At 37.7% G+C, this 144,179-nt stretch overlaps 1 long non-coding RNA gene across 1 annotated transcript; it reads right to left on the bottom strand.

Moving 5' to 3' along the window:
- Positions 1-59,638: 59,638 nt before the first annotated feature.
- LOC113934018 lies at positions 59,639-125,689 on the bottom strand. Its single transcript, XR_003523571.1, has 4 exons — positions 125,581-125,689; positions 70,971-71,088; positions 60,451-60,587; positions 59,639-59,860 (listed from the first exon to the last, which is right to left on the bottom strand). It is a non-coding gene; the product is annotated as an uncharacterized LOC113934018 (long non-coding RNA).
- Positions 125,690-144,179: the final 18,490 nt, after the last annotated feature.

Genomic DNA, 144,179 nt, shown 5'->3' with positions numbered 1-144,179 from the left:
TTGCAAATCTTTTTGTAGTCTTCCAGGATACTTAAAATCCAAGCAACGCCGTTTTGCCCAAGTGGCTCCCTGAAGGCACACTGTCAGCCAGATTTAGCGTTCCCAGTGTTGTTCAGGCTGGACAGTCTGGCTTTGCAGCCCTCCATCCCCCGGAACTGTTTGTGGCCAGAGGAGTTTTCCTGCCAAATTATAAAAGAGGCTGTATCTTCTCTCCCTGGACTCCTGGCCTTTTCCCATCAGTTATGGTCTCCTGACCACACAGCTTATGTCTTGAACTTTAAATCTTGATTTAAAAATCTAATTAGGCTTTACTTTTCTCAACATGTTGGTTTGGGTCCCCTGTACCAGACAGAGTCTCCACGGCAAGTTCTAATCCCCACGTGCTCTGTGAGCCAGTGATTGTGAATGAAAAGGCAGGAGCAAACATACTGGAATTCTTGAAAATTTCAGAATGAATACTAGGGTCTGTCCTACTGGGAAGTATGATCAGTTGAGAAAGTTTCTTAAGAAACGTTTTTATTTCAACTTAAATTTTAGTGGAATCCTGGTACACAAAAACGGTAAAGGTGGGACAGAGGTTTCATATCAATGGGTGCTTAGAGTTCTGTTGAAAACCCCTGCAGTAAGAAAATAATAGAGCTGTGAGTGGAGTTTGACTGCCCTCTGTCCTATCTGGCCTAGGTCAGGGGTCACAAACTCAAATGTCTACAGAGAACAAGAAGTTGATATAAAGAAATGAAACCCTGTACAAAATGTATACCCCACCTCTAGGGGCAGCCTCTGATGACATTCATCAATTGCAGCCATAGCGAACAAGTTTGGAGCATAGGGGTAGTTGTTGTTAGAGTTGCCTTATGTGCCGATTTTTCAGCAACAAGCAGAAAATGCAGATTTTTTCATGTGAAATATCCTGATTTTTAAATGTTGGCAAATAATTAAACATATGGAAAACTCATCAGAACGTAAGGAAAACTCCTCCGTAAGCCAAATCCTAGACCTCGGGACACCAATTTGCAATTCTTGTAGATTACTACAATTTAGGCTTCTAAAGCACTGTACCTCTTTACCATGATCTTATCTCCGCATATTATTTCTCGTATATTCATCACGACCCTGAGAATACGCCTACTCCTGACCACTATCATAGCCCTGCTCTAACCATAGTATCTCACCTGCCTACACCCAGTGCCCCGTATCTGGTCCTGAGTCCTACTCTACTCCTGCTTTTCCTGATCCATTCTCCACAGACAAAACAGAGTGACCTTTGCCAAAATACAAATACCATCTCATCACTCCTTCCCTGAAATCTCTCCAGTGAATAACCATCACAATTACCTTAATGTGACAAACATCATTCCATGGACCAGCCCAAGTCACCTCTTTGAATTTACCCTCTGGCACACTGCCCTTACCTCTTGGCATATTCTGGTCTCCCTGCTGGTCCTTGAAAATGTCTTGCTCCTCATGTGTTTGGAGTTTTCCTTATTTGTGAATTTCACATCCTCAAGTGTGGCTTACTTACTTCCTTATTGTATTCAAGTCTCTACTTAATGGGATCCTCTCTGATCTCCCTACCTAAAATAAGTGATCCTCCCATTTTCCATTCACTTACCAGCTTTTTCTTCTTTTTCCTCTTGCTTTGACTTACCACCACTGATACTATTTTATAGGCATCTGTTTATTTTCTATCTCCCTCAACAGATTATAAGCACTAAGAGGACAGAAACTTTATCTATGTATCGCTCATTTTTAAAAAAAGTTTTTATTTAAATTCCAGTTAGTTAACATACAGTGTAATATTAGTTTCGAGAGTACAATATAGTGATTCAACACGTCCATGCAATACCGGGTGCTCATCACAAATGTACTCCTTAATCCCCATCACCTATGTCACCCGTCTCCCCGTCCCCCTGCCCCCGGTAACCACCATTTTGTTCTCTATAGTTAGGAATCTCTTTCTTGGTTTGTCGCTCTCTCTCTCTTTTTACCCCTTTGCTCCTTTGTTTTGTTTCTGTCCATAATATCTAGAAGACTGCGTGTTGTACAGCAAGTGCTCAATAGCTATTTGTAGCAAAAAATAAATGAATGAATGTGTCACCACTATTACCATAGCCCACTGACACTAACCTTAACTCAAATCTTTACTGTTTATGGTCTGCATTTCTCAGTAGTCTTTCATGACACTCAACCTACACATGCTCCCTGACCACACTTCCTAAAGCACCAACCAGCCATGTTCATTCCACACTGGAATAGTCTATGCTAATCCCCCCATACACTTTAAGAAGTTCTTCCTGTGTATATCTGTGTACAGTTTGGGTGAACATCCGTTGGAGCACTTGTCACGCTCTTCTAAATGACCCATTTCCTTGTCTGTCTCCTTTACTAGACAACAGACCTCTAAAGGTCTTATCTAATAAACATAATGGTTTACATTCCTGTAGCCCTTCAAAATTTATGGAGGTGCTCATATGTGCATTTTTCAGTTTTATAAACATGTTATTAAAATGCCTTTTCATAAGAGAAAATTGAGACTCTGAGAAACTAAATGACTTCTCTAAATCACACAACTTGAATAAAGCATAACTTTAAGCCAGTTCTTCAAATTTCAAGGTTATTTTGCTCACCCACACAAGGAAATTTCTATGTTTAGGATTCAAGGACCTTAACAATTTGAATTTAAGCCACTTCATCAAATCTACTACCACTATCTCCCTTTAAGTACTCCAAAATTTAGTCACTAAATTTTAAAAACTCATTATTAATACAGATCTCTTCCTTTCTCTTTCTGAGTCTTTCTTCCCCCTTATTTTCTCTATAACTATAATACTCCTTCCTTTTTCTCCTTATCTTAATCCTAGCTTTTATTCAAAGCTCAGCTAAAAGACCATCACCCTCAAGATAATTTTCTGATACAGTAACTGATATCTACTTTGAACTAATATATATTATCTAACAATTTCTTATGGAAATATTAAATTTCAAAATTCTATAAGTTCTTTAGATAAGTGCAAACTTAAGTTCTATATATATAAAAGATATTGCTTATAACTGGATATCAGATTTATTTAGGCAGTGTTGAGTTAAATTCATCTAAATTCATTTTTAGTTTCTCTGCAGGCCATATGTCTGAGTATCAGTTAAGATTAAGCTCAGCTGTATTTGGCGAAAACTGAAAGAAGTGGCTTCCACCCAGAGGTAGATGTTCAGGGATAGAAAGGTGATGTCACAGGTGTCATGAACCAGATTCCTTTGGCTACTGCTGCCACACAGTCCATAGGACAAGGATCCCATTCTCAAGATGGCCTGATTGCTCAAGATGCTTCCGAATTTCTAACCATGCATGTATTCATGTTACAGAAAGGAAGAAGAGAAAGATGGGAGGCACACCACACCATCCACGACAGGATGGTTATCCCTAACATAAAAGAATGGAACAAGGTTGAAACTCAATGTGCGGAAAAAGATAGATCAGACAAATACTATTGTGGTTATGTTTGCATCAGACAAAAGAGATCCGAGAGCAAAAAACTACTCGAAATAAAGAGGATAACCACATAAAAATACGACTTTAAATCCTCCTGGAATATATGAAAATTTTTTAAGTTTTATGTCCCTAATGATATATAATATATAGTGTCTCTTTCTCTCTCTCCATACACACACACACACACACACACACACACACACACACACACATAAAAGAATTACTTGAGAATATACCAACCCAAAATCATAACAGGAGATTTTAACATCATTTTCTCAGTAACTGATCTGCAAGAAATTATTAATGAAATTATTGAAAACTTGAGACCACAATGGGATTATGTTAGAAAGAAATACAAGAGATAGGAAAACTCCATTTGTTTAGATGCTACCAAAATATAGTTAAATAACCCATGGATCAAAGAAGAAATCATAATGTAAATAATAAAATATTTAGAAGTGCATGAGAATTAAAATACCACATATTTATATGTATGGGATGCAACTAAAGCATGGTTTATAGATAAATGCATAGCCTTACATGCTTTTATAAGAAAAGTGGAAAGGCAAAAATCAGGTTTTATATGTCTCATTTTAAAAGTCTGTATGAGGGGAGCCTGGGTGGCTCAGTCGGTTAAGTGTCTGCCTTTGGCTCAGGTCATGATCCCAGGGTCCTGGGACTGAGCCCCGCATCGGGCTCCCTGCTCAGCGGGAAGCCTGCTTCTCCCTCTCCCACTCTCCCTGCTTGTGTTCCTGTTCTCGCTGTCTCTCTCTCTCTCTCTCTGTCAATAAATGAGTAAAATCTTAAAAAAAAAAATCCAAAGAAATTGAAATGATGGAGAAAACAACAAATAAAAGCAGAAATCAATGAAATAGAAAATAAAATACAGTAGACAAAACAATAAAGCCAAATATTGGTTGTCTCAAGTTTAATATAACAGACAAACCCATGATGAGATAAATTAAGAAAAAGAGAAGAAAAAAGTAACAGAACAAAAAGAGGACAGAACTATAAATAGCAAAGAGATTAAAAATAATCAGAATACTAGAAACAAACTACAGATTTGAAAACTTCAATGAAATGAGTAAGTTCCTATAAAAATATAACTTACCCTAACTAGATTGAGAAGTAGAAACCAGATTACTTACTCTTATATTCATTAACCAAAATCCAGCACTGGTGGTTTTCTTACTAAGAACCTCAGGTGTAGGAGTTTTACTGGCAAGTTCAATTGAATTTTTTATTTTATTTTATTTTCTAAAAGTTTCGTTATTTTTTAGTAACCTCTACACCCAAACTGGGGCTGGAACTCATGACCCCGAGATCAAGAGTGTCACACTCTACCGACTGAGCCAGCCAGGCGCCCCTACCCAAATATTTAAAGAACTGAATAATTCTGTTCTTACACAATGTCTTTCAGAGAATAAAAAGAAAAAAATGGAACAATCCTCAATTCATTTTATGAGACTCGTATAACACTAATACCATACCTTGATGATGACAAGAGTGTGAGAAAGGAAAATCCTCATACTACTGAATTAAGTCTCTTACATCATATAAATTCGGAGCATAAGATTATGCTCCAGCAACATATAAATACATTAATCCATCATGACCAACTTGGATTTATCCCAGCATTGGGAGGTTTGTTTAACATTAGCAAATCAGTTAATGCAACTTATCATATTAATGAATTTAAAAGAGATGGGAAAAACATGTGATAAAATTTGACATTTCCTCTTGATAAAACCCCCAACAAGCTAGAAGTAGAAGCTGTAGAAGATGCCCGTGTTTCCGACTATTTGATTTCAGTGCAGCATGTAGTTTCTATCCCACCTCAAGCGTTTGGCTGCGCATTTCTCTGCTGTCCTGCTTCAGGGCCTTCCCCTTAGTCTTTTGCACAGACGGCCCGGAAAAGCTTAAGCACCTGATGGTTGGAGTCAATATGCAACTAAATGGCTTTGAAAGTTTTAAGAAAAATGTGTGAGTGATGAAAATAATTAAAGAATATAAAATTAGTTGACCATTATATAACATTCTCAGAGGAACACCTCACTTCGGAAGAACATAAAATTTTAAACCTATCCTCTTTTAGTCAAAAGACACATTGAACATCTCCTCCGTGATGAGATGAGAATAAGTTGACCAAGACACAATCTGTAACCTCCAGGAGCTCAAAGGTGTGCAAAAGAGCAGCACTGGTAAACCAATGAAAACATATAACGTGAAATACTAAAATAGAGATTGAGGTAAGGTGCTATGGGAACACAGAGAAAAAAGTGTCTAATGTTACTTGAAGGAGTCAGGGACACTATATTACAGGAGAATCTTGAACAGTGATTTGAAAGCTATGTAGAAGTCACAGCAGGCAAGGGAGTGTAACGGGCATTCCAGGAAGAAGGAACAAAGATCCAGGGGTTAAAAGAGCATATGCTCTCGGAAGAACTCGGTCGATAGTCTGTGGAGCAGGGAGCAGAATGGGAGAACACAAAGACAGGAAGTTAGCAAGGCCATCAATAATGAGTACCCTATAGGCTCTGAAAGCTTTTGATGTGTTTAAAATAAGACAGTGACATAATGAGCTGTTAAAAATGATTAAGGCCATTTAGTTGATACAAACAAACTTGAACACTTCATGAAGCAGTCAGTCTCTGTTCCCAAGGGTTAAGAGAACTGCAAAATGGGGCGGAAGGCAGGAAGCTTTTATAGGGTTAAAATTAAGGCAGAAGGAAGAGAAAAATGGAAAATGAGTAAGGAGCAAGGAAGGAGGTATAGGGACAGCATCAGGTTAGCTTAGGGACTGGCTGACTGGTTCTACTGCATTAGGGACAGGGACAGGAAAGCTTATGTATATTTTGGTCACCGAGGTGGCACGCCGGGGCAGGAGCAGCTCCACCTGGGCCTAGATGTTTATTTCAACACAGCTTTGTGCCAGATATGTTAACAAAAATAACTTCTGAATTGGCAGAGGGGAATCTACTACCATTTTCATACCAATAGAGTCTCATGTTTTGAAATCAAAAAAGACAAATTTTTTCTTTTTTTTCTTTTTAATTTTTTTATTGTTATGCTAATCACCATACATTACATCATTAGTTCTTGATGTAGTGTTCCATGATGCACTGTTTGTGCATAACACCCAGTGCTCCACGCAGAACGTGCCCTCTTTAATACCCATCACCAGGCTAACCCATCCCCCACCCCCCTCCCCTCTAGAACCCTCAGTTTGTTTCTCAGAGTCCATCGTCTCTCATGGTTTGTCTCCCCCTCTGACTTACTCCCCTTCATTCTTCCCCTCCTGCTATCTTCTTTTTCTTTTTTAACATATGTTGCATTATTTGTTTCAGAGGTACAGATCTGTGATTCAACAGTCTTGTACAATTCACAGCACTCACCATAGCACATACCCTCCCCAATGTCTATCACCCCGCCACCCCATCCCTCCCACCCCCCACCACTCCAGCAACCCTCAGTTTGTTTCCTGAGGTTAAAAATTCCTCATATCAGTGAGGTCATAGGATACATGTCTTTCTCTGATTGACTTATTTCACTCAGCATAACACCCTCCAGTTCCAACCACGTCGTTGCAAATGGCAAGATCTCGTTCCTTTTGATGGCTGCATAATATTCCATTGTGTATATATACCACATCTTCTTTATCCATTCATCTGTCGATGGACATCTTGGCTCTTTCCACAGTTTGGCTATTGTGGACATTGCTGCTATAAACATTGGGGTGCACGTACCCCTTCGGATCCTTATATTTGTATCTTTGTGGTAAATACCCAGTAGTGCAATTTCTGGATTGTATGGTAGCTCTATTTTCAACTGTTTGAGGAACCTCCATACTGTTTTCCAGAGTGGTTGCACCAGCTTGCATTCCCACCAACAGTGTAGGAGGGTTCCCCTTTCAAAAAGGACAAATTTCAACACATTCTCCTCCTTGGAGAGAACGTGGATCTGACATTTGTCCTTGAACTATGTGGATTATAGCAGAAAGGGAAACTGCCAATCCGCATTAACCACACTTTTCTTCTTTGAATATCTAAGAAAGCACAAATAAATAAATAAAAATTTAAAACCTAGATTTGTTTGTTTTAACCTGAGGTACCTATATCAGTATTGCTCGGTAGGCCTAACCTGAATTAAACATTGATTAATGTATTCTAAATTCCTCATCAAGTAATGTACATGCTTTCCAATAATTTAATTATTAATATTTTTAAACTCAAGATTAGCTATTAGAAAATGGAAACAAACAAACAAAAAAACAAGAAAACCTAAAAACATTAAAGAACTAATGAGTAACATAGAACATTTTCCTTCTCCAGTATGAGAAAGTACTTCCGTCCTTGCCCTCACACTGGGGCACTGAAAATGATGTTTTAAAGTGACAAATTTCATTAGACCTTTAATAATGAGGTCACCTACCACAAAGCACATTGTCTTTTCCTATTTCTGGGATGGGAAGTTTGGTGTGAACCAATGACGCTACATGCAGATGATGTAGTTTAAGCAAACAGGAGCATTTTGAGAAATGCAAACAAGCATGAAAGACAACTCTCTACAGGCTGTGGGATCATTTTACTGGTTTTTGAAAGATGACATGAACTATAATCTTACAGCCTACATTTTGATGGTGATGCACTGACGAGTCTCCCCACCCACCCCACCTGATGGCATCCTGTGTCACCAATTTCTTTTCTGAATATTTGAGCCCAGGTATTTATTTCTCTTCCATCAATATTACCTTTACTGTCAGAGAGAATTCTGAATTAGCGATTTGGAAATGTGTTTTCCCAGCCAAAAATATTTTGCTTGAAAAATGTATCTTAAAAATTATGAAGTATCTCCTCCCTCTGTCTTCTCCACTTTTTAATATCTGGTGCACAAAAACAAAAATGAATCTCAGGGCACAGCCACAGATATTGTCAAAGAAAGGAAGAAATGAAAAGCTTACCAATTTTTAAATCCTTTTAGATTAGACCAAAGGCTAGCCAACTTTTTCTGTAAATGACCCAATAGTAAAATACTAGGCTATGTGGGACAGACATACAGTCTTCACCTCAACTACTCAACTTTCCTATTGTAGCACAAAAACAGCTATGGACACAGGTAAATGAATGAGCATAGTTACATTTCAATCAGACTTTCATTTTCAACACTGAAATTTGAATTGCATATAATTTTCATGTGTCACAAAATATTATTCTTGTTTTCCATTTTTGAGATTTTTTCAACAATTAAAAAATGTAAAGACTAATCTTAGTTTGTGGGCTGTACAAAAGCAGGCAGCAGGCCAGATTTGGCCCATTGGCCACAGTTTGTCAACCCCTAGACTGGACACATATGGTGGTATTAACCTTGGTACATAGATAAAGTGTACCAAAGACCTAACATTTTCTATTTCCTCCACGATACAGCTTATTTTATATCATCAGCCTCCCTTCTGAAAGATGAAAGAAATCATTTGTTTTGGCTTTGAGGTTAAAATTTTAGGAAACTGCTGTAATGATAAGGCCTTGGTCTGGATATGGGTTATGAGATATCTCTCCTTGTCGGCATCTATCTATGCTGACATCTCCTGAGAAGTTGATTCTGTTTGGTCCATGGTTATTGATCAAAATAGAGAACTGCTGAATATTCTTTGCTTCCAGTAATAAGACTTCTTCCTTCTTTTCTGTTTTATGCTCATGCTATTCTTGCTCCTACTTCGTGCTCAAGCGTGGAGCACTCCATGAATTGCAGAGCTTCCTACTTAGACGTGCCGTGTAACCACATTGTTCTAGCAGCTCCCCGGAGTTCCATATGAGCAATGGGGTGCACATTTTCTCTTCTGGAGTTTTCACTGACCAATAATCTCTTCTCAGTCAGCCTGGGGAGCAGAGCACAGGACCATCCTTTCCCAGAGGCTCGCCCACATCTCTGCAGCCATTACCATGAGCACAGAGCAAGGCAGTTGTGGCCCAAATGGGGTTAGGTTAGGCAGAAGGAAGGATAAAGGGTAAAAAGAAACAATAAGGGCATTGTGATGAATACTTTAAAAATGTCTATCTTTCTACCAACACAATTTTATACATTGTAGTTCAGTTATTAAATATGTATTTTAGGGCACCTGGGTGGTTCAGTCTGTTAAGCCTCAGATTCTTGATTTCAGCTCGAGTCATGACCTCGGGATTGTGAGATCAAGCCCCATGTTGGGCTCCACACTGGTGTGGAGCCTGCTTAAGATTCTCTCTCTCCCCCACCTCTCATTCTCTCTCTCCCTCTCTAAATATCAATAAACAAACAAACAAATAAATAAATAATAAAAAATATAAATAAATAAATATGTATTGTAACCCTCCTATGTGCCAAAATTATTCTAGGTGCTGAAAATGTGTGCTGGGCATCTTAAAAATGATTCCTTCCCTCAGGGGCACCTGGGTGGCTCAGTCAGTTAAGCAGCTGACTCTTGATTTTAGCTCAAACTTGCCCAAACACACATATCACAGAATAAAGACTTCATTCAGAATAGTTGCCATTTCCTTAATTCAGATGAATTGACCATTTTGGGGAAGGTGGACGTATGTGATGTTTGTTGTGAATTAAATTTAATTTAAATATCAAAAAAAAAAAAGAAGAAGGTTGTGATCTTAGGGTTGTGAGATCGAGCCCAGCATGGGGTCTGTACTGGGCATGGAGCCTGCTTAAGATTCTCTTTCTCCCTCTCCCTCTGCCCCTCACCCACCTCTCTCCCTCTCTTGAAAAAAAAAAAAAGATTCCTTCCTTCGTGAAGCTTACAGTGCAATGGAATAGTAGTATGGATAGTAAGTACTCAGTCTTAAAATTAGTAATTATAAATGGTGATCAGTCACGTGGGCCAGCTTCTACGCCAAATGAACCAGACAAAATGGTACTAATTAATTTGAGAACATATGTTAATTTTGGGGGTAAACTGTGCTGCAACATCCTCTCTCTCCCTTTCACACACACACACACACACACACACACACACACACACACACAGGCACACAGGCACACAGGCAAACATACACACCAGGACTTAAGAGAAACAGAGATAAGATCGACTAGTCATAAATAGGTGCAAAACGTCACCAACCTTTTGGTTCTGGAATTTAGCATAAAGATATTACAAACTAAAGAAAACAGCACAAGTTTCCTTAAAGTAGTGAAGCTTTCCTGTATAAGCACATTTATAATTTTATTCTCTTTTATGTTCAAGTGTAGATATAAGACTTCTGGAAACTTTCCAGACAACTCGGGTTGAGAGTACTGCAGATATTCCATAGGGATTATTTGGTTTAGAATGCAATGACATTTTACAGCTTTCAAAATCTGTATGAAGTACTGAATTGAATCAGAAATTTTGCAAATCAGCTGCCTTATCGGGACTGTTTTGAAGTCTTCTTGGTTTCCTGCTGGGCCAGGACTACATTGCAACACAGAAAAAGCTTAATTATACTGGATTTATTTCTAGTAGGAAATGTATTTCAGTTCGCAGTTTCAATGTGTAGAACAAAAATATTTATTAGCTAAGTTTAAAAATATTGTGGGAGTAAAACAATGATTTCGAGACCCTCTGAGAAGAAAAATAAGTAGAGGGTATGAAGTTTACCTTGGAGAAACTCTAGAAACATCTTCATTTTTTCTAAAACTAGTTTTTCATTTGTTACTCTCTAAGTGCATTTTAATGGTAATTATTGATTTTCTGGCTAAAAAGGCAGATTAAAAGTAAATGGAAAATATTGGGTGGAGTTTCTCTAAAATTGTTTTAAATAATGCTAAGAGTATCTGTGACTGTGGTATTAGTATTCATAGTCGTTCAATGGGAGAGAGTAAAATCAATTTGATCTCCTTCCTGAAATCTCATTTAAATTAATTATTTTCACCCTGCAGCGCATGCATTTTTAATTGAACTGCACCAAACTTCACTTGAAAGCTAAAATCTCTGACCTATTTCTAAACAATCTACCTTGACTTAATACAACATCTGGTATCTTCCTCCCAAGATTCTCTCCTCTGTCTTCACATTTCACCAACACCAGAGTTCAGCTCAGGCTGAGAAATCCCAGGCCACACCTGTGTCATCACTCTGAGAGGAATGGAAGGTCCCAGAACCTAGGTCAGCCATGAAATAAAATGTGCATCATGGTGGAAAATTAAGGCTGCACTTTGGGAATAATAATTCATTGTCAAGAGCACTTTTTCTCTGATCCAGGTATCAACACTCCTGGCACCTCATGTTTCTTACACCTTCTTCCTTTAACACCATCTGTCTAATTGATGATTTCGGTCATCATCACTTTGACTCGGGTCATTCCTTGTGTACTGTGGGTACTTGCCAAGGACCAAAGAAGAGGGAGAAGACTGTGTCTAGGATGGGATCTTTAAAAATATATCTAATGGCGTTATATGTGCAATGAACTGTAAATAATTTTCACAACAAATCTAGCCAAAAGGCTATGACCATGTCCACAATCTTTTCCTTCTCTACATATGTTCGTGAGATTTCCCTTCGTGTTTCTTTTCCAGTTAAAAATGCAACATTAGGGGCGCCTGGGTGGCTCAGTCGGTTAAGCATCTACCTTCGGCTCAGGTTGTGATCTCAGGGTCCTGGGATAGAGCCCTGCATCGGGCTCTCTGCTCAGTGAGGAGTCTGCTTCTCCCTCTCACTCTCCCTCTGTGCTCTCCATTTCTCTCTCTATCAAATAAATAAAATCTTTAAAAAAAAATGCAATATTATACTCTTTGATATTTTAGGCTGGAGGCTTGCGTTATCAGAGAAAGGATAAAACCAACAAAAAGAACTGATTGTAGAGAACACTCATCCATAAAATTGCATTGCAAAAGTCCTTAGTCATTCAAACTTTATTTCTGAAGTAGAAAAGTAAATATTATACCTGTGAAAGTCTTTGCTGTAGATAGGGAAACATAGATGGGAGAAAACACAAAAATAACTGAAATTTAAATTTTGGTAGTGGGAATATGATTTTATTTGGCTATTTAAATCAGTGTCCTCACTCCTGGCTAACTCTCCCCACCTCCACCTCCACAATTACGAAACAGAATTCCACATTTCAAGAAAGTATGTGAAAAAAATAGATTAATTTTCATTAAAGTTTCTTAAATTGGCATAAATTTTAGATACATTAAACTTTTGATAAAATATAATTACATTTTGTATCTTATATGCACCTTACATACTGCATCAAATATTTTTGCATAAAAAGTGAACACACTCATTACTACATTGCTAAGTAATTTCTCGATATGGCTGGGAACAGGCAATGTGAGTTTTGGTGAAGTCTGTAATGTCCACTAGCTGTATCAAATCTTGGGAAATAATGCATACGGGCCTCAGCTTTGTCATCTGAAAATCAAAAAATGTAAATGGTTATTTCCAGAGATCCTTCTAGTTCTATATTTTGAAATACATTTTTGATCTTTTAACTGTTCATGCAAATTTGCATATGTTTTTACATTGGATCATTACTTCACTGGATGCTGGATTCTTATTCAAAAAAACAAAGCTCATTATAGCAATTTCCTCAGGGAGCCTCTGATCTGCTCTATGGTTACCTGCCCCACAAAATCATTTTCACTTGCATTAGGGTAAAATAGTTGGACAATCTATGAGAGGAGGTTCTAAGATTATTTAATCTAAGGCTTAAGATCCAGGCAGGCTAGGGTTGGTGTGTGGTAGGGAAGCCCAAGAACAGGGAGATGGCTTAGTTAATTAATGAAGAACAACGAAGGATTTAGGCAAGTTTAATGGTCTTAAATCAGTAGAAGAATAAATTCTAATGTCAAGGCAGGTCAGCGCACAAAATGCAGGATTAAGGAACACAGAGGTCCCAGTGAGGACCAAAATTCCTACTAGGCTAGTTACGATTCCAAAATAATAATAGCAGTTGGCAAACTTTTTCTGTAGAGTCAGATACAAAGTATTTTAGAACATATAGTCTTTGTTACAACTACTCAACTCTGCAGGTGTAATATATAGACAGTCATAGACTATATATATCCGAATGGGCACAGCTCTGTTTCAACAAAACCTCATTTACGGACACTAAAATTTGAATTTCATATAAATTTCACAAGTTAAGAAATACTCTTCTTTTGAGCCATTCAACCACCTAAAAAGGCAAAATCTATTCTTAATTGGTGGGTTATTCCTCAGACCAATCAGAATAGCTAGTATCAAAAAGATAAGAAAGAGCAAGTGTTGGTGAGAATGTGGGGAATAGAGAACGCTTGTGCACTGTTGGTGGGACTGTCAAACGGTGCAGCCACTCTGGAAAACAGTATGGAGTTTCCTCAAAAAAAAAAAAAAAACAAAAACTAAACTAAAAATAAAACTACCATATGATCCAGCAGTTCCACTTCTGGGTATTTACCCGTAGAAAACAAAAACACCAACTCAAAAAGATATATGAACCCGTTTATTGCAGCATTATTTACAATAGCCAACATATGGAAGCAACCTAAGTGTCCACTGATAGCTGAACGGATAAAGAAGATGTGGCCCTATAAATACACAGCGGAATATTACTTGGCCTAAGAAGAATGAAGTCCGGCCATTTGCAACAACATGGATGGATCTAGATGATTATTATGCTAAGTGAAATAACTCAGAGAAAGACAAATACCATATGATTTTACTTATATGGAGAATCTAAGAAACAAAATCAGTGAACAAACAACAACAACAAAAATCCAGACTCATTAATATACGAAACAAACTAATGGTTGCCAGAGGGGATAGACAAAACAGGGAAAGGGAATTAAGAGATACAAACTTCCAAGTATAAAATAAATAACTCACGGGATGAAAAGTACAGCATAGGGAATATCATATGGTCAATAATATTGTAATAGCCTTGTATGATGACAGACAGTAATTACACTTAGCACGGTGAGCATTTTGTAATGCATATAAGTATCGAGTCACTATGCTGTATACCTGAAGCTAATATAATATGAGACACCAACTATACTTCAGTGAAAAAAAAAAATACACAGCAGGCTTGATTTGGCATGCAGGCTATTGTTTGCCAGCCCCTGATAATAATGTAATGGTCAAATCAGAGACTTCTGAAATATGAATGCGTCTTTAATATGTTAATTTTAGTAAACTACTATCCGCAAAAATTTTTATATTCTGAATGTTTTCTTAGTGCTTTCAGTCATATGCCATAATTCAAACCAGCCCAGCCAAGTTTTACTAAAGCTTATTTTAAGAAATAAGGAAAGCAGGTTTTTCTGGGCAGGGGAGCGGGGGGCGGAGCAGAAGGGCAGAGGGAGTAGGAGAGAGAAAATCTCAAGCAGGCTCCATGCCCAGAGTGGAGCCCCACAGTGGATCTTAGAACCCTGAGATCATGACCTGAGCCAAAATCAAGAGTCAGATGTTTAGCCGACTCAGCCTCCCAGGCGCCCCAAGGAAGGCAGCTTTAATTAGCACCCGTATTGTTTGTGGGAATTATTTCATCTATATTATTTGAACACATTCCATTTTCTTGAAGTAGAACTTTCTCCTGCAATAGTATTTGCATTCTTCATTAGCTTGATAATCACATATACTACTTACGGCTTCTTTACAATGTTTCAGTCATAATCATCAACATTATTTCATATATTATTACAATTATTCTGACATAATATTTACATCTTACATATAAATAAATGAAGTGATCAAGTAAATAATGAACATATGTAAGGTTTTATACCTATACTGTCAAATTGAAAGCCTGGTGTTTTGTTTTGTTTTTAATCACCCTATTACATTGACTCAGATAATCATTTTTTCTCGTGTAAAGCACAGGAACACTTCGTTCATGTTCATATTGACCCAGATTCTGAATCGGTAGTGAGAGCTAATCTTGTATTCTTTTGTAATTTTTGTTTGTTTTGGGGAAATGTTTTTGCAGTATTTATGTGCTTTGGCATGATTTAAAAATGATGAAAAAAGGAAAATTAGCATTCAAAAAAGAGATGAATACAGTTATTTTAAGGCCATAATGATGCACAGAAATCATTTTACAAATATTTCCAGGGTCAACACATTATCGTACCCCTATTTAATCCAATCATAATATTTTGAAGGCTCTTAATATGCTTACAAAAACCTAGTAAGTTCATCCATCTATTTATTTAATCAATCAGTAAATACTTATAAAGCATCTGCATATGCCAAGCAATATGCTCTCCTTGGAAATATAACATGGAGAAAGACAGATCCCCTCTGTCCTCAGCCTTGTGGAGAAAACAGATATTTATTAAATAATTGCTCAAATATCTTTGATGCTTGCTGTGAAGAAAAGATAAAGGGCACCATGGGTTTGTTAGTGTCCATTCTAGGATGGGGAGTCAGACTTTTGAGGAGAGATCTAACAAGGCAAAGGTAATGGCCCAAGGAGCAGGGGCCAGAACTCTGTGGGCCTGATGTTGGAGAGAACATAGTACGTTCAAGCACATGAATACCGGTGTGCTTGTAAAGAGAGAACAAGATGGACACTGGCCTGAACTCAGGCTGTGGTGGTAGGCAGAGGAAGAGCACGTAGATGTATGGGGCATGTTGAAGGTTTTGGACCTTATTCTGGGAGTCACAGAAGAGTTTTAAGCAAGGGAATGAAATGATCTGATTTTTATGTTAATCATATGGAGACTGGGATGGAATGGGAATGAAAGTAAATTGAGGATTCCAGTAAAAAGGCCAGTGACCCCTGTAAGTGTTGATATTTTAAACAGATGGCTGCTGAAGAGACAAAAAGGAGTAAACAGATTCAAGAAATATGTTGAAAGCAAATAAATTTGGATAGTTGATTACATTCTTTGGACCTCAGTTTGAGTAACACCTCAAAAGGCCTTTCTTGATCATTCTGTCCTGTAATTATCTTCTATTACAAGATATCCTTCTTTTATAATAAGTTTTGTAAGAGTTTAGTTATTTTTTTTTTAAGATTGTATTTATTTGACAGAGAGAGACACAGCGAGAGAGGGAACACAAGCAGGGGGAGTGGGAGCCCGACATGGGGCTCGATCCCAGGACGCTGAGATCATGACCTGAGCCGAAGGCAGACGCTTAACGACTGAGCCACCCAGGTGCCCCCCCAGTTTATTTCTTTATTGACATTTTCATTCACTTCTTTATGAAGCCCTGTGAAGGATGCTCTATAAAGAATGGAACAGTGTCATGTTTGCTCACCACTATATTTCTACCAAAGCACTGTGCTTGGTACAGAGCAGGCACTCAATATATATTTGTGAGACAATGCATAAATAAGCTGAGGTTTGTGAACAACTACATTGAAACTTAGGGTCTTTAATGATGTTAGGAGGAATAAGGGATGGAATCACTACTTGTTTGATGGTTTGAGGACATGCATTTATTACCCTTTGCCATGAAATGCAGGTACAATTGCCATAAATGTATTTTTTAGATTTTGTAAATTGAATGAAACTTTTAAATCTCAAAATAGAGATTCACATGCAGTTTTAAGAAATAATACAGAAATCCCATATACACTTTATCCAGTTTCTCCCATTGGTTACATTCAGCAAAACTATAGTAGTGTAATACTCATGACCAGGACATTGGCATCCATACAGTCAAGGTACACAACATTTCCATCACCACGTGGATCCCTCATGTAACCCATCTATAATCCCAACTACTTCTCCCCTCTCACCCTAATTCTTTTTTTTTTTTTTAATATTTACTTATTTTTTTATTTGGGAAAGAGAGAGAGAGAATGCACGGGGGGAGGAGGGGGAAAGGGAGAGGGAGAGAAACCCAAGCTGACTCCACGCTGAGCACAGAGGCCAACACGGGACTCAGTCTCACAACCCTGTGATCAGGACCTGAGCAAAACCAAGGGTCAGTGCTTAACTGACTCTACCACCCGGGTGTCCCCCTTCTTCCCCTAATGCTTAACCCCTGGCAACCACTTTCACTCTTTTTTTTTTTTTTAAGATTTTACTTATTTATTTGACAGAGAGAGACACAGCGAGAGAAGGAGCACAAGCAGGGGGAGTGGGAGAGGGAGAAGCAGGCTTCCCACCGAGCAGGGAGCCCAATGTGGGGCTCGATCCCAGGACCCTGGGATCATGACCTGAGCCGAAGGCAGATGCTTAACGACTGAGCCACCCAGGTGCCCCTAACTCTTAAGAATGGATATAAGTGGAATCATATAGCATGTAATCTTTGGAGATTGCCTTTTTTGCACTTAGCATGATATCCTTAAGATCCAGCCCAGTTGTATATATTGAGAGTTAATTTCATTTTATTACTAATTAACATACCATGGTATAAATGAGTGTAATTTATTTAACCATTTATCCATTGAGAGACATCTGGGTTGTTTTCAGCTTTTGACTATTATGAATAAAACGTCTATAAACATTCAGGTACATGTTTTCATGTGACTGTGTCTTCATTTCTCTGGGATAAGTATGCCTAAGAGTGCAATTGGTGGCTCATCTGTTAGTTACATATTTGTGTTTTTTTTAAGAAAATGCCCAATTGTTTTCACAGGGGCTATACTACCTATGGTCTCACTAGCAATACATGAGTAACCTAGTTTCTCTCCATCCTCATCAGAATTTGGTTTTGTTACTTTAAAAAAATTTTTTTTGAACCATCCTGTAATGTGTAATGATATCTCATGGTGGTTTTAATTTGCATGTCTTTAATAACTAATGAAGTTGAGCATTTTTTCATGTGCTTATTTGCTCCCCATATATTTTCTTCAGTGAAATGTCTATTCCTGTCTTTTGCCCATTTCCTAAATGGATTATGGGGTATTTTTATGATTGAATTTTAAATTCTTTAAGTATTTCAGATACAAGCCTTTGTGAGACACATAGTATATAAATATTTTCTCTCAGTCAGTATTTGTCTTTTTTTTTTCCCTTTGCCAGAGCAAAATTTTTAATTTTGATGAAGTTCAACCTATCACTTTTTACTTTTATGGATCATGCTCTTGATCTCAAGTCTAAAGACTGTTTGCCTAGCTCTATCTCCTAAAGATGTGCTTCTATTTTATGCTAAAAGTTTGTATATTTTCCATATAAGTTCATGATCCATTTTGAGTTACTTTATTTTACTTCATCTATTTCCTTATGAATGTCCAGTTACTCCAGCATCATTTGCAGAAAGGCTATCCTTCCTTCGCTGAAGTTTGCTTTTGTGCCTTTGTCAAAAAAATAAATTGAATATACATGTGTTGGGTCTCTGGCAAGGGGGGGGGGATTGCCTCAATCCTACCAGCTGGGAGTCACATTCCATGTTCACCCCATGACCTCCATTGACCCTTGAGTGTGTGTAGGGGAGTCTCCTTTTTACTGATGAGTGGGGTTGGGAGTTCTGGTTTCCTATTAGGCCTCTACTGATATGACCCTGGCTGGAAGGGGTAAAGGGTGTTTTATTTCTGCTTCCCACATGGCTTCCATAGACAGATACCATAGAGGATGGCCATGTTAAGCTAGGCAGTGCTGAATGTCCTGAGTTTCCTTAGGTTTCCTCTAAAACCATACCAGCAGGAGTGGGGGAGGAGCACCTCCTTACTGTTGGGTTGGGGAGGGAATCCAGGCTCCCCTCATAGTTTCCACGGACACTGTAGGGGTTGGGGGACTCTATTACCACCTGACAGGGATGAAAGTCTTGGCCCCCTACATGATCTTCTGTGATCCTACGCAGCAAGGCAAGAGCTGGGGCTGGTGGTGCCTCATTACAGCATGGTGACTGCAGAAGTCTAGGCTCCTTATAAGGCTTTGTTGACATGGGTAGAGTAGGTCACATTTTATCTGGTATTTGGCTCTAGCAGAGCAGTTACTGTCTAAAAGTCTTGTCTTTTTTTTTTAAGATTTTATTTATTTATTTGACAGGGAGAGACACATTAGAGAGGGAACACAAGCAGGTGGAGTGGGAGAGGGAGAAGCAGGCTTCCCGCTGAGCAGGGAGCCAGATGCAGGGCTCAATCCCAGGACCCTGGGACCATGACCTGAGCCGAAGGCAGACGCTTAATGACTGAGCCACCCAGGCACCCCTAAAAGTCTTCTGTCTTGCTAGGCTGCTCCTTTCATGGTGCTTTGAATAAAAAGAGCAAGCTTTCATTGGGGCCTTTGTCTGTACTTGTTGGCTTTTCCAGATTGTCAGATTTTTCAACTACAAATCTGGGTTATAATAGGATAAAGGGCAACCTAGGGAAATCACCAGCATGTCAATACTTGGGTCTGTGTCCCAGAACTGCTCTGCTTTCTTCTCTTTACCTTTCAGCACCATCTTACGCTTTTCTATATGATTTTCACCAAATTCTATTTAAGAGCCCACATAATCCTTCTGTTACCAAAAAAAAAAAAAAAAAAAAAATTCTAGGAACTAGAAAGAGATAAAAAGTTCACAACATGGGCAAGAGAGCATCAAAATAAATAAGAAAAGTATTAAAAATAATTATAGGGCACTTTTATTTGTAAATACAGATACTAAATGCTAAATAAATAACTATCAAATAGAATCAAACAATTTACAAGGAAAATGAACATTATAAAAATAATGTTTTACCTGGAACAGATGGTATAACTATTAATATATCTTACTACATTAAAGATCAAATGGAAAACTATGAATCATCTTATCAAAATAATCAGAATAAGAATTGATAAAACAGGGGGCGCTGGGTGGCTCAGTTGGTTAAGCGTCTGCCTTCGGCTCAGGTCATGACCCCGGGGTCCCTGGATGGAGCCCCGAGTCGGGCTCTCTGCTTAGTGGGGAGCCTGCTTCTCCCTCTCCTTCTGCCACTCTCCCAGTTTCTGCTCTCTCTCTGTCCAATAAATAAATAAAATCTTAAAAAAAAGAATTTGATAAAATGTAATACCTATTCATGACAATTTTTATCTTAGTTGGAGTAGAAAAGGACTTCCTTAATTTGATATTGGTATAAAGGTTAGTTACCAAATTTCTAAGTATATATTTTACTCAATGGTAAAATAAAATGTCATAATCATTTCATTTAAAATTAGGATCATGACAAAGATAACTAATATTCCTATTTCTATTTAACATTTCATGTAAATCTTAGCTAAACTTAAGAAAAGGAAAAAGTGTACACATACAAATTTTTAAAAAATAAACCTAATTTTTATTTTTTACATGTGGTCAAATACTCAAATACATTCCAAAAGAAACTACAGGAAACTACTAAAGCTAGAAAGAACATTCAGAAAACTTCCTGGATATAAATGGAATAAGCAAAAATCATTATTGTTTATATAAACTATTAATACAAATTGGATTAATAAATAAAGGAAACATTTATAAAATCACGAAAAATCCAAGTACCTAGGAATAAAATTAATAAAAATATGGAAGACCTTTACAGAATAGTGCTAAACAAAAATATATAAGACAACAATTAATAAATAAATGAGATAAATGGTAAGTTGTTGGTTATACCATTTTTATGGCTTCAATGCTTTAAATACTTTAATTCACCTCATTTTACTCAACTCAGTACAAATGCAAACAAGAATTCATCACGACTGATTTTTTTTTTTAGTGACATTTCATAAACTGGTCCCCAAATTTATATATACAAAGGAACAAGAAATTTGTAAGAAGTAAGTAATTTTCAAGATGAAAAATTTCAAGATGAGCGATATGGGTTGAGGTCTTCCCTCTTAGATATTAAGAACTGTTATAATTTATGCAGTATATTAGTAAGCAGACCAATGGATTAAAATACAAAGTCTAGAACCCTACCCAGTGTTACGGAAGGAATTAGAAATTGCTGGGGGAGTAAATGCATTATTCAATAAATGGTGCTAGGAAAATTAGCTGCTCATATGCAGGAAAAATATCTATATTCCTAATTCCCACCATTCACAGATGGTTAAACTACTAACTATGGAAATTAAAACACTTAAAATACTAGCATAAAATATAAGAGAATAAATTTATGACCTTAGGGTAGAGAAAAAATATTTTAAATAAGGCACAAAACATATAAAGGAAGAAATATTAATATGATTATGTTAAAATGTTATCAGCTTTTGTTAGGAGTCCCACTGCTGGTAAGATATCATGAGGAGCTCTGTGGACTTGCTTCCCAAAGAAACTGATGAAAAAAGAGACCTACCCACTGAAAGTCTTTAAAATAGTTCATAAAAGAAGGGCCATATGCACCCCAATGTTCATAGCAGCAGTGTTCGCAATAGCCAAACTGTGGAAAGAGCCGAGATGCCCTTCAACAGATGAATGGATAAAGAAGATGTGGTCCATCTATACAATGGAATATTACTCAGCCATCGGAAAGGATGAATACCCAACTTTTACATCCACATGGATGGGACTGGAGGAGATGATGCTAAGTGAAATAAGTCAAGCAGAGAAAGTCAATTATCATCTGGTTTCACTTATTTGTGGAACGTAAGGAACAGCATGGAGGACACTAGGAGAAGGAAGGGAAAAATGAAGGGGGGGAAATCGGAGGGAGAGATGAACCATGAGAGACGATGGGCTCTGAGAAACAAACTGAGGGTTCTAGAGGGGAGGGGGTGGGGGGATGGGTTAGCCCGGTGATGGGTATTAAGATGGGCACGTACTGCATGGAGCACTGGGTGTTAGGTGAAAACAATGAAGCATGGATCACTACATCAAAAACTAATGATGTATAGTGACTAACATTACATAATAAAAAAAAAAGAATGATGCAGGAAAAAAAATCGTCCATAAGCATATAGAAAATAAACTTATTTTCAGGACAATCTAAACTCAATAAGAATTGCAAGATTCTGGTATTTCAATGAAGATCTCTGGCCTCCCTTCCCCCTTCCAGTTCATCAAGGCAGAAACTTCATTCCAGATTGGTATCTATCTAACTATAGATATAGTTAGAGATGGCTTAGCTATGCATGTGAATATTAATATGAGTATCGATATGGATAGATATGGAGAAAAGTAGAAAAACATGCATGGGAAGGATACACTTAACTTCAGAGTAGTAATTACTTTGGGGAAGGAATACAAAACGTGTACCAAGAATGCTATTTAAAAAGGCCTGGGGGATGCCTGGTGGCTCAGTCGGTTAAGCACCCAACTCCTGGTTTTGGCTCAGGTTGTGATCTCAGGGTCTTCGATGGAGCCCTGCATCAGGTTTGATATTCTCTCTGCCTCTCCCTCTGCCCCTCCCACTCGTGCTCCCTCTCTCTCTCTAAAATAAATTTAAAAAAAACCTTAAAAAAAGCCTGTTTCTGTGCTATTATATCTTTTATTTAAAAAAAATATGTATATATGGCAAAATATCAACAGTTTAAAAAGCTGAGTCTCTATGTGGGATATAATGACTAGTGTTTTTTTTTTAATTACTCCATATTTTTTTGTATGTTAAAAACTGTTTCATAATGGAAAAGGGAAAATATGTTTAAAGAAAACAAAAGTCAAAATGTAAGTAATCAAAGAAAAGAGGGAAGATTTGTCATGGCACATAATCACATGAAATCTTAGGCTTCATTATTATATATAAATGAAAGGAAACAATGCCTCTACAGAAATTTTAGTCATAAGATAATCTATGGTATCATCTTTGGTTATGAATTATGTATTTTAAAAGATATTCCTAAACTCCAAAGATTATATAAACTCAAATGACCAGAGTGAGTGATATGGAAACCATGTCTAATAATGGCTGAGGAAAACATGAACATTGAGTTTGGGCAAAAAGTCTGTTTGGGGAGGGTATGAAGAATATTTGAAGAATTGTCATGTAGAAGATGATATTTTAAGTTCTTTAAGTCTCTAAAATTTCTAATTAGAAAAAAATGGAAGGAAATTTGAGAAAAAACAATTTATGTCCAATATTAGAAAGGATTGAGAGTAAAAGATTAAGAATTGTACACTTAATGGAACGGTCTGCAAAGAATACCTTTACAAAGAATATTTACTTTCCATCACCGTATTAACTGCAGAAGCTGGTGGCCTGTTTGCAGAGTTCTTACACTAGTTGGAGTCCGAAACAACCCCAGTGCCATCTAAGGTTTTCCCTAGCTGAAGTCTCCATGATTTATTTCCTGGGGCTGAATCATTCCCATTAAATAGAAATGAAAAATAAATATTATTTTTCAAAATCACAGCATCTTTTTGAAAGCAGGGAATCTGGGCAGTCTACTTGCCTTCATGACATCTTTTCTTAATACCATTTCTGAATGTTCCAACACAGACAGGGGACATCTTTCACTACCAGAGGTTCTCAGGCTCCAAACAACCCTGGATACCCATTGATAACAGCAAAATTAGGAGCCAGATGGAAAGTTCAGATACTAGGCTGTCTGGTTCAATACGGGATGTATGGCAACCTGACTATATATAGATTAGATAGATTGCAAGTAGGCCACTTCTCCATTCCAACTGCCTGAAACAAAGAGCCCTCTTTGCTCAGAAGCTCAGGTACAGGTGGATGCTCAGTCAGTCACTGATGTTCTGTCTATTTGCAGCGGGTGACTTCTGCCTTCACATTTTCCAGTGGGTGGTTAGGAAAAGATTTGCAAAATGCTCTTTGCTTCACCGCCATTTTAAAAACAATTACAGTGGGGGCGCCTGGGATAGAGTTTTCCAGGACACCATTTCACAGATCGTTGCTCCAGTCCCACTTACTGGTACAAGAACAGTGTTCTTGTTTTCCATCTCTCCTCACTGTGGGAATCCAGCTTTTGTGCCAAATATGGATGGTTCTTGCTCTGAGCATCAAGGATACCCAGAATGTTCCCATTTACTGTGGTTGCTGGCCTCCACTAGATGGGAAACCACACTTGAATTAAGATCATTAAGCTGAATATCTTCTTCTTTTTTCACCCGCTCCCTTTTTTTTAATACCAGGGAGAAAGAGACACAGAAGGCCAAGAATTGTAGGATGCTTTTCAGAGCCAGTAGCTCTTCACCATACTTCTGCATTTCTGTGGAGCAGCAATGTAACTTCTACAGATATTTTGTGACTGTACGCTGTCCAATAAGGTAGCCACTAGCTACCATGTGCTTGCTTATAATGCAAATGAGGAACTGAATCTCTAACTGAAGTGAGATATGCTGTAAGTATAAAGTATACAATGGATTTGGAGGACTTACTAAGGAAAAAATATAATATTTCTCATTAATACATTTGCCGTAATTCCATGCAGACATTTTGGATGTATTTGGATAAATATATTATTAAAATCATCTCAAAAGTCAGGTCTTTTTACTTTTTAAAATATGGCTACTAGATTAAAGTTACTAATATGTGACTCATATTTCTATTAAATAGTGCTGGTCTATAAAATTAACTCCCTCTCTCTCTTTGTCTCTCTGTTTCCCCTCTCCCACCCTTGGTAAAGCACTTTAAAGCGGTTGATTATCCTAAATATATCAATACCATAATGATAACTAGGTAGAAGTGGAAAAATCAAAAGCCGGAAAGGAAACAAAAATACCAAGCAACTAAGATAATTCAATTATTGTGATGGTACATTAAGTTTAAGAATTAAAGTTCGGGCGCCTGGGTGGCTCAGTCGTTAAGCGTCTGCCTTCAGCTCAGGTCATGATCCCAGGGTCCTGGGATCGAGTCCCACATCGGGCTCCCTGCTCAGCGGGAAGCCTGCTTCTCCCTCTCCCACTCCCCCTGTGTTCCTGCTCTCACTGTCTCTCTCTGTCAAATAAATAAAAATCTTTAAAAAAAAAAAAAAGAATTAAAGTTCTAAAAAGCCATGGCATCTTGAGAAGTACAAAGAATTATAAAATCCATTGATTGAATTAATCATTCTTTTTTTTTTTTTTAGTACCATTACTATATGTTAGGCCGAGAAGAGTTCTGAATATGTTCTAGAAGACAGCTTGCATTCACCCCTTATGAAATCTATTTATGGTCATTTCCTTCTTCAGCTGAGGCCTCCAACTTCCTATGTACCCTTCCATAGAGACTGTACACTTTCCTTTGTGAGGAAATAAGAGACACTTTTTCTCACACTATTTCATCAATTTGATAATAATGCCCTGAATGGGGAAGCTGTGGCCAATGAGTAGTTTGGGAATTATGGAAAGAAAAATGTTCTTTGACAGGAAGCACCTTGCAGAAGCAGGTAGCATTGATGCTTCAAAATCAGTAAGTTCTGAGCATGCCTCTGACTAGCTCCCTTTCCTAGAAATCACTGGTACATATTTTCAACAAATTGAGCAATTGATTCACCCAAAGACAGCATAAGAATAATGGTTGGAGAACATAGGCTATGGATATATAGTGCTTGGATCCATCTCTCAGTTCCTCTACCATTTGTGAGAACTTGGAAAAAATCCATAGCCTCCTTGTGCCTCAGTTTCTCATCTCCAAAGGGGGATTCATAAGAGAACCTGTCATAGGGTTGTCATGAGGACTGATGAGGACATAGAAGAGACTGACGAATGCCTAGCACGTAGAAGGCAGTCCGTAAACTGTAGCTGCAACTGGTATTCTCTTGCCAGTGTCAGATTTCAGGAGCAGTGCAAGTGGGAACTCTTGAGATGAACTGATAGTAGCCATGGCAGAAAGTAACCAAACTCCTGAAATCCACCAGGCTGTGGGTTAGGTGCTATGGAAGCAGCATTGAAGAGGATAGTCATAGTCCCTGTCCTCCTGGTGCATATGGGCCATTGTGGGCTTCAGAGAATTAAGCATAGACACTAAAATTCAGTGTTACATATATGACCGTAATGGCATGCAGGGTGCTCTGGAAGCACCTCAGAGGGCCCTCTGATCTAGATCCTAGTGTCAAAGAAAAGTTTGCAGAGGAGAGACATCTGAGCTGATGATTGAAGGATGGCTCTGAATTAGTCAGGTAAAGTCCTGGGAGTGAAAGGGTGGGCGTTAGTGATATAGGTGTGTTCTAGAAACAAGGGGATAATCTCTGTGAAGGACTGCAAGTGAAAACATGGGTTGTTTTAAGAAACTAACAGGAAGGTGAATATGGGTGGGCAGTTGTGGTTATCTAATGGAAAATAAAGAAACATAAAAATACTTGAGAAGCAGATCCGCAGTGTTTAAGATACTTAATATTTGTGTTGGCATAGGACACTCTCATATTTCAGTAGTGAGAGACTTTATTAAAAGGAATTTGGCAGTATCTACCAAAATCTAAAACGTGTATTTGACTTATGAAGTCCATTTTTAGAAATCTGTGGTTTAAAGGAATCAACATTGGGAGAAGATCTTAGTTGTGCAGAAACATGCAAAAGCCCTGTGGCAGAAGCCAGTGGAGGCTGTTAGGGAAGCTGGAGCAATACAGGGATGGTGCAGGTCTGTGATAGGAAAATGGTGTGAGAAGAGGTTGGAGAGATATGCCAAGTACCTGATCAGGTGGGGTTGTTGGCCATGCTGAGGAGATTGCAGTTTATTCCCAATGGAATAGTAATCCTAATGCATGATTTCAAGCAGAGCAGAGACCATTCAGATTTTCATTTTTTTAATGATCACTCTGGATACGTGTAGAGAATAAATTGGGAGTGGGATTGGAGGAAACAACTGTAGATAAATAATTCTTGAAGCAATTTTATGAAAAGCTAATTTATAAAGAGCAGAGCTTGTTCTGTTGCAAGCATCAGAATTCCACTCAAACTAGCCCACAGGAAAAGTGTTTTTTGTGTTTTTTTTTTAAAAAGGTAAGGAAAATTCTCACAGAGTGTCTAAAGAGGCATTGGAACTATCAGGAGTCAAGGCAGCTTCTCTTTACATTGCACTCTTGGTCTATGGAACCACATAGATTCCTGTCTCTGATTCTCTTTTGTATCTGCTTCATTATCCTCTCTCTCTCTCTCTCTCTCAGAGTCTTTCCATTCTTAAAATAGTAATAACAATATTTACCTTGCAAGGAAGTTGAAAGAATTCAAGATAATATAAGTAACATATTTATACAGAATGACTGATACGCAGCTGGTTTACAATAATAATTATTACCTCCATTTTAGCAGTAGAAATGCTGCATGGAGCTTAGACAATTAAGTTATTTGTCTGAGAGAACAGCTAAGCACAGACAGAATTTGGGGGACCCAAACTGATGCCATGTTTTTTGAATGAGACAAATCAGTCTGACAGTAGTGTGTAGGATAGATTACAGTGGGGAAGTTGTGGTGTTAGGAAAACCTGTAATTAGAATATTTCAATAGAGCAGGTTGGCGATCCTCTGAGTCTGACCTAGGATAGTGGGAGTAGACAAGGACAGAAGAGGAAAAATCCTACAGATTACATCTGTCCATTTTCTAAGATTTGTCAGTGGGTTGAGAACAGGAGTTACGGGAATGGAAAAATGGGAATGCTCAAAGAGACAGGAGGTAGATGTCCTGAGTATGTAGGAGAATGAAGAAGCCAATTATAACAGAAACAAAGTCTGGGAGAGAAGTTTATTTGAGCTGCTAGAGGTAGACAAGTGATAAACAATTTTTGGACATGTTGACTGGGGTGTTGGAGGGACAATTGGATGGCAATAAGTCACTGCAGAAATTTGGAGTTTGTGGTAGCTCTAAATTTAGTAGCATCATTATGCTATTTTGGGGCAAGTGGGCAGCTGGGTGTTTGCATAGCAAGCATGATGTTTTTATTTGAATTTGATGATTTGGGGAAGTCGTGTGGCTGATAGAAATCACAGAAGGTGGTTCCACCCAATCAACCACTTTTGATGCCTTAATCTCTTTAAGTCAAAAAGCAAGGTGCAGGTTAGGAAGTCATCTATAAAATGTGATAGTTGAAATCATAAGCCTACTTTTAGATTAATAAAGATGAAAATAGCAAGTGATAAGTTTCCGTAATATAAAACCTTAGGAAGCTCAAAGCGTCCACCTATGAATATTTTCTTCAGTAAATATTTTTTCCCTGCCTAGCTGCTTGCCAATCAAAACATTTGCCTGGAGGACTCAGTTTAGCCAAGTTTTTCTCTTCCTTCCTTCCTTCCTTCCTTCCTTCTCTCTCTTTCTTCCTTCCTTCCTTCCTTCTCTCTTTCTTTCTTTCTTTTCTTTCTTTCTTTCTTTCTTTCTTTCTTTCTTTCTTTCTTTCTTTCTTTCTTTCTTTCTTTTTCTTTCTTTCTTTCTTTCTTTCTTTCTTTCTTTCTTTCTTTCTTTCTTTCTTTCTTTCTTTCTTTCTTTCTTTCTTTCTTCTTCTTTCTTTTTTTCTCTCTCTTTCTTTCTTTCTCTTTCTTTCTTTCTTTCTTTCTTTCTTTCTTTCTTTCTTTCTTTCTTTCTTTCTTTCATTTCTTTCTTTCTTCCTTTCTTTCTTTTCTTTCTTTCCTTCTCTTTCCAAGTTTTGAAAGAATAGTTTTCGCCTTCTTTACCCTAGTTAGTTTCCAATTACAGCAAGAATTGATACTGTAATCCACTCTGATCCAGTTCCTGCTAAACCCACCATGGAAAGATCATGTAGAATAGGAAACAGGTACAGTTGTTGGATTTCCTTGAACCTCACTAAGGAAAATAAAAGTTTATTTCTCCACAAGGAGAATATGCTGAATTGGATTCTATTTTGTGTCCATAATATTTTTTCCTTTATTCAACCTCCTTTGTCTATACTGCATGTACCTAAATAAGATAATAAATTTTCAATGCCAAATTCCACAGTGTGGTTTGCTAAAGCATGTCTTCTTCCCTTCCTCTTCCTCGTCATCCTCATTCCCTTCCTCCTCGACACTGTCTCTTAGCTCACCCTAGCTCCAACGTATTTCTCTTTGCTGACCCCAAAGTGTTCAGGATCAATATATTTATATACAGTTAGCTAATCTGGAGAATGAAACTCTTTTCCAACTTTTGCATAACAAGGCAACTGAAAAATGTGGAGACCAGACAAAAAGATTATATCACCAATTTCCTCTTACTGCTAATAATTTTTAACAGGCCACCACCCTCTATTGGTGGTCTACAATCTTAAAATTTTTCTTGTCATATTCTTTTTTTCTCTTCTCCTACAGTGAATAATTTTTAAGTCTTCACACTATGCTAGGTGCTATTACAAGCATCTTTATAATTCCAGTGCAACTTACAAAATTTTTGCTCTAGAAATTGATTTTGTGTGCTAGTTATATTTTTTGATGTTAATATAGTGTTCTGATGATAGAAAATAGGGACTCTTAATAGCTCGATGGCCCTCACCCTCAACCATATTTAAAAGTCACCTCTTTAGTCTATAACTTTATTTCTATTCTAGTAGGCATTCCTAAACATGATAGAATGCCATGCAATTGTTATGAAAGGCTTATCATGTTCTTATTTTTGTTTATTCTTCATATTGTGATACCTCAGCTTAAGTTATTTATTTTTTAAAAAATACCTCTATTGGTAACCTACAATCTCAAAATGTTTTCATATTATTTTTTTCTATTTTCCTACAATGAGTAAAAATCACAAATGAAGATTAACTTAAGAAATGACTCACCCAGTGATTACAATAGGCACATGTTGCTTTTATTCTGAAACTACTGATACTGGAAATTTGTAGAGTTTTGCCTGGAACATTCTGACTTCCCAAGCCACATCACAGAGATGTCAGGGGATGGAGAGCAATGCCATCTCTTAGTCCCTGGAGACATCTTCAAATAGGGTCAGTGCAGGCCTAAGAGTTCTTGGCTGTAATGAGGGGAAATTCATGAAAACACATTTTTCTTCATTTAGCTCCCATGTTTTCGAGCTCAGGAAGCTTCAGAGGAAATGTAAGAAAGCATGAAGCCATGCAAAATGAAATAATGAAAAATTCTGGTGAAATTTCTGCACACTGAAATCAGCAAGTTATCACACGGATGAAGAAGTTTTCTAATCTGAGCGCTATCTTCATTTTGTTTCTCTCTCTCCACCATTTCTGTTGCCTTCAATTGACAACCTTATTTTCATCGCTTCTGAGAAACTCAAAGGCCTGAAGACTGTTAGGAATTATGGTGAGGTTTCTGAGAGAGTCACACACAAAGACCTTACCAGAAGGAGAAATAACACACCACATTATTAATATCAGGGCCAGAACCCAAAGACTCTTATGTAAGACTATTTGGCAAAAGTTGGTTTATAGCAGAGACTTTGAATTTAAGGCCCAATTATGGCTTCATTTTCATCCTTTCAGACCACCATACTTTCCACTCCTCAAATCTAAATCCCGAGGCAAGGGTCAGGTTTCAGAGCAAGGTCTGGTGCAAACTATGATTCAGTTTTTTTAGTAGAGTAGAGCTGGGACAGGGAAGGAAATGATGCACTGGACCCATGGGATCTGTTTACTATAGGACATGGAAACCAGAGATCACATAAGACAGGATGGAACTTAGGTTCTTTGAGACTCTTCACCATACCCGCCAGATAGATTTGTGGCCCAGATACTATCTGGCACATAAAATTGGCAACTTCTCCTTTCCATGGTGGGTGACAAAACTAGAAAAAGGGGAGAGCATATGAGTAACTAGCTGAAAAAGGGTAAAAATGTTCATTCTTCAACTTATACCACTTTATATCTATACTTTAAAGAGTGGCAAGGAATGGTGTTGAGGCTGTTAATCTCCAGAAATCCATCTATCTAGCCAGCAAGATACCAAATACACTGTGACAAATATATTCTGACAAGTAAAATATCTCAATATGAAGGATTTTAAGTTTCCATTTTCTTTTGAAGAAAGATTTCTAAGGGATCATTACAACCAAAAAGCATTAATTACCAATGAGATAAACTGGTTGCAAAAGTGGTTCTAATTCTCCAGTTCTACCTCACCCACAGCCTCTGAAATATTACTTGAAAGTAAGTCTCATCAAGGGATGAAATCTGCTTTCTCGCTTCTTAACTCCAGACTGGCCACGTGACATACTTGAGCCAATAGAATGCCGGTGGAAGTCACAGCATGCCAGTTCCAAACCTAGGTCTCTATAGGCCTTTCATGTTTCCACTCACTTTCTTGGAACTCTGCCAACCCTGCGACAACAAACTGAGACTAGCCTGCTGGAATATGAAGGTTCAACTGGAGAAGAGCTGAGTTATTCCAGGTGAAGCCATATTAGACCTGTCAGCCCACCGCCAACTCACAGTGGACCAGCCATGCAGGAGCAAGGCCTGCTGAGATTATCTGAGCCAGACCTAGATCAAAAGGATGACTGAGAAGACCCATGGACTTGGGAACAAAAATGTTTATTGTTTTATGTCACTGGTTGTATGGTATTATTTTGGTGGCATCATTATAGCAATTGATGACTTATATATCTTCAAGATTCAGGCTGGATGTTAGCTACTCCAGGAGACTGATCCTGAACCTACAGCTTGGGTTAAATTCTCCTCCTCTGGTTTCCAAAAACACTCTGGGCATGACCCTATCTTAACTCTTACAAGTATATAGCAAGCAAATCGGGGTCTTCCCTTTTTCTCTTCCTTGTCTTCAGCCCATTCACTTCAACTTCCACAGCTCTTTTTGGAATTAGCTCTTATAAGAATCTGTAATTATTAACAAGTCACTGATTCAAGGGACAGTAACAAGTTCTTTTTTTTATGATTTTATTTATTTATTTATTTGACAGAGAGACAGAGTGAGAGAGGGAACACAAGCAGGTGGAGTGGGAGAGGGAGAAGCAGACTTCCTGCGGAGCAGGGAGCCCGATGCAGGGCTTGATCCCAGGACCCTGGGACCATGACCTGAGCCAAAGGCAGACATTTAACGACTGAGCCACCTAGGCACCCCTGACAGTAACAAGTTCTCATCTCACTTTTTCCGCTTTGAACACTTAGAAACAACTGAATATCCTTCTTGAAACATCTTTTCTTTATGGTACACATATGCAATTATAACTTGGCTTTAATTTCTGCAAATTTTTAGTAATCTCTCTTTTTCCCACTAAACTGTAAAGTCAACGAGAGTGGAGACTTTCTCTCCTTTTCCTAGCCCAGAGTAGGCATCAATAAATAACTGAATGAATGCATGCAGATAACACTTACCATCCTACTACAAAGATCCCTTTCATGCACTGATCTTAGCCCTAGAGTGTAAGCCTCCAGATTTCAAGGAAAACGAGCTATTTTGTACCTAGGGTGTCTAGCTGAGGGTCTGACTTTTACTAAGAATAACAGTTAAAATTTATCAAGTGCTATTTTAAGTACATGTAAAGTATATCTTGACATACACTATTTTATTTAATCCTCAAAAAAAACTTTGGTATATAGAATTTTCCTGCATTTTACAGGTAAGAAAAAATGAGGCACTAGACATTTCACAAATATTCATTAAATTGAACCGTGTACTCTAGAGGCAGATATCCAGAAAAATGAATAGCTACTGATAAGTGGCTGGAGTTTTCTCAGGGAGGTGATAAATCCCATCCCTGCCCATCTCTAGGGGTATATTGTGCTCATTATGTAGTGTCTTCATTGAACTAGTTCAGGTATACAGAAGACCATTTTGTGTTCTCACCGGAGTGCCTGTCTATCCTCTGCTTTCTCATCGGATTCATCAAAGTAAAACTTCTTTGTCCAGCCAGCCCACTGTTCTGGTGGATTTCTTCTGCTCTGTTCACTCCAAGATCTGGTCATCGCTGTACCTCAAACAATGCCTGGCACACATAAATATTCATTAATTAATGAACCGCCCCTTAATTTCCTAGAAAAAGACTTTCTCTTTTTTTAAAGATTTTATTTATTTGTCAGAGAGAGAGAGCAAACGGCAGGCAGAGGGAGAAGCAGACTCCCCACTGAGCAGGGAGCCCGATGTGGGACTCAATCCCAGGACCCTCGGATCATGACCTGAGCCGAAGGCAGACACTTGAACCTACTGAGCCACCCAGGCTTCCGGAAAAAGACTTTCTTGACTATCAAAAAAAGAAGGAAGCCATTTTTCCTCTCTAAGTTTAATGATGAATTTTGTACTTTGCTACATGCAAACAACAACCCAAACAATAGAACGAATGTGCAATTTGTATTTTTTTTTTCCACAGTTAGGAAGTTTGTGTGCCCGTTAGACTTAAAACTCCTTAGAACAGGGGTTAAATCTGGTTGCTCAACTTCAAACCATAGACCGGACTTCAAAATGAGCAAGTAGAAGTTTATTGATTACCCATTTCACCTAGATGATGATGATGAAGAAGAAAGGATAGTTTAGTAAATCATCCTGCTCAGGAATTACCGCAAGATAGAAGAGAGACACTATCAAATGTGATATCAGAAATTATAGAGTTGGCGACAGACCAAGATTTTTTTAGAACTAATCCTTACTTTTACAGAATATGCCAGTTTTAGAAAGTCTCTTGATCGATAGAACAAAATATCCCCCCCCTCCATTCTCTATTGATTTAATATCAGAGTCCATTTAAAATTCCCTCCATCATGTTCAGATCAGGAAGGAAATTGCATACCTCAGGAACCAATTAAAGCTTAACTTAGCTCCTTCTGACCATCCCTCAGCAGCTGTTCCCAGAGAAAGCTGGAGAGAGCGCAGAGAAAAGCTGCCTTGGAACACAATCACCGGCTCACCTGGAAGTCATGGACCCCATCCGGGTCTGGACTGCCAGGGGCTCTGGCGTTTCTCTTGGGCTTGTGATTTCATCCCACTTGAGTGGGGCATTCTGTAGCGGGTGCTAAGGGGGTTTAGAGCACAGGTTAGACATGGAATCTCACAATTTAATGGAGGAAATAAGATAAACACAGTCAATGAAGAGAAAGTAGATACATATGTGCACATAAAAATACTGGTTTAAGTTCGGGAAAGTGGAGGAGATAGAGGTAAAGGATTTAGATGTTAATCAGGAAAGTCTTGCAGATTTTGCAGCATTCACATGCCTGCTTCTAAGTGGAAGGAAAGCTCTCTGTGTGCCAAAAGAAAGGGGACTGCTGTTCCAAGGAGAGATTCCCCTCCCCCCGCAAAACATGGCTGGGAGAGGCAACTCTGTGCTCACAGACTGTAAATCACGTCCACGTGACTGACCACCTGGGTCACTGAATGAGGCCATAGACACACTTCCACTTGGCCTTCTAGTAATCTGGGATTAGCCAATTCTGAATGCATTATATTTTCTGTCCCTAGATCTTTACCCATCAAGTGAGGTAATGCCAAATAGTTGGTGTCTTTCATTAAAGACATGACTGGTAGGTTGGACAGAAATGCTTAAATTGCCCATTGTCGAGGAGGAATATGTAATTTCATATGGGGGAATCAAACTGGATATTTGGTCTCCTACAGCCTATATTTCTCTGGAATTTATGGCCAGCATTGTACTTGTTTTTGGCTTAGGATGGTAGGCATAGAGAGTAGCAGCCTCGGCTTTGTAGAAATGCTGCAGAACCCCGGGGAATCCCACAGATGATCACCCAGAGGCCTGCACAGCCCTCTGCTACATTCCTACATTTCTCCCATCCTGTTGGAATAACATTATCCCACTGAACAAACAAAATAAAGCAAAATAATTGGTGTCTAATAATTGGGCATCTGATGAATGGCTTTTTTTTTTTTCCAGTTTCCAACTTTTATGGAGTTAACATTCTCTCCCTCCCTGTCTCTCGCTCTCTCTCTCTCTCTCTCTCTCTCTCACTCTGTCTCTCCACCCCCCCTTTCACTTTTTTCAATCTGATCAAAGATTGTTTTTTCCCTCCTTGCTTGGTGGGGGGATCTGGGGGAGAAGAGACAGATGGTATCGTTTGCAAAAGGAAAGCTGAGAAGTCACACATATATCTTTCAGCTTTGTGGCAAAGCCGATGCCAAGATTCTTGCTTGAAGTGTGTGGTACAATGCAGGCACCGAGGCGGACCAGAAAGGGTGCGGCCAGCCGAGGAGGGCAGTGGAATAAAATGCCGTGGGCTGATCCAACGGCAGAACATGGGAGCGATTACATGTTGGCAGCTATTTTATTTTTCCCTTATGGAGTTGCAGACCTGTCCTGTACATTGAGATAGCTTTCATCTGGTGAAAACTTGTGCCGTGTTTAAACTTCCTTCAGATCTTTGGCGTTGGAGGGGGGAAAAAAAAACAACCCAGCACAGCCCAGAACACACTGAAATAATGATGTCGGGGGTGGGAGAGGGGCAGTAATTGTGCCCAGATAATGTTGTCATACTTTGTAAAGCCTTTAATTCTGGAATTTATTTATTAATGATGCATGGGTTATTACCCACCATCTGTCTTGCGTTAGCAGTGGGCTGTTTCCGATTATGGTAATGTGTTTCTGATTGGAGTTGTGTTGAAAGCCAGAACAAGGCAGCTCATGTGCAGTCCTCTTTGAGGCCTGCTGTTTTCAATTCCTCTTCACAGAAAGGGCTTTTATTTGATTTGTTATGGGGATTTTTTTCTTCTGTTGCCAAAACAGCTGCAAGCCTGGAAGGGAATAAGACACAGGGCCACATCAAACTTGTTAGCTTGTAAAAAAAAACTGGAATGTTCCAGGAACCAAAAAAAAAAAAAAAAAAAAAAGGCTGTGAGAAAGTAGATGGGAAGAGAAAAGAGAAAGTTCTAGTGGCCTTTTTGATTGGCTTTCCTGTCAAGAGTCTCCCAACATATTTTGCTATTTTAGGTATTCTAGGTCAGATTGCTATGTACTTAATTTATTATGCTCCTTCACACCAAACAGAATGGCTTTCTTCTGAATAGCTTTAACAGTCTTTATGCTAGGGCAAGAAATAAATAAAAGTCCGCAACGAGCTAGCCACCCTCCTCCAGTCATCAAAGCGAACACCCAATAAATAAGCCTGATTTTTTTTTTTAATGTACTGGAACAGATTCAAATTGGTTCATGAATGGGAGGGGAAAAAAAAAGGAACTAGGTAACAGGCAAGCGTCCCCTTGCCTGATGTGAACATTCATCCTGATCTGAGTCCTTTGTCCCTGTTTCTCCCTCATATGCCTCTGGGTTCTGCAAATTGTTTCTAGACCACTGCTGTCTAGCAGCAATGTTGAAGGACGTGCTCTGGGTCTTCCCTGTCCAATGTGGTAGCCACAAGCTACATATGGCTATTGAGCACTTGACATGTGCTTAGAGTGACTGAGGAACTAAATTTTTAATTTTATTTAATTTTAATTAATTTGCATTTAAATAGCTACATGCAGCTAATGGATACCATATTAGAGAATACAGTTCTAGGATTAACTAAATAAGGGCAGAGGTTGGTTTCTTCCTGCTAATACAAACTAAAAGGTGTTGGATGCCAGCTATGGTTATGGCCAACTTTTAACCTAAAGAATTTGCTTGAAAGATTCTTCCCTAATGTATTATTCAAGGTTAGTAGCATTAAGGCTTCCTCCCAAAAGGCCGCTGACAAGTTTTTCCTTAAATCAAGTGCATAAATGCTTCCGTCTATTGAAATATAGGTTTACAGGAAAGCTTAATGTTTGTGTGATAAACAAATAAGCAACCATGAAGAGCTATAACCAAAGCTCTCAAATAATAACAAATCTACTAACGCTGAGGATAGTCAAGAATTGTTTTAACTTTGCTGGCTGTTAACAATTCTCTCCATTCATATTAAACAGACTTATTATTTCTGGAACACATGATATGTTTACAGACAAGCCCCAAACCATGTGAAATTGACTTTGTACACAGAAAGACTACATGGTCCAGATATTTTAAAAATTATGGGGTATTTGTTAAAACTTATGTTTTGGGGTGTTGTTGTTGTCAACCTGCTTTTCCACAGCTTTTCCATTGTTGGGGAAGAGGCTCTAGAGAGAGACAATCAGATAAAGAGACATTAGCAGGGACAAACTATGTGCGCCCCATTCCCTGATGCCTTTGCCACCTGGACACACATTTACACTCCATTTCTCAGCCACTTTGCAGTTCTTTGGCACCATGGGAACAGTTCATGCAACTGGGTTTTAGTGGAAATAATGCAGGCCACATCCAGACCTGACATTCATGTACTTCCTGTGTAATTCTTCTCCTTCTTTTGTCAGATGCAGAAAATAAGCAAAGACCCAGGGTTCCAGAAGATGCTGGCTATGTGAAATGAATCTAGATCCCTGAATGACAAGAGTAGAGCTATGTCTCCCAACTAAGACTTTCATTAGATTTAGGCTGTGATTGAAAGAAAGGAACAAATCTTTGTAGTGCTTATGGTGACAGAGATTTGGAAGATATGTTTTGTAAATTAAGACACTGACCGATACAAACGACCATCTTGGAGAAGGAGCAGTCAGGACAAGCAACGTGTTCCATAGTGTGATCTTCTTAGTTGTTCTGTCCATTAACAACTTTGCTGTCAAAACCTTTTCCTTTTTTTGAATAGTTTACCAAGAGTTGTTCATATTCAGCGAGAAAAACTTATATTTTCCAAGTAAACAAGATGCCAAGTATGAAATACAAGGTCAATTTACTTAATAGTTGTTTTTTTAAAATGTAGAACCACAATGCAGATGCTAATATTAGCTAAAACAGTCTTTCCTTGTAGTCAAGTCCAAGTGACAAGCCAAATATATGCCTAAGTAGGATGGGCCCTCTGAGAGCATCATCTGCATTGCCATAAAAAATGATCAGGGTTTTGTTCCTGAGGCTTCGAGACTTTTTTGGGTTCCTCCTACCATCCTTCCTTTTGGATACTTTCACTCTTGGCAGTTCTGCCCCTTACAACTTCCCACCTGCCTGGATGCTCTTTCTCAGCTTATCCCATTCAGATGGGTGACTCAGCCGGATGGCCTGCTTGGCTTGTTATTTTGGATTCTCTGTAATATCCTGCCTAACTTCTACATACATAGGGCCTGTCCTATCTTGTCCTCCATAGGCCCGAACTCCTGGTCTATCACCTTCTCAGCTCAAACCCTGTCTCTAGCATGTCTGCTCATCTGGAGTGAAGGCAGAGGTTCAAACTGAATCATAATCAGAAAGTTCCTGAGAAGGTGTTAGGAATGGTTGTACCCTCCTCACAATGTGATGATATTTGGAGATGGGAACTTTGGGCCTAGATGAAGTGCTCATGATGGGATTAGCGCATTTATACGAAGACACAACAGAGAGAGTGCTCTTTCTCCTCCCCCATGCACAAAGAAGTTGTGTGAACACAAGGCAAGATGGCAGCCCCTTACGAGCCCAAAGCAGAGGCCTCAGAATGCAGCCTCCCTTGCTGGCACCTCCATCTTGGACTTCCCGGCCTCCAGACGGTGTGAAATAAATGTCTCTGATTTAAGGCCCCCAGTCTCTGGTATTCTGCTGTGGCAGCCTGAGCAGCCTAATACAGCAGATGATTAAAGCAAGGAAAAATTGTTATTTTATCTTACTGATGGTGGTTTATAAGGTAAATGTGGACCACATGCCAACCAGGATGTGGAGGTTCTATTGGCTGTTATAGACCATTATACAACACTGTGGAAACGTTAAATTTCAGTTTAGGATTTGCCCTTTTTCTAGAAACGGTGTTGACTACACTCCTTCTTATTAATGTTCTTGAACTTTTCACAAGTTTTGATACACCTCATTAAATTTCAGCTTATATACTACAACCTTATCTTATTCTATTATCACTTAGATAAAGTATTGATTAGGACTAAAAACACCTCCGTTGTTTTGTTTCCAAAGTATCACGGGTAGACCTGTCATTATATCCTTATAGTAAGAGAGCCTGTAATATATATTAATATATATTTTAATTTGGAAGATTCCTTGTAAGTCATGAAATGGATCTCCAGCTTATTTGAGTTGCTAAAGCCACCTCTTGTAGTCAAAATATAAGGTGATATACGTGTATAAACTAGATGGGTAAATCAAGGATACCCAAGAACAATTCTCCAAACCCAGTTAGAAACATTGCACTATATTAACCAGTGAGATTCTGGAAAAATTTAGAGGGGGACCATTTGTTATACTGATATGCAATGGTACCAAAATGTGTTATGATCACGAAAGAGCAGTTTGTTGGAATAAAAACTAAATTTAAAGATCAAACATTTAAAGTCTGGAAAGACTAACTAGTTAAAATTTTTAAACCTTATTTCTGTGTATCGAATGATAATGCCCACTGAACAGATGGAGGCAGGAAACTTTAGGTCTGTGCCCACATCTATGGAAAAGCAATATAAAGCAGGAGGCCTGCAGTCAAGCTATCTTTTAAAGGATATTGGCATATCAGTAGCTTGAATCATATATTATGTTTCCAATTTAGTGACATTTTTACATTTACAGAATAAATTACTGAAAAGCACCTTGTATTACTTTGATAATCAAATTATTATGGAATACATATTTAGACAACATTTTATCATTTTAAAGCTTCCTTTTTTTTAATATTATCAAAATGCTAAAAAGCCTGCAAAATCCCACAATTAACTAAATATAGAAAGAGGACAGAAATAAACTTCATGAATTTTAAGTTTAAAAAAATGTCAAAATATAAACCCCAAAGTGAATGTTCCCATAAGGATAGTTTTATCGGCACTGGAATCATTTGCTTTATTTATTCAAATGATGAATATAGAATTGAAGAACGAACTCAGGCCAATTAATGTTTCTTAGCTTCAAGATGTATAGAAAAAGTATGAAATCTCTAGCATTTCCAAGTAGTGGTTAGTTATGCTGCTCTTTGGACTGTTTGTCCTTTCTTCACCCTTGCCTCTCTGTTTCAGAGATGTTGATTCCTGTAGGCTGTTTATGACGGGCCCTGTGGATGTTGGATTCTTCCGCCTGGATTCAGCTAGTGGGTGACACAGAGGGGACTGGAAAGCACGAACACAGAAGGAGCCATTCATCTTTCCTTCATGTCCTTTGCCTCTAGCAGCCTCTGGACGTAGTCGTGTCCTCCATATTCTCTCACATGACAAAACCTGCCATGATTCCATATTCTTCGTGGAATTTTTGAACCCTAGGCAGCCCCTAGTTAATTAACTCTTGGCTTTATGCCTCCAACAAGGAACAGTATCAGCTTCCTCTTTGTTTAATCACTGGGTTTTCTCAAGGTCCCCTGTACAACTCCCCAGCTCTTCCCTGGCTTACCCAGATTACATTCCCTTTGTTTTAAATTCTTACAGAGACTGGTTGGACCTTAACTGATGCATTAACTGTATTTCCTCTAAGATGTAGAAGTTTACTACTGCTTGTTAGCTCCCCTACAAATACAAAGACATACGGTGGATGTGAAAGGAAGCACAATAAAACAAGTATTTCTGTAAAGCTAAAGAACTCGTTTCAATAAATTGACTGCCTAGATTATATGCAGACAATATTTATTATTCCTTAATATGCTACAATTTACTAGAAAATAGATAGGTCCACCTTTACCTTACTCCAAGGCAGTTCAAAACCTTAAAGAACTTAAACGGACTTTATTATAATATTCTATACCCCTAAAACCACCTTGTGTTGGCTAGACAGTTTAGGCTATTGCCTGATGTATAAGTTTTGAGGGTAAGTGAGCTGTATAAAATAGCCTTTTCTTTTTTTAACTACCAAAGGCTGTAATGAGGTACATTACAACCTAAACAAGTTAAGCCAAAGGAGGAAAAAAACACAACAAAATAGTGGACTATTATCAGGTCTTTGATGTAGTACAGCAGATGAGGAAGATTTTGTAATACCTTAGCATCTTTAACTTTACATAAAATCTTCGGGGGTGACATTATGGAATCATCAAACTAAAAATTAACCAAACATTAATGGGTGTCTATGTATAATCGTCTACTGTGGATGCTTTGATAAAGCCAAGCATGTATGTTTTGTCCTTTAACCTCCAATATTGTTAGCTTCAGCATCCTCTTTGGTAATTACATCAAGAAAAGTCTGCAGCATGTTTATCCTGCTTTTTACTGTTAATTAACCACTTGTTTGTTTAATGCCTCAATATAATTAACATAAATATATATTTTTTTCTAAGCAGTGCAAATTATTTTGTTAAACAGAAATCTAATCATTTCCATGATTAATACCATTTCCTGTCTGAAAGTCTTCCGTAATGGCCTCTAATAAGATGAAACATGAAACATCACCAGTGGAGCCATGGGAACTCCTGTTTGTTGTTGGCAGGAATGCAAAATGGTAGTTACTTTGGAAGACAGTTTGGCAGTTTCTTACAAACCTAAACACACTCTTACCATACGATCCAGTAATTTAGCTCTTTGGTATTTTTCCAAATGAGCTGAAAGTTTATGTATACCCCAAAACCTGCACATGGATATTTATAGCAGCTTTGTTTATAAACACCAATACTGGTAAGCAACCAAAATATCTTTCAGTACGTGAATGAATAAATAAACTGTGGTACCTACAGACAATGGAATGTTATCCAGAGCTAAAAAGAGCCATCAAGTCACAAGAAGACATAGAGGAAACTTAAATGCATATCACTAAGGTGAAAAAAGCCAATCTGAAAAGGCTACATGCAGTATGATTCCAATTATATGACATAGGTGAGAGTTAAAAGGTGAGAGTACTTTCCTAGAGAGAGTAAAAAGACCAGTGGATGCCTTTTTTGGGGGGAAGGCAAGTTTGGGGGAAGGGAAGGATGAATAGATGGAGCACAGAGTGTTTTTAGGGCAGTGAAAATACTTTGTATGATACCATAATAGGGGTACACGTTTTGTCATACATTGGACCATTCTATTGGTCCAAGCCCATAGAATATACAACACCAAGCATGAACCCTAATGTAAGCTATGGGCCTGGGATAATGATGTGTCAATGTCTGCTCACAATTAAAACAAAGGTGCCACCTTGGGACAAGATCTAATTTGACTGCCTTATGTATTCATCTAAAACCCACCAGTTTCTCTCACACTATGTTCACTGTTGTCCACACTGGGTCATTCAGTCAGGAATGAAAACATCTTTACTTCTGATTTGTCCAACTCTGTTTAGTAGCCTCTTCCAGCTGCATGTATAATATTCATCGTTCTGATGATTTGTAAGCAGTCTGGCCCAGGCTTATATCTATAATGATTTATAATAACTGAGGTCTGGATCTGTATCAGACAAGCAGAGGTGCTGGCCTGTGATGAAACACAGCCTATAATCCCAAATCCCCAGCTCAAAGCAATTTTCTTCCTGTTCTTTACCATCTAACCTTTCTATTGTATTCAGGGTTAAGCCTGAATGAAGCCTTGGCTAAAATCAAAATGGTGCCTCACACATAGTAGGTGTTAAATCTTATTTTGGATTAATGACTTGCATCTCCATCTGCCATTATCCTTTGCTTAAAATTTTCCTGTACTTCTTTTCGTGTTTTTCTCATGCACGAGGTTTGCTTCAGTGTGTCACACAGAATAATTATCTGTTAGTGTTTCCTAACAAACTAATCTCCTCTTTCAGTAAATATAAATACCAAGTGCTCTTCTTGAATTCTTGAAAGATCAAAATAAATTAAATGTTGTAACCACAAAATAAACTCAATAGAATTTTAGAGGATAAAAATTTTTTGTTTTAATTTGAAAGATACAAATTCATTTATTATTATTTAAGAAACAAATTAATTTTTCTCCTGTGTTCTCATGATAGCTATGTAAGCATTGAGTTTGCTTGTTTGTCATAAGAATTCCTTCCTTAGGCTGTATATAACATAGAGCATGCTGGCCATGTAAACCAAACATGCTTTCTTTCTTTTAGAGCCAGAAATATAGTAAAACTGCACATGTTATATAACAACATAGCACATATTTTATGGATCACAGAATATGTTAATATGATGAAGACTCTTTCTTTTAATTTTCCTTGACACCCCTCCCCACCCCCCACCCCCAACACACACAAATTCTGTTATGCTCCATGGAGGTCGTGGCCTCTCTCTTCAGCAAACTGTGAACTTGCTCAGAGGTGTACTGACTAATTGACAATCATGTGCTGAAATCTGTCCAAAAGTACCATCTTAATTATGAAGATTTCATATACTTCATTTCTGATAATTGCTCCAATTTCCTATACATGTAGATAAGGATTTAATAGTACAAATTACAGGAAATTTTTTTCTGATTTAATTAGAAGAATGTGTAACCTATGGCTTCTGTTTGTTTTCTTCTGTTTTCCAGAATTTTTAATGAGTTCTTTTAAAAACTTAAGGTTTTAAAAGAGACATTTTGGCTTCAATTGACTTTAAAATTAATACCAAGATTTTGAAGGATGGCACTTTTTAAATTATTTGCACAGTTGTAAACAGAGCATTTAAATCTGGTACAATCAGAATTGAGTCTATCATAGAGTTTATCTTTTATATGTCATGTTGACCAAATATAAGTTTTAAAATTATGAATTCTGGATGAATGCTTCAGCTTGGAAGAGATTCAAGAAATCATCTAGTACAAACTTAAATGGGAAAAAAGTGATATAAAAATACAGATAAATCAGGCACTTTTTTTAAACTAAGTCTCAAGATGGAGAAGTTGAGAAAAAATCTGGTTAACATACTGCTGTCTTGATGGTGGTACTAACTGAGGGAGAAAAAGATAGGAGAAAGCAGATGCAAAGAGATCGCAGAAATGTTGGGTCATCTCATGGACTGGTCTCCAGTAAGGAGTCAGGATCCAGAACCTCTTGAGCGGGGAGTTAAAAGTCCAGCACAAACTGGTCAGTTAACTGAGAATGAAGAAGTCACCCCAATCACAGAGAGGTATGTCATGAAACCAGGTCAAGGAAAGTAGCAACTAATAGCACAAGAGCAGACCACAGAGAAGTCCAGAAGCTGTAGTTATCTCTTCCCCACAGCCAGGCATTTGAAGGACTTTGCTCATTTATGCCAGGGAGAGCATCTCTGTCTTCGAACCCATCCCTACTCTTGTCATTTTATCTCTTCTTCTAATTTAAAAGAATTTGCTAATTGTAAATTATATCCTAACAATACTCATTTTTTTTTTTTTTTTTGGTTCACTTGATGTATTTTATTGAGCACCTATTAGGTGCCCAGCACTGTTCTAGTAGATGGTTCATCAGTGAACCACTCAGAAAAAAAATCTTACTAACATAGAATATTGCAGTTTGAGAGATAGTAAGTAAACATGCATTTCTTCATGTATGCATACATATATATAACATAGAGATATAATTTACATATTTGTGCATTTGTGTATGTGTGTTTTGTGTGCGTGTGTGTGTGTGTGCGTAAGTGCCAAGGAGGATAATACAGCATGGTAAAGCAGATCATGAATGTTGGAGGGGAAAATTTGCTATTTAAACAGAGAAATCAGGAAGGATCTCTCCAATAATGTTGATAAAGAAAGAGAGGGAACAAGTTGTGTGCTCATCCAGGGAAGAGGATGCCAGGTAGAGTGAACAGAAAATCCAAAGGCATCAAAGCAAATGTGCCTGGGGCTGTTGAGGAAGCTCAGTGAGGGCAGCGTGACAAGAGAAGGTTGACTGAAGGAGAAAGAAATAGAATATGGCGTCAGCGAGGTGGTGAAGGGGGGTCTGTGGAAAATCTTGGAGGCCGTGGTGTTTGTTCCAAAGCCATTAGAGAAATTTAGCAGAGGAGAGACACACTCAGAGTGAGATTTGGAGGGGTTGCTCCAGCTGCTGTGCTGAGGATCCATGGAAGAGGGCCAGGGGCAGGAGCAGGGAGAGCAATTAGGAGGCCAGTTAAAAGGCATTCTGCTTGGCAAACAGCTTCCAGGGGCTGTTTTCGAAATCAGAGTGTGTAGACCCATCTTTACAAACGTGAAAACGCACCCTATGATGCTGCTGAATGGCCAAGAACAGAGATAGGAAAATCACAAAATCACATGGGTTCATCTGAAGCGGTACGAGGGGATTTTAGAAAAAATATTCAAGGAACAAGGGCGAGCAGCTGGAGCTGAAAAGTTCAAAGGTCGCTCAAGTTTGTATTTCACATCTCCAGTCTTTCAAGTAGATCAAAGATGCTTGTCTTTGTGTGACTGATTCATGGGGCTGCCAGATGACCACATATGGTGGGGCGGCCTCTATTTTATGAGCCTGCCCTACCTGCTGTTCTCCTCAGGGGTTCTGACTTCCTATTTACCCTGCCTGTCTTATCCTGGCTGCTCAGTGCAGCATGGGGCGAAGAAGGAAAACTTTGATTTGGGGTTTTCAGGGGATGCTGCAAATTTTGGGTGACCAAATTATAAGATAAACAGTGTCCTTTCACTCCACCAGAGATTATACAAAATTAAAAATAAAAATGTTTCCAAGAAAATCACTTGGGGGGGCTCCAGAAACCCTGAGTTTGAAACGCCTTGATCTGATGCCCAGCCAAGCATCCCTATTCATCTCAGCCCATGGAAATCTCCGTCTTACTTTCTCACATGGCAAACTAGACACATTACCTGTGTGTGAAATTTGGAAGGACCGGGGAAAAAATAAGGAAGGGACCACAGAGTAGAGAGGAAGAGTTGAAGAAAATTGGGGAACAGGGACGGCTATGATAGCATTTATATATGAAGTTTGAGTTGCAGAGCGCTGTTTAACTTACGAAATGAGTTCATAGACAATTTTAGCTCCTCAAACAAACTTTGTATCACTAGAAATAAAGAAATGTTAGAAAAATGTCTTTGATATTCCTTCACCACTTTATTTCTTACCAAAATTACACATTTATTTAGTCTTTCAAGGTTTTTTATTAAGTGAAGTGTGTTTTCTGTGCCTATGGTAACATTACATGTCAACTATACTCAAAAAAATTATGTTATCCTGGGCTTGAAGATCCAAGAAATTAGTGAATGACTGATTCTCCAAAAAAAAAAAAAAACCATACTTCTGTAAAATTTTTGACTTATTATTGATGTGATATTTATTCACAAAATATTACAATTACAATGCTTTCTGTGGTATCTCGAGTCTTCTTTTTTTAGAGAGAGAGAGAGAATGTGTGTGCATGGATGGGAGGGGGAAGAGTTAGATGGAGAGAGAGAATCTTAAGCAGGCTCCATGCCCAGCACGGACCCCAACTCAGAGCTCAGTCCAGTGAAAACAGGGTGTGCTGAAGAGCAGCAATGAACACATACGTGTACACATCTCAAGAATACCCCAGCGGTTTCTTGGCTTCTCACCTTTAGAAGAATTTGTGATAAAGAGATACCAAAAAATAAAAGGCAAGGACATAAAGAATAAGCTTCAGAATACCAAGCAAAAGAAATTGAAAACATAGAGATCAAAGGGATTAGAAAGGGATAGAAATAGGAGAGCCAAATTACTAAATGAAATATAAAAGGAAAAAAGTGAACACTGTGTCCCTGAACATAGCTGGTACAGAATGGTCAACACTAAGTCTAAATGAAGTTATCAGACTTCAAGGAGAGTAATAACTCCTCTGGACATTAAGTAAAATTTTTTTTTAAATTTTTTTAATGTTTTATTTATTAATGAGAGTCAGAGAGAGAGAGAGAGAGAGGCAGAGGCAGAGAGAGAAGCAGGCTCCCCACCTAGCAGGGAGCTCGATGTGGGACTCGATCCCAGGACCCTGGGATCATGACCTGAGCCGAAGGCAGACGCCCAACCATCTGAGCCACCCAGGCACCCCTAAGTAAAATTTTTAAAGAGGGACTGGAGGGGGGGAGGGGGAAATTTTAAAATTTGGGGTAGTTTCAGTCTTCTCCATGGCAATATTTAGGGATGGAATATGTTTTTAAAAAAAAAAGTATATAAAGCTTTGCAAGAAAAATAGTGTGATCCAGTAGTCTTCAACTGAACTAAATTCTTCTTCAGGTCTAAAGGCAAGAGACATTTCAAGATTCAAGAAAGATAGAATTTATGAATGTTTCATTAAAAAAATGTATTCACTGGGGTGGTTGGTTGGGTGGTTCAGTTGGTTAAGCATCTGACTCAGGATCTTAGCTTGGGTCTTGATCTCAGGGCCATGAGTTCAAGTCCCGTGTTGGGCTCCACACTGGGCATGGAGCCTACTTTTTAAAAAAATTTAGTCACAAAATCTAAACAATTAAGAGATAAATCAAAATAAATAGCTGAGAAACAATAAAGTCCTGGTAGGAAAAATTAAGGCCAAATAATAAGCTATAATTACAAAAGAAAATATAATGCTATAAATCTTAAAATGAGGGAAACACAACTTGTCTAGCAAAAATTGGGAGGTGCTAAGTGTGGTGAGAAGGCTGGAGAATGTTAATTGCTCTCTTTTTCATTTTCATTAAGAAATGAAGATTTTGGGGGTGTTTGGCTGCCTCAGTCAGTAAAACATGTGGTTCTTGATATTGGGGTAATAAGTTCGAGCCTCACGTTGGGTGTAGAAATTACTTTTAAAAAATTAAAAAAAAAAGAAATGAAGATTTTGGTATAAAGACATGCATCAAAATCCATCCCCTGAAAACAGGAATAAAACTTCTTTCCTAGGCCTCATACTACATGATACCAAAACAAAAAATGACCATTTGGTAGGTCATAAATAAACTTCACTGAATTCTAAAAAGCTAATGTCTAGTTTTAATGTCAGGTTTTATGGAATTATGATAAAAAGACGCACAGTAACAAAAACTAGATACAAAAGAAGAAATTCAACAATCTTGTTATTTCACAATTTTGTTAAATCACTATTATTGAGCCAAAGAGGAAACCTAAAACTTTACATTGAAGAATATCTAGAAATGAGAAGCAATGAAAACATGCCAGAGTTATGAGATACAGTGAATGTAGCGCATCGAGAAAAATTTATAACTATGGGTACACAAGAAAGAATCAAAAATAAACCAAATTAAGAAGTTAGAAGTTGAACTATCAAATGCAACTTAGTAAAGGAAATGAAATAATTTAATAAAAATGAAAGAAAATCAATGCGTTAGAAGATGGAGAAAAGTAGAATAAATAAATTCAGGACCTTGAATACATTAACCATCTTGATGTATGTGACAGTTTCTTTCATATGAAAAATGATGACAAACAACTTGTCTCCCCAAATTCCATTCAGAGCTACGTTTCTTTGAAGCTATATCATCTTGTTTAAAGAACATCTAATGGTTCCTTATTTCCAATAATAGAACATTTAATTTCATCTGCTTGTGCTGCCAAGCCTCCCACCACAATGCCCATTTCTAAATATCCAAATTAATTGCTTCTACTCCTCACACCAATCCTTAACTCTCCCCAGCCTGCTTTTCTCCCCTTTTGAAAAGTCAAGTTGATTTAAATATAGCTTGCATACAGGAAAATATATCCTTTTAGTAAATATATGCAGTCATATAATTATCGCTATATAGCCATCACCATCGTCGGGTATAGAACATTTCCATCATTAGAAAAAAATTCTCTCGTGCCTGTTGAGGTCACAGCTCTCCCCCAATTCCCAGTCCAGGGCAGCCATTTTGATCTGATTTCTGTTCCTGCAATTTTGTCTTCTCCAGAATGTCCTATAAATAGAATCGTGCATTATGCAGCCTTTTTTGGTCTGGTTCCTTTTACCTAGCGTTATGCTTTTGGGATTCACTCATGTTGTTGCATATTTCAGTAGTTTATTCCTCTTTATTACTGAGTAGCAGTTAATGGGCATCCGGGTGTTTCTGGTTTGGGGATATTATAAACAAAGCTGCTATAAACATTTGTGTATTTGTGTATACATATTGTGGACATATGTTTTTATTTCTTTGGGGTAAACATCTAAAAGTGGGACTGCTGAGTTGTATAGTAAATGTACGTTTAAATTTCATATGAAATTGCTAAATGTTTTCCAGGGTGTCTACCATTTTGCATCCTCCCCAGAAATGTCTGAGTTCCAACAGCTCCACACTCACACCAGCATGTGGGCTTGCCTCTATTTTTTCCCACTCAGGTAGGTGTGTAGTGGTGTTCCACTGAAGTTTTCAATTTGCATTTTCCTAAAGACTAAAGATGTTAAGCATGCTTTTACTTACTTATTTGCCATCAATATCTCTTCTACGGTGAAATATCTGTTCAAATCTTCTACCTAATTCATTTTATTGAGCTTCTGATTATTGAGTTGTAAGAATTCTTTACATATTCTAATAGAAATTTTCTATCACATATGTGTTAGCAAATATTTTCTCATAATCTGCGGACTTTTTCTCCCCCTTAAGGGCAGAACTTGTAAATTTCATGAATTAAAATTTCTCAATTTTTTCATTCATGTTTATGATGTGTGTATTCCATTTAAGAAATCTTTGCCTTGCAGTTTTATTTCAGTTTTTACAATTAGTTCTATGATCTAAGGAATAGGTTAAGGTTCACTTTTTGCATTTGAACATCTCATGTTCATAGCAGAACTTAATGGAAAAGCTCCCCTTTCTATATTTAATTACCTTGACAACTTTATATAGAAATTAATTTGCTGTATATGTATGTGTGTATGTAGCCTTCCTTCTGAACTGTTTATTTCACTGATAGAAATATTTATCTTCTACAAACGCCACAGTCTTAATTATGATGAGCAATGAGTCATCACTGAATAAATCATCCAGAATTGTTCTTTTCTAGATCTTTGTTTCATACAAATTTAGAAAAAGCCTGATAGATTGGGATTGCATTGAATCTATAGATCAATTAGGGAAGAACTGGCATCTTAACAATATTGGGTCTTCTAATCATCATGGCATACCATCCAAATTTTTAGGTCTTCTTTAATTTTTCGCATCAATATTTTTTAGTTTTACACACACATTTTAGTATATTTACCTGTATGTATCTCATGTTTTGGTGCTATTGTATATATAATGGCAATTTAATGTCATTTTAAATGTAAATCTAATATCAATTTCCAGTTGTTCATTTCTGCCGTATAGAAATACACTTGAATTGTGTATATTGATCTTGTACCCCTACAACATTGTTAAACGTTCCTATTAATTCAAATAGTTGTATATGGATCTGGGGAGATTTTCTCTGTAGACAGTTGTATCATCTGTGAAAAAAAGGTAGTTTTATTTATTCCTTCCCAATATGATGATGGCATTTGTTTCTTTTTCTCACCTAATTGCACAGGTCAGACCTCTAGTGTAATGTGGAATAGAGGTGTTGGGAGGAGATGTCCTTAACTTGTTCTCAGTTTTACAGTGAAAACAAAAATCTTTCACCATTAAGTATGATGTTAGTGTTTGTTTGTTTGTTCGTTTGTTTAGAAGCCCTTTACTGGTTAAGGAAGTTCCCTTGTATTTCTAGTTTGCAGAAATGGATGATAGATTCTGTTGTATGCTTTTATTGTATGTGTTAGGATTCTCCAGGGAAACAGAACCAATTGGAAGGACATATGGATATATGTACCCATTTATTGGATGGAAACCTAGCTATCATCTAGGTATTAATCATCTACCTATGAGAATGACTTATTTTAAGGAATTGACTCGCGTGATTGTAGATGACTGTGGCTGGCAAGTCCAAAGTCTGCACGAGGGACCAGCAGGTTGGAGACCCAGGGAGGATTTGATGTCATAGCTCACCTATAAAAGCAGTGTGCTGGCCAAATTCCCTCTTCCTTGTGTGTACGTGTGTGTTGTGGGGTGTCAGTCTTTTTTCTTTTAACGTCTTCAACTGACCAGTTGAGACCTACCTGCATTATGGAATGCGATCTGCTTTACTCAAAAACTACTGATGTAAATGTTAATCTCATCTAAAAATACCTTCACAAAAATAGATGTGTTTGGTCAATATCTGAGTACCATGACCTAGCTAAGTTGACACATAAAATTAATCATCACTCTACATCTCGTGCGATGATCGTATGGGGTCTTTTTTTTTTTTTCTGTTTTAGTCCATATATGATGAATTTGATTTATTTTCAAGTGTTGAACAATCGTGTCCTTCTTGCTATAAACTATATTTGGTCATGATGTATTTGGTCATTTCTTTTACATTGCTGGACTTGATTTGTTAATATTTTCAAAGACTTTCTATCTGTATTCATATTAGTTTCCTACTGCTATAACAAATTACCACAAAGCCAGTGGCTTAACACAATGTAAAATTATCACCTTCGATCTGGAGTTCAGAAGTTCAAAAATGGTCTTAGGCTAAAAGCAAAGGGTTTGCAGGGCCGCATTTCTTCTGGTGTCATGAGGGAGTCTGTTTCCTTGCTGGTTTCAGCTTCCATTCATGAGTGTTTTTCATCTTTGTAACTGGATACTTTCACATACTGATTGTATTTATTATTAATTTACTTTTTGATCATTCTAGCACATGGGACATCGAGTCTCATTCTGTTGACTGCTTTAGCACTTGAAAATACGTTATTTTTCCTTGCTCTTTTTTGCATTTTACAGTTTTTTAAAATGAAATATGTAAATTATATATAGAAGAAAAAAATATTCCTGAGGTAAACAACTTTTAAATCTGGAAATGGCCATGGCTTTTTTTTTTTTTTCTGCCAGGTTGTTAATGTGAAGTTCCTGAGTCAGTCTAGTTAGTAGTTGAGCTAGGTGAGCTAGGCAAGCAAAGTGTGAATTTTTTGTTGCTGCCATTACTCCCAGTACGCCACCAGCTCAAATTCCTTCAGTGGTTGCCTCACATTATATACTTAATGTGGGTCTCTTGTTGCCACAGCATTTTGCTATGTTCCTGTGCCACCTTCATTTTTAGAAGCTTTTGCACAATCGTACAACAGAAGAGACTCTTTCCATGCTCTTGTGCGATGGTCAGCAAACTTTTTCTGTAAGATAGTAAATGATTCGGCTTTTTAGGCTACATATGATCTCTGTCTCATATTCTTCTTTGTTTTTATTTTACAGTCCTTTAAAACTATAAAAGCCATTCTTAGCTCACAGGCTTTGCAAAAACAGTCCCCTGGGTGGAATACACTAGCCCACACTTGGCCTTTGAAAATGCATTACTATTTTAGCTGATCTCTTCTCCACCACGTTTCCGAAGATGTAACCAGTTCATGGTTTCTATATCTCTCAGAAGAGCTTGTCTCTCTTTGGAATTCAGTTTCCTTCACTGTGTTCAGAGCTCAGGTCTCAGGTTCAAGAAAAGTTATGATTTCTAAGATGATCTGGCTCTATCTGATAGTTAGGGTAGGAGTGACTTATTCTTGTGGCTTTCTCCTCTTAAGCAGAAGTGCTCACGTGGCTTCCCTCCCATGGGAGGAATGACTCAATAAATACTTAGGGTTGGATTCATAATTTAAGAACTCACAGAATTTAAGCTCTTCCTTTACAGTACCCTATTTCATATTTTAAACATTGTTTGTTGTATATGGATCTTATGCACACAGAGTATGGACTTTTGAATAGCCATCATCCCACACATCCAGAGAGAATAATAATGAACTAAAATCGAGTTGTAAAAAATGTCAATTCTATTGTTTTATGACTAAGCAGTTTTGGGGAGAAATATGGCCTGGTAAATTTAAGGGAGTTACAAATGTTTTATTCTTTTTATGCAAGCTGAGTCAAATAGGAATGTTGTTGAATAATCTGGTATCTTCATTAATAATAATTACCTATTATTATTCTCACTCCCTTTACAAACATTTGCCTATTTTCTATTATACACACTGCTAAATACTCTGAGCAGGGGTTAAAAAACTGCAGTCGGAGGGCCAGATCTGATCCACAACTTGTTTTTGTACAACTCAGAAGCTAAGAATGATTTTTACACTTTTAAATACTTATAAAGATATAAAAGTTTTGAGACAGAGACCACATGAGGCCCCCAAGCCCTAAAATGTTTACTATCAGGTCCTTTATAGAAAACACTTGCTGTCTTCTGTGTCGAAAGGATACAAAACTGGGTAATATATTGTCCCTGTCCTCAGAAGTCCCTTTTACTCTGGTAAAACAAATCAGCCCTACACATAAATAAGTAAAGTGTGAATTAGAAAGTAATGTGAAAAGTACCAAATATCATTCTATAAAGAAATAGAGGAGGGAACAGTTACTTCCAGGCAGTGGAGATTAGGGAGCCTCTTCGGTGGAGATGCATTTTAATAGAACAGTAAAATATGGGCAGAATTAATATATCCAGGGAGCTAAATACATCAAATAAGCTATGGATGCCCAGGGTTAAGAAACAAGAAAATTGCCTTTTAACTTATTAACTGGAAAAATCATGCAATCCATTTATTTTTCCATCCCTAGTCATTAACTGCCCCAATAAGATTCATTTTCAAATGAGATTTATTTTAATGTTTTTAGACTTTGACTTAGTTAAAAAAAAGAAACCCAAACTCTCTGAAACTTGTATTTCTTCTCAGGAAACCTATAAAGGTAGCTTTAAGGGGCGCCTGGGTGGCTCAGTCAGTTAAGCCTCGGACTCTTGGTTTCCACTCAGGTCTTGATTTCATGGCTGGTGGGATCAAGCCCTGTGTCACACTCCACGCTCAGCGGGGAGTCCGCTTGAAGATTCTCTCCCTCTGATCTCCCCACCACTCTCTCTCTCCAAAATAAATAATCTTTTTTTTTTTTTTAGATGGCTTTAACCTTTAGGAATTCTCTGTAAGTTGTACTGATGACATGAAACTAAATGGTCCTTCTTAAATTGGGACCTGCGTGTCTCCTGGTGCAGCACTCACAGGTAGACAACCCGCAGACAAAGTATGGCATACACACCTAAAACAAAGTTTTGTTGCAAAATCAGGGCAAAGGCTCTTTTGGTTTTGTTGTTGTGTTGTTAATGTCTTTGAGAGTTTTGTTGCATACATACACCAGAATCAGCAGAATGTTGTATTCCATGTCAGCTTATCTTTTGCTCTTTTATGAAAGCCCAAAGAACAGAATGTTTTAGCGTGCGAGGACTAAATAGGAAATCTAGTATTTTTGTGATAATTAGAAACTCAGCATGCCCTGTACATCACAAACCCAAATGCTGCTGTGACAAGACCAGACTTTACTAATGTCACTGGCTCTCAAGGCTAATTCTTGTCTATCCAAATAAAATGCAACATGGAAATTTGAAAAGAATTCTCATTGGCAACCCATGTGGGCTTTCTTTTCATTTGATAGACTAGTATGATAACTTACCAAACCACTGTTTTGCTTTCTTGCTTTTGATTATACACACTCACCACCTTTAGTTCTTCTTGCCACAAACACATTCAGTCAAATGCTTTATGTAATGAGGATGGATTTCATGAGTTTAAAGCTCCTCCTGTGTATTGGCCTTTTATATTCACCTCTGTTTCCTTAGTTGTTAAAGACGTCACTCTCTATTTCCAGGATGCTTATAAATTTCCTGACCTGCTAAAAAACAGGGGTGCTGAAGATGAATCTACAAAGACAGATCGATCAGGACTCCACAAAGTTTCAGAGCAGGTAAAATTCATTGAGGATATGCTAGCTGCTATGAATGACAAGGGCATACCCCACAGAGTTGAAACCAGTGACTTCCTCAAGAGCCACAGATGGTCTATAGGAATTGGCCAACCATATCGATGACTTCATGGAATTGAACATTGGTGAGTTTCTTAATGCTGGCCCTAAATCTTTCCACATGGTTCCCCATGGGCCGCCCCTTTCCCACCTTGGACTTTTTGTTCTTCCCTTCAACCCAATCAGCCCTGTGCCATATGACCTTCTGAGGTAGAGAGACTCCTGGGATCATTCATTTTTCCCAATTCCACTGACATGGATTAAGCCCTTGCTACCTTCAGGTCTCCCCTCTTGATTCTCAAAATCCTGTTCTGGATGTCAAAAAAGTGACCACTAAGAGGTATTCTAAATGACACTTAAAAACGAACACCCTTGCCTCTCCTGGAAGCAATATGGAATTCCTCTCACTAGGAAAGTCACAAACAAGCAAGTGGCAAGTAAATATTAGGAAGTTAAATATTTCAATCTGTGATCTGGATAGGTTTACATGAACACAAATTTAACTATAATTTCCACCATAGCAAGTGTCACAATATCACAAAATAACCAAAAATGATAATTTCTATTATTATAGTGTCATTCTTGGTTTATCTTTTATAGGTAGTGATTTTTATATTTTGAGAGGAGTATATAGATTATTGGCTTAAACAGTAAGTTCTAATTAGAAGCTTTGAAACCTGTGAATTTATACAAGATTTTTAAAAATTAGAAAAATCTGAAGGTATTGAGAATTGTCTCAGAAGTGATGCTTTTCCAGAGATTCACAATAAGTAAGATATTTAATAAAATCATAACACTATCCTCTAAGTGGTAAGCATCAGCAAAATAAAAAAATATTTTTCATGTTTATTTAAAAATATAGTTTTTGCTGTGGAAGAATAATAAACCTAAAACCTGGGAAACTTTTTGCTAAAAAACTGAGACAAATGGTCTGTTATGTTCACTTTTGTAGCATCATTTAAAACCTATTTAGCACAATTTGAAGAATAATCACTAGAAATTTTTCCAAATTAAAAAAAAATAGTGGGCGCCTGGGTGGCTCGGATGGTTAAGCGTCTGCCTTCGGCTCAGGTCATGATCCCAGGGTCCTGGGATCGAGTCCCGCATCGGGCTCCCTGCTCCTTGGGAGCCTGCTTCTCCCTCTGCTTCTCTCTCTCTCTCTTCCTCTGTCTCTCATGAATAAATAAATAAAAATCTTTAAAAAAAAAAAATAGAAAACTTTGCTGAGAGCAAGTCAAAAATACAAATAGGCAAATAAAATATCTTTCAAAGCTAACTTCAAGGTCATTTTCAAAAGTACTTTAAAAGATGAAGCTCATGTAACTGGATAGAGCCCATGCTGTAGGCATGACTAAATCTATTTTGGATCAAAAATAGGCAGCCAATAAAATTAACAAGTCAGGAAACGACAGATGTTGGCAGGGATGTGGAGAAAGGGGAACGCTCCTACACTGTTGGTGGGAATGCAAGCTGGTGCAGCTACTCTGGAAAACAGTATGGAGGTTCCTCAAGCAGTTGAAAATAGAGCTACCATATGATCCAGCAATTGCACTGCTGGGTATTTACCACAAAGATACAAATGTAGGGATTCGAAGGGGTATGTGCACCCCAATGTTTATAGCAGCAATGTCCACAAGAGCCAAACTGTGGAAAGAGCCAAGATGTCCATCGACAGATGAATGGATAAAGAAGAAGTGGTATATATACACAATGGAATATTATGCAGCCATCAAAAGGAATGAGATCTTGCCATTTGCAACGACGTGGATAGAACTGGAGGGTGTTAGGCTGAACAAAATAAGTCAGTCAGAGAAAGACATGTATCCTATGACCTCGCTGATATGAGGAATTCTTAATCTCAGGAAACAAACTGAGTGTTGCTGGAGTGGTGGGGGTGGGAGGGATGGGGTGGCCGGGTGATAGACATTGGGGAGGGTATGTGCTATGGTGAGCGCTGTGAATTGTGCAAGACTGATGAATCACAGATCTGTACTTCTGAAACAAATAATGCAACATATGTTAAGAAAAAAAAAAAGAAGAGAGCAGGGGGAAGAATGAAGGGGAGTAAGTCGGAGGGGGAGACGAACCATGAGAGACGATGGACTCTGAAAAACAAACTGAGGGTTCTGGAGGGGAGGAGGATGGGGGTATGGGTTAGCCTGGTGATGGGTATTAAAGAGGGCATATTCTGCATGGAGCACTGGGTGTTATGCACAATGAATCATGGAACACTACATCAAAAACTAATGATGTAATGTATGGTGATTAACATAACAATAAAAAAGAAAAGAAAACAGAAAAATAGGCAGCCAAGCTGAAAAAAGGTGCCCATATCAAACTTGGGGAGTGGTAACCTGCGTCAAGGACATCACTCATTGTGAATGACCCAGCAACCCACTGCATCATTTACCAAGAATACTCACATCAAACAATATGCCTCCTGATTTTCTCTATGTGCTCAATGGGGTGGTAAAAATGGAAACTTCTACTTAAGAAAAAAAAAAAGGTCCAGTGATTTGAATATTTTTCTTCTAAAAAACAATAGGAAGTGACTTTGAAAACTTACTACATACATGAACCCTAGCTTAATCTGGAAAACCACAAATCCAGATGTGCAGTTAGGGGACCACAGTGGTCTAACTCTGGCTTCAGTGATGATTTTTCTCACAGAGAGAGGGAGTGAAGATATCCAGCCAAGGGTCAACCTTGGATATGATGAATTAATTCTTCTTTGTCCTCAGTGGTAAAGGATGTGTAACAGAACTGCTTTATTTAGAAGGTACTTTTTAAAAAGCTAAGTAATATCGATCAATAATTGCAAGAAGAAACCCTCAAGGTTGTCACCATGTCTGACAAGATCACAATCATTCCAACTAAAGAGAACACTGAGAGCTAAAGTAAGAGAATTGTTCTGGGGATGATGCGTGTTTTGAGCATTTGACTTCAACTGAAAGTAATGATGTTTACAACGTTTTTGTTAAAGACAAGAATAACATCATCATTCATCATTCTTCACTGTAAAGAGTCATTTGATGAGTAAATGCCAGAGATAGAAAAAGTGAATGCCCAATGGAGCCCAGAGCTGTCAGCCCTGTCATATGACTCAAATGTACACAAAACCTATAAGATCTCCAACAACGGTGCTGTGTACACACACTATCTTGAATGTCTTGAACATTATGGGCATGTTTATTTAGTGATTCTTATAATACAACTTATACATCAGTAAAAAATATAGGGTTGTGATCTGGGTCTACATACATATCCATACACACATTTTTTACTGTAATACCAAGGGATATTTCTGGGTCATGGAACCTTCCTCAATTCAGTCTGTTTCATATTTAAAATTCATAAACTCACTGCAATAGTATCTTATCCATCAACCAAGAAATACAGAAAACAATCTCTAAGTGTAAGCATTGGCATTTAAACATATAAATAATTTATACTAGAGCAAGCACAAATATTACTGAGTAGAATGCAAAATTTGAAAGAATCATTAAGATAAAATATGAGAGCTATTATCTTCAGCGAGTCATCCAAAACACCCAGGATGTATTTCCCTCTTATTTTAGGTATACTTCGCAGAAAATATTTTCTCAAGAAAAGATCTGGCATTATTTAAAACCATCTGCGAAATGTGTGTTTTCCCTGTGTTTCCACGAAGCCAGCACAGGAGTGACCAATGGTCTCTCAGTCAGGCTCCCCTGTGAACAGTGGTTTTGAAATAAGATGTTGATGTTTAGAAAAAATCAATATTAGTTTTAAATGAATGTTGGAAGTCAAAAGTTAATGAATAAAAGAACAACATTGTGGCTGTAGCCCAGTTTTGCTTACAGCATAAATATTGGATACTGTTTTGGGAGGAAATCAGTTCAGTGATTACTAACTGAATGAGTTTGGCCAAGTTACTTAACCTGTCTGTAAAACTATTTCCTCATACATCATAGGAGAATAATGTAATCACACCCCGGGGTTGCTTTTTTGAGACTGTCAATGCCGAGAGAGGGAGTTAGTTCATCCCGGAGGTCGTCCAAACTGAGGTGAGCCTGAGAAATTTGAGGTTAACGGGGCAGGCTGAGAACAGTAAAATGGAAATGAGCTTCAAGGGGGGGCCATGAAACCCGGAAGAGCCTGAGACAGAAGAGGGAGCTAAACATACAGCCGGTAATGAACATGAAATTAGTAATCATCCGGAAAAGGGGCCTGCAGAGATGACACAGTGTGTGGAATTCAGAATCAGCAGAAGTAGGGGCCATCACCAGTGGCTGGATTTTTACATCTTTAAAGACCCTAAAGTCACATTCTGAGGTACTGGGGGTTAGGGCTTCAACACATGAATTTTGGGGGGACCCCATTCAACCCATAACAAACAGATGGCTTAACCAGTGATGGCAATGATGAGTCACCAAAGACCTCTCATAATATAATATACTATCACTGCCCTACCTCCAAAACACAGGCCCATATCCCGTGTTTTCGAAAAGTTCTCAAACCACATCCTTGAAAACCTAATCACTTGTTTCCTAGATTTTAAATTAAGACAGTTATAACTACATAGCAGAGTTTCTTAACATGATGAGAAAAAAGTATTTTTACAGTGAGTAGATGTATATTTGCAACCACATAAAGAAACGTGACATTTCAGTTCTGAGAGCAAACACATAATTTTGGTCCGGCTACAAAAATACTGAAAATTTCTTATGGGTTCCCATTTCTAATTTGGAGAGACGAGATTGAGAGTCACTGTTTTAGTTATTAACCTTCTTAAAAGAAAATCTCTGGTGAAATTATTATATTCTAATGTCTTTCAACTTTGTGGTTCTTTGATAGCACTTCAAGCTGGCCTTTAGAAAACAGTTGGCCGACTCAAGGCTCACAAATGGTGTGGTGGACATGTGTGGACCCTCAGGGGCCTACTCTTCCTTTTGAGAACAACACTTGATTCTTTGGTGGAGGATCTTTTTCCCCTAGTGCACACAGGTCAGTGGAATTATGAATGAAGGTACTCTGATCTCTCTATTGAAGAGGTGGGCGCTTCAGCTAAGCTGGGCTAACTGAAGATTCTCTCTCTGAAACTTGCGTTTTAACCAATAAGAAAATACCAATAACATTAGAATTCATTCACCCAGTCGTTGCTGCGACCCAGAACACAGGCTGTTTGGGTGCTTGTTCTCAAGCTTGGTTTTTCATCCTTTCATCTGGGAGCATGCCCATGACCTAACAGTAAAATCCCTTTTTTAATGTAAGTTATCCAGTGTTAGTTTCTGTTACCTGTAAGGGAGAAAAAAAAATCCATATTAATATTTCCAGACAATTAACATCTATATATGGCTCTCCTACTGCTTCTTTCAGTAAACCTCACCCTTGATATGCCATCTGAGAATGAAAATACCTTTGCAAAGCTAAAGAACTCATCAGGGTGAGGCACTAGCATGAATGGAGGAGATTGAACTATATATGGCTACTTCTTCGTACAACTGAGAATCAGCTAACCATTTCAAACTGCAGGCCTCAAGGATGGTTACATCCCCAACTCATTTAGGAGGAGAACCTAATTTATTCATCTTTGTATGTGCCTATGTCTCTCATCTATTCGGAGCCAGTGGTCCTTTCTAAGCACGTTCAGGATCAGCAGTTCTCAAAGTGTGGCCCCGGGACCAGCAGCATCAGCATCGCCTGGGGAACTGTTAAAAAAAAAAAAAAGGCAAATTCTCAGTCCCTACTCCCAGACCTACTCTGTCAGAAACTCGGCGGTGGGACCAGCTGTCTGTGTTTTACCAGCCCCCCAGGTGATTCTGATGCTCACTGAAGTTTAACTTCAGTGGGCTAGGTAAAGGCTCGAACTGGAATGGATTCCTCACCTCCGCGGTAATAGACGACATTTCCCTCTGTGAGAGAATGTAAGAAATCCTGAAAGGCATCGCTCTAGGGGTCTTGTCCTAGTTGGGCCTCAGACCATCCTTGTCACTCTCTACCCCCAGCCCTTCTTTGACGGTTGCTTCAAGAAGAAAGAGAAATTGTCATTAGAGAAAAGCAGGAGGTCTGAAAATAGAGCAGTATGGTCATTTATGCGAAGCCTGCAACCCCGTTTCCGACTATTCGATTGTTTTATTTGCCCCAGAGGCACTACTTCTCACACATTTGGCTCCTCTCTTTAAAAGGACCCTCAACTAATCATTTTCTTGTGCTTCGATGCACTACTCTCCCAAGTATTCTTTTTAAATTGAGTGAAAATTAAACCTAATGCACACGGTTCCATAATAACATTTCTTTTAATGAGACCCATGTTCTAATGGAAAGGACTGCCCTACTAAATTAAAAGTAGCGAAATATATAAAACACATAATCTAGCACATGAAACCCAAAACCTAATTTATTCATTCATTTCACTAGACAATGTGATGAAGCATAAGAGGAACATGATAAAATGAAGCTGCGTTTCTGCCTCCTTCTGCCGCTTCCCCTTTCCAACTTGGAAAAGGTCAGCCTGAGAAAAACTTGTCCTTAACATCTACTTCCCGGTAAAGCAAAACCAGTGAAAGCAAATATTTTCCATGTCCTACTAATCTGAAAATCTAATTGTAAATTAAAAAAAAAAACTCTTCATTAGATGAAATCTTTTTAACTTCACATGCCTTCAAGTTTAAAAAAAATTATTTTTAGCAAGGCTGGGATGAATTCCAAGTAATTCGAAAATCACTATCAGAATAGTACTTTAGTTATACGTTAAAAAACCAAGCACATAATCTGCAGTGTTTTATGAGGTTATTAATTTGAATTATGGAATTCTAATTGCCTAGGACTTGCCCATAAACTACTGCTCTCCTCTGGCAGGATGGAAAAGAGCACAAAGTATTCCCAGCAGGAAGCTTGGAAGTTTGTCAGAACCTACAAATGTTTCTCAAACTTCATGGTTTCTTTCAAGGCTTTGGATATTTTGCAAATCCTCTGATCAAAAGGTAACCATGAACCTCAGAGGTGTGTGTGTGTGGATGTGTGTGTGTTTAGTTTTTTCTCAGCATGTCATATGCACATTGAAATGCTGACCATTCAAGAGGCCAGAACTATGTCAACCCCTCTGATAACTGAGGTGTGCTTGTTTTATAATGATAACTATTGGACATTGTTTGATGTGTGTGTGTGTGTTTGCACGTATGCATGTGTTTACTTGCATGCATGTGAAAGCATACATGTATACAAGTCTTTACTTTGCATGTGCATAATTAAATACTCCTGTGGTTCCAGTTTTTATTGCGGCCCTACAAAATGCAAATTGGCTCGAACATATTTGTTGGTACATAATACATTGAGGTCACAAAATCCTGTTTGGAGATAGAAGATTTTTCTATGAAAGCCTTCCAGCTCTATAATTTTTCATCTTTTTCTCATTTTTTTAAAAAACAATGTCTGTTTTTTCAAATTTTCATGATCCAGATAAAAAGCTCTTCATTCCATTCCTCACATCATTCAGCTGGACTGTGTACCAGGAATAAGAAGATTAATTTTAAACTTGTTTCCATAAAACTACATGAGGTCCAACTACAAACCACACAAAATAAATACAAACTAGTGGGGTGACATTGTAAAAGTAGTAGTGATCATTTTTAAATGCCTGGACGGGCAGAAGGAACTTGTCCATAGCTAAAGCAAAAAAAAAAAAAAAAAAAAAAAAAAAAAAAAAAAAAAGAAGAAGAAAGAAAACAACCTGAAATGAAACAATTTTATAACTTCTTATGCAAACACTCTTACTTTCGGCACTGGGAAGCCAGAGTCTGTTTCCTGTTGGAATCTTGAAGTACATTGCAAAAACTAATTAACAAATCCATACGGTACTCCCTGGGTAATTAAAAAGAAAATTGCATAGAGATCTCAGTAGTTTATGGAATTTTAAGTATGGGCACTTGGACCAGAAGATCAGTCCAATCAACAATGTATTAAAAAGAAAGGTATCTTTATTCAGGCCTCTGTGCAAGTCAGTGGCCCCACGAGACTAACCACAATCTTCAGATGGTGAGACCAATCATTCGGCCACAGTGGTGCTTAATTAGCTTGATTTGGTTTTGGTGTTGAAGTAGTTTTCTTCCAGTGAGTAGGTGGCTCAGTGAGAATCCCAAAAGAAAACGTCTTCTAAAAGAGCTTTTGGTACTTAGAGGTTTAGGAAAAATGACAAGAAGAAGCATTTTCCTGGAGTAAATATTATTCCTTGGAACAAATCAGGTATTGACTCTAACGATAACAAAAAAAAAAAAAGAAAAATTCTGTATAGCAGCAACTGGGATAACTTCTGAGAAATTACCTCTAGTGACATTAAAACTAAATATTCAACCTGATTTATAGCTGTTTTTTCTTTTGACTGAAAATGTCCAATATATGTGGCTTGAATACATGTTCTTGTCTCAAATGTTCTACCACACACATTTCCACCTACTGTGAAGGCAAACACATTTTGACTAATGTTATTGCTTGTGAAAATTTTCCCTGTGACTTGAAATCCTAACTCTGTGTTTCTTTTAAACAGTCACATTTATAAATGGGCAATTGTTAAACCACTTGCTATTTCTCTTAGAGTTACCATAATAAGGGTGGTAAAGTAAGTAATCTAACCTTTCAGATACTATGAATTTTCCATTTTGTATTTGAGAACAGCACTTATAAAGAAAAGAATCCTTGAGAGTGGGAAATTTTAAGAATGATTCTTAGGTGCCAAGGCCTCTCATTAACATTTCTCCAGTGAGGGTGTTTCAAGTTGTCTGAAGTTGTGTTTCATACAAAAAAACAACTCAGGTAAAACTTGTCTGCTCTTGTATTTTAAGACCATTGGCAAAATGCATGCTCATTTAACTGTGCTTAGGGACTCACACAAATAATAAAAATACACCAGCCTATTCTTCTAGTGTTACAGATGCAATTTGGCCAGAGCACTTCCTTACAAGTGAGTAAAACATCGTTCTCAAAAAATCATATTTATATATGGTATTTAGGACCACTTTATGTGGAATGTGAAGTGTTTTATGAATAAGTCCCACTCCAGATGTGGGAGATGGATCTTGGAGGAGGCGAGCAAATCTCTATCTCTGGTTCAGGCTCAGAGCCAAGGCTAAACTGTTCTCCATCCAAGTACAACCTCAAAAGGCTTGGTACCTAGTTACTTAGCAAGGTGTTGTGGTGCCTGGATGAAGGTATGTGGCCAGTGCTGGTGCCTCATACAGCCTGATGCTACTAGATGCTCTGATGGGAGCCTGGGACCAGCTCTGGAAGCATCCTGATGAGACATCACCCCACACAACAGGATGTTGTTGTGTGGGAGGTGTGGGCTCTGGTGGAGGTCACATTATGGCTGTGCCATGTGTTGACTGTACTATGTGAGGAGTGCAGCTGAATTTTTCTGAGCATCACACAGACTCTGAGTAGAATGCTTGTGCTGGTTAATATGCTGTGTCGCTCAGCTCGCAGCTCACCCTTCATACTCTGCTTTGAATGGCTGGAGCTGGGGCTTTGCCAACTACATTTCTTCATTGCCAGCTGGCTTCTTGTTACGTCATCTGAAAGAAAGGGAAGGGGTGGGGAAAGACCTTCCTTCTTCTCTTTTCTTTGCAGTTCTCAACTACTCCAACCCCCAGTGGTGACAGTTGGCCCCTGTTTTCAGCTCCTACTGGCACCAACAGAACAAGGCTCATCGTCCTTCAGAGGTATCAGCCTCCAACAGGAAGTCCAAATCCCAGCTCCTCAGCCTTGGGGCTGATAGCTGCTTCCTAAACTACATCCATCCTCCCCTTTATCTCATGTAGCTAACCAACACCTCTATATCCACCGCTTATATTAAGTTATCTGTGTTGAAATACCTAGTGTGGTTTCAGTTTCTCTGACTGGCCCATGACTGATACAGTGTGAGGTAATGTTTAAAAATGTTTATGTGGATTAAATGGGATACCGCATGTCAAAGGTGGGTTATACGGAGTGGCAGAGTGTAGATTAAATACATGGCTCCTCTCTCCACTTATAAAAGCTGTCTCCTTGGCAAAACTTCTTCCTCCCCTGACCACGCTAAGTTTGTGCAAGTTGGCTTTAGAGATAGAATTTTTTAATTGAGAAAAGAACCCTGCCTTTCTCATTCTCTGCAAGTCTCTATAAGGTATAGAATCATAGAAGAAATTTATGATCATGAGTTCCCTGACACCCCCCCCTTTTTTTAAGTATTTGTGAAATTGCACAGCTAGAGTCATCTTTGCATGTTGTAATAGAAAACATTGTCTCTCAGTGTTAGTGGCCATAAAGGTAGCATTCTTATCAGAAGATCATGCGCTTCTTCTCCTACATCATCTATTTTCACTGATCATTGATAAGCCCTTCTCATCAGTGAGCCCTGATTGTCTGTAATACCAAAGTCAAGATTATTCTTTCATCCCTTCCTAACATAATCTCATATTATTCAAAAGTTATCATGTTCATACCCTTATTCATGTCAGGTCCATTTTTATTTCACTTTTGCTCCTGCTCTTCCCTCCCTCCTGAAATGCTTTCCCCCTTCTTTACATTTTATTCAAATCCATCAATACTCACCTGAGACCACCTTCTTCCAGCCCATGAACATCCTGTTATACCTATTGTAGTTTCTTGAGATAGAGCAATTGAGTATTCTCTGACTAAAAATCTTATCAGATCATTTAAATTAAAAAAAAAAAAAAACACCTTATGGCATGGACCATTTTTTTTTTATCAGGACTCATACATAAATATGAAGGCTTGAAATTAATGTTTGCTGGTTGATTGGCCAACCTTTAATATTTTTATGATGGAATGTGTCACTTAAGACTTCCATTATTTTTCCCAAGGGCCAGGCTGAAATAAAAAAATAAGTACACATATAATATATTTCTGGCAATTTATCAATGAAAATTATTACAATAAAAGTTTTAGAATTTTCCTAATTGCAAACTCAGTTGAGATATCTAAACTTTGAAACAATAACTGGAATCAATACTTTTCCTTTCTACACCCTAGATAGACAACTCCCCCTGCATAGATGCAATATAAAATATTTGCAATCTAATCACAATCTTAATGAGCTGAATTTTTGACTGGAAGAATTGAAGTACTTGATCTTGTATTGTTTTATTCATGAAGTGGATAGTGTAATGCACGTAGGCACAATTCCTTATACTCTTGCACAGAAACTAAATTTGTGAAATGAAGAGTCAATCTCTTTGCTTTTCAGTTCTCAGTCATTATGATGATAGACTGAGTGGATGACATAAGTTAGTGTCTCAGAATAGCTAGTGAACCCAGATATGGTTACTTACTCTGAAATATGTGCAGATAAGACTGACTACACAGCAGGAACCACTTGAGCCTGAAATGGACCAGTTCTGAATGGTTAAAAGACCCTAATCATGCCATGATTAATCTTCCAACTTAATCAATTACATAAGTATATGTTTTTAAGTATATGGACAACTTGAAAGCATAAGACAGAGAAAAAAGTGAAAACATTAAGTCTGCATTCAGCTTGACTTTGAGAACACTTGGAAAGCCTTGACTACTATAAAGACTTGTAACTTCCTAGTTTCCACCACTATAGTATATATGTATTGTTCCTTACTTCTAACCCACAGGTGGGTTATAAAATCAGAGAGTTATGATGGTGGGAAACTGAAAGCCAAGTATTTGTTATAAGCCAGAGGGAGAGGGTAAAATAAGATTCATGAGTATTCTCTATTCATTTGAAAGGACATTTATTATTATTATTATTATTATTATTTACAGTGCACTCAGGTTTCTTAATGGGGCGCCTGGGTGGCTCAGTCAGTTAAGCATCCGACTCTTGATTTCAGCTCAGGTCGTGATCTCAGGGTCATGGAATTAAGCCCCATGTTGGGCTCCATGCTCAGCGCAGAGTCAGCTTGTCTCTCTCCCTCTGCTCCTACCCCCTGCCCCCGTCCCCTGATTGCTCACTCATGCATGCGCACATGCTCTCGCTCTCTCTCAAATAAATTTACAAAAATTTAAAAAAAAAAAGAATCCAGTTTCTTAGTAATTGTTTGCATCTCTTCTCCATAACAAAGATACGACACTTTCAAAGAAAAGATTTACCCTCCCATAATGATGAGTCCAGTAAGTAAAAACACGTATGTACAAACCAACAAATGAACCAGACAAACGAATACTCACTATAATTTTCACTCAAAGTATCTTAAAGAATGCTTCTAAAGTCAACAAAATTTAATGGGACAGATGCAGAATGAACTTTCTAGGCTGAATATATATAGTGAGTGAGAGAGAGAGAGAATGGTTTATTGTCAAAGAAACTTCATTGATCAACTTTGATTTATTTAAAAGCTAGATGTAAGTTTGTAAAATTATATGTGATTTGGTAACATTATCTGTCTTCAGAGCAGTAAGTCACATTTGTAGGAAACACTGAGTTGAAATTTCAAAATATTTGCATGCTGTTAGAAATTCATAACTTTCTAAATTTAAGTTAGTTTCAAAACTTGGCTTGTGTGAGTCTCCTAATTCTCTGAAAATTTTTTTAAAAAGTACAAATCTACTAAGTTTTAGAGTTCTTTTTTTTTCTCTTGGAACAAACTGACAGTCTGAAATTCACTTTCAACTACAGATGAGTTTACCTGCTCCCAGGATGTAAACCAAATACTAATGATTCTAATATACTCTGATTCATGTGTATTAGTTTTCCATTGCAGCTGCAACTAATCACCACAAACTTAGTGGCTTAAAAATATACCAAGTTATTATCTTACTGCACTCCTTCTGGAGGCTCTAGGGAATGATCCATTTCCTTGACTTTTCCAGCTTTAGGAGGCTGCCCCCATTCTTTGCCTCATGGCCCCCCTCCTCCATCTTCAAAGGAGCAACAGCAAGTTGAGTCCTTCTCATGCCACATTGATTCAAACTTCCTTCCACAGTCACATTTCCCTCTGAGTCTTCTGAGGCCTTCTTCCATTTTTAAGGACCTTTGTGACTAAACTGGGCCTTCCTGATAATCCAAGATAATCTCCTCATTTCAATGTCCTTAGCAAAATTACATCTACAAAATCCCCCTTTCCACATATGGTAACATATTGGTAGGTTCCCAGGTTTCCTCTCTACTTTTTGGCAAAATTCTTGGAGATACTTATTTAATTCAGCATCTGATAGACAGTCTTCCGTTTAGGCTCCAGTTAGGATAGTTGATACATTCCTAACATTTTTAAAGCCACCTTTAAAACCAATAGCCAAGTTAACAGGAGAGTGAAGCTTCAATTATCTGCAATTGTTTTACATGAGATACACTCTATAACCACTTAACCCACTGCCATTAAACTACTTTCTTATTTTTGCTGATAATAAAGAAAAATTTCGGGCGCCTGGGTAGCTCAGTTGGTTAAGCGACTGCCTTCGGCTCAGGTCATGATCCTGGAGTCCCGGGATCGAGTCCCGCATCAGGCTCCCTGCTCAGCAGGGAGTCTGCTTCTCCCTCTGACTCTCCCCCTTCTCATGCTCTCTATCATTCTCTCTCTCTCAATAAATAAATAAATAAATAAAAATCTTTAAAAAAAATAAAGAAAAATTTAAAAATCATCTAATGCATTTGTCATTTTCAAATTGTATTTTTATTCTCCTCATAAGATGCCTCTTCTAGTCCCTAGAAAAGAATAAATAGGCAGTATTCATTAAATGATCGAATCACTTATTAATCACATATTCATAAGCACAGAGACCCGTAGAGTGATCTGGCTTACTCTAACTTTGCTTATGAACACTTAAAATAAAAGTATCTGGATAACATTATTTGATTATAATTACCTAATTTTTAATAATTTCTTCTAGAAAACAAAAATTAAAACATGATTATCTCCTTTTCCAATAACCCCATCCTTTTCCTTAATGAGACAACACCATAATATAATAGTCCACATGGAAAGATGAATCTTCCAGCACATGTGTTCCATATTGCTAACACCCACTACCACTAAGTCTCAGACCATCCATTGATACAGAAGATTTTAGCACAATGCACAACACAATACATTTGCCTCTCCAACTTCAGTGCTAATGGGTAGCAAAGCAGGAGAAACAAGACCTTGGAGAGTGGTGGGCTCAAGAAACTCTGGGTTTCTGCTCAAGGTCAGAGAAGGACTTTTTGCTGGCAGAAATGCTTCACACACACACACACACACACACACACACACACACACTCCTCTAAACTATTTTGACTTAAATGCTCCATTTCAATTAGGAAAAAATGGCTACTTATACATACATTTTTCTGATGCCTAGGAGATATTTAGGAGGTAGGATGTATGGCTTAGGCCTTTTTTTTAAAGATCTACTATCAAAACTAAATAATTCTGTGGCCTCAGAACACTCCTATGTGCTCTGCTCAGCCACTCATAATAAAAAATTGATTAAGTTCTACAAGAGACCACCAAGGATCTTTCAAGCAGGTGCTGGGCAGTGGGCACCATGCTAAGCAAAAACCAATGGACAGACACTATACCAGGAGTGCAGAGAAGCCAAGCACTTTTTCAGACAATAGACACATTCGTTTACAAAAATATAATTCAAATACTTTAAATATGCAAGACCTCCTTTCTGCCAAGCATTTCCGCACCAAATTCAACAGGAGAAGTTTTTGCATCATCTTAAAGAGAATTTCTCCAATTAGTTACATTTATTATGTTGAATAGTAAATTGTTTCATATGCCCAATTTAAATCAGCAATTCAAAATAAACTTTTTAATATTATCAGAATAACCTACAATCTATCAAAATTAATATGAACTGCTACTATAACCTATCAAAATATAACTACCAATATCACTAATATAGCCTATCAAAATAAACATAGAGGAATTTTTAAGAACTATCTCATCCTGGGCTTGGTAGGCAGAATAATGGCTCCCCAATTAAATCCACATGCTAGTTCCTGGGACCTGTGAATATGTTACTATTATGGCAAAAGAGACTTTGCCAACGTGGTTGAGATGGGGAGATGACCTGGGTGGGCCCAATATGATCACAGAGATCCTTGTAAGTGAAAGACGGGGCATGAGAGAGAGAACAAGATATGACAACTTAAGCAAAGGCCAGAGGGATTGTTTTATTGGCTTTTCATTCCTTGGCCCTGAGCCAAGGAATGTGGGCAGCCTCTAGAAGCTGGAAAAGGCAAGAAAATGAATGAACACTTCCCTAAAGCCTTCAGAAAGCACTGCCAATGCACTGGTTTTAGCTCCATAAAGCCATTTCAGACGTCTGAACTTCAGAACTGTAAGATAATATACGACCGTTGTTTTAAGCCACTAAGATTGTAGTAATTTGTTTTAGCAGCAAGAAGAAACTAGTGTAATGGGAAAACTGTCCTTTTAGTAAAGTATATTCTGATTTAGTTCTAAAACATCTCTATTGTATCCTCATGCCACAATATGTCTACCTATCTATTTCTCAATTTAACGAGCTGCCATATTTTTCCTATGATGAGACCCCCCCCCAAAAAAGGAGGACATCATTGTGGGGTCCTCACAGGAACTGTGGATGTAATTCACTGCTGTTTTTCTGTTAGTAATAACATGAGTCAGGCCACAGAAAAAGCTTCTATCACTCCTCAAGGAGTCACTGTTTCAGTCTTTAGGATCCAGTATTCCGTGGGATCTCAGTTGTCTTCATTTAGCTTTGTAATTAATCGGCTACATTTCAGTGGGAACAGTAGCAAACTCACTGAGTTCCACGGGGAAGACCTGAGAGCTGCACATGGCTGGAAACTCTGACATGACTACACCTGCATTAGTCTCACCAAATAAACCTGATGTGTGTGATAGTGTTCCATGAAACCCGGTAATCACTAAAATTAAATTATGCTTGTCAGAACAAAATGAGTGTCTACATTCGATGATAAAGGATATTTAATTGAAGCAAAAACTGTAATGCAACTTCTGTTTCAGCAATAATTTATAAGGGCTCGCAGACATTTGTGCTGTAAGCATAGACATTTAGGTATGTGTATGTGTATATATGTGGGTGTCGGAAGATACATATGTAGTGATATAGGTCTCTAGATTGTAATGATTTGGGAGGATACCTCTGCCCAGCTGATATCCCCTTTAAAGTTTCTCTTTGAACTATCACTTCTATTGAAATTATTTTTCCTCAGTCTATCTCTCCTGCCACACTAGAAAATGCCCAAAGAAAAAGATCGTATCTTATTTATCTTATTTGTCATGGTACTACATATCATGATGACTAGTAGGTAGTCAATAACTGTTGGATGGGGTTATAGACCTTCCATACTATAAGTGCCTACTCAGTAAATCAAGAAGCTGCTAAGGACAGAAAATTGTTTAGCTCTGCTAGTGGGTCCATAAAAGGTTTCAGCCCCATATCTCACCTGTCAACCATCTCCAAGAGTATCCAGAGGGACAGGCTCTCCATACTTTCATAAACAAGTTTTGTCCTTTTTTTCCAGTTAAAGCAGTCTCTCTGTTGCTTATTTAAATTGATTTCTCCTAAATGAAGAAGACCCAAGGAGAAGTTGTTATGTGTGGTTCTATAGATACATAATATAAATATACATAATATATGTACATATATAATGTATAATTACGCACATCTTGAGGAGCCTGAATTTCTTCATTGGATCACACCTGATAGTTTAATTTCCAGCACCCAACCATTTGGTTTTCCACAACGTTCTTCTTGATGTATATATTTACTGGCTTCTTATACTTAAGTTACATTTCTGTTTTCTTTAGCAGTCAACATGTTTCTAATGTGTCCTAAGAGCCCCCTCGAGCCATTATAGCCTCTAACAAAATAGTAAGATCATTGCCCCCCTTTATATTTTGCAGATAGAATCTTGCATGACATGGCAGTAGCAAATTTTCTGTTTCTAGAATTCCACCAGAGCCGCGTTCATGCTTGTGCAAGTTCACTTTGCACAGCTCCAGGGGCACCACTTGCCTCACAGCCATCACAGAGTGGCATATTATTTATGGCCACAGTTTGTGGGTGGGGGCTAACTACCATAAAGCATGGACAATTGTCCCTGTGTTGTGCAAAGCTGGCTCTCTGGCTAGTGAGTACTGCTTGTAATTTGACATCGAAAACTAAGAATGGCCAGACTTCTGCCTTCAGGCCTGCAGGAATACCAAAGACCAAACTTGCTTTTTTGAGGTAAACAATTAGATAATTGAACAAACTCTATGTACCAGTTGGTCTCAGGCTTTGCACAATAGAACACGATAGTGATCTTGGAGAGGAAGGAAACAAACAAGACCAGCCATCTCATCACCTCGGGCTCCTGCTTGGTTGCCACGGGCCCAGGAAGAGGGAGCCCAAGCACATCCTCAAAGTCTTGCTGAGTTGAGGACATAGAAACAGCAGGGAAAATGGGGAGGTTGCACAGCAGAGTCCCAAAAAAGAGTGAAGTATGAAGAGAAAAAGCTCCAGAAACATGCTCGAGCTACGCTTGCATTTTTGCTGAGAACTAATCATTGCATGTGTAGAGTTCAAGTCCATGAGGCCCAACAAAGGATAATTAGTAACTTCCAAGCTGAACAATTCCCAGAGTTCACAGAAAGTAGAAAGACATTTGATCTGGCCACTTTTAGAGTCCCTGGTGATAGCCAACGGGGTCATGCCTTCCTAGTAGAGCTAAACTCCATTTGGAGTGAAGCCTATTCTAGGCCAACCATAACAAAGCTTGAAAAGAGGCCTGAAGGAGATCAAACTGATCTGCGAGTCACTTCAACTGCCTGCCAGATGAAAGTACAGGGCTCTTTAAAGGAAAACAACAACGATGCAGACATTCACAATTCCAGCCAGAAAAAAAAAAAAAGAAAGAAAGAAAGAAAGAAAAAGAAAAAGTATTAAACACGCAAAGAGGCAAGAAAATGATTGTGAACCATGATTAGGAATAAATCCAACAATAGACACAAAATTAGGAAAGAGAGGGATCATAAAACTAGAAAACAAGGATGTCATTAGAGTTCTTCTAATCACGCTTAACTATTTTTAAATTGAACTTAATAAAGTATTTAGTGAAGTGCAAAAGAGTTTCTGTACCATACTACACTTGGTGTAAGAAGGAATGGGATTTATGAAAATGTATATGTATGATCTTTTCTGTAAAAGAAACACAGGAAAAATAACCTGGAAAGTAATGAGACTGTTTACCTACAGAAGGTGGGTGGGAATGGGATAGAAAGAATGAGGTAATGGAAACCTGATGTAGAGAAGAGGAGTGACACTGTGCTGAGCATTTTTTTGAGCTCTCAGGGTTGTGATAATGTTTCACATATCCCCCGATAAATAAATAAAATCTACCACTTTATGGGGAATATAGAATGTAATACAAAAAGTAAGAAATGGACTTAACTGGCTTACCAATGGTAAATACAACCACACTGAAGGACTGGGGAGTGAGTAAAAGAACAAACCAAAGCAACTTAAAAAAAAAAAAAACCCAAAACAAAACAAAAAACAACAGAACCCCAAACACTATTTGACTATATCTGTGAAGCTAAAGACAAAAAGAACTATGCATGAATATGACACCCCAGTTTATATGTGTTTTTCACAAGGGTATGGGTTTGCAAATATGGAATTATTTTATGTGTATGCTAGGACTGAGCAAAAAGTAAATATATTGTGGATAATGAAAGCTAAGTTTTCTACTGGCAGAGAATGGTGTTACAAATAAAGACAGGGAGAAGCTAGAATGAATCCTATAGTGTTGGATTAGAATAAAAAGCAATTGGTATGGTCATTGGTTTTGGTATACAGACAGATGGATACATGTAGAAACAAAGATGTGTATGAATGTGTGAGTTTATTTCCTAGCTCTTTCAGCAAAAGGGCCTACAAGAAATGACACCTCCATGGCAATGAGAATAACATTCTCCAATTAAGGAAACCAAAGCTCCTTGGAGAAGTGTTTAACATCAGGATTGGGCAGGAAAATACAAGATAAGCTTGGGACATCCTGTGGTGCCAGAAAGCAAGGAAGTGCTCAAAAATGATGGAGCCATGTGGAAAGGACACAGAGCCTAACCTCAAGAAGCTCTCCTAGCCAAATCTGGGGAAATAAGGATAGCAATAGATTTATAACCTGGAGAAGAAGATGAAATATCCAGCAGTATGTCCACTGATATAAATAAGGAATTGAATAAATCAAAGAAGATGGAGCAGACTTCTTTAAAATAAAATTTTAATTATTAAATACAGGAGGAGTCAAGAGAAGATAAAAACCACCATTTTACCAGGCCTGCAGTAGTAACTGTTGCAAGGAGGAATTTTGAGGGATGCTAAAATTGGTAGTAAAGGTATATTGAGGAACTAGGTATTTGCAATAGTGTCAAAGCATCTCCCCACAAGATACTTCATTATAAAATGGTAACTTTACAGTGGAGATGCCACCTTAACGAAATGGTAAAATTCAAAATCACTAGTAATAAAATACATCATCATGATGTAACTTCTTATATGATGCAATGAGTAGGGCATAATGTTAATTCTCTGTTATTTTTCTTTATTTTACCAAAAATGTATAACTTCAATTTAATCATGAGAAAATAGCAAATTGAAATTGAAAGACCTTCAACAATATAACTGGGTAGTATTTTTCAAATGTGTCCGAGTTAGACTGAGGCACCATCAGAAGACATGGAGACACCACAGCTAAGTGGAATCAGAGAGCTTGGATGACATCATGGACCAGAAAAAGGACATTAGTAGGATATATTAAAGAATACTGCAGAATTTGGATAGTAAGGAAAACTCTCCAGAATAACCCATGAGTCAAAGGAAAAAATAAAAAATTGAAATTAGAAAACAGTTTAAACTGAAAGAAAATGACGCAAACATAATAAAATGTGTGGGATGTGGCTAAAAGACATCTTATAGGGACATTTATAGATTTAATATGCATATATTAAAAAGAAAGTTCTAAAATCATTATTCTAAGAATCCAATCTTAAGAAACTAAAAAATAGGGGTGCCTGGGTGGCCTGGGTGGCTCAGTCAGTTAAGCGTCTGCCTTCAGCTCAGGTCATGATCCCAGCGTCCTGGGATCAAGCCCCGCATCACGCTCCCTGCTCAGTGGGGAATCTGCTTCTCCCTCTCCCTCTGCCTGCCACTCCCCCCTGCTTGTGCTCTCTCTCTGCCTCTCTGTCAAATAAATAAATAAAATCTTTTAAAAAATAGAAATTAAAAAAAATAAACCATAAAGTAAACCCAAATTAAGCAGAAGGAAAAAATAAAAAGAATACAAATATAAGACAAGAAAATAGTTAATAGCCAAAGGTCAAGAAAGTTAATGGAACCATGAACTGGTTCTTTGGAGAAAGAAAAAAAAAAAAAGAATAAACTTGAAAAATGTCTAAGTTTATCCAGCAAAAATGAAAAAGTCACAAATTTCAAATATCAGTAAAACAAAAAGGATATAACTACAGAACCTACAAACATTAATCTACTAATAAGGAATGTTATCAAATCTTTAGGCAGATACATTTGGCAAACCAGATGACAATCGAAGTCCAGAGTTTGAACTATCAAAGAAATTGAATTTTTGTTAAAAAAGCTCTCCACAAATAAAATTCTAAGCTCCATGATTGTTCTGGTGAATTCTATCAAACTTTAAGGAAGAAATAGCAATAGACTATAAGAGTTGGTTCAAACATTTTAAAAAATTATCATAGTACGTTATCAAATTATTTCCAAAATACTGTTCTTATTTACACTTCAAACAATTGTTTATATACATGAGTATCTCACTTTAGTTTTACAAAGTCTAGCTCCCTGCAGCAGAGTTTAAAAAGAGAGGGCACATAAATACTCCATTGGCCCTGGGCACATCCACCCCCACTTTTCCAGTCTCACTCCATCCTCGACAGCACCACCTTCCATCACTCAAATCTCATTACTGAGAGGATGACTGAAAAAGTGTGTCTTGTTCTTTTTTTAATTATTATTACAAATGAAGGCATGGATAAGGGTGAACATTTGTTCCTCTGCTTATCAGTCATTTGTATTGCTGTATAAATTTTTATCAACTTCTCTCACTTTTTTATTTCTTTAGCATGTTTGTGTTGCCACTTGAAAGGTTAATGCCATTTAGTAGATGAATGATTAATATGATCAATCACTTTAGGAAAAGTTATTCACAAAACTCCAGTTGATGAATGATTATTAATCTATAGTGTTTTCTGAATAACTTTTGCCAATTTGTCATTTTTATTTATTTATTTATTTATTTATTTATTTATTTATTTATTGAAAGAGACTGAGCAAGCATGCAGGGGAAGGGAGGGGCAGAGGGAGAGAGAAAGAGAACTTCAAGTAGGCTCCATGATCAGCGCAGAGCCCAACACAGGGCTCAATCTCACAACCCTGAAATCATGACCTGAGCCAAAATCAAGAGTTGGATAGCCAACCAACTGAGCCACCTCAGGCAGCCCCCCATTTGTCATTTTAACTTGAATTCGTTCATTTTAGGGGGCAAAAGTTACAATCAGGTATTTTTCTAAGGTAGAGGTCAAAGTATCTGTAGCTTATTTTCTGCCCAAGAGGAGAGGCAGAAACAGTACTTGAATTCTAGGACACTCCTGTTATTTTTGTTTCTTGTACATCTCTCAGCCATCACCTGTGAACAAGTGAAGTAAAAGTTGAGGCTCCAAATCCATGTCAGTCTATATCAAACATCTTAAACAATTAAAGAAGGAAACTCAGTGAAGGAGGGGAAATTATCAGAAAGGAGAGAATGTTCCAGAGGCAACAAGAGGAGAAAAGAAGTTGACATATCTAAAATACTGTCATCATTTTTGGGCTCCATCTGAAAATATACAAGACAGCTAGAACTTAATTCATATCTGGATGTCTATAATGACAAGTGAAAAAACTGACCAACTTCAGTCTGTTTGGTATCATATAGTCTCTTCTCTGGTGTCTTTAATGCCCATTGTTTAATATTCGAGTGATGAAAGGTTGGGGATTACAGTGCTATCATTGGTATTTGTTAATGAACCTTTAAATTGGCATTACTGTTAGAGCCTTTTATGTTGGCTTGGCTCTGGTGGCTCTTTTATTGACATAGACAACACAATTAATTTACTTCAATCGTTTAACATGTTTGGGTTGAATCCAGTTAAAATGACTATCAGAAATAATGCCAGCTCCTGGACTGGCAACAGAAAAACTCTACAAAAATCTCCAACCGAGAGTGCCAATTCTCAAGGGGCAAAGGAGGGCGAAGTGGTTGGAGGAGGAAAAGAGAGGGTGCATTGATATCAATCACAGAGCTAAGAGGAAAAGAAATCAGACTATAAGAAAACTGTAGGAGTGTTGGACATAATGAGCAACACGGACTGCCTACCCCATTATGCCAATCTTCGGTGTTATGGATTGATCATGCTTTTGAGAAATACAGTTTTATCATTTTCTGTCTTCTCAAATGCTATATGATACTGACCATTGTACAAGAGTCACTTTTTCCATATAAAAAATTCATGGTACATTGCAACCACCAGATGCATCCTACACTTAAGCAGTGAAAAGCAAACACTCCAGCTGGACTGTGAGACATTAGAACAAAGTTACATCGCCTAGGCCTGAAAGATGTTGAATTTGAGGTACTTTCCAGTAATTTGCATCTTCAAAAAAACATCAAAACTGTCAGTTTTGGCCATTGACCTTTTGTTGTCATTAACTTTTAAATAACATGGTGAAGCGAGAAAGGTGGTATTGACTTAGTTTAGAATTTTTAATAAAACTTCCTATGTTTGCTATTCATTTTGCCCCTACTCTGAATGTTTGTTTTCAAAGTTAATCAAAATAGAAAACAGTTTTTTACAAAGAGATCAAAATAAAAGAAAGTAAATCTAATTCTTGATATTTTGTACAATTGAGATATTGTCTTGTCTTCTTTTTTTTTTAAGTCACCATACAATACATCATTAGTTTTTGATGTAGTGATCTACTGTCTTGTCTTCTGATATGCACACAGAAAACTGAAAGCCAAATTTTTCAAGGACTAATTTTTATTTGCACATCTGCACAGGTGGATACTGAATTATTTCATCCTTTTCACCTCTTCGGAGCTGAATTTGTTTTGAGGTTAAATTTTGAGTAGATGGTCAAGCTTACTGATGATTCCACGTAATACAAGGACACAAGTTTAAAAGTTAACAAAGTTATAGTGTAACAAGGTCATTATAATGCTATGAATACTGTCTAATCACTTTTAACTACCATATAATAAGGTAGCCTAGAAAAAAAGAGAGACAGAATAATGGTCATACATGCTTGGACCCTATAAAACAAATTAATTTGCTGGACAAATAAAATTTGTAGTATAATTGGAAACAAAACATTTTATCACTAATTAACAAATTATAGATTCTTATATTTATATGCTTAATACTGAACTCAAATTGTGTGTAGAAAAGTTTTTGTGGGGGACAAAACTGATGATATCGTGTCTTGAAAGTTAAGATTTTCTGGAAGTTTATGCCTCCTGCTTTCCTCTCTCCTGCATGTCAAGTGCTAGGAAATATAAAATATTTCAAAGACTTGCTCTGGGGAATATGTTGCTAGGTATTTCCGGACAAGATTTTTATTTTTTAAAAGAATTGCACGAGAGATTCATGCCCATCAAGAGATTCAAGACATAGAAAATGCAGATAAAGACAAAGAAAAAAAAATTAATTGCATGTACTCCCAGCATCCAATGATACACTTTTAATATGCTGTTGTGTTTTGTATATACATTTATGTTTATTCATTTATTAAATGTCTACTAAGAGTTAAAGGATACATCAGAAAAGGAAACAGACAAAAATCCTCTGCCTCTATGAAGCTTGATTGGACAAGCCAAACAAAAAGTAAAGCAAAAACCGTATATAGTGTGTAGATAGTCGTAAGTGCTACAGAGTAATAAAACTGGGAAAAGGCGGGGATTGAATTATAGGGTCACCAGAGAAAGTTTTATTGAGATAGGAGTTTAGTAGACCCTCCCTAGAAGTAAGAAAGCAAAGCCATGCAGATGTCTGCTGGAAGAATGTCCCAGGCAGAGGGCCAGTTCAAGGGTACCAGGACAAGAGCAAGCCCAATGGGTTGGGGTTGGAGAAAGAAAAAGGAAGCCAGTATCAAAATATATCCTGATTTTCTTTGCTACTTCTTCTCTGACCCATAGATTACTTGTTTAGTTTCCAAATGTTCAGGGCTTTGCTAAACATCTAGTTGTTATTGATTTCCAATTTAATTTTATTGTGGTCAGAGGACATGGCAAGAAAAAGAGGTGTTGTCTCAAAGGAAGTTTAATGTGTGATATATTTGTCTGATATGATTTAAATCCTTTGAAATTTATTAAAACTCATTTTGTGGCCCAGAATGTGATCTGTCTTGGTGAATGTGTCACGTACACTTGAACAACTGTGTTGTCGGTGACTGTCGATGTAGCGTTTTGTCAATGTCAGGTCACGGTGGTTGGTAGTATTGTTCATATCAGATATGGATATTTGTACCAATTTTTTAAATCTCGTTTCTCTATCAATTTCTGAAAGAGGAGAAAATCTCTATCAAAAGCTGTTTTATTTTCCAGTTATCTGCTTGTCTAATTCTTTCAATTTTGCTTCATTTTGAAGCTCTATTCTTAAACACATACATAGTTCTAGCTATTATGTTTTGCTAATGAGATTACCTTTATCATTATGAAATCTCAATCTTTAGTAATACTCCATGTGAAGTTGGTTTTATCTATTATTTATATAGCAACTCCAGCCTTCTTTTGCTTACTCTGTGCATGTTACATATTTTTCATCTTCATGCATTTACTTTGAATTTTTCTGTATCTTTAAGTACACCTCTTAACAGGATCATGCTTATCTTAGAATCTCTACATTTTTCTATATATTTTTCATTAAACTATGTCTCTCTTAGGTAACCCATAGTTGGGTCTTTTATCTGTTTGGGCAGAGTTTTTTTAAACTGGGTGTTTATTTTCTAATATTTAATGTAATTATTGATATGGCTCAATTTAGGTCTGCCATTTTATTGTAGGTTTTCATTTGCTCTCTTTATTGTTTTTTGTTACTCCTTTCCTCATTTTTTTTTGGATTATTTGAGTATTTCTGAAATTTAATTTTATCTATTGGCTCATTAACTGTAATTTCTTCCATTTTATTTATTCTAGGAATTACAGTGCATATATTTAGCTTTTCATAATCAATATAGAGTTAAAATTGTACAACTTTACCTAAATTGTAGGAATGGTACAACTATATAGGCCTATTTGCCAAGACCCCCATCATTTAGCTAAAATTTTCATATATATTGCATCTACACAGTCTATAAATCCACTAAGGTAAGTTATAATTTTTGCCTTAAACAGACTTTATAATATATATATTATGTATATTGCCTTAAATAATACATATTTAAATAATATTGTGTTTTTATATATTGTATATACTTAATTAGAAAAGAGAAGCACTGCTTTGTATTTTTACCCAAATATTTACTTTTTCCAACATTCTTCATTTTCTTTCTGGGGATGTGTATCTGGTATCATTTTCCTTCAGCCTGAATGAAGTGTTTTAGCTTGATTTAGCATTTCTTAAGATGCCAATATGCTGTTAGTTTTTATTCACATATGTTGAAGTTCTTTTATTGGTTATATTTAGAATTATCACAGCTTCTTGATGAATTGAACTCTTTATTATTATATAATGTCTCTCTTGGTCCTGGTATTTTTCCTTGTTCTGAAGTCAGCTTTGTCTGATATAATATGAACACTTCAGCTTTCATTTAAGTAATGTTTTCATGTTATAACTTTTTCCAGTCTTTAACTTTTAACTTACGTCTTTATACTTAAAGTGGGTTTCCTGTAGACAACATATATATAGGTCTTGGTTTTTATCCAATCTGAGTATATTTACTTTTAGTTGGAGTGTTTGGACCAGCGCTATCCAATCAAAATAAAATGTGAGCCATAAATATCAGTCACATAAGTATTTTTTTAAATTTTTAGTAGACACTCAAAAATAGGAGAAATATTATTTCAATACTTTATTTCATTAATCCAACTATATCCAAAATATTATCATTTAAACACATAATCAATGGAAACATATATTAGTGAAATATTTTACATTATTTTAACTCATACTAAGTCTTGGAAATCTATTGCACAGTTTATGCTCACATCACATTTCAATTTGGCCTAGTAACCAAATGTGACTAGAGTATTGGATAGCACAATACATAGCCAATGTGGGTACAGTCAATGATGTTGAAATTAAATCTGTCATCTTGTTATTTTCTATTTGTTCCATCAGTTCTTTGTTTCACTTCTCCAATATTTCTGTAATTTTTATATTAAGAAGTTTATGAGATTAAATTTTATGATCCTATTGTATCTTTACCATCAGGTACACCTCATTGTCTTATTTTTAGTGGTTGCTCTAGGGTTTACCACATACTTCTTTAACTTACCAGAGTCCAAGTTAAGGTAATACTATTATCACTTCTAATATAGTGTAAGAACCTTATAAGGGTGTATCTCCATTTCCATATTTCCTCTTTGTGCTACTGTTGTCATATATTTTATTTTTAGTAATGCTATAAACCACCCTATGCATTACTATTATTTCTTAAAAATTGAGTATATTTATTAAGAATAAATAGGAAATTGTCTTCTAGAGAAGATTTTAAAAGTGAGAAAACATGTATTTATCTACATATTCACCATTTCCTACACACTTAGCGCCTTTTGCAGATTTAAATGTACATTTGGTACCAATTAATTTCAGTCTGAAAATTTTCCCAAAACACTGCTTTTAGAGTGAACCTTCCTGAATCTCACAAATATTGTTAGTCTGCAAACGTATTTTGCCATCACTTGTGAAAAATACTGTGATGTGTATACAATTCTAGGTCAAAAAAATGTTTTCATTGAGCATACTAAAAGGTCTTATGCCACTGTCTTTTGGCTTTTATACTTTCAGATAAGAAGTCTGTTTTAGGGGCACCTGGGTGGCTCAGTCATTAAGCATTTGCCTTCGGCTCAGGTCATGATCCCAGAGTCCTGGGATCGAGCCCCGCATCGGGCTCCCTGCTCTGCGGAAGCCTGCTTCTCCCTCTCCCACTCCCCCTGCTTGTGTTCCCTCTCTCGCTGTGTCTCTCTCGGTCAAATAAATAAAATCTTAAAAAAAAATAAAAGAAGTCTGTTTTAATGTTGATCTTATTTCTCTCTTTGGCATGTGTCTTTTTTCCTCTGCCTTCTTTTAAGATTTTTTTCATTATCACTGGTTTTCACTGATTTTATCATTATATGTTTTGGTATCGCTTTCTTTATATCTCTTTGTGTTTGTTATTTTTAAAATTTGTTAGATTTGTGTATCCATTATGGTCATCCAATTTATAAACTTTTAATCATTACTTTACTGTGTTTTTTTTCCCTGCCTCATTCTCTTCATTCTCTTCTTCTGGGATTCCAATTACAAATGTGTTAAAGGCTTGATAATGTCCCTCTGATCACTGGTCATTATGTTTTTGTCTTTTTCTATGATTTATTTAATATATTTTTAATTAGTGTGCCATTAAGTTCAATGATATTTCCTTTTCTATGCCTAATTTGTTTTTAACATTCAGTGTGTTTTTCTCATTTCAAATACTGAATTTTATATCTGTGGGCATTCAACTTAAATTTTATTTACAATTTCAGTAAGATCATTTGTGCTTAAGATCTCATCATATTCATGTGTTCTTTTATACTCTTCAATATACTTCTAATATTTATCATAGCTATTCTTTTAAATTAATAAACTTTATTTTTTAGAGCTACTCTAAGTTTATAGAAAAAAATCCACAAGGTCAAAGATTCCAATATATACTCTCTTTACCTTAAGCCCTACACACAGTTTTCTCTATGTTTAATATCTCAGAGTGCTGTGGTCAACTTGTATACAGCCTTTCCAGATTGGTTTCTTTCATTAGCAATATGCACTTAAACCTCCTATATGTTTTATCATTTCTTTTTACTGCTGAAGAATGTTGCATGGTCTGGAGGTACCAATTTATTTATCATTCACTCATTTAGGGATATTTCAGGGCCTTTCAGTTTGGGGCAATTATGAATAAAATTTCTTTAAACATTTGTGTACCTCTTGTTGTGGTGATAATAAGTTTGAATTCAATTGTGTAAATACCTTAGGAGCACAATAGCTGGGTTATATGATAAAACTATGTTTAGGTTTGTAACACACTGCCAAACTTTCTTCCTAAGTGGCTATAAAATTTGCCACACCTGCCAGCAATGAATGAGCATTCTCAATGCTTTACATCCTCACCAGCATTCAATATTATCAGTGTTTTGGATTTTGGCCATTCGAATAAGTATGTAGTGGTATCTTGCTGTTTTCATTTTCAATTCCCTAATGACATAATGTTGAACATCTTTTCATGTAGTTATTTGTTATCTGCGTATCTTCTTTAGTTAGGTGTCTGCTCAAATTGTCTGCTCATTTTTTTAAGATTTCATTTTTTTAGAGCAGTTTTAGGTTCAGAGGTAAGTTGAGGGGAGGGTACAGAGATCCCCCAGCGACCTCCTGGCCCCCCACATGCATATCCTCCTCCATTATCAACATCCCCTACCAGAGTGGCACGTTGGTTACAAATAATGAAACTACATTATAATTACTTCAAAGTCGATAGTTTGCATTGGGGTTCACTCTTGGTTTTGTACCTTCCATGAGTGTGAACAAATGTATAGGGACATGGGTCTTCCATTATAGTAACATACAGAGTATTCGCATTGCCTTAAAAATTTTCTGTGCTCCACCTATTCATCCCCTGCCAACCCCTAACAACCACTGATCTTTTTGTCATCTCCATAGTCTTGCCTTTGTAGACTTTTCAGATTGGCTTCTTTCATGTAGTAATGTGCATTTAAGATTTCTCTATGTCTTCTCATGGCTTGAGAGCTCATGTCTTTTAGTGCTGAATAATATTGCATTGTCTGGATGGCACCATTTATCCGTTAGACTGCTGAAGGACATCTTGATTGCTTCCAGGTTTTGGCAATTATGAATAAAGCTGCTATAAACATCTGTGTGAATGTTTTTGCATGGACATAAGTTTCAACTCCTTTTGGTAGACATCAGGAAGCAGGACTGCTGGATCATATGGTAAGAATATGTTAAGTTTTGTAAGAAACTGCCAAACTATCTTCCAAAGTGTCTGTGCCATTTTGCATTCCCACCAGCAATGAATGAAACTTCCTGCTACTCCACAACCTTGCTAGCATTTGGAGTTGTCACTGTTCTGGATTTTGGCCATTCTAATAGATATGTAGTGGTATTTTGCTGTTGTTTTAATTTGCATTTCCTGATGACATATGATGTGAGGCATCCTTTCATATGCTTATTTGCCATCTACATACCTTCTTTGGTGTGGTGTCTGTTGAGATCTTTGAGCCATTTGGGGGGCGCCTGGGTGGCTCAGTCATTAAGCGTCTGCCTTCGGCTCAGGTCATGATCCCGGGGTCCTGGGATTGAGCCCCCCATTGGGCTCCTGCTCAGAGGGAAGCCTGCTTCTCCCTCTCCCACTCCCCCTGCTTGTGTTCCCTCTCCCGCTGTGTCTCTCTGTCAAATAAATAAATAAAATCTTTTTTTAAAAAAAAAGATCTTTGAACCATCTTTAATCAAGATTATTTTTTTCTTATAATTTTAAGATTTCTTTGTATATTTTGGATAACAGCCCTTTATTAAAGGTGACTTTTGAAAATAGTCTCTCCTAGTCTGTGGCGTGTTGTTTCATTCTTTCGAGATTGTCTTTTACAGGGCAGAATTTTAAAGTTTTTGTGAAGTCCAGGGTATCAGTTCTTTCTTTCCTGGACAGTGCCTTTGGTGTGGTGTGTCATTGCTACACCTAAGGTCACCTAAGTGTTCTATATGATCTTCTAGGAGTTTTATACTGTGGCATTTTGCGTCTGGGTCTGTGATCCATGTTAAGTTCATTTTCGTGAAGGATCCAGGTCCACGTCCAAATTCTTTTTTTTTTTTTTTTGGCACATGATTGTCCAGTTGTTCCAGCACTGTTTGTTGAAAAGACTGTCTTTTCTCCATAGTATTATCTTTGTTCTTTTGTCAAAGATCAGTTGTCTATAGTTATGTCTGCTTCTGGGCTCTTTATTCTATTCCATTGATCTACTTGTCTCTTTTTTTGCCTATACCACACTGTCTCGATTACCTACCTTTATAGTAAGTATTGAAGTCAGGTAGCTCCAGGCCTCCAACTTTGTTCTTCTTCAATATTGTGTTGGCTATTCTGGGTCTTTTCCTCCCTGTATGAGCTTTAGATCAGTTTAGTCAATATCCACAAAATACCGTGCTGGGATTTTGACTGGGATTGCATGGAATCTATAAATCAAGTTGGGAAGGAGTGACATCTTGACAATATTGAGTCTTCTTCTTCATAAATATGGAATGTCTTCATTTATTTAGTTCTTTGATTTCTTTCATCAGTGTTTGTAGTTTCCCTCATATAGATCTTATATTTATCTTGTTAAATACATACCTAAGTATTTCATTTTTTGGTGCTAATTTAAATAGTATTTTGTTTTTAATATCAGATGCAGATCTACATAAGGCAACATTCTCTAATAAAAAATAGATAAGAAGTAGATAAGAAACTCAGACTCAGGTAGATTCAAATAAGACTTGAAATGAGCTTTATCCCATGTTTGGTTCTTTGTATCTTTCATCCTCAAGAGTAGCTTTCTTTATTTCAAGCTCAGTGTTTATCCATCAGGTCCACAGTAAATAAAATAAGTGTAATCAAAACGATTTACTGCTTGCTATTCACTAATGTCGGTTTGAATAGGGGTTATCATATTACATGTTTCTATTTCCCTAGGAATTCTGTCCTTACCAAGAGCCGTATCTTTCTTACTCCCTTCTGTATCAAGCACGAGGTAAGCAAATTGACATTTCTAATATAATGAAAGATCAAGAAATATATGCAATTTACCAGAGTTCAGAGTCACAGCTATTAAATGCTATATTGCTAGGTTGTTTATTATTAATTTATTTACACTATCTCTTTGGCATACAGAAAACAGAGAATGAGGATGAAAGATAGTGTATATGTGAATAACCAAATATAGAGACGGAGTAGAATTATTACAGATCAAGATTGCCTTTTCCCCTTAGCCCTCCACAGCAGATGGAGTTCCTACAGAGAGGGCAGTTTTTATTTTTCATCTTAGCTTAAATGTCTAATTTTTTATCTCTTGATAGAGATGGGTTTGGCATTAAGAGTAATAACAATATTTTTTCTAGCATCCAGTATCTTTTCTCATCAATTATCTCAGTAAAGTTTACTTTGCAGTTGTATTCCTTTCACTCTCTCCATATCACTGGCAGTCTCTAATCTGGACCTTGGTTCAAAGCTGGAAAGAAATCTACTCATGAAAACCTTTTCTCTATAATATGTAACATGTGGATTTCTTGGCTTATACAGAAACTTTAAGAAGGCATGATTCTTTAGTAATATACCATAGAGAATATGTTCCTTAAAGCATACTTTAAGATAAAAATAATTTAATTATGTAATTATGGATGGAGAAAGAGCTCAATGTGGTTAGCCTGGATCTAACTCTAATAATATGATTTTCACGGAATTTGCATAGTTTACCAACTGAGACCGCAAATATTGGATTGCTCTTCATAGGTGGGCTTTCTGTAAGATTTTAATCATGAATACCCAATGACTGCATCAAATATCAATTAAGTTTGAAATCAAACATGGCTGTGCTTCCCCATAGTAAGTACAGTTTAAAGGGAGATCATGTTTGATTCATGGTAAATCTCTGGCAAAATTCTAAAGCTACTTGCTGGCCCATGTTTCATCTTTGGTAGTTGGAAATGTATTTTGCCAATGTGAGAAGTTACTCAATCTCATTGGTTTGGGGATTTGATCCAAATCCAGAAGACACTTAGTTTTTTATATTGTTTACACTTAGCAAAGCACAATATTCAGTTTCTACAAAAAAAAAAATATATGGACTTAGAACACCCTCTCAACAAACAAACACATAAATACTTGACAGATTTGTGTAATCAAGAAAGAAAGAAAAGAGCCCTATAAAACTCTTTTTGGTGTATGAAGTATATGTAACTTTAAAATTCAAAGGTTTGGTTTCCCTTAATTATATGCCTACATTACTTAAAAAATCACAGGGAAAAAATACACTGGAAAAATAAGTTTGAGATTTTATTTCAACTATATTATTTATAAAATAATTCATGAAGACTTATGACTTCAAAACATGCAGCAATGCCATCCTTTTCTAATTCATGTAAAACAAATGGCAATGTTTTAAGCGTGTCTGTCTTTCATAATATTATGCATGTTTTTCCTCCCCATAAAACTTCAACTCATGTAGAACAGTGTTTTTAACTAATGAAATTGCAGTCATCTAAACAAATTGAGACAACTACAAAGTAAAAACTATAAACTATAAACTAACTGAATGGATAAATTGTTTTCACTTGACATTATTTCACTAGGCTTACACGGCTCAAGCCTGTGTTTGTAAGGAAGGAGAATTTAGTGAAGAAATTCTTTTTTCTTGCTCAAAGATTTACAATTGGAAAGTAGCTAAGGAATAATCAGTCATCTAGAGCTGCTTTGAAAATTATCAATCTTTTTAGTGAAAAGCGGTGCCTTTAAGTATTTATCTCTTTTTTGTTGTTGTTTGTAAAATACCAACACACCGTTTTTATGGTTGATAAAATAGAATTAATAATAATAGCACCAGGTCTAATGTGAACCACACAGCAGGAGCATCCAGGGCAATAACCCTTCTTCTTTTTTGTACACGTATGTTGTTCAATCCCATCTCAATAAATATGCCTTATTGAAACTCCACCTCCTTTTAAATATTGCTTTCTACTGTTCATTTCCAGAGAGTTATACACACTTTTTATCAATAGAAAAAATAGGGGTATAACTTTTTTCCATCCCTATCTTTTCATTTGTTTTGTAAGATTCCTCTCGTGACCCAATATGCTAAAGTAGCTTTTAATACTGATCTGCTTAAAATCTAAATACTTTAAAGCTTGAGTGATATTTAAAATAAATAATTTTGTGAATTCCTTAGATAGTGGAGAAAAATGAGGTGAAGGATTAGCATTCCAAATTTATATCAAACTGCCAATGAAAACCACAAGGCCTTCTCAAAACTCTCCCTCCTTCTCCATGATTAAGGTAAGATCTCTGACCTGTTAGTTCAGTTCTGTTTTTACTTTTGGCATTGTCTTAATTGGTAAATTGCAAAACAGTGTTGTCATGCAAGACTTCCAGGAGTACATCTGTTTCTAATGTATGGTACGTAATTTAATGACAAGACACTTCAGTAGTCTACCCACTGCAAATCTCAGTTGTTAAATATGTCTGGAGCAAGACGTCTTTAAATAGTAGGCACTTTTTTGGTACATTAATTTTCTCACACTCAGAAGCAGAAAATGTAATTCTAACTGTCACTTTGTGTAAAGCTCTGTTTACTTTAAAATGCTATTTACAGCCTAAATGTCTTGTTCAAACTGATTAACTATAGTGGGATTTAAAACTTTTCTAAAACCTATTTATTATGGTTAATGTTTTTAGAATTTTTTTCTTTCCCTTCAGACCATGGTTTAGGAAATCTATCTAATTGGCAATAAAACACAGGGCTCTCAAGGCAAATCCTGAAAAAGACAAACCGACAGTATTCCAGAAGACACTGAAATTTAAAATGTAAGCCACAACTTGGTGTAGAGCTAGAAGTATAATCATAGAATGTAAACACTCCTTCTCCAAGAGATTAGGAATGGAGAGCCAAAGTCAGAACAACCATCCTCAGACCACAATGCCCCAGTGGTTACCAAACAGAATCTTCATTTATGATTCAACCAGGCTAACCACATGCTTGCTAAGTAGCTTGGTTTCCAACAAATCTTTTGCAGTGCGTAAGATCTAATTATGTGTGGTTAAATGTGGTTATCCTGTTTAGAACTTGTCTGACCAGTATTTCAAAGAGATAACAAATGTTGATGATAATCCCATGTTTTACCAGGAGGGTAAGGAAAACTTACCTCACTAAAGAAACACTAGTAGAAGAACTTTTATTAAAATTGTACTATTAACAGCCTCCATTTTCAGTTATGGAGTGATGGTACCTGGAAACAATCAACTTTTCACTTAGAATATCTTCATTTAGAATGCCAAATAACTCCTGCAGTTTAGTTTACTACTATCTTATTTGGAGTCAAAAAAATTATTTCCCAGGGCGCCTGGGTGGCTCAGTTGGTTGAGTGTCTGCCTTTGGTTCAGGTCATGATCTCAGGGTCCCAGGGAGCCTGATTCTCCCTCTCCCTCTGCCCCTCCACTCTGCTTGTGCTCTCTCTCTCTCTCTCTTTCTCTCTTGCTCTCTTGCTCTATTTCAAATAAATAAATAAAATCTTAAAAAAATTATTTCCCAGTGAGATCTTATTCTCTTTACAATAGGTAATCATGGGATACACAGGGACATTCCAGCATAATGTGATGTGAAGAGTTTGAAAAGAACTTTAAAATTAATGACTTTTTATAATTGTGACATAATCTTACAAGGACAGTTTTAGAACTTCTAATCCTTGAGTTATTGAAGGCTATTGCAATCAGAGGTTTCTCAAGAAAAGTTATGGAGATGACAGATGAGATTACTTTAAAAATTCATTTTGTATTTCTAATTATTTCTCTTATTCAGTCTCTAACTCTTGTTTTGAAGGGCATTGGAAAGATAGTCCCCATATATTGTTGCTTCCCGAATACTTGCAATAATTTTTCCCCAGCCAGATCTCCCCCAACAACTTAATATCTCCTCATTTCCTCTCCCTGACTCCCAACTACTATGTATGCAGAATATACAGGCAAATTTTTAATATAAGACTTCTTACCTCAGAAACTTAATTTTGCTAGGAAAAGGTATAACACATTTTTCAATGAAATTTAGATTATTTTTCAAAGTGTCTTCTTATTTGGATAGCTGCTATAAAAATAACTACATGTAAAAGAATTTGGATTGACCATTTTTACTTTAAAATTCAATCCAACAGATAATTGTTGATTATCTGTTATGTGTGGGACACTTTCATAGGTTTTAGGATACATATGCAAAGAAAACAGACCAAGAAGAATTTCTTGCCATATTTTAGTGGGGAGACAGAAACCAAACAACAAACATAATAAGAAACTGTAGAATAAGCAAGAAAATGATAAGCACTATGTATCAAAAAGAAGAAGGAGGAAGAGGCAGAGGAGGGAAGGAAGGGAGGAGGAGAAAGAAGGAAGAAAGAAAAAGGAAGGAAGGAAGGAAGGAAGGAAGGAAGGAAGGAAGGAAGGAAGGAAGGAAGGAAGAAAAAGAAATGAAAACAGAGAATGGGAAGCCAAGAGTGTAGGTCTGGGAAAGCAGGATGCAGGCTGCAGGATAAAACAGAGGGAGGAAGGCAGACTTTATTGAGAAAGTGAAATTTATGAAAAGATTTGAAAGAGATGTTGGCGTTCTCCAAATGAATATGTTTGGGGGAAAGACATTTTTCAGGTGGAGGGAAAACCTGAGTAATACACAGAAGAAAGGAGAAGAAAACAGTGACAGGGAAGTCAGGGGGTTCTGGGGACTGCTGAGAGGACAGGGTGGTTATAGTGGGGCTTGCAGGCATATCACTGGGGTCATTAAACATATTTAAAAACTCTGACTTTTTCTCTGAATAAAATGGGGAGCCATTGCTGGTTGTAGAGCAGAGGAGGGGTATAATATGACTCACATTTTCAAAAGAGGCTGTTGTGTAGAGAAGAGACTGTTGGCAAACAAGTGTGAAAACAGGGAGCCTTGTGGATGTGGGCTGTTGCAGTAATTCAGGTGAGAAATAGTGGTTCAAAGCAAAGAGATGGCCATGGAGGTGGTGGGAAGTGGTCATATCCAGGATTAACATTAAAGGCAGGCCCAACAGAATTTCCTGATGGGTTAGCTATGGGCTGAAATTCCTGCAAGGATTTTGAATTGAACAACTAGAATATAGTTGGCATCAACTGAGTTGAGTTGAAGAAGGCTGTGGGTGTGAAAAACAAACTGAGGGTTCTAGAGGGGAGGCGGGTGGGGGGATGGGTTAGCCTGGTGATGGGTATTAAAGAGGGCACATTCTGCGTGGAGCACTGGGGGTTATGCACAAACAATGAATCATGGAACACTACATCAAAAACTAATGATGTAATGTAGGGTGATTAACATAACAATAAAAAATTATAAAAAAAGAGAAGGCTGTGGGTGGGTGCAGTCTGGAAGGCACAGATAATGGGAGCTCATGCTTGAACGTACTAAATTTGAGATAATCTATTTGACATCCTAGAATGAATGTGAGGTAAACAGTTGGATAATGTGTCCTGGAATTTTGTACAGATATTGGGCTAAAGGTAAATTTGGGTGCCGTCAGCGTGTAGATGGTATTTAGATCATGTACTTGGATGAGATCTTTAAGTGAGCGAGTGTAAGGAAAGAATAAGATCATCAAGGATTAAGCCCAAGGGCAGAGCAATGAGAAGCTAAGAGATGAGAAGCCAGCAGAGACTGGAAAGAGTAAGGTGGGAGGAAAAGTAAAGTGTATGGTGACTTAGAGTCCAAATGAGGCAAGCCCAATGAGGAAGATGGACGATCAACACTGGCAAATGGTACTGTGAGTTCAAGTAACACGAGACCTCAAAAACTGACCATCAGTCTAGCAGTGTAGAGGTTATGGGTAAGCTCAACTTACCAATTTTTGGCAGAGTATGGGAGCAAAAGCCCAACTTGAATAGATTTAAGAAACTATGAAAAAATGGAAATTGGAGACAGCACATGGAAACCTATCTTCCAAAGAGTTTTACTATAGAGTGGTAGCTGGCGGGGGACATATGGTTAAGAGAAATTCTGCTTACAATGAGAGGAATAATAGCACAACAAGTTAGGAAGAGAAGAAAAATATTAAAATAGGAGAAAAAAGAGAGAATTGATGAAGTGTCTCTGAGTAGACATAGGTGGTTGGTATGTAATCCACAAGTTGAGGGACGGTATCTAGATAGAAACATGGGAGGAATGGGGTGCCTGGGTGGCTCAGTCGTTAAGCGTATGCCTTCGGCTTGGGTCATGATCCCAGGGTCTTGGGATGGAGCCCCGCCTCGGGCTCCCTGCTCCGCGGGGAGCCTCCTTCTCCCGCTCCCACTCCCCCCTGCCTGTGTTCCCTCTCTCGCTGTCACTCTCTGTCAAATAAATAAATAAAATCTTAAAAAAAAGAAAGAAAGAAAAAGAAAGAAAGAAAGAAAGAAAGAAAGAAAGAAAGAAAGAAAGAAAGAAAGAAAGAAAGAAAGAAAAGAAAGAAAGAAAGAAAGAAAGAAAGAAAGAAAGAAAGAAAGAAAGAAAGAAAGAAAGAAAGAAAGAAAGAAAGAAAGAAAGAAAGAAAAAGAAAAAGAAACAAACATGGGAGGAAAAGCACACAGATGTAGGCTCTGGTAGGTGGGGCATATGGTGGTGGTTGCTAACAGAAATTCTCTTCAGATTGCTTTCAATGTGGAGAATGAGCAGAGGAAAGGAGGTTTTAACACAAGAGGATACAGTATTAAACAGTTTTTGTAGAAACTAGAAGAATGAATGAAATTGAGGTGTGTCTTATGACTGCCTAACAACCTGGTTTGAACATTATTGAAAAAGTTACCACTAGCTTAAGAAAATCTGTTCTCAAGATCAGACAGCTGTAGGAAGTCTGACACTACTATAGCATTAGAGTCTGCATCCTACTTATTTCTATTTTATTATAGAACATTTCAAATATACAAAGTAGAGGAAATAGTATAATAAATGCTTATGCATCCATCATCCAGTTATAATAATTGTCAACCTAAGGTCAATCATCATTCATTATTTAACTATACTTTCTCCTTCTCCTTGAGTATTTTAAAACCACACATATATATTTATATGTGTATATAAAATACTTCATGCTCTATATCATTTTATTTAATCTGTAAACATTTCAGAATGTATCTCTAGATGTCAGGCACTTGTTTTCATAAACATGTCATTATCACACCTAAAATATAAAAACATAATTCTTTATCATTGAATATCACTCATTGTTCATATTCCCCCAATTTGTTTGCTTGAATTGGAATCCAATTAAGATCATAACTTTGCAATCGGTTGATTCGTTTTTCAAATATCTTCAAGTATATGGTTTTCCATCCATCTAATTACATCTCTTCACAATTTTTTTGGGTTATTATTGTTTAAGAAACTGGATCATTCTTCTTATAGAGTTTGCCACACTTTGGATTTTACTAATTGCATAACCACAGTGTGTTTAATATGTTCTTCTGCCCCTTTTATTTTTTATGAATTGATAGTTAGATCTAGTGGTCTGATCATATTTAGGTTTGATTATTTGGGTAATTTGTTTTTATAGATGGTATTATATAATCAAATCAGGAGTTATATAATACCAATTGTCTCTCTCTCTGTTATGGTTTCAGCTGTTTAAGATAATTGCCTAGGTCCCTTAATTTAATAGGACTTACAAAATCTTGACATTCTATCATTTCTTCATTTATCAGCTGAAATAATCCCATATAGGAAAATGTCACCTTGAAAAGTAATTTCTCACCCTGAAGTATAATTCATATAGAAGAGATTAGAAAAAAAAAATCTTGATTATTTTCCATTATATGGAAATTTTCAAAATAACCAGTTGGCTGGCTAGCATCCTCATAGATCACCTGCCAATGTTTATTTGAGTATTGTTATAAACTCATGGATATAAACAAATCTGATGCATTTCAATCCATTGCATTACTTTTAACGATTCCCAAATTTCTCCTCTTTGGCTAGAGTCAGGTGATACTACCTTGCTTCAGTCTTTTTGACCTACATCTTTACTGAGTTCTTTCAAGCACTGAAAGAGTGATTTCACAAAATTTTGTTCAATTCACTATGTAATGGCTACAAATATACACACTTTTAACTTTAGTCTGCACAATTAACCCTTTTCTATTACTTTCTCTAGTCTAGAACAAACTATGGCCAGTGGGCTGACTGCCTGGTTTTATAAATACAGTTTTATTGGAGCATAGCCGCACTCATTCATTTGTGTATTGTCTATGACTGCAAAGTCGGGTAATGGCATCAAAAACCAACTGTATGGTCAACAAGCCTTATATGTTTAGTATTTGGCCTTTCACAGAAAAGTTTGTCAATCCATGGTCTAGATAATCCACATAATAAATCATGCCTTTATTTTAGTGTGCCAATTTCTGTGATGTATATGCCCCCCACCATGCAAATTCCCAGCCACCAAGGTATTATCACTGAAAGCAGAGTTGGGAAGAAATTTCGCATTAACACACCATTGTACATGGTGAGTTGTTATACATATATGTGATTCCAATTATGTATATATATCCACATATATGTACACCAATCATACAGACACGATTTGGAATAAATAACTTGAAGAACATATATAAGAGCAAAATGTAGTGAAATAGGAATTGATGAATTTCAAGTATATATGCCTTTTGTTTTTAGAACTAGTTAGTTATATGTTTATACAATTTAATTTTGAATAATGGCTTTAACAAACTGCTCAAAAGAGTACTGAGAATTTAACGATCAGCCCTCACAAACTGGTATAATCCGACTCCAATTCACCACCTCTTATATATATCCCACCAACCATCTCTGTAGTCGAAGCCTATGAATTTTGATTTTGAGCTCCAGGTAGAGACATGTCCACCACCCTATTGGTAGTATAGTATATTGACTGGCAAGTATATTGTATATAGCATATATAGTACAATATAGTCTCAAACATTAAACCTTACAGAGAAAGATTTAAAAACCCAAATACGTCAGTATGATTACATTTTAAAACTGTAAATATCACCATAAAGTTGCTTACTGTAGAACAAGAACAACTGGACTACACCTAATGGTTCTTTGGGACTTAAGAAGACTTGTTTGGAAGGAGCTCTTGATGAATTTAAGAAAAACCAGTATGTATTTCAATTCCAAAATGCTGTTTTTCACCAGCTGGTTACTATAGGCACTTCACCATAGGTCTAATCATAAGTGGTGTCCTAGGGTCAGAGTGGAGGTCACAGGGCCTTAAGTGTGATACTCCCACCTTCTACCCAAATGACAAACATTAATGATTTCTCAAACAACTTATACCTTCAGAGGTTGGTCACCACCTTTCTATCCTTTTCAACATGGTGCCCCAGGCAAATCATTAGTATTTTATTATAACTGAATCTGAGATTAAGCCCTCAGGCCATCTCGTGTACTATCTCACAAACTTCTACATATACAATTTTTTTCTTGTTTTCAATATATTCTTCAGTTTCTAAAGAATAACTCCCAGAATAACTCTGGAAAAATCTTAAGCTTTTCTTGATAGAAATAGACTAATGCTCAGAGTTCACGAATTTCAAATATCAGGCAGGTATATACTGTGAGAACAAACAGCCCGTGCACCTAGTATTATGAAAATGCCGAGTATAATTGGAGTTTGCAAGGTGAAATGTCATTCAAGTTTATCATAGGCTTGACTTGTGGTAGGCATCCTTGAGTCTACCCAAGTACTCTTCTACTTGTTAAATCTATTAGACCAAAGATTTGGGCTGAAAGAGAGAATGAGAGAGTTCATATCCTGGCTAGATTGTGAGTAATATTCATCAGAAAAAATGGGAGGAACCTTTCCACATTATGGCCTGTGATCTAGGAAAATCAAGGGGCAGCACCTTCATTCTGAAGACCTGACAGAGTAGTTTTCTTTGTTCAAAAAATGAACCAGACACTAAAATACAGTCACAGAAGAACTTAAGGCAGGGAGATGCTCAGATCCTACCAGAGTCTGGCATTCAGTTCAGCACCTGAAAAGAAATTATTCAAATACAAAGGAATTACCATGTGAATGGTGTTTCTGCACAATTTCTGCATATGCTGCCTTGCATTTTTATCAAGACGACAAACATACACCAGCGTGAGAAAGCAGGTGCCTTTTTCCCCTGTATCTTTTGAACATCAGTATTTCCCAGCAGTTAACTGCATGTGATAATGGCCAGAGCACAGAAACGTTTTGATTTGGATCCAAACTCTTCACCCAGAAGCAGCTTTTTGTTGTATATTTTAAGCTTGGTGCTTTTGATCCAGATTTCATTATATGGCAGATCATTTAAATAAGAAGGCAAGGAGGCTGATTGAGGGGGGAGCTTCGTAAGATGTTGGAGTCTCAAAGAATATTTCAGCTCAGAGGGATTTCTATTTGGGAGCCAAATTCAGATCCCACCTACTGAGTTAAAGCAATTAATTATTAACCACAGACATATTAAAATTACAAGATACCGGGTTGACAGCACATCGCAACGAGCCTTCAAATTGTGATTTCCCAGCTTAATGATGATGATAAGATAGGACTGAATGGCAAATTGCTATTGCTTTCAGCTGAAAATGTGAAAGTGCTGCAGCCTGATCACTTGTTACAGAGAACCGTTATTCATTCAGCAGCCCTCCTTGCAGAAATAAACCAGGGTCTGGTGTGGTGGCAGCTGAGATGTTAATTCACAAGACAGCAAGCAGAGAGAAGCTGCTAAGTGGCACAGTGGGTTAATGACGCACTACACTGCTTCACCATGGGAGACATATGGGTTGCATTCTGGCATTGTTCACAAGTGGAAATTGGTTTACCACTCTTAGCTTGGTCCCTAGTGGACAGTTGTCCGCATCCTAGACCTCCTCAGATGTTGTCCTAATTTTCTGCACAGGAGAGGCTCAAGGCTGGAGGAGGAGGAAGGTTACTTACAAGAGCACAATTGGCTTGGCAGAATCAAAGGAGGAAATGGGCCCAACATCCTCCCTCTTTTAATCCCAGTCCCTGCCAGTATCTCATTTTCACCACCATGAAAATCCACTCAGGGCAGCATAAGAAAGAAAGGCAATAAACAAGGCCAATTTCCTTTCCGATAAAACGACATCCCCAAAGAGCTAAGAGGGTTTAGTATTTCATTTATCAAAAAGGAGATATTTGTTGGCCATGGGCCTTGCCCTCAGTTGGAGGGTCATGGAACTAAAAGCTTAAGAGAGGAAGAGTTTAGTCACAAACGTATGCATTTGCTGGAATAATTGTACAAGATACGACTTGTGCAACTCTTCTCGTTATAATCCTCCTGATCTTAGTATCAGGAGAACGTGTACAATAATATGTATAGTTTTCTAATGTATTTTTGTTTTTTAGAAGACAACATTTTTCACCTTAAGTAAAAGCCTTTTCTTAAGAGAAAGATATTGACTTAACTTACTCTTCCATGGGAAAAGAAAATCACCAGGAATAAAAATGTTCAAACTGCAACTAAAATAAAATGATGAGAGAAAAAGAAGTTTAATAAAAACTTTTATACATAAGAAACTCAAGGAAAAAGGAATTACAGAAGGAGATGATACTATTTTTTTTTTCTAATGTAAAATAACAAAAAACTATGGTAACAGGAACTGAAGCATTGAGAAGAATGAAATGAAACACACACAAAAAGTAGGGAGAAATATCTATGACAAAAAGGAAGATTTAACATTTGATGTCTATAAAAGACTTTTTAAGACTGACAAAAAAATGAAAAAATACTGAAATGGGCTTTGTAAATTTCAGACTGTTCAGATATTTTAAACCTCTCCAATCCTTGTTTTCTGGGATTATTTAACATACTCTTCTCATCAGTTCTGCCTTCAACCAATCATGCCTTCTCAGTCTTATTTTATCGATTTGTTTGTTTACTTTTAACTGGTTTGGGGGGTGGTTCATTGATTCAGTATTTAAAGAATGTAGTCAGGGCGCCTGAGTGGCGCAATCGGTTAAGCATCTGACTCTTGATCTCGGCTCAGGTCATGATCTCAGTGTCCTGGGATCAAGCCCCACACTGGGCTCCATGCTCAGTTGCTGAGTCTGCTTGTCCTTCTCCCTCCCCCCCCCCCCAGTTTGTGCTCTCTCTTTCTCCCTGTCTCTGTCTCTCTCTCTCTAAAATAAATAAAAATCTTTAAAAAAAATAAAGAACATACTCAGTCGGCAAACTCTTCAGATGGGAGAATCAAAAGATGAGAGATTTATAAACACTTAGAAACATTTATAAAGTAGAAAATGGAAGAAATTTTCAGATGCAAAATTATTTGTTTGAACAAATCACTTTTTCCAGCAGTCATGATCCCAAAAGGTAGCAGATGTGTCCAGTCCACATTTTCTTTCCTTTAGAACCTGGGCTCATCCTCTCTAAAAACAGAGTCAGCTTCCTGAAGCAAATCACCTATTACTTCCAGCAAGACCCGTTCATGGCCAGTGTGTCCCAGCTTCCCACTCTCATTTTTCCACCAATGGGGAGTTTTCAAAATTCTGTTCTCACATCAGTCTTACTCCCCTTTTGGATTGCCTCCCTCATTCAAATCAAACCCATTTTAATTCCCTTCCTGGAAAGTCTTCACCAACACTTTTGGTCCACAGAGTCTCTTCTTCCTGTAACACTTAATTCACAAGGTATTCTAAAACAGCCAAAATCCTGCTTTGGAATTTCCTGCTTGGCTTTATATAGTTATGAATTATTTGTGTGTCTTTGTCGAGTCTCCTCAAGTAAACTTTATGATTAAGAAAAAGATGTTGTATGCACAAAGTAGATTTTCCATAAACATTTTAAGATTAGATTTCTCTTTAGGTTTTCCATATTTATTCTCATATACCACAAAACCTAGCACACTGCCTTGCTTAAGAAATATGTGTGAATGAATGCTTATCATAAAATGATTGCAACTTCTTTTTCTTTTAATAGAGATCACCCTCCCCAATTCTAATAAGATATTTAAAACCTTCATAAAATTTAAATGGAACACAGCCGAATCATTTAATTTTCTTCTATGAATCTGATAGTGTCAGATTTTAAAAGTAATGAGACTGCATTTTGATTTTTAAATACTCCATTTAGTACTTAGAAAATTATGATATAATTCAAGAGCAATTTTGGATTCTTTCAAAATAAATTGTGACAAATTTGAAATTCTTTAAAACCCTTCAAGAGCCTTCCTACACACACTGTAAGATAAGAGCAGCTTTTATTGAATTTTAAGCAAAGTAGAATGTCCAATTAGGAATATTTATGCATCAAGTATTTGGCTAGACAATATGGCCTAAATATATCCGAAATTTAGACTATCTGAAACATTGAGATGTTAAGAACCTGTAGTTCCGTATTGGTGGGACTTTGGTCCATCTGCATTCTGCTGATACACACATTTTAATAAGAATGCAGTCATAAATAGGGCACTCACCTACAGAAGGATAATTCTGCTGGAACAAAAGAATACTTGAAGAACTATATATACATCCTTTTTCTGTGTTTTTGTCTCTACTAATATTGAAAAACTGAATGGAAGCAGGCAAATTACTACGTGCCTCCTCAATTCCTCTTACCTGGTTTAGAACCATTCAGTCTTTTTGGGGCACTGGGGTGGCTCAGTCAGTTAAGCGTCTGCCTTTGGCTCAAGTCATGATCCCAGGGTCCTGGGATCGAGCCCCACATCGGGTTCCCTGTTCAACGGGAAGCCTGCTTCTCCCTCTCCCTCTGCCCCCCACCCCCCACTGCTTGTGCACAGGCGCTATCTCTCTCTCTCTCGAATAGATAAATAAAATTAAAAAAAAAAACTTTCAGTCTTTTTCATCTAAAATACAGGAGCCTCATCTTTTCATAAGATGCATAGATTCTGAGGGAGATAGAGTGCTATCCCTGCCTGTCTCAAAGTTTTGACTTTCCTTCAATGCCCAGTCTTACAAAGTTCAACTTTGTATTTCCCCTCATGAAATAAGAAAGAGAGAGAGAGAGAAGTAATGATACACAGAGAGAGAGAGACACAGAAGAAGGAAGGAGGGAATGAAGGAAGGAGGGAAGGGAGGGAGGGAGGGAAAAAGAAAAAAGAGAGGGGGGTGGAGGAAGGGAGGAAGGAGCAGAAATAACAGAAGGAAGAAAGGAAGAAACTGAAGGAAAAGGCGTGACTACTAGTGACTACACATTCTGGGACATGTGTCCACAAGCACAGCACCATCGCCGGGGACAGTAGACAGTAGACTGGGAACGCATAATTCTGTCTATGGGCAAGCACATGGTCTGGTTGGATCTCTGCGAGAATCTGTTGTCATAAACAAAAACAGCAAAGACAACAATGAAGTGGGCTATAAAACTCCTGCAAAACAAAGAAAAATAAATATTATTTATATTTATGATTTCCTACAGCCAAGATTACCAACCAGTGTACTGTGGCACATTCTGGATGCTGCAAACAAATGACAAGTGGCTGAGACTTATTCTTCTCAGGTGTCGAGGTAACGGGCAGAGCCTGAGGTTGGCGGAGACCCTGCCACAACCTCATCAGTTTAACCTGATGTGCCTTCAAAGTGGCCCTTTTCTACATTGGTTAAGAATGATGCCAGGAGGAAAAAAAAGAAAGAAAATTATTTACTATCCTCAGCAGTATCCAAGTTGAAGTGAAAAAGGAAGAGAAAGTTGGTTAATAATGTCTACATTTGTTTATATTATCCTGAATTCGAATATGAGGCTTCTGGATCATGACTTGCAGTAATAACTGCATCAGTTCCCTAAACCCCAGTTTTTCCCCCCTTTTTGGGGTAGTATGATGAAAGCCATTTGAACAGGCTGACGTGTTTGGGTGTCATGCAACAGAGAGGAGCCCTGAAATTAGGAATTAGGGAGTTAATATGAAATTCATCGTGGCTGAATTCCAACTTCAAAATGGAAAGTTAGTGGGGTCAAATCCTGCAAATGCTTATATGGTAGGTAAGAAATTTGTATTTCATTTCTCATAGCAAAAAATGGTGTTTATTTTGTTGTTCATTGAAATATTTTAAGTAGAAGGGTAATCGGTGAGAAATTTTCATTTCAGTCCTTCTCTGGTTCATGTCCAAGCTCTACCACTTGACCTTGGGCATGATATAAATTTCCTCTATGTTGCAGTTTCTTAATCTATAGAAAAGAATGAAAATTCTTAATAAAGTTGTTGTGAGGATTAAATGGAAAATCTTTCAAAAATGCCCGAGACATAGTAAATACTCGACAAATTGCTATTATTATTATTACTATGGGATTTCAAACAAAGGAATGGCATGATGGTATATTAGAAAGCTCTTTCTGATCACATTGGGAGGTGGATTCAGAGGATGGTAAAACTAGACATGAAAACAACAGTTAAGAAGCTGCTACATGATAACCCAGAGAAGAGATGAAGATTTCCTGAAACAGAGCATTTGCAAGGCAGGAAACAGACATGTTCAAGCTATAGTTAGGGCAAAGAATCAACAGAATAAATAAATAATAAGAATTAAGTAGTCACACCCTGTGCTGCATTGAAAAAGTATAATTAACTAAACATATGATAATAATTTTCATTGTTTCTGATGTATCTGATCATCTCTTTCTCCATTAGACCCATTAGGTGTCTTTTATTTATTTATTTTTCCCTTTTATATTGCCAATGCCTAATAAGGCATGAAAATAGCAGACACTTTCTAAATATGTTGAGTACTGTTTGTGCGGTAAGATGATTAGTTTGGGGCATTTAAGTGTGAGTTGATTTTGAAGGCAAGATGGTGGTCTAGAGAGCAGATTTATATGAAATTTAAGCTGTTGGAGTGGGTGTGGTTACCAAGGAGATGATTTGCAGTGAGAACAGAGCAGAGCTGGGGACAGAATCCTGACGAAGACGAACACGTAAAGGAAAAAGAGCCTTGCAAGTATTCTAAGAAAGAATGTCCAGAGAATTGGAAGCAACACAAGAAAATCTGTAGTGTCAAAAAAAAAAGTAGAAAATGGTATTTTAGGAAGGCACAGGAACACCAAATGTTCTTTTGAGCAATGTAACAGTAGCAAAGTATTACTAAGAGGTCAAATATAATAAATAATGAGATATTGGCTAAAGAAGTTCACTTGAAGTAGCTTGAGGTAGAAGTTGGATTAGGGCTGTTGAGGGACAATAGAATTTAAGTAGTGATTAAATTGAATTTTTCAAACGTAATTAGGCTATTAAGAAACATGTAGAAATAGGTAAATAGGGAAAGAAATACTGTGCTATACAGAGATGTTTAAACTGCCTCAATGTTGTTGACAGGGTAATTCAGAGAGTAAGGACACTGAGGAGGTCAGAGTTGATATGGTCTCCTCAGGCTTGTAGTCAGTGAAGGGCTCGGGTCCTTCAGGATAATGTGACAACACAGAACACTCAGATGCACCTTTTATGGAGCTAACTCTGTATGAGAATTCAATAATACCTCAAAGGATTCACCTGAAAGGTAATATGCTAAAATAATAATTCTTCCATCTCCAATACACTGGTGATGTGGGATCATTCACTACCTTTGTATCCACCAAAATTCTATAAACACATACTTTAGAAATTGTATATAATTGGTGACTAAGGCTATATTAACTAAGAAAGGAGAGGTTTTATGCATGTCAAGGGCAAAGTAGGTTTGTATTTTTTTTTTAATTCATGTGTTTGCCTTTTAACCATAATTGAAGATATTAGCAGGAGTTGTTTTGTTGAAATAAACAATTCACTAGAATCTTCCTCACCTCTCTCTTTGTGCTTCCATATAACATTACACATAGGCTTTCTTGTCTGAAATTTAAAAAGAATATGTATATAAATTATATAGGTGAACCTTATTCTGCACTAACTAATGGGATGTCACTTCCTATGGAAAGAAGACTAAAAAGTAAATATGAAAAATATAAGAATCAAACGCCCCACAGTTGCAAAGCAACAAATTAGTAACAAAATGAAGTATGACTAAACATCATTGATACACTAACTTCTAAACTAGAGTGTATCTGGTCACCTTTGTATTTTTCTCTTGGCACATTACTAATATATAGTCAGTGCTTAATAAATTATGGATATTTCAGGTCAAGCCATGATATAAGCAACTGAAAAATTAGAGCAATTGATTATCACATATTGTATTTTAATAGCAGACATATTTTTAAAGAACTCTAGACCACTGTGGGAAGTCATTCATCAGTAGTGTTCTATCAAAGAGGTATTCAGGTGAAGAGCTAGTCACTTGGTAGTATAGAAATGATCCTTGAATGAGGGGAAGGTAGGAAGTGAGAGTAGATTGCTTGCAAAATTGGTGATTATGAAAGTTCTCACAAGTATTCTGAAACAACACTACTTTAAGTTGTGGGAAATTAAGACCTCTTAAATCTTCTTCTTTGATCTCTACATTGCATATAGGAGGACTATATCAGGGACTCAAATATCCCAAGATTTCCAATGTTCTCTTTCCATTACACACAGGGAAGATAGCTTAAAGTAGATGTAGATAAGATTGTCCTCAATCCGATTTTAGGGAAAGATAAACTATCGATGGTATGAAGTAATTTGTACATATTGCTTGTATTGGCTAAACAGAATGTCCAAATGGTGTTATTTAAAATTATAGCCCTCGTATTACTTTCACTGATGACTGGATTGCCAAAGCCTAAGGTGTTCGCATCCAACTCCGGGCTTGCCCTCACATTCAAAAGGAGTTCCTTAGCTGAAAGAGATATTCGACCTTCAAACATCAGTCTAAGAGGCAGTTAAAGAATTAAGAAAGATGAGTTCACGTATGGTTTATGATATGGCTTTCCTACTCTCTGACCCTGTCTCTTCTAATTATACTGTCTGTAGAAAGACTTGCACTTCTATATATTAGTGGAGTTTTTTAATGCATTTTTTTTCCTACCACCAAAGACCACGATTTTCTGTTGCTTTTGCAGATAAAAGGTCACAGATAATTTCTGTTGGATCAATCTCTTTGTTATACCATCTGAAGGATTTTGAAAAAAACAATGTCATATTCATTTAAAGGGAGAAAAAGAAACAACATTACTGATTCAATGTGATAGCTATTTCCAAGGCAGAATTAAAATAGCATAATTTCAGCAATTTACTTTTTTACACTAATACCACAGTTCATTATTTTATACATTGAGGCACTTTGGAACCTCTCATATGCTTTTAATCTATCACTTACTAGTTGGCAATTACTACTTCATCTTTGGTCTTTATGCTCTTAAGAATTTAAGCTCATAAAACAACATTGTTCTTATAACAGTGTAAAAACCACAGGAAAAGAAAAATTCCCTGTCTTTATCGAGCCTCACTTGTGAACATTTTTTACATTCATTATACTTATTATACTTTAACATTTTTTTTAAAGATTTTATTTATTTATTTGACAGAGAGAGACACAGCGAGAGAGGGAACACAGGCATGGGGAGTGGGAGAGGGAGAAGCAGGCTTCTTGCAGAGCAGGGAGCCCGATGCGGGGCTCGATCCCAGGACCCTGGGACCATGACCTGGGCCGAAGGCAGATGCTTAAAGACTGAGCCACCCAGGTACCCTGTACTTTAACATGTTTTAAAATTAAGGTGGATTTGCATGCTTTTTTGGAAAAGGGGGAGAAGTCAAGAGATCATTCTTCCTGGACTAAATGGGGAAAGTAAATTAAAAGGGTTTCAAGGAAATTGAGGCAACTGGCCATGTTGAGAAAGCTAATACCACCTGGGGTCCATGCCCAGATGGGCATAAAGTAATGCTACACAGGCCTGCCTGGGGTGTCCAGGGGTCCAATTCATGCAAGAAGAACCAAGGGACATGACGGAAAGTGGAAGTGATGTTACTTGTAAAAGCCTTTGGATTGTGATTAAGTCAGGGTTAAGCTAGGAAGAGCCCCTTATGCCACATCAGTGGACAGTTCAAACAAAGCTGACAGGAGGAGAAAGCCCTAAAGTTACAAGACAATACACAGTAAAATAGGTATCAGTGTGTTAAAAAAACAAACAAACAAACAAAAATCCTGTGACAGAGTGAAGAGTACTGAATGCTGAAAATGTTGAAGTAGGAGCATCAGAAATAGTCTTTGCGAAAGCCAGCTAGTCATGGTGGAGTTTTTATAAGATATATCTAATGAATGCTGATTCTCTGCAAAGGGAGTTAAGATTATATAGGCAGAGCTCACTGCTGAGAAGGGCAAATCTGATCCCTATAATTAACTAATTTGTGTAATATGATTTTTAAAGATCATATTTATTCTTAGTACTATGGAATTTTGCCTAAAAAGTTTGAAAAATTCTACATTCATCCATGTAACAGCCAAGAAATATTTGTTTATTTTCTCTTTGATTGCCATTACATCAAGTTTTTAAAAATTTAAGCATGAAATGGACATGATCATGTCTTTATTTCTCTCACTAATAAGTGAGAGAAATGGATAGTAAATAAATAGTAATACAGGTAACTATTATGTTACAGGTATAATCAATGCCATGAGGAAAAAACAGTCTATTTCACCTAACTTAGAATTATGAACATGCTATCCATTATATGTCACTATATGCCCATTCTCACATGGCAAGTTTTTAAATTTCCTCAATAAATTCTGTGATTCCAAACAATGATACTACTGAACAAGGGCAACACCCTCTTTTTCTGAAGATGTTATGTTTCAAACAATAAATAGTTTGAAGTTTGAGAAACATACTAAAAATCAGGGGAAGACAAGTAAAAGAATATCTTTTGCCCTTTGTTTCCCTAATAAAAAATATTAATATAAATACTCTTCAAGGCAGTAATGACAGCAGAAAGCATATGTTGGCAGTTTTTAATTCAGACGAAGTTTATAGAATATAGTCTTGACTTTATGGTTTATTATCCTTATTTGAAATGAAATATAGAAAGGTCCAACAATAATCAGGCAGCTTGCCATAGAGCCTGTAGCATTTCAAGAACCACAAAGGAAGAATGAATCATTCCCATACACCCTTAAACCACAGTTTCATATCTACCAATGATTTTTATAAGCACTTGGGATTTGTTAATAGCTCATTACGATGATTTCAACATTCAAACCTCCCATTTTACAATTGTTGATATTTCATTGCCCCAAAATGATCAGTTAGCCTCGCCAAATCTTGATTCATGCCCTATGACAAAGAATGTCCATCCCCACTAACTTTTTCTGGTTATCATTATTCTTAGTAATTGATTATTACATTAACAGGTCCAGTTTTCATCTTCACCTGCCCTGATTTAGTCAATAAAGATACGTAGTTAAGCTGGTGAATTTGGCAAGAAAGTTGTCTTACAACATGGAAAGATCCCAGGGCTGTGTTAAATCACACATAAGACCACGAAGAGCCATGGCTGTCCCCTGTCTGAAATTCAGACAGCTAGGGAAATTGAGACTAAACTCTAGTAGGCTGCATTTCAAATGAAATGATTGCAAGTCATGCTAATGTCTGGCATCAATTTGAAATTCCTTAAATGTAACCACATGATTTCAGTTTTAAACAGGGTCTACCACTTTTAATGATCCAAAAGAAACCTTTGATTGAAGTGCCATAGGGCAATTTAGTGGAAGTCTTGCAGCATTATTTTTTGTCTAAAACCAATACTTGGGAAGCAATTAATGATAATCAAATGTGGATGCTATTAATCATCTATACATCAATTTGTTATCAAAATAATTTTTGTTTTTAATTAGATAGTCACAAGAAAACCTCAGTAAGAATGGAAAGCCCCAGAAACAAAATGAGATTGAGGCTTATCCTTCTAATGTGGAAAAAAAGAAAACAAATATATATGCAGATATATGAAATTGGAATTATTTATTATATGCAGTATCTGGGCCACACATTACTTTTAATAATAATATCATCTTGGATTTATATGTTGATAGGTCTCCAGAGAGCCAGAAATTCTCCTTTATATTAAGGAATAAATTACTACCAATATTAGCAATCATGTTTATAGATGAAGATTTTAATGCACAAAAAATACATAATTTATCTGAGGTCACACAGTTCATCAGCATTAAAGTCAGGTAGGAATCTAAGTTTGCTGATTTATAATCAAATATCTGTTCATTTGATTAAGAGTTCTTAACCTGGAGCCAAGAGCTTCAGGGACCTTTGAACATCTTGAAATTAAATGCAAAATGTCATCTATATGTATGTTTTTCTCCCCTGACAAGAGGATCAGATTATCAAAAGGGGTCATGACATAAAACATATTAAATACTACCTCATTTGACTAACCCACTTCTTACTAGATTTCTCTAAAAAGGGATCATATTCATTTCCATAATAAATTTAAAGTTCAGCCAAAGTTTCTAACCAGTATGCTAGAGTTGGAATACATTAATGTAGCTTAGTAAATAACTTTGCAGAGAACAACTCAGATGATGGGGACTTGAATCCCTACTTAACTTTCACATGCCTTGACATTTATTCTTAGCACATCACAGAATTCACATAGGAAAATGCTACACTTAAATGGTTAAATGTATTTTAATTATCACCCCTGATTTGTAACTTTTGGTATGTGATGAAAAATTCATCTTTTGAACTAAAATTGCTCAGAGCAGAAGGCAATATTTTTCCCCATAAATGTATAACATCAGATCAGCTGGTTTTTACTTAGGAGAACACAACCAAATTTGCTTTCTCTCCCATTTTACCTTTTGGAAATTTTTCACTCACAGACAAAAATACTCTAATTCAGAACACAATAAAGTATCAAATTCATTTTATCTCATTTTCAGAGTGGAAATGTCACAGTCTATATTTGCATTTTTAATGCAAAAAAGTAAAAGTTAGAAGCAATTTAAATATTGATTTTCATATGTACATATAGGCAGTTTGGATTTGGTTCTAAGTTGAATACATTTACTGTTGCTCCATTAGAAATAAAAAGGTGCAGACTTCACCTGAAATCTTCACATCCCTTCAATGGGACTGTACCAATACAGAGTATCCAGACTGAGAGCTTTGACTGAGCCAATTAATTCAATAAAACAGCCTCTTTGACCATCTCCCCACAGACTTAGTCAAATCTTTAGGTTCATTTTGAATAGTGTGAGACCCTTGCCATGTTATTCAAGGCAAGAAAGTCACCAGCACTCAGTCACACTTGATCTGGCCTAAGAATCACATTTCAGGCCTTTCAGGAACTTCTCAGTCTTAGATAAAATCTCAGCACCAACTGATTTACAAGTGAACAGCCTAGAACCCATAGGGTCCCCACGTTAGCTTGTGTGTCAGAGATCTCTATTATGTTTCTTCTCAAGATATGGGAAGTGTTTTGATGACCATCATAATGAGGCTTGTCCAGGTTCCCAGGGGAGGAGGGGCAAAGTAGGTCTCTACTCACATATATATACCTTATCCAATAAGAGGCATCAAAGCCAGAGTTTCTTGTCCAGTGGAGCACAGCTTTTGTTTTTTGAACCCTGCTGAGGGGTTAACTCTTCCCAGCTCATGACAAAGGCAAAACATTCCCAAAGGTGCACAGGTCTTTGGCACAGGCACTGACTTGCAGTTGACAGAGAAGAGATGATTTCCTTCCACCCAAAATGGTGTGGGTCCATTTTGTCCCATAGAAAATTTATGAAAATGAAAATAATTATCTCAATCTTCTTTTCTTGCATGGCAGGATGGGAGGGAGCAGTTATTAGCTTAACCAAAAAGCTGAATTTCAACAATAAATCAATCCATAGAATGTAAAGAAGATCAAGGTTAGGCTTCTTCTTTGAGTCTTATGAGCCATATTAGTCCTGATGCAAAGGTTTCTCTGCTTTGATGAAGAAAAGCATGGAGCCAGCTGTCTATTTCTAGGAATATTCCCCATTTCAACTGCTGTTATCTGCTACTGATTGAGTAACACACAGGCCAATATTTCTTGACTATGAGATGAGTGGCCAGACCAGAGACATTGTTAGAGAGAATAGGATTGCTAATTTCTGTGGTCAATGTCAGAAGCAGGGGCAAAATAAAAAGGGCAGCAATAAACCATAGGTTTATCTGTTGTTTGATCAAGGTGTGCCTCACACAAAACAAGGAAGAAGAGAAACCCAGAATAGAAGCAGAGAAACTGTTTATTGGTCAAGTTGACTAAAAGGAGGCTCCAGAAATGGAAGGCAGTCTTTATCGTTCCATTCTTGGCACCTGGGCTTTCTCTGTTATATCTTTATTTTGGAGATGGCATAGTGGGGTTTCTTTGGTTAAATACAGTCTTCATGTAACTAAAAAGACAAATATGTCTGCTTTGGGGCAGGTGGTTGCAGAAAAGGCAAAAACTCTCCTTCAGTATGGGAATATTTATTTATAAAGCAAGTAGTCCCAGAAGACCAAATGCTACTGAACTAATACAAGAAGACACAGATGTGTCTGTTGGTACAGATGACTTCGCTAAGACAGCTAGTCTATTAATGGCAGCATGAATAAATTGTGGCAGGTGTATTTGAATGATTACAGTCAAACTGAATACTTAAGCTACTCGTTTGCTATAATTAGGCTCATCCTTGAAAGGTGATGCAATTTTCATTCCAATTAATGATCACAGTCTCTACTATATTTCTCACCTTTATCCTTGTAAAAACTTTACTTCATCAAATGTGCGTACTTACTGTCTCCTAAAGTCATCTGAAGAGTTTGCGACCCTTCCTTTATGTCATCCCTCATTTGTGGAATACCCTTAACCATTTCCCTATTGATCTCAATCCTTCCCATCTCTATTCCAGAACATGTCTGCCTTCTCTGATTTCTTCCTTGCTCTACACTCCTCTAAGTCCAATTTCTACATTTGGCATTAATATACATCCTACTGGGTTACAAATTTATTAATTTCTTCCTGCAGTGTTATGAGAAGGGTCCAGTATTGGAGTCCAGTGATTGTGATTCTAGTCTCTAATTTGCTACACAGTATTTTTTTTTTCCTATTCAGTAAGTGGCTTAACCTCTCCAATCTTTACTCTTATTGTTAGTAAAATTAAAAGAAAAATTCTTTCCTTTCCAAGGATATTGTTAAAAGTAATAATTTAAGCTTGAAATGAATGAAACATATTATCACCATCATCAACAACACTGCATTTTTGGTGTTTTAATTATTTTCCATCTGGATTATTAGCATCTGGGGAATAATAGCCTGGACTACATAACATTCTTCTGTGCTTCTCAACACCTTTACCAAAGCCTGTTCTTGTACTTATTACAACACAAAATATTTTTTTATGTATCTGTCTCCCTCCCTAAACTAAAAGCTTCCAAAACTGAACCGTAATTGTATTTACTCTTGCATCTCTAGCACCTAACATCTGGCAACAAATTTACTCCCAAAACATGTGATAAACTAAACCAAATTACTGTATATCTTCATCAGATGGAACAATGCTTTGTGTGTAGTTGCTATAAGTTACTTTTTTGTTAAGTGATTAAAATAGAAATCATTCATTACCTGCAGTTTATTTTAGAACTTCTCCTTCAGATCAGTTCATCAACACATGTGGCAAATGGCAAAACAACTATTTTTACAACATATCAAGTACTTTGAAAACCATGAGATAGCCTTTGCCTACATAAATGCAGCACAAAATTCAACAGAATTATAAAATACCCCACAAGGCATGCTAATGCAAATCATCACCATATAAGAAAGCCAATACATACAAATAATTCAAACTCATGGGCAAAAATACTGAAGTTGTTCCAGAAATATAAAATTTGGGTCATGGCCTCTTTGTTGAGAATTTACATCTTGGAGTGATGCAAAAACAATCCATTAAAGAATATAACTAAACTTTTTATATAAACATGGTCAAGAGTGTAAGATTAAAGGGTACAGTCCACAAGTTTGTTGATGGTAAACTATCATGATATCCAAGAGGAACCAAGGGACCATTTTGACCACTTGAAAATGAAACTGTCCAGGTTTCCAACTTCCTTCTAGTAACCAGTCTCAAATTCTGATGGAAAATGGACCCCTTTTTATATACCATAAAGGCCACAAACAAATGTCTCCCACGTTTAACTTTCCTTTCCACGGAACTCTTTCCACTCCAAGAAGGGTGTAATCATTTCTTCTTTAACTGGTTCCACAGCTCTAATTTCTCCCTTTACTTAAAACTACACTTCAGTTTTTCATGCATTGTCTCCAAATCCAACTAAATGTGTCGTGAGGTAGGATAAGGGACATGACCATTTTGGTGGCCAAAAGATATATATATATATATATACGTATATATACACACATATATATATAACAGGAAGAGAGTTCCATTCTCCAGCTCCTTTCTTATCACTCTGGGAACCTCCACAAACCACCCTCACATTTTGTTTAAAAAGTAAAAAGGAAAAATTTCTGGTTTCTGGTCTAGTACTTAAGGAGCTTGGAAGTTGTCACTCCCATCCATACAACAAGAAAAAAGCTGAACAAACTGAAAATCAACTTTTCTTAGATCCATCAGAGAACTGAAATAACAAAGCAAGTTGCTGCTCCCAAATTTGGGAAGGTCGACAGGCAGATACAGAGAACCACAATTTCCCAGAGCAAAAACTCAGGAGCAGCAACCTCTAGGACCAGTACCAGGGGAGGAAACACAGAGCTGTAACTGACAAATTGCTAGAGCCTCAGTGTGGACTGAGTTAAAAGTTTGAGGTAAAAGCTCCAGGGGGTCCAATCTTAGAGAGGCTCCCACAATACTGTGAGTTGTATTTCTAGGAGTCATGCCAGGTTCTCACAGTGAAGAACAGAGAAAAATCCCCTAATGTATCTGGCAGGGGGAGAGGGAAAGTAGCTAGTTTGAAATACAGCCAGAACATTTTATTCTGTTTTAACAAGACCTACCCTCACCACAGCCTAACAGACTAGAGTTTTCCAGAGCTTAACCTACTGGGGGGAAAGGGAAATACTCAAATCCAGCTCCCTATAGACTCTGACATGGAAGAAGGAAAATACCCAGCTGCAATCTGATCTAGCCTTCCACGTGGAGGAAGAAAAATACCTCTCCTCTAGCCTTCCATGTGGAATAGGGAAATACCTCCAGATGCCTCTAGCTTCCTTGTCTTACTTAAGTGGGGATTGAGGATTGAGGAATGGGGGACACTAAGAACCATGGGTAAAGATCACAGCCCAGGGGCCTAGGTGTACTAAAAGACTGAGACCAAACCACAGAACTATAGAATGCTTCCCTTCTCACATACCTCAACAACACATCACTGAACACCTGCTTTACCCAGTTCCTTTTACCCAGTATATCACATCTGGCTTTCAACAAAAAACTGTAAGGCGTACTAAAGGCAAAAAACACAAAGCAAGCATCAGAAGCAGATTCTGACATGCAGCGATGTTTGTAATTATCAGACTGGGATAATATAACTATGAATAATATGCTAAGGACCCTAATGGAAAAAATAGACAACATGCAAGAACAAATAGTTAATGAGAGCAGAAAAATGGAGAGCCTAAGAACCAAAAAGAAATACTAGAAATAAAAAACACTGTAACACACAAAAAAAGAATGCCTTTGATAAGCTAATTAATAGACTGGACAGGTTGAGGAAAGAATCAGCAAACTTAAGAATAAATCAATAGAAGGGTGCCTGGGTTGCTCAACTGGTTAAGCATCTGACTGTTGATTTTGGCTCAGGTCATGATTTCAGGATCGTGAGATTGAGTACAGTCAGGCTCAGCAGGGAGTCTGCTTGAGATCTCACCCCTCCTCTTGCACATATTCCCAAAGTCTTAGAGAAAGCAATAAGAAAAGAAAAGGAAGGGAAAGGTATACAGTTTGGGAAGGACAAAATTTAACTGTCTTTAGCTGCAGATGATGTGATTGTCTATATAGAAAATCCCAAAGAATCAATGAGAAAGCTCCTGGAAGTAATAAATGACTATAATAAGGTTGTAAGATACAAGGTTCGCTTACAAAATCAATTGCTTTTCTGTATACAAGCAATAAACAATTGGAGTTTGAACCTAAAAATACTATTTACATTTACATTAGCACCTCCAAAAATGAAATACTTAAGTATAAATCCTACAAAATATGTACAAGCTTGATATGAGGAAAACCATGAAACGCTGATGAAAGAAATCAAAAGAAGTAAATAGAGGGATATTCCATGTTCATGGATATGGAGACTCAATACTGGTCAAATGTCAGGTCTTCCCAACTTGACTTCTTTATTCAATGCAATAAATACTGGAATCACACTATGTAAAATTTCACTTTCTGTAGATTTATTGAGATATCTTTATGGTTCAGAATATAATCTATCTTGGTTAATGTTCCATGTATACTTAAAATGAATGTGTATTTTGCAGGTCTTGTTTGAAGTGTTCTGGAAATGTCAGTTTGGTCAGGTTGGTAGACAGTTTGTCAGGGTTGATAGTTCTTTTGTATGTTAAAGTCTTCCACATTCTCACTGATTTTTTTCTACTTTATTGATTACTGAAGAGAGAGATTTTGAAGTCTCTATAATTGTGGATTTATCTGTTTTTCTTCTCAGTTTGATGAGTTTTTGCTTTGTGAAGAAGCCCTCTTATTCAGTACAAACTCATCTAGTATTGTCATGTTCAGTGCCACTTACCTGACCACTTTATTGGTATTTAATAACCTTCTTCATTTCTGGTAGTATTCCTTGTTATGAATGGTAGTTTTTACTACATTAATATAACCACTACATCGTTCTTTTGATTAATCTTTGCATAGTACATCTTTTATCAAATACTTTTAATATGTACACTTTTTAAAGTGATTTTCTTTTAGATAGTCCTATTTCTCACATTTTATCCAATTTGACAAGCACAGCCTTTTAATTGTGTGGTTAGATCATTTATATTTATTGATATGGTTGGCTGTATACTACCACTTTTTAATTATTTTCTCTTGGTTCTAGCTGTCCTCTGTTTCTTTTATTCCTCTTTTTTTGTCTTCTTTTTTATTAAGTACTTTTTATTATTCTATTTCATCTCTACTCTTGGCTCATTATTTATACTTATTCAAGTCAATAGTTGCTATAGGGTTTACAATATATATCATCTACAGTCTTCCTTCATGTGTAGTAAAAAAAATACAACCTTAAAATTCCCAATTTATCACTACAATGTTTTGAATTAAGGTTTTCATATTTTTCTAGAATGGAGTCATTTCCATTATATCTATTAGGTAGCAATAACAATAATTAATTTACTAGTATTTATTAAACATCTACTATGTGTCAGATAGTTCACTAATTCAAATAAAGTGTGCCATTTTATATACATAACTCTATAAAGTAAATATTACCTCCATTTGATAGTCAGGGAATTGAGCCATAAGAGAGAGTGACTTACCCAAAATTACACATCCCGATGATATTTGCAATCAGCCAGTCTAACTCCAGAGTTTGTGATCTCAATCAATACGTTACAGTTGCTGACCCATAGTCAATTTATTAATTGTAAAAATTGCTAGTAGTTTCGGTTTGTTTTTGAAAATTCCCTATGGTGAAAAATTGTCACAAATGGCAACTTGTTCATTTCCTTCTTACTCACTAACTAGCTAATATTTTTGTCTCATATCAGAAAAATAAAAACAATGGTAGAAAGAAATATGTCTTTTATTCTTGATTTTAAAGTCAATGTTTTATGTTCTTCAGTTTATTAAGATTTTTTAACAGTGACAAATGATTGAGAATTATTGAATGTTTGATAAACTTTTCTGATTTCTCCTTTTTCCTGTTTTATAAACCTATTATAATTACATATGGCATTATTATGGATATCACCAAAACTTTCTAAAGAGAAGGGAAATTATTAGGGACAAGTAAAATAAACATTCTCTAACTCAGTGGAAAAAAATTCACATTCACCTATCATTATAATGTCATGTAATTTGAGCATTTTTTTCAGTAGAGAATTCAGTCAATAATAACATTCAATAAATTTTTACTAACTACCTAAATGGGCTAGAGAATTTGCACAGTTCATAATGACTAACATTATCTTCCATATGTCAAGTGCCGAAAAGACAGAATTTTACCCAATGTTCAAATGGTGGCATTATATCGCTGCAATCTGTTCTATAACCAAATCCAAAAGTTGATTTGATAATTTTAGTGAAGTAGAGGGCTGAGTCCAGAACATAATCTCATGAAACAGGTTTTAAATTCTTGTCTGTCATGCAGCCATTACATGTGGCATCTAATCCATCAGAAAGGTTAAATGGCAAATTCTTGGGATATTAGTATCTGCAAGATGCCAGAAGCTCTAGGGGTCAGGGATGCTCAGGTACAACTTCTTACATAGAAAAGGAACCTCCATGATCTTGTCTTCTAAATATCCACTGATAAGCTCCCCAGACTGAAACCTGGAGTAGTTGTGAGAATACACTTAAAAACTAAGCAAATAATAACACTTCATTAATTTCTTCTTCTTCTAGCTGACTCAGGGAAGATCAAAGGAATTTGGTATGTTGAAAACATGTGATTATGCAGACATTCTCAAACTGTCTCATGTGCTCATCTCTCTATCAAGATTGATGGCTCCCTGAAGGCCAGTCACACGTTTATATCTCCATCTGTATCTATACACACATGCATGCATACACAGATACACTTCTAAGTACATGTACATGTATTTTTTTCTAATACCTAGATGGCTGAAAATCAGTGGTAGAACCCCCGATATATAACACAGCTACACAGATAGATCCCAAAACAAATTTCTGGACAAATTTTCCAGTTATCCTCTAAGGCTGCATTAGCCAATACAGTAGCTATCAGCCACAAGTGGCCATTTAAATCATACTTCAACTAATTAAAATTAAATAAAATTTAAAATTCAATTCTTTATTCACACTAGCTACATTTCAAGTGCTCAATAGCAGACGTAACTGGTGGTCAACATACTGGGCAGCAAAGATACAGAATGCTTCTATCATCACAGAAAGTTCTATTAGACAGCACTGCCCTAGGGATTACAGATAGTCTTCCTTCATCACTCTGTGAGAAGAAATCCAACAGAGCTGTTACAACATTTTAAATTCTTCTTTACACAGATTTGACCATGAAGACTCAAGTCTTACTGCACATAGCAGGCCTTCAGCCACAGAACAATGGATTTTTCACAATATTAGCTGGAAAGTGTTAAAGCAGTAATGCCCCCAGGCCCCTTCTGAATTATGACCACCAAAGGCATGTTTAATGATGCTAAAGTGGGAAATTCATGGTGCTGCAAAGATGGAGGATCAATTTTTTGCTTGCCTCTCAAATAGGCAGCAACTCTTCATATGAAAAGGAGTTCAAAGCCCCATACACTCACCAGAGCAAAGGGAGCACATATGAAGCAGAAATAATGCAGTTGCCTAAGAGAACATGAGCTGAAACATCACTCAATTATAGCCAGCATCATGCAGAGCTTATTGGAGAGGAGCAAAACCATGCATAAACATAAATTAATCGAGAGTCATTAATTGAAAACAAGACTTTTAGTAAATAGAGGGGTGCCTTGGTAGCTTAGTCTGTAGAGCATGGGAGTCTTGATCTTGAGATTGTGAGTACAAGCCCCATATTGGGTGCAGAGATTACTTAAAAATAAAATCTTTTAGGAGAAAAAAAAAGATGGCGGAAGAGTATTCCAACCGGTCCCCTGAATTGAACTGGATATCTACCAGACCACTCTGAACACCCACAAAATCAGCCTGAGATGTAAGAAGATATATCTGGATCTCTACAAACAGAATATCGTAGGTGGCTGGTTTCGAGGTATGAAGTGGGAAGCCGTGATTCTGCAGGCACATATTGGAAGATAAATGGAAGGGGGAGGGAGCCTTCAGGATCCTGCACCACTGGTGAGTGAAAGCCTCCCGTGCTGGAAACGGGGCTCAGACTCGCAGACCTGTAGTGACAGGGAAAGGACTTTGGGGCAGCTCCCCAGACTGAAACCTGGAGTGGTGGGGCTGCCCATTCAAACTGGGGACGGCTGGTGATTTTAGAAGCACAAAGGGCACAGACATGCCCCAACCTGGAGGCGAGGACTGGGAGTGCTGCTGAGGGGTGCAAAACCCAGGATGCTGCAGTTTATAGCAGCACAGACAGAAACAGAGATAGTGTGGTCTGGAGAGCTCACTGAAGAACAGACTGGGATCTCTGTTCTGAGGCAGAGGGTTGGAAATGGTCTCTTCTGCTCTGGCTCTCGGAAGAGACACAGAAAGCCCCCAGGGAAAGCTGCCAGAGAACAAAAGCCCCCCCCAAAACCGGTTTTCACTGAGCCCACCCCCCCCCCACTGGGGGTAGGGCAACTCTGCCCAAACAGGGTTGCCTGAGTAATAGTGCAGCAGGTCCCTCCCCGAGAAGACAGGCTGGGAGAACAAGAGGCCGACAACACTAAGGTCCCTATAAAACAAGTGCATCTTGCTTGGGTTGTGGTCAATAATTTGGACTCTGGTACACTTCCTCAACCACCCTCAACAGAATGACTAGGAGGAGGAACCCCCAAAATAGGAAAGACTCAGAGACTGTGACTTCTGCCACAGATTTACAAATGGATACAGATATAACCAAGATGTTGGAAATGGACTTCAAGGTGCCAGTTATGAAGACGATAGCTAGAATGGAGAAATCGATTAATGGCAACATAGGGCAGAAATGAAAGTTGAATTGGCGGAAGTTAAAAATGCTATCAGTGAAATCTAATCTAATATAGATACTCTAACAGCTAGGGTAAACAAGGCAGAAGAACGAATTAGTGATCTAGAAGACCAATTGATAGAAAAGAAGGAAAAAGAGGAGGCCAGGGAGAAACAGCTCAAAATCCATGAAAACAGAATTAGAGAAATAAGTGACGCCATGAAATGTTCCAATGTCAGAATTATTGGGATCCCTGAGGGGGTGGAGAGGGAGAGAGAGAGAGGTATAGAACATATATTTGAGCAAATTGTAGCTGAGAACTTCCTTAATCTAGGGAATGAAACAAACATTCGTGTCCTAGAGGCAGAGAGGACCCCTCCCAAGATCAAGGAAAACAGGCCAACACCCCAGCATGTAATAGTAAAACTCGCAATTCTTAGAACCAAAGAAACCATCTTAAGGGCAGTTAGGGGGAAGAGATTCCTTATATACAGAGGGAAGAACATCAGAATAACGTCAGACCTATCCACAGAGACCTGGCAAGCCAGAAAGCGCTGGCAAGACATATTCAGGGTACTAAACAAGAAGAACATGCAGCCAAGAATACTTTATCCAGCAAGGCTGTCATTTAGAATGGATGGAGAGATGCAGAGCTTCCAAGACTGACAGAAACTGAAAGAATATGTGCCCACTAAGCCAGCCCTTAATAAGAAATATTAAGGGGGGTTTTAATAAAAGGAGAAAGACCCCAAGAGTAATATAGAACAGAAATTTACAGACACAATCTATAGAAACAAGGACTTCACAGGCAACATGATGACAATAATTTCATATTTTTCAATAATCACTCTCAATATGAACAGGCTAAATGCTCCCATAAAATGGCACAGGGTTGCAGATTGGATAAAAAGACAGGACCCATCCATATGCTGTCTACAAGAGACTCATTTTGAACCTAAAGATACATCCAGGCTGAAAGTGAAGGGATGGAGCTCCATCTTCCATGCCAGTGGACCTCAAAAGAAAGTTGGGGTAGCAATTCTTATATCAGACAAATTAGATTTTAAGCTAAAGCCTGTAGTTAGAGACACAGAAGGACACTATATCATTCTTAAAGGGTCTATCCAACAAGATGTAACAGTTGTAAATATCTACGCCCCCATCATGGGAGCAGCCAACTACATAAGCCAACTGTTAACCAAAATAAAGAGTCATATTGACAATAATATGTAAATTGTAGGAGACCTCAATACTCCACTTTCAGCAATAGACAGATTATCTAAGCAGAAAATCAACAAAGAAACAAGAGCTTTGAATGACACTGGACCAGATGGACATCATAGATATATACAGAACATTCCACCCTAAAACAACAGAATACTCATTCTTCTCGGGCGCACATGGAACTTTCTCCAGAATAGACCACATACTGGGTCATAAATCAGGTCTTAATACCAAAAGATTGAGATTATTCCCTGCATATTCTCAGACCATAATGCTTTAAAACTGGAACTCAATCACAAGAAAAAAATTGGCAGAAATTCAAACACTTGAAAGCTAAAGACCACTCTGCTCAAGAATGTTTGGGTCAACCAGGAAATCAAAGAAGAACTTAAACAATTCATGGAAATCAATGAGAATGAAAACACATCGGTCCAAAACCTATGGGATACTGCAAAGGAGGTCCTAAGCGGGAAATACATAGCCATCCAAGCCTCACTCAAAAAAAATAGAAAAATCCCGAATTCACCAACTAACTTTACACCTTAAAGAACTGGAGAAAAAGCAACAAATGATGCCTAGGCCACACATTAGAAGAGAAATAATTAAGATTAGAGCAGAGATCAATGAATTAGAAACCAGAAACACAGTAGATCAGATCAATGAAACTAGAAGCTGGTTCTTTGAAAGAATTAATAAGATCGATAAACCACTGGCCAGACTTATCCAGAAGAAAAGAGAAAGGACCCAAATTAATAAAATTATGACCGAAAGGGGAGAGATCATGACTAACACCAAGGAAATAGAAACAATTATTAGAAATTATTATCAACAACTATGTACCAATAAATTAAGCAACCTGGAAGAAATGGATGCCTTCCTGGAATCCTATAAACTACCAAGACTGAAACAGGAAGAAATTGACAACCTGAATAGGCTAATAACCAGTAACGAGATTGAAGCAGTGATCAAAAACCTCCCAAAAAACAAGAGTCCAGGGCCTCATGGATTCCCTGGGGAATTCTACCAAACATTCAAAGAAGAAATAATACCTATTTTCCTGAAATTGCTTCAAAAAATAGAAACAGACGGAAAGCTTCCAGACTCATTCTGTGAGGCCAGCATTACCTTAATCCCCAAACCAGGCAAAGACCCCATCAAAAAGGAGAATTTCAGACTGTTTTCGCTGAAGAATATGGATTCCAAAATTCTCAACAAAATCCTAGCTAATAGGATCCAACAATACATTAAAAGGATCATCCACCACAACCAAGTGGGATTTATCCCTGGGATGCAAGGATGGTTCAACATTCGCAAATCAATCAGTGTGATAGAACACATTTTAATAAGAGGAGAGAGAAGAACCATATGGTCTTCTCAATTGATGCAGAAAAAGCATTTGACAAAATACAGCATCCTTTCCTGATTAAAACTCTTCAGAGCATAGGGACAGAGGGAACATTCCTCAAATTCATAAAATCCATCTATGATAAACCCACAGCGAATATCATCCTCAATGGGGAAGAGCTGAGAGCCTTTCGCTTAAGATCAGGAACATGACAAGGATGCCCACTCTCGCCACTATTGTTCAACATAGTATTAGAATTTCCCAGCAACAGCAATCAGACAACAAAAAGAAATAAAAGGTATTCAAATTGGCAAAGAAAAAGTCAAACTCTCTCTCTTCACGGATGACATGATACTTTATGTGGAAAATCCAAAAGATTCCAGCCCCAAATTACTAGAACTCATACAGCAATTCAGTAATGTGGCAGGATAAAAAATCAATGCACAAAAGTCAGTTGCTTTCTTATATACGCTAACAATGCAACTGTAGAAAGAAAAATTAGAGAATCAATTCCATTTACAACAGTGACAAAAACCATAAGATACCTTGGAATAAACCTAACCAAAGAGGTAAAGGATCTATACTCTAGGAACTGCAGAGCACTCATGAAAGAAATTGAAGAAGACACAAAAAGATGGAAAAACATCCCATGCTTATGGACCAGAAGAATAAACATTGTTAAAATGTCTATGCTGCCCAGAGCAATCTATACCTTCAATGCCATCCCGATCAAAATTCCAATGACAATTTTCAAACTGCTGGAACAAACAATCCTAAAATGTGTATGGAATCAGAAAAGACCCTGAATCGCCAAGGAAATGTTGAAAATAAAAACAAAGGTAGGGGCATCACGTTGCCCAATTTCAAGCTATATTACAAAGCAGTGATCACCAAGACAGCATGGTACTAGCACAAAAACAGACATATAGACCAGTGGAACAGAATAGAGAGTCCAGATATGGACCCTCAACTCTATGGTCAAATAATCTTCAACAAAGCAGGAAAAAATATGCCATGGAAAAAAGACAGTCTCTTCAATAAATGGTGCTGAGAAAATCGGACAGCTATATACAGAAGAATGAAACTCAACCATTCTCTAACACCATACACAAAGATAAACTCAAAATGGATGAAAGACCTCAATGTGAGACAGGAATCCATCAAAATCCTAGAGGAGAACGTAGGCAGTAACTTCTTCGACATCGGCCACAGCAACTTCTTTCACGATACATCTCCAAAGGCAAGTGAAACTAAAGGGAAAATGAACTTTGGGGACTTCATCAAGATAAAAAGCTTCTGCACAGCAAAGGAAACAGTCAACAAAACAAAGAGGCAACCCACAGAATTGGAGAAGATATTTGCAGATGACACTACAAACAAAGGGCTGGTATCCAAGATCTATAAAGAACTTCTCAAACTCAACACCCAAAAAACAAATAATCAAGTCAAAAAATGGGCAAAAGACATGAACAGACACTTTTCAAAAGAAGACATACCATTGGCTAACAGGCACATGAAAAAAATGTTCATCATCATTAGCCATCAGGGAAATTCAAATCAAAACCACAGTGAGATACCACCTTACACCAGTTAGATTGGCAAAAATGGACAAGGCAGGAAACAACAAATGTTGGAGAGGTTGTGGAGAAAGGGGAACCCTCTTACACTGTCGGTGGGAATGCAAGTGGGTACAGCCACTTTGGAAAACAGTGTGGAGGTGCCTCAAAAAATAAAAATAGACCTACCCTATGACTCAGCAATTGCACTACTGGGTATTTACCCCAAAGACACAGATGTAGTGTAAAGAAGGGCCATATGCACCCCAATGTTCATAGCAGCAATGTCCACAATAGCCAAACTGTGGAAAGAGCCAAGATGCCCTTCAACAGATGAATGGATAAAGAAGATGTGGTCCATATATACAATGGAATATTACTCAGCCATCGGAAAGGATGAATACCCAACTTTTACATCGACATGGATGGGACTGGGGGAGATTATACTAAGTGAAATAAGTCAAGCAGAGAAGGTCAATGATCATCTGGTTTCACTTATTTGTGGAACATAAGGAACAGCATGGAGGACATTAGGAGAAGGAAGGGAAAAATGAAGGGGGGGAAATCGGAGAGAGAGATGAACCATGAGAGACAATGGACTCTGAGAAACAAACAGGGTTTTAGAGGGGACGGGGGTGGGGGATGGGTTAGCCCAGTGATGGGTATTAAGGAGGGCATGTATTGCATGGAGCACTGGGTGTTATATGCAAACAATGAATCATGGAACACGACATCACAACTAATGATGTACTGTATGGTGACCAACATAACATAATAAAATTAAAATAAAATAAAATAAAATAAAATCTTTTTAGCAAGTACATGACCAATGTACTTGGTCTAAAAAAAAACATTTTTAGCAAGTACATGGCCAATACATACATACACACACACACACACACACATATATATATGTATATATATATACACACATATGATTTAGTAATAGAGCCCTAAAGAAAGGAGCGGCCACAGAAAAGCAGGTGGCATCTCTTGGAACAAACAGTACATAGGATACAATAAAAATATCCAGCAGTATTTTTTAAGCTATGTGGCTTCAGGGTTACATCTTTTTCTTAATAAGCAAAATCAGCAGGTTGATATATGTGTGAAGCTCTATTTTTTTGTACTGGGTTCTGTCATTTTCAAAATACCTCTTTTTTTTAATCTTCAAACACTTCTTCTTTAAAGAATATCTAGTTCTTTTTATCAAAAAAAGACTGGACTGAATACAATCTACATGTCTATAAGAATCAAAATGCTTCTTTCTAAAGGAGAAAGAGCCAAAGCCTTTCCTCCCTTTATAGAATTCCGGTGAGATTTATTTCTGTGTGCTTGTGTATGTGCATGTGTGTGTGTTATGCACTACAATCACATAGATTTCCCTACAGATTGTGAAGACATTACCCACTTTTGCTTTGATTGAACTAAGAGGCAGGACAAACTCTCAGGAAGTGACTATAAATATACTGAGTCTTTCTTTTTTCTTTTTTTTTTTTTAGCAGCAATAAGAATCACCATCATATATAGGTTCTTTCTCAAGATGCAAATCATTAAAAAGTATGTCAGACGATGTCATCCCTTATTATGCTCAAGAAAACATTGAGATCCCTTTGCTTACTTCTTGCATGTGATCATATCACAGTAGAATACAGGAGGTAGAAAGAGAACAAAAACATCAAAGAAAGCAAGCCAGATTCACCTCCATTAACTGCAAAACCATTTGAAGCAGTTTTTTTTTTTAAATCATATATGATAATAGTAACATCAATTCCAGTACAACAGTAACTTCAAGATATAAATAGAGTAAGAGCTAAAATGCTAGGTGCACAAATTTGTAAAATATTTCACACACATGCCACTTTCTGACAGTTATCAGATAAACCCAAGAATGAGTTATAGTGTCATTCAATGCCCTTTCAGGTACGTAAGATTTAATATCAGCACAAATTTTATTCCTTATTGTTCACTACCCTCTGCAGCTGTATTCTTGGCACTGACCAATTCCTTCTTCTGAGGTTAGACAGTATGATTTAAAGCATGGCTCTCTCCCTATTCCGTACATTAATTAGTTTGCCTTGCTCAAGAAAGTTGCTTGCCAAGGAGTGTTTTAATTGGGCACTAGTTTCTGTAACTAACGAAAAGTCAAGGTTGGTGGCCCTAAAGTTTGGTGCTGAAATATCCAAATGACCCAATATCATTGAACCTAGGTCTGGCTGGAAATTTTCGTTTCCTTCAATGGCTGTGGAATGAACATTTTTCTCCATAATGAGAAGTATTATATATTATCTTAGAGTTGTTAAATTCTATAGCTAGTGTCCACACAAACCACCCAGTAGTTATGAAAACCTACATAGTGATCCTAGATCGCAGACTCTTGTTACATTAGGGTTTTACAGGGTGTAGTTACCTGCTCTGACAGGGTGTTGGTTTTTTGTGTTTTTTTTTAAACACTGAGGCTATTGCGCCAAAAGCTTACAAAAGTGAATGGGCCTTTATATGAATGAATATAATTTATTAACAGTAGCAGCAACACCTTCAAAGCATCTATATACATATGTTGTATTAGGTGCCACCATGTAGGATATTTGATGTGCAATAATTACAATTGAAAAATTGTTGCAATTCACGACCTAAGAAAATACACCTTATGTACTATCAAGGAAATGCAAATTTTTGTTTGTCTACAATCAGCTATACATGATTCCTCTTTGAGGTCTTTTTGCATTTAAAACTTCAAAAAGATGGGGCACCTGAGTGGCTCAAGTTGGTTCCGCTTGGGTCATGATCTCAGGGTCCTGGGATCAAGTCATGCATCAGGCTCCTTGCTCAGTGGGGAGCCTGCTTCTCCCTCTCCCTCTGCCCCTCTCTCCACTCGTGTGCACGAGAGCTCTCTCTCTCTCAAATAAATAGATAAAATCTTAAAAAAAAAAAAAACTTCAGAAAGAGACTGCAACACTGAGATGTTAGAGAATCATGCAGAAAATGCATTGACTTTGGAGGTAAATAGAACTAGGTTTCAATTATGCTTCTGCCACTGTGTGACATTGAGGAAGTGTCTTAACTTTGCTGAGCCATTTAACTTATCCGTAAAATACCATTATAAAATTCTACATCACATAGTTTGTAAAGAGAAATGAAGCCATATGTGCATCATGACTGAAATAGATCATGGCCTTGAGTAAACATGCAATATATGGTTGCCCTGTTATTCTTTTAAAGTGGTAACTTTACATACACACATACACTCATACACACACATCCTTTTCCAAAAAGTCTGGCCAGACCTCTGAACTCTTCTAGACACACAGCAGCATTCTGCGGGCCTTGCTTGTACTGAGTGGTACACAGAAAGTGTGTTTAACAAATATTTGCAAAGATTTGCTTGCCAACCTAAATACGGATCTCCCTTTTGAAGTCAAAGGGGATTCTTCAGGTGAGCAAGATTTAAAAAAAAAAAAAATTAGTGGTTATTTTCTACAAACCTCACATTTCTGTGCTTAACGTCTCACATGAACAACAGGATCCATAGTATGTGGCAATATATCCTTTTAACATGGCCTTACACAGTTACCTAAATCTAGCAGATTTGTTATGTTGTAAAGGATATAAAATACACATGCAAGCATGCACACACACACACATATTCATGGATCACACTTCCCAATGATTTTATCTTTAATTCATGGTAGAGATTTTTGTGCTATTTTTCTCATTTCCTAGCACATACAAAAGAGGGCTTGCAAAACAAGGCCTGTCTCATTCTTTTAAATGCATTGAAATTACTATTTGTATTCCTTTGCATTTTTTTTTTTTACATTAAATAAATCCTCCCACATCAGAACTCAGAACAGGGGAATCCTCCTATAATGCATCTGGAATAGTATCACTTCACAGAATGAATTCAACCTAAGCACAAAGCTAATTTTTATCTGAACCAGCTCCCTTGCAAGCAAAATGGGACTAGAGAACGAGATAAGGAATGTTAGTTCGTTATCACTCATGTAACAAATCTCTTAATAATACAGAATGGCACGTTAGTTATTTCTAATGCCAATATTAGGACAGTGATGAGAAAAGAAAAGCATTATATATTCATTCTCCTGACAGGTATTACAATAAGACTGGGACAGACAAAAAAAAAAAAATAATAATCAATTACACTTGGCCAAAAAGGGAAATAGAAATGGTAAGAACAGTTCTGGAAACAGGAACCAAAAAATCCACTGTGCTGGAACAAGTTCAATTCCGGTCCACTTCTGAAGACTCTTACCAGGCTCTTATCGGAATCTACTTACATTCCTGCTCCTTGCTCTCCGAGTCTTCTACTGATTGCCACGGCATTGAAAAGTTATCCTTCCTTAGCCAGCCCCACCACACGACCACAGGGCACAGGTTTCCTCTACCTCCCGGACCAACAGTCCCAGAACTGAAGCAGAGGAAATGTTCTGTGGTGGGAAGGGAAGTGTTCCTAAGCATGGGACAAAACCCTGGCGGTAGGGAGCTTACTGATCATCATTGCAGGAACTTAATTATTCATTACGGAATGTTCCTAATTACAATGGGAGAAATTATATCTTGGTGAGTTTGATCACCTTTAGTGGACTCTAGATTTTATTCTTCACGGTGATGGTACAGTTATCAAAGAAGGCAAAATTAGAGCTATAGGCTTATGTTTATTTTTATGCTTAAAAAATTGAGCTCGTGGTTTATTTGTGCTGGTTTTAGGAATTCGGAGAATATGACATTACCGGGACCAACGGAAAGTCTTCTTTTGAGTTTTGGAAATTGCTGTTTTGAGTTTTTACAGCATTTAATGGATATTCCTCTATTTTTATTATAATTTTGGGGCTTGTCCTTTTTAACTGGCCTTTGTAAAATAGAGGGTAGTAGAAGAATAACATGCTAATCAAAAGATAATTCTGTGAATATAGCCCAGGGCTCTGAGAACTGTTCAAAATTAAACTTATTTAAAAAAAAAGAATGAATGACATCACCGAAAGGAAGGAAGCAAGGGGAGGGAGGGAGGGAGGAAAGAAGGGAGAGAGAAAAGAACCAGAACAAAGAAAGATCTATGGCACAGTTCAGCTTGAGAAAGCAAGGTCTTTATTTTGGTCAGAACAAACACACAAAAGGCATTGGAGGGATTTTAGTCAAAACGTACATTTGTCTGGGTTCTGTTTTTTTATTGTTGTTGTCCACTAAGAATGAGAGTTGCCTTTTTGATACCAACTGACTTCAAATTTCCCAGTGCAATTCTGGGTGGTGGTGGTGGTGGTATTTCCTTCTCTTTTGAGGCAGACAGTGCTGGGCTGAGAAAACACTGACATGGAAGACCACAGAAACTGGAGGTTATTAAAGTGAGGTCCCCAGACCAACAGCATCAACATCTCCAGGGAACTTGTCAGAAATGCTACTGAATCACAGACTCTGGGGTAGATCCCAGCAGTCAGGTTCAGTGAATCCTGCAGGTGATTCTGGTGCCTGCCAAAGCTTGAGAACCACTGATCTAAACCACTCTAAGACATTCAGGAAGGATTGGGAAAAGAGGTAAAATCATCATCATGATGTCAGCCGTGCTTCTGAGTTCTTGACTAAATATAGGATGTGAGATTGTAAAAATGATTGCACCATGAGTATGGAGTTTTGTTGTTCGGGAAAGAAATCTGAGCTTATCAAAGAAAGCAAATATTATAAGTCTGATAATTCAGTAACTGTGAGTCACACAGCTTGATATAAAAATACATAGTACTGGTAAATGGGTGTTGCATGTAAAAAATGCACTTAGCAGGTTAATTCTTTTAAATGCCTATGAATTGGGATTCTTTTACATTGAAGCAAGATATATAAAACTATATAATTGAGTTAGAATTAGTTTAAAAATAGCTATCTGGACTCATAACTATGAGCTCTTGTGACATGTCATTAAAATAGCACATGCCACTTCTGTAGTAACCTTGTATATAATTGTCAAGGAGTGAATGAGTCAGGCATCACATCTTTGCACTTTATTCCATGTGAAGGAGTCAGTGCTTTCCGGGAGAACTGGAACCATACTGTGCGGCTAAATAAGAGTAATATGGACCTAGAGTTTCTTGTGGTCAGACTAAGGATGCTTTCAGGTGTAACCATCAAAGAGTTCACCTCAAAGTCCACTTCAAAGCCTAGCCATAGTATGTCTTTGATTGCTTAAATAAATAGATGATGCTATTGTCCATTGGAACACAGTAAGTTAAGAGCCGTAAGTCTGGGATCTGTACAAAAAGGGTCACAGACAGCATTAAGTGTGTCCATGAGTTTTCACTAGTGTTTACAGGAAAATGTTACCTATTTATTAATGTAAAGCATTTATTTTTCAAACTGGATAGAGTCCAAACTACAGTTAAAATCAACAGCCGAGTTATCCAGCACAAAACATAGAGCGGTCTAGAGAAGGTAGACTTAGAATAACGGTCTCAGTCCATTCAGGCTGCTACAACATAATACCATGCACAGTGGCTTACAAACGACAGAAAATTATTTCTCACAGTTCTGGAAGCTGAGAAGTCCACGATCACGGCACTGGCAGATGCAGTGTCTGGTGAGAGCCTGCTTCTTCAGAGATGGTGTGTTCTCCTGGTGCCCTCACATGGTAGAGGGAGCAAGCGAGCCTCCACCGGACTCTCTCATAAGGCCACTAATTCCATTCATGAGGGTCTGCCCTCATGGCCTAATCACCTCCCAAAGGCCATGTCTCTCAATACCATCACCTTAAGGTTAGGATTTCATCATATAAGTGTTGGCAAGGGGACAGGGGGACACAAACATTCAGACCACAGCAATTATGCTTTAGGAAATCCATTGTTGGTGTTATTTTCAGGTGGGACAATGTTAAAGAATTGATAGGAATGGCAGTATATTGCATTAAAATAGAGAAGGTAGTTAGATAACATGTATCTTACATATATCCTGTGATTCGTTCCATAAAAGAGAAAATCATGTAGTTATGTACGCCTAGGATTATTTTGTTTGTTAGATTTTACCAAGAAATCAAACACTATCAAATCAATATAATTATATTAAACATGACAGGGCAGGAGAACATATTTTAGGCTGAAACGTACGTGGTCACACAGATGTGATACAGAGGAAGAAAAAATATTAGCACACTTGCAACCATTAGAGAGGATGAGGAACTGCAGGGGAGTTTAAAAAACGTGTACAGAACACAAGACTGAAGCCATATGGGAAAGCATTTGTGGATAAAAGCATGCAAAATCAACAAGTTCTCAGTTATATTCCTCACCAGTTATATCTTCACCATAAACACATCGTCTGCCTTACAACTGCTCTCTTCATTGCATTCACGTTCCTGTTCAATAGCACTGAGGTTTGACCCCAGGACTGTAAGATAAGGGGATGCAAGACCCAGTTGAGTCATCATTTTAGATATGGGTGGACATGAATTCCTTTCTATCAGGATTTTTTCTGAGAAAGAAAGCACTCCTTAAAATTGAAGGGCTAGTAATTTCAGAGCTCCATCTCCACTCAAAAGACCCGTCACTTACAAATGGGCTTACGAGGGGCACCTGGGTGGTGCAGTTGGTTAAGCATCTGACTCTCGGTTTTGGCTCAGGTTGTGATTTAGTGGTCATGAGATCAGACACCGCATCAGGCTCCACACTCAGCTCAGAGTCTGTTTGATATTCTCTCTCCCTCTCCCCCACCCCTCCCACTTGTGCTCTCTCTCTAAAATAAATAAACAAATCTTTATAAAAAATGGGCTTACCAGAACTGCTATAATTTACATTACCGTGCTCTATTTCCAATGGATTGGGAAAATAATAGACACAATCAAGCAGAGTATTCCCAAACAATGTCTTAAAATTTTTCCTAGATATGTTAGGATTATTGCGGAAAAGAAAAATGTAGACTCATATCTTCTGGGAAAACTAGTAACCTAATGAGCAGGAAGACTTGACAGTCCTAACAGGATAGGCTGTTCTTTGAAGTCCTGTTTGGCAATGCTTCAAAATTGGTGAGTGGCTGATAGAGGTCTATTCTCCTTTACTGAAATCTTGGGACCAGATGTACTTGAGAATTCAGATAATTTTTCAGATATAAGAAAGTTTATAGCACATTTGCTTTATAGCAAATAACTATCCACAGATGGGTCTGAGGTAGCAGCCTGTGATCAGACACATTAACATTTCTGCAGTGATATATATAAAGTCATACTAAGTTGTATAAATACAGACTCTAAATAGCCTTAGGTGACCTCGAGATCAGTTTTGCCTCCACATGAGATGTCTCAAACTTCTCAAAAAAGGCTCACTTTTTAGAGATTTTTTGAAATTGGAAGACAGCTAAGGAATTGTCAACCTGAAGAACAAAAATTATTGCTGTTATTTACTATTACTATCATCATTGTTCCTACCACCACTACTATTGCTTATTATATGGCAAACGCTTTCTAAATCCTCACCTTAGTCCCTTAGATGCATAATAAAACTACATTTTAGGAAATTAAGAGTCAGACACCTGAGAAGGAACAGAGTCAAGATCCTATTCTATGAATGTCCAACTCAGAAATACATGACTATAAATATATATATGTATCACTTTCCACTATCTTCCCCTTTTTACTGAACACATATTTATTGAATGCCTACTATGTGTCGGCATTTTTCTTGACACTGGAGAGACAATAAGGAACAAAACAAATGTTCTATTCTCACAGAAGCTATATTCTAATGGCGGTGGAAAAAAATAGACAAAAAAATAGATTTTAAATAGACAAAAATAGATTTAAAAAACTACAAAGTTGTGCTAAAAATAAAGTAGAATAAGGAAATAATTATTAATGATGTGGAGACACAGATGTATTTGCTATGGGGTCATGCGTAAAGGCCTCCCCAAGGCCTGTGAGCTGAGACACAAATGAGCAAGGGACGTGTGGGAACGGGGGAAGAGCATTGCAGGCAGAGGGCAGAGGAAATGCAAATGCAAATGGCCCGAGGTCTAGGGCAGGCAGATAAAATGCCAGCACGTGCCATGTGATGCCAGCGTGTCCCTGTGTGTTGCCAGGATCCCTCATGCAATATTTGGAATATATTTATACTAAAAAGTTATTTGCTATCTATCTGAAATGCAAATTTAAGTGGGTGTCCTGTATTTTTAATTTCTGAAGCTGGCAACCTCACTGAAGTAAAAATGTGTCTCACCTATTATAGGGATCGCAAAGAGGCTGAACAAGGAGGTCAAAGCAGCTAGAACGAAGTGACCTGGAAGAGAGAAGTTGAGAAGGATACCATCTGGCATAGAAGTCACCAGCCACATGTGGCCAGGGAGCACCTGAAATGTGCTTGGTCAACACTGAGATGGGCTGTGGGTCTAAAATGCACCTGAATGCCCAAAACTTGGTATGAAATTAAAGGGGAAACACCTCAGTAGTAATTTTTCACATTGATTACATATTGAATTGATAATATCTGTGGTATACTGGGTTAAAGACTTTGTTGAAATTAATTTCACTTACTTATTTTTATCATTTAATGTTTCTACTACAAACTTCCAAATGACATATGTGGCTAATAGTGTATCACTATCAGACAATGATAATGAGAAAGGGAATGGCTCGGGGAGAAAGGAGACCTTAAAGACTTGAGTGGGATGGAGAGGCACTGTGGGTTTTAAGCAGAAATGTGACATGAGGGCACCTGGGTGGCTCAGTCGTTAAGCGTCTGCCTTTGGCTCAGGTCATGATCCCAGGGTCCTAGGATCGAGCCCCACATCGGGCTCCTTGCTCGGCGGGAAGCCTGCTTCTCCCTCTCCCACTCTCCCTGCTTGTGTTCCTTCTCTCACTGTGTCTCTCTCTGTCAAATAAATAAATAAAAAATCTTTAAAAAAAAAAGAAATGTGACATGATCTGACATATTTTAAAGGAATTACTGGGATTGCTATCTGTAGTTCCCTCCAACAAACCCCCAACTAAGGTACCTTATACACAAATACTTCTTCCAGACGATGCCTACTGTCACTATCTGCACAAATTACAGTTTACTCTCACCTTGTCTCCCAGGCTCGAGGCTAAGTCATCACATTGATTGCAATTTACCAGCCCAACTGACTGGTAGATTGAGAACTGTTGTTCTAAATCCTGCTTTCCAGAGTCACTGACTCAAAAATATTCTTGGAGAACCTACCATGTGCCAGGCACTGTTCTAGATGCTGGAGATCCAGCAGAAAAAGAAAGAAAAAGAAAAAGCAATGAAAATGATGTCTCATTGGGTTTATATTTTAATGGAGACAGTCTATAAACAAGCAAAACAAAAATGAAAGAAAAAATGAAGAAATACATAGAGTATATATACTAGATTTAAAGTGGTATGGTAAAAATTAAAACAATGGTCAGAGAGTGCCAGAGTGGGTTATTTTCATTTTATTTAGGCTAATGAGTTGTAAGTCGTCACATGAAGGAGGGGAATGAGGAACCCACGGGGATATTGGGGGAAAGAGAGTTCCAGGCATAGAAAGCAACTAACACAGAGGCTCGGAGACTGGAGTGTGCTTGGTATGTTGGAAGAACAGCAGGGAGGACAGGCTGTTTAGGTAGAGTGAGCAGGTGGGACAGTAGGAAACAAGGTATGCTGTGACAAAACTACCTATTTCAAAGCTCCTTCTTGGATGGCAAAGCCTATTTAAGAGGGTTTAGTACAACTGAATCAGGATAGAACTTTCGAGACACATATGTTCCAAACGAATGTGGCCCTCATGACTGAGCTTTGCAGCTCCCGAATGCATCTGCGATGTACCACAACGGGGACGTTGGATGGCCCTATCGTTACTGTCCATATCAGAACTTTTGTGTTTTTTTATTTTTTAGTTTTTGAAGATTTATGTATTTATCTGAGAGAAAGAGAAAGTACGTGCATGCACATACAAGTGAGTAACTTTTACAGAAGAAGAGGGAGAGAGAGAATCCCAAGCAGACTCCCCGCTGAGCGTGACAGGAGGCTCGATCCCAGGACCCCGAGATCATGACCCGAGCCAACACTCAAGAGCCTGACGCTAAAATCGACTGAGCCTCCCAGTCGCCCCCATATCAGAACTTTTAAATGAGTGCATTGTGAGCTTGCCTTGCCCGCTTGGGAGCTGGACAAGAAGCAAGCAGGGCTAGGATTGAGGGTATGCCTTTTCAGAGAAAGTTTCGTATAAGAGGCCAAATGAGCAGTTGTGATTTTTATAAGGGAAGCAAATAGGGAATTTCCAAAAAAAAAAAAAAAAAAAGTTTATTCTTAGAACAGGGCCACGCTAATATGAAAAGAGAATCAATTAGAGAATTGAGAAATTATACATGCCATTGTCAAAAAATGAAATTTGTTGGATAGGCTGATTGAATGGAATGTTTTAGAGACTAACAAGTGGTAACCAAAAAAAGAAACAAAGAGCAGGGTAAGTGGATCAGGAGGGCCAAGTGTGGGAGGGAAAGCGCAGGAGGGAGCAGCTAAACAATGGCCCTCATGCAAGAACAGGAGGCCAACGTGGCTGGAATTTTGTCCTGTAGCTAATTTTTCACACTCAAGGAGGCCACAGGGAAGCAGAAGACCTCTGTGGGTCCCCCAGGTCATCAAGGACCCCCTTATTGTGCATTTGTGTGCAACAGGAGGATGGGACAGGGAATAAGGAGACATTATACAGAAGAACCATTTAGAAGGGACAGAAGACTACCTGGGGGAAGAGATATGAGAGCAAATAAGGTCCGTGCACTTGAACTGTCACAGTACACACTGGCCCACTGACCCCTCAGCAATTATCCATCCAATACCCGCTAAGTGTCACCATGACCTGCTCTCAGGAGCTCCCAAGCTAACCCAGAGAAGGACATACATGTTGGTGGAGAAAATGAGACTCCACCGATGCAGACTCATGCAGGCGACTGAAATCAGCATTTCACAGATGAGTTCTGGGGACATTGTCCCTTTATACATTCTGTGATAAAAATGATTCAGTGATCCGATATGTCAGGAAAACACGGCGAACTATACCCCTATCTTAGAATTCCTGAATCCAGTGGCACACTAAATGCTCTGAAATGTCCCAGAGTAAGAAACCTGCTGAACCTTGTTTAATCCGCCATTTCTCAAATTTATTTGGAAAGCAAACTCTTGGATTCACATAGCACGTGTTCATATGTATCTGAACTATGGCCACATAGAGTCTGCTGTGAGAGCTCAGCTTTGGGTGGACTTGCTGAGCATACTGACCTGGGCACAGCTAAGGGAGAAACACCTGTGCACACCTTCCAGGCACCGCTTTTCATAAAGTGTTGGCCCCACCTAAAATAATCTGGAACGAGATCTCCTCCGAACAGAGCCTAAGACGGTGACCCTAACCAAGCCCCATCTATTCCCCTCACCCCCTTCTTAACCCTCTTTGCCCTGAGGGAGAGGAGAGTGATTGGCGATGTCTCCATCTCTCTCTCTCTCTCTCTCTCTTTCTCTCAATCCACCCTTGAAAACATTTTACTTTATTTTTCTCCTCTCACTTCCTAATTCTCCTTTATTGGCCATTACGAAAAATTAACAAAAATGTAAATAAAACAAAATAAAATAAAATGAAATAGGCCCTGACATCATCAGGGACTACTCCTAAAGGAAAAGTGCAAAATAAGTTCTGTGGCAGGTGAGGTCACCGGCTTCACAAAACACAGAGGGCTCACAGAGGAGCTTGAAGCGCTGGTCCAACTAGAACAGAGAACAGGACTGGGGATTCAGGAAAACCAGGGTGCCACGTTCTGAGCAGAGAAACAGGCCATGAGTATCCAAATCTTTTGCTCTTCCCCTGTTAGCAACGCTTCCCCCCCGTCCCCGATGGCTTGAAGTAACAAATTCTGTATCTAACATGCACACATGTGTTTTCCATAAACATACTCATATCTGTCTATTCCATTACAGATTTCTTAAGTGTTCTGATGACAGCAGCATTCTCAGGTTCAGACATTTACTTTAGCTAAAGAAATGTCAAAACAGAGAGGAGAAAGTTGTCTCTTTCTTCTTGCGGCTTCTGACTCTACAGGGGGACTGTTTTTAGGATTAGAAAAACACACATGTGAAGAAAAAGAAAAGAATTGAACGCGGGCTTTGGATATCTTGTGTCCTGCCACGACCCGGCCTGTGATAGTGACAAATTCTTTTAACCTCTGGGGTTTTGGTTTCCTCTTCTGTGAACAGGAAGCAGTACTCTAAATCAGGGGTCAGCAAATATGCCCAATCCGGGCACCGCCTGTTTTTATAAATAATATTTTACTGGAACACAGCCACACCCACTAGTTTACTACGCCCGGCCTATGGCTGGTTTAGACAATGACAGAATTGACTAGATCTGAGTAGCTGTGACAGAGCCTGTATGGTCTGCAAAGCCTAAAATATTTCCTCTCTGGCCCTGCAATACAGAAAAAGTTTGCTCAGTAAGTTTCTGCCAGCTCCAACATCCTGTGGTACAGATTATTACCCTACAAGAGGCTTAATTGTTGTCACTGGAATACAGGTGTTAGGAGGAGAGTAAATGGCCTGAGCAAAAGCCACCCCAATTTAAATATTTCATGCACCTTCAGTCGATTGCTTGTGCCACCCACAGCATTTTGACAATGAACCACACACCAAATTGCTGTAACCAGTGCCAAGGAAACACATTTTGAAAACAAAGCTTGCTTTCTGGTCCATGCCTTATGAAAATGTATGATGTGAATCGCTCTCAAATAAGGTGTGTGTTGTGCTGTGTCTCCAGCTTTGAATCCCAGAAACCACAACATTCCTCAACTCAGCCTCCTCCACAGAAGAGGGAGAGCTTGCCTTGCCAACCAGATGAACAAACTCTGACATTTTATTTATTTTGCTTTCTGGAAACACTCACTCAAAGGGAAAAGGGTCCCCAAATTTTCTGCAGCTGCTGTCTGGATCTTTTTTTTTCTTTTTCTTTTTTTTATAAATATACCCTAGGAAGCTACCTGGGTGGCCATGGAGAATGGTTAAATCGGCCTGAATTTCATATATGGGGCGCTTTGAACAGTTTACAGTGATCAGATTATCCACAGGGTCCTGGTTGTCTCTGGCAGCCCATTCACAATTACCTACCTACTATTGCCTGGGATTTGCTACAACACCAAGGGGATTTTCCCAGAGGATGTTCTCCCCTTAACATTGAACTCAATACACTGAAAGACAAGCTACTCTTCCAGGTTTGACATCAGAGAAGAATTCATTTAGAAGAATGTCAAAAACATAAAAACTCAATCACCAAATGATTAGACACTGAACCTCAGAGTCAAAGAGAGATTCTATAAATTTCGTAAGAGAACCTTTTCCCATCGCGTACGTGAGTTTGAGAGAAAGGTGTGTATGTTCTGTTAAATAAAATACCAATGTTGCCAAAGTACCAATTTCGACTAATTAATGATTGCACTTAAAATGAAAAAAGAATAATAACAGGCAAGAAAAGTCAATTATACTAGAATTTCATAGCAGTTTAATAGAAATATGTTTCCGATAGATGCTGAGAGATGTTGATGAGTTCTTCGTGACCCAAAGCTGCCCCCATTCATTCTCTTGGTTCATAGAGGACACAGGACACAACAACAGCCCCTCGCAGGGATTGAAGTAGGGCAATTTCTTCACATGTATACCACATTCCTACCCATTTTCTATGCTGGGATAAGAATCTTGTGAGAAAAATAGGCATTTTTTTTTTAAAGATTTTATTTATTTATTTGGCAGAGAGCTAGAGAGAGAGCACAGGTAGGCAGAGTGGCAGGCAGAGGGAGAGGGAGAAGCAGGCTCTCCTCCGAGCAGGGAGACGGACGTGGGGCTCGATCCCAGGACCCCGGGATCATGACCTGAGCCAAGGCAGCCACTTAACCGACTGAGCCACCCAGGCACCCCGAAAAATAAGAATTTTTATAGCAACATACTTTGGAAGTTTTGGACAATTTAGCTGGTCAGACCATGCTTCTCACCCCCCAAAACTGAGCATTTTGTACATCTGTGCCCAGGGAGCCAGTCCCTACAATTCTGCTCCCTACGAGGAAAAGGAGAGAAGCAATGTGAGGGGGGAGTTCAAGAAAACAGGTCCCAAACTCTGCTTCCCCCAGCAACTTCACCAGACTCTGAAGCTGTCCTCATGCAGGGGAGCGGGGTGGGGGTGGGGGTGGGGGGCTCAGATTTTCTGCAAGCGTCTGCGCCCCACCTCCAATGCAGGTACTTGGAAACTGACATGCATGGAGTGCCAGCGATGCCAAGTCCTCTGAATACTCTCAACACTGGATATTAGTTCACGTAATTGTTATAATGCTGCAAAGTTGGTATTTCTACATGATGATTATCCCTGTTTCACGGGTGAGGGGATTTAGATTCAAACCAGGGAAACCTTCTAAAGCAATAGCTGTACTAGTAGCAAGAAAAAGATTTGGACTTAATTCCACTTGGCTCCAAGACTTGCTGGTCCTGCTACACTCCTCTTTGGAGAGAAGACCTCTTCCTTCCGGGCCAGGCTGTCAAGAGAAGACCCTTCCTTTTCTCTGCTTTCATGGAGCTTGAGAAAACACTCTGATGTGGAGTGGACAGGGCCTGGTGTTCTTTCCAGAAGTATCGTGGGCCCTTGCCTCAAAACCCCCAGGCTCTTAGAAACTGCTATATCCTCGCTAGCCACGCCTGGAACAACGTACGCTTGCTGGTGGCTCGGCAGACGGGTCTGTGGGGCTGAGACACAGGTGACAGCCCTGCAGGGGTGTAGCTCTGGCCAGTGCACCACCCTGGCCACCCGAAAGAATAAAAGGGGGTCGCCCATAAGGCAGTGCTAACACGTCATAGCTCTCGGGGACAGAGCTGGCTCTCCCGCCTCTATCGTAACAGAGATCATGCCGAAGCTGTCACAAACCTCAGCAAAGCAGACACACGGGAGGCAAGGAGGAGAATCTGAGAGTGAAAAGTGCAAATTCTGCAGTCTTCAAAGAATCATTATTTCAAAGAAGGTGACGCACGCACACACATATGGATATGTGTATACATGCAGGCAAAGAAAACGGTGGGAATTAGGCAGTTGAGAATTTGAGATCCTTTGGGAGGCTATTTTGATGATAAACTGAGAATGACTGACATAATTTAGTTCTTCTAAAGTGCTTGAGTTGAAAGCAATTTCTTTTCAATGGTGGGTGAGAACTCCGCCCCCCCCACCCCCCAACACATACACACACACCATCTTGTTTACACTCGGGTTCTCTTTAGAAAATATTAAATAGAATGTAGAAAAGGCAGTTGATCTACAGCGGTTCATCACAGATGTCAAACGTGTGAGACCTGATTAGTCGGATAGGATAAAAACTGAGGCATAACCGAAAAGCGTTTATCAACAGCCGCTATTTCTCCATTCCAAAATCTGCATCTTAAAGGGCTCTCTGATTACCTCAAGCTAGAGAAAAGGCATTTCGAGGAGCTAATGCCAGGATACCCATGAAAATGAAAATGGTGCCAGCAGTTATCTCTGTGTGTGGAAACAGAGGAGACAAACAGGACCGGAGAGGCTTTGCTTAACACACTTTGTGTCTGTTGGACTTTGAGTCAAGGGCTTTGTTTCTTCAAGTTAATCAAAATGAAATGTTAAACTTAATATTCGGCGTCACTGGTTTTATTTACTACCCCTTTGAAGAGGAAGCCATTTGTCTTACATTTGTTCTCCTCATGTATTTGCTAGGACCCTCAAAATCTTCAGGGGGTCTCTTCACTCTTTTCTTATCTCTGCACCATGTCCCTTTCCACTCTCTCGCATGCTGCACTGGAATGTTCTTCAGCACTTTTCACATGATTATGCTGTGTGTCTGATTCTGGATTATGGGTCTCCCGGCGGGACCGCCAAGGAGGGTTGTATGAGTGTTGGTCTGATGGCTGATGGCCTAGGGTAGAATTCTGGCTTCTGCCTCTTACTAATTTTATACTCTTGTCCAAGTTACTAAAACTCTATAAAGGCTCAGTTTCTTCATTTCTGAAAAGACAATATAGTAATAGAAACATCTTGCTGCATTATCAAAATGTTGAATAATAATGTCTTGTTGAATTGTCAGAACATTAAATTTGTCCAGTGCTCCATACATAGTATTCACTCGATAAATAATAGTTATTATTATGCCTTTGTGTTTAGAACAATGTGTAATTCCCACACTTTAAATTCTGAAATTTCAATAAATCACGTCAGTTTAAAAAGGTCTCTGACTGAAGCAAATAAGAAAAAGCATACAGACAGTGTGATGAGAGTAGAAAAAGATAGGCAAATGGTAGTTGTCATTCTAGAAGTCACATTTCTTCTACTGCTTTCCTCACAACCAGACAAAGAAGGAACGATACATAAAAACTACGTAAGACCATCTCCTTCCACACTGTTTTTTTCCGGGGTTGCTTCCTTGATAAGTTGCCAAATGGAGTATGGAATCCAGGTTCTGCACTTTTTAGATGCACTTTTCACCCTGGGTTTTTCCCTTGCGGTCCTTTGCTTTTGATCTTTGGATTCCAGTATCCCTAATTCCTTGGACGTAATTCCCAGCCCTAGCAGAGTCCAGCCTCCACCATTAGCCGCTTGGACTTGTCTGGCAAGACCTGCTCCAGAGAGGAAGTGAGTGGAAAGGTTTTCATGGTTGGAGTTAGTAAACTTTACTGAATGTCCAACACATGCTGAGTGGTGTTCCTCAGGCAATTGTGGGCACGCCTATGTCCCAGACATAAAAGAAATAATATATTTGGCTCCATTCCCCCGGAGTCTTGTACAAAGTCAAAATGAAACACAGAAAGGCAAACTCTAGGTTATACATGGATGCGCTCTGTCTCGTGCAAGGTTGGGTTGGAACATGCAATCTCGGCCAGTCCCCTGCTTCCTTCTCTCTTTCTCCTGTCCTCAGCAAATGCTTGACCCATTATTTCTAATTAAAACGTATTTTCTGGCAGGAAGATCATCTGGCATGCACATTTTAACCCATTTTAAACAAATAAATAAGTGAGTCTTTCCCCAAACTCCTATGTGGACCAGATTGTGGGTGGTCATTATGAGGTTAGACTCCAGGGTAGGAAACACCCACCTCATGCTTTTCTAAGTGCCAGGCAGCCAATTAACTAATTATATCCAGAAATTCTTTTAATCTCCATGGCAGGACAATTAGGCATCACCACATACAGATTATATTCCACGCAGATCGGGAAGAGTGTAAAATGGCCACATGTCAGGAACGAAAGAGAAATTAACAATAAGCCAGCAACGAAACATAAGTTTGCCTTTTGTCACAGATCCCGACCCTTATATCTACATCCGGTTTATAGTCTTAGCAGTAAGGTTAAATGCAGTCAAGGCAATGCGAACATTCTATATCCCCTGATTGGAAGCAAAGGGACATCTTTTGTTCCTGAAACTTGGCTGTTAAACCCAGCAGTAAAATGTTCACAGGCGAATTGTGGAGCAAGGACACCTGGATTCTGGGGGAAACGCATCATTCATCACTTTGTTTCTTTAAATATGCAGAAATATTTTTTCTATCGTCTTATGCATTTTTATAGGCTGTTAATGATAGGAGAAACTGATCTAATGCAGGCAGACTTTCACATTTAGAATGGGTAAGAGGAAGGCAAAAAATGCTCAACACGTGTTGTCCACCACTAGCCAGGGAATGGCTTTTTATTACATCTTATAAACTTCCAGATTGACACAGACTTGGAAGAGCATTCACACATTCACACAAACTTGCCTGATTTTGCACACTGCTGCTCCTAATAATGACCAGTGAATGGCTGGACTAATTCCTCCACTCCCGCCATTTGTTTCATTTTTGCTGGAAATTGGGAATTCCTAAGGTCATCATATACAATTTCCAGATATTCAAACATTTTCCAAATATTCGAAGTCCAGATTCATATTAAGAAATGCAGGAGACTTGTCATTATGACATGCTTTTCCATGAGGGATGCTTTGAGTGTGCTGGGTTTGGCATTGTCTTAGCTAGTCACACATCTACATAGTTCCCAACTGAGCACCAAGACACCAAACTCACACTGGTGCTGCAGAACATTTTAAATTTTACACGGCAAACCCAGCTGTCTAGCACGATACAAACCCCTACCATCAAGCTGTAGAGAACCTAAGCTAGTTAAAACACAGAATAGTTAGGTACTTCTTATGGGTTAGGAGTGCCATGAAAAAATTGCTTCGACACCAAAGGTGTCCAGAATCCAGAAAGTTTGGGAACCTCTAACATAGTCCCTTTTATACGAACCCCAAATTCAAGAACTTGAACTTATACACTGCATCTGACACCTTCCCTATCCTGGAAAGCATATATTGGAGAACAGAGGAACCCTCACTTATGTAACACTTACGGGGGAGAACAAACTTGCAGAGCAGGGTCTCAACCGTCTTTTGGTCTCTATGCTAACTGTGTTTTCCCAAATCTTACAGACTTCCCCCCGGAGGGAATGAATCAACAATTTCCAGCAAGGATGGAAGAGGAACCTGAGCTTTGTGCTGTATGCTGTTCAGCAGTGGGGGCTTTGACAACAGAAGAGAGATGACTTCTGTTGTCTCCTGCCATCTGTGTTGTCTAATGTAACTCCAAAGGACCTTGGGCAGTCCCTCTGAAACAACTTGGTATTGTGCAAGACCACGGATGCCCACAGTTTAACAAGGTTGATATGCCGGGCAGCCTTTCAGAAGAAATGAGAAGACTGGTATGAGCTATTAAACTCTACCGGAAACTGATCTGCTTAAAGAAGTGAGGGACATTTGGGGTCCTGAAACTTATGGAAGTGAATTCAACCCAAGGTATTGCAGGCGTGTCTGGAATATCAAGACCAGTGACTAAAAGATAAAATACTTTGGCCATAATCCTGTAAGGAATAGGAGACTGAATTAGGACATTAGGGATTATAAAAACATTGTCAGTTTGGCAGTAAAGCCTTGGCAGGGAAAACAAACCTAAGGGCAAAGGCAAGCAAATCTCTCTTGATTCTACTATGATGGAGCCATGTGGAGTCAGAGGATTAATCTCTTGTGTCTGACAATGACTACTTAATGATTCATTCATTTCTCTAAAGTTACTTCTACATTTTTGGAAGAAAAAACAAATTATAACTAACTTCAATCATGATTGCACACTGATAGCTCTCTCCCAAAGAAAATAACTGATTAATAACCTTGTAGCAACAAAACTAAAGGGGAGAGTAATGCCAGAAACTGGGCATGGGTCATGAATCTCTTCCTTTGGGTTTTTCTCTACTTAACATCTAACTGTGCCCCAGGCTATGACTCTCTCTGCTCCTAGGACAATCTCTCTCTAGAAATTTCATTCAGTCTCATAGCGTAAAAGGCCACCCATCTGCTGCTACATCACGAATTTGTTTCTCCAACCCGCTCTCTTCCCAGAACTCCAGATTCATATATCCAATTACCTATTTGACTGTTTCTACCTGGATATCTAATAGACGTTTCAAAAACCCATATCTTGATTCTCAGATCCCAAATCTACTCTTCTCCCAGTCATTATAAATGGCCACTGCCATCCACCAAGTTGCTCAAACCAGAAACTATTGATTCCTCTCATTCTCTTATGCCCTATTGCCAATCAACCTGAATGGTTTTTGATTCTACTGCCAAAGGCTCTCATAATTTCTGTCTGTCCATCTCATTTGTCACCAGCCACCATCGCTTACCCTGAAACTCATCTCTCTCTCTTCTATTCTTGTCTTCCTCCATCCAATTTTCTAAACATCATATTTAAAACATAACTAAAATCACTTTACCTATCTATGGAAGCTCTCCAATGGTTTTCAAATGCACTGGATTACAATTTGAACCCCTTAGTCACATCTGAGGTTCCTACATGATCCATCCCTACCAAACTTATGTGTTCCTAATCTCCTCTTCAATCTCTCCATTCATGCCACACTTCTCTCTTTTCTTCGATATCAAGCTCATTCCCTCCTTAAGGATATGTGTTATCTTCCTGGAATGTTGGTGCTTCTGTTCTTCACATGCCTGCTGCCCTCTTACCATTCAGGTTTTATTTTAAATGACACATCTTTGGAAATGCCTTTTGTGTCTAGTTCCACATGTCTTCCAGTTGCTTCCTATCATCATCCCAAAGCAATGACCACTACTTGAGTATCTATTTCTTTACTTGGGTACATTTTTTATCTCTTATCCTCACTGAAATATAAGTTCCAGCAGTGTAGGAAGTTGTCTCCCCATTCAACACAGTATGACCAGGTGCACATTCAGCACATGGTGTGTGCTCAGTGCATGTTCACTAAACGTCACTGAACTGAAAATGGGTACCTGAGGGGGGGCCTGGGTGCCTCAGTCAGTTAAGAGACCAACTCTTGATTTCAGCTTGGGTCATGATCTCAGGGTCGTGAGATTGAGCCCCACATCAGGCTCCCTGCTCAGGGGGGAATCTGCTTGAGATTCTCTCTCTCCCTCTCCCTCTGCCCCTCCCTAACCCCTGCTCACATGTGCTCTCTCTCTAAAAAATAAAATAAAATAAAACAAAATAAAAATAGGTACCTCAGGAGCACCTGGGTGGCTCACTCAGTTAGGCATCCGACTCTTGATCTCAGCTCGGGTCTTGATCTCAGGGTCTTATTCTCAGGGTCGTGAGTTCAAGCCCCACAATGGGTTCCACACTGGGTGTGGTGCTTACTCAAAACAACAACAACAACAACAACAACAACCAGGTACTTCAGGCTATCTCTTCTATTTTGCTAGTTATATATATATATATATATATATATATATATATGTATATATATATATTCTCTGATGGTCACTTGTGGACATGGTCACTAAAGCTCACTTCTCTGCAAACTTACACAAAGAAGAAAAAAATAAATAATGGAAGATAAGAAAAGGTAATAGGAAATGGTGCTGCAATTCTCATCGCATAATTAAATTGCTGGCTATGTTATGATATGAAAGAATACCTCCTCTGTATATCTGGAAAATACATGACAGACATAATCCATTAAAAATGTGTGTTTCTTGAGTTAGGGAACAGTTTCCACATACTTACACAAATTTCTCTAAACTAATTTTACAGGCCTTGATATAATATACAGAACTGTTTGTTTATTTTTATGTATATCTTAAAAGATCAGCATAATCAACTTAAATGAATTTAAATAGCTTCAATTATGTTCCCGTCCTCAGAGGGGGTAAATAGTAGCATAGGCTTGTGTTAAGTCAAATTAAACTCCTGCATTTCTGAGAAATTTTAAGAATGCCTATTGGCATGTTTATCCTCCTGCTTAAATACAGTGTTATTTGATTTTTTACAAATTATAGCAAAGCTATTACTAGAGTAACTACCTAAGTTAGTGCACATACTACATTATAATTTGATGAAATTTTTTAGGATGAACAAGCCATTTTCCTTCCTGTGAGAATCTCTCATCATGTGAGAACACGTTGCTCATATGCCATGCTTTCTCTAGGTATCTTTTCTGCCTGCAGTGCAAGTTCTGCTCTATAGGTGAAAAAGGAAGCGATGCTAATTTTCCTTAAAATAGATGTGAGAAAGTGAAAACCCAAGAATTAAGGGGAAAAGCATTCTTTACAACTAGAAAAATAAATCTGTACTTCATGCCAACTTTTGAGTGTTGTAATCTGCCTCTTTAACCATAGCAACTTTTCCAAATTTTAAGTATATTTTCAGACAAGGGGGAATAAGATGTTTAAGAATTTTATGGAAAGTTTTCAACAGTAGCTGAGATATATACTTATTCAACTTTTACTAATTCAAGGAGAATTTGATAAGGTGAGGATAGTTAGAATCCTTAAATATTATAGGTCTAAAAATGTTATCAAGCTACATAAATTTAAGAGATCCATTTTAATT

The sequence above is a fragment of the Zalophus californianus genome, chromosome 13, assembly GCF_009762305.2.
Source record: "Zalophus californianus isolate mZalCal1 chromosome 13, mZalCal1.pri.v2, whole genome shotgun sequence".
Lineage (NCBI taxonomy): Eukaryota > Metazoa > Chordata > Mammalia > Carnivora > Otariidae > Zalophus > Zalophus californianus.
The sequence above is the reverse complement of the archived record's forward strand: the minus strand, read 5'-3'. Positions and strand labels throughout refer to the sequence as shown.